Source organism: Peromyscus maniculatus, chromosome 18 (genome assembly GCF_049852395.1).
Source record: "Peromyscus maniculatus bairdii isolate BWxNUB_F1_BW_parent chromosome 18, HU_Pman_BW_mat_3.1, whole genome shotgun sequence".
In the NCBI taxonomy this organism is placed as follows: Eukaryota; Metazoa; Chordata; class Mammalia; order Rodentia; family Cricetidae; genus Peromyscus; species Peromyscus maniculatus.
The window spans coordinates 36415961-36560139 of NC_134869.1; the positions used below are offsets into that span (position 1 = coordinate 36415961).

Genomic DNA, 144179 nt, shown 5'->3' on the forward strand with positions numbered 1-144179 from the left:
GGTGTTATATACTAAGGAAAAGAGCTCCCCAGTCAACATGACGAGTGCCAGGATCAACTGTGCTCACACCAGAACACAGCAGTGGCTTCAAAGAAGGAATCTGAAGTAATTGCATCAGCCAGGTTTTTCATTGCTGTGACAAGATTCCCAGGAAGACACCTCAAAGAACAGATTTTAGTTTAGGGCTTCAGTCCCTCGTTGTTTCTAGGCCAGGGTAAGGTGGTGCATGTGCAGAGGAACAGTGCTTCCTACTGCATGACTCTGGGAAGCAGAAAGCCAGGGGTGGGGTGGGGGTGGTCAGGGGACAAAATGCATCTTTCCTGGGCATGGCTCTAATGACTTCCTTCCTTCAGCTAGGCCCCATTTCCTACTTTTCATACTCCCCAATAATTTCTTATGAACTAATAAGTTTCCCGAAACCAATCAATTGCCTATCACACCCTAATTCATGAGCCCAAGGAGACCTTTTTCAAACTATGATAATGCTGAGAGTGAATATCATACACACCTACACTCTCAAACATGGCTATAGTTATGGCAAATATATTTTTAAACTTTCCATAGCACTGGTATGTTTCAGGTATTTAAAAAGGGGCTCATATTCTCACTTCTACATGTATGCTTCAAAGCTGAAATACGAGTAACTAGGTTTTACATAAATATCGGAGGTTTCCTGCCTCTGTAAGAAGAGAATCTGCCTGTGTACTCTGTCAAGCTTCTCCAGTGACATCTACTGGGGAAGACTTATGCCTCGGCAGTTATATTACCAAATTCTTAGCAGCCGAGAAGACCACTGCCCAGATGGAGAACTACAGAGAAATCAGCTCTCCAGTGGACAGGCTGTGAGCTGTTGTGGTTACCGTGGTAACACAACTTCCTCTTTCTCTTGAACTGTTTAGCTACACACTCATATCTTTTCAGCTCTTTGGGTTTGGCTTTACCTAGGACTAAGGAAGACTAACAGGTTTATGATAGAATATTCCACTGACTTAAAAGATGGGACAGCCATCTCCTGCCAGGTCATGGACTCATGACCAGCGGCCTTGTATTTTTCATGACACTATTGCCTGACATAGTCTATTAATGTTTGCTTCCTTGTTACCCTGGAATCACATAGGTACATTATATTTTCAAAATGTTTACTTATTTTTATTTTACTTTCTTGAGATAAGCTGGTCTTGAACATGCTATGTAGCCCAGGATGACTTTGAACTCTTGATCCCCCTGTCTCCTCCTCTAAGTGCTGGCATTTCAGGCACTCACCAACCACACCCCATGATAGATACATTTTGGATGAGGAATCCACGGGCAGGAGAACTAGGCCAAGTTCACACAGAAAATGGAAGAAAGGAAGTAAACCCAAGCTGTCTCTTTTCATAGTAGCAATGGCTTTCGGACCTTGGTACCAACACAGTTACTGGTGGTTTTACTCTGTTGTTCTCAGTGTTTCTGGGCTGTGGCATAGGAAAGCCATTACTTGACATCTCTGGGCTTATTTTCCCCTAATGGTATCTCCTCCCTGCTAAAGATAGGCTGAATCATATAATCTCATTTCCTGTATCTTGGGCTGTTGACATCCAAATCTTCCTGTTTCCTACTGTGGCTTCCAGACTGCCACTACCAGGCCTTCCCTGGGAGTGTTTTGGATATGTGAAATCCATATTATACCACATTCTACACTAACACCATCATCTGAAGATCTCTTTTATAGTCCCGAGACACTAGAGCCAACAGTGCCTGCAGAAATCCCCACAGCCTGATGAGGGCCTCCACACACATGCTCACAGGTGCATGCACACCATATGCAAACACACACAGCCATAAATACACATGAATGTGCACGCTCACACATAGACATACATACACATAGGGCTGGAGACATGGCTAAGTGGTTAAGAGTACTGGGTGTTCTTTTAGAGGACCTGGGTTCAGTTCCCAGCACCCACATGGCAGCTCACACTACTGTCTGTAACCCAGTTCCAGGGCATCTAATATTCTGTTCTGGCCTCCTTGGCAGTAGGCACACATGTGGTACACATAGATACATGCAAGCAAAATAGCCAAATGCATTAAATGAAAACAAATTTAGAAACAGGAAATGAAGACAGAACAACAGAATCCTGGGGTATTTGATATACTCTGAGTTCCCATTCCTGGACTAGATATTGCCATCCTCAGTAGTGTCCCAGGAAACTAGGGCATTATGCTCTGGAACCAGGAAATCTTGCTGAGGGAAGAAGGGACTTTGGCTCTAGTGATCTCCTTTCAAATGCAACTGTCCTGGGCTTTCCTAGTGAAGATCCCTCCAGTTAAGGCCAGTTTTTCTCTATTCCCAATAACTAAAAGGGAGCAATCCCTTAAACACATTATATCAGGCCAGCATGACCCTCTTACTGAAGGCAGAGAAATTCACAAGAGAAAGCTATAGACCAGTGGTTCTCAGCATTCCTAATGCTGTGATGCTTTAATACAGTTCCTCATGTTGTGCTGACCTCCAACCATAAAATTATTTTCATTGCTACTTCATAACTGTAATTTTGCTACAGTTATATAAAATATCTGTGTTTTTCAATAGTCTTAGGTGACCCCTGTGAAAGGGTTGTTTGTCTCCCCAAAGGGTTGTGATCTGTAGGTGGAGTACTGTTGCAATAGACCAATATCCCTGATAAGAGTCGATGCCAAAATTCTTAGCCTCATTATTATCAGATCAAATTCAGTAAAATATCAAAAAGGAATACAACATGATCGAGTTGGTTTCATTTTAGGGATGCAAGAATGACTTAACACAGTACAGGGCATCAACTGACTGGACACAATCCAGTCTCAATAGACACAGACAAGGGGTTTGCTAAAATCCAACATTCCTTCGTGATAAAATCCATGAGCAAATTAGACGAAGAAAGATCATACCTCAACATAATAAAAGCTATATATAATAAATGCATAGTCAAAATTGTACTGAGTGTATGTTGCGGGGGTGGGGTGGGGTGGGGGAGAATTGAAATATATACTAATTATTTTTAAAAAGCTGTCACTTGCTTCTTCAGAGCTCCTAGGACATGCCATATTAAACTGCTAACATGCATGATTGACTTTAGAAGGGTTGCATAGGAAGTTAAACCCAGGGCATACTTGAAACACTAACAAGACCGTCTTCAAAGCACAGGCTTGTCCATTTTCAGTTTCACTCTTTGGAAGTTGTTTTCAAGGGGAGAAAAAGTGTGTTAGTTGTACAAAAATTTATTCACTGTGGCTAAATGACAAGGTGTTTTTCTCAGTACGGAAGTCCGAAGACTGCCAAGGGCAATCCAGAATCAGTAAAGCGGGAATATGATACCAGCAGCGCTTTAAGCTCTCTGAGTATCCTTGCTTGTTTATCATCGGCATGCGGCCTTTCTGCTCATGCTTTTTTTATCCCAGGGTCACCTGACTCACTGCAGACATACAGAAGGAAAGAATGCTACTTATCAGAGTAGGGATACAACAGAGCCAGTTTCCAGAACAGTTATACAGAGAGACGCCAACATCCCGAGCTAAACCCCATTGTATGGGGTTGAGTTATGATCCTCTGTCTGTTCCTGCGATAAACACCATGACCAAGAAGCAATTTGGGTATGAAAGCGCTGTTTTCGTCATACAGCTTACACTTTATCACCCAGAGATGACAAAGTAGAAACCTGGAGACCCCAATTGAAGCAGAGATCAGAGAGAAATGCTGCTTACTACTGTCTCGCTCAGCTTGCGTTCTTACCTAACCCTGAAACACCTGCCAAGGGGTAAGTGGGACCGACCACGTCAATCATTATCAGGAAAACACCTCCTCAGGCATGCACACAGGCAAATCTGATGGATGGAGGCAATTCCTCAGCTGAGGGTTCCTCTTTTGACGACGTGTCTCTAATTTGTGTCAACTGGATAAAACTAACCGGCACAACTTCCAAAACGTTGAGATTCTCATCTCTTCTAATGAAGGAAGATGAGGTCCTTGCAGGCGCAATGGAGTTAAAAGGAGGCTATTGAGGTTGCTTTACCCAGTATAACTGCTCTCCTTAGGAGTACAGACACGAGAGAGAGAGAGAGAGAGAGAGAGAGAGAGAGAGAGAGAGAGAGAGAGAGAGAGAGAGACAGAGAGAGACAGAGAGAGACAGAGAGAGAGAGAGCGACAGAGAGAGAGACAGAGAGAGAAGGAGAGAGACAGAGAGAGAAGGAGAGAGACAGAGAGAGAGAAAGCAACAGAGACAAAGAAACAAGAGATGAGACAGAGACCGAGGGAGGAGGAGGAGAGCCATAGGGAAACAGACACTGGAGGAAGGGGTCACAGGAAGATGGAGACAGAGAATGGGCTTGTTTGCCGTGAGGCTAGTAGTTCCTGGGGCCAGCAGCAGCTGGCACAGTGCAGGGAGCATCCTCTTTGAGGCTCTGGGAGGAGCAGAGTCTGGCCAAGACCTTGACTAGCCTCCAGACACGAGAGCTAGACTAACACTTGCTAGTCATCTAGTTTGTTGAACTTGGCTACAGTCATTCTAGTAAACACTGTACCTAGTTCTGATTTGGAGAGTGGGGGTAATACTTCCTTATGGCAGAATGGAGAAGATAACATAGCACCGGATCTACTTAGAGAAAAGGTTTTCTTGGGTTCCACTCAGGACTCAGGGAGGTAAACACACACACACACACACACACACACACACAGACCAAACAAACAAAAACCCCAAACCCCAAGACAACACTGTTGTCCTTTTTTAAATGGCTGCTGTCTTTTAAGCACAGCTGTCTGAATCAGCAGCTGCAACTCCACAGCTACCAGCGGAGGATTGGCCGCAAGGGCTCCCTTGGGCTCCAGCTCTTGCAAAGCTACAAAGGGAACTTAACTAAAACTCTGTCCCTCTAGAGACCTCACAATTGATCCAAAGGTTAAAGTGGAATTCTGCGCTTCAGAGAGGCTGAAGAGCAAGTAGCTCACCTCCTCTCCTTGCTGGAGTCCTCCAAAACAAAGCTCCTCGATTCTCCTGGCCCTCCTTATAAACCCTTTCTCACCTGGCTCTCCCCTACCACTTCCTGTCAGCTAGTTGCTGACTCGGACTCAGCCCAGGTTCATTTTATTGAATCAAACACATCTTTGCACCGTTAAGCAAACGTTCCGGAGCATAAACAAAAGCAACACATCTTGAAATAAATATTCTACAACACATTACTCTACCTCTATGACAGAATCAGACGCAGAGGTACAGAAATCATTGATAGTCCAGTGTTGGGGTTTTATGATGAGACAGCGTTTTCTCATTTACCTGCAAAAATATTTTCTTGCCTTTAAGTTACATAAATTGTTTGACAGATGAGATCACATTAAAACTGAAGTTATAGTCTACTTTTAAAAGGTTATTTAATAAGTGTTAGATGCTTAGAATGATTGATTTTCAGTTTTTTTTAGGATATCAAGTTTAGTATTAAAATAGAAGAGGAATTCTTATGCAATGGCCACTTCGATGCTAACATATCAATTGGTGCCCTCAAACACTTAAATCCTAATAATTATATGTAACAAAAAGTCATACAGCTGTTTAAGATAGTGTCCTGGCTCAAATGCAAGACCTCATGATGTCAAAGGGAGCAGGGGAGAACTTCGAAGTGTCTGGGAAAGGGACTTGAAGAAACAGAGCACAAAAAAGAACACCAACAGCCATGAAAGAAAAGAGGTTCCCGGCAGAGAAAGTACTGTTTGCACATCGGGGAGACGTCAGAAGGAAGTGACAGTTGGGGGGGGGGGGTCAGTGGTGGAGCGCTTTGCTTACCAGGCTGGGTTTGACGGTACAGAATAAATAAGGAGCCAATTCCCTGAACCGGGAAGCTGCACTGAGCCTCGCCGATTTTCCCTGCTTACAGTAGGGATTAACTACAATACCAAATATAATGATTTTTGTTGAAGGCCAATAGGGAGACTTCTGGCTTGTGTTTTTTCATCTGCCCTTGGAAGTTACTACTTCTTCCTAAAAAGAAAGGAGCTGAACAGACCGAGAAGTCAGCAGCTCTTTTGGGATCCACGAAAAGAACTGAGGACAGGGCCAGCAGGTTGGTCTCAAAGAGACAAGCAAATGGAGGGACTGAAAACTTACCAGAGAGTAGAGAGAGCAGCCACAGGGTGAGAAATCTGTAACAGGAACTGATGAGTTGGTAGAGGCTCTAGGTGACTAAACCACTAGCCTGCAGGAGATTGGGCCTGTCATTAGTTAGTCATAGACTGGGAGAGGCTGACTGTCTTCCAGGATGAACTATAAACTACTGGCAGATCCTAGAGGAGGAAGAGCCAAATGTTTTCAATTGTTTCTACACTGGAACGTGGGTGGAGGATGGGTAAGGGCATATGTCCAATGGACAGGTCCAGACTCATGATCATAGGGGGACCCTGGATAAACTCAGAGGATTCCAAAACAGAACAAAATGTCGTGAATGTGAGAAAGGGACTTGGAGGGAAATAAAAGACTGAGGTTACCAAGGCAAAAGCAGAAGCTAAAGAAACTGTAGCCAAAAGCTGCTTAGCAACTGCAGAAGCCGGAGGTGACCTGTCAGCTTGCATGAGCATAGTCTCTGAATCGTTTCTATGCCTTCCAGGTATCCCGTCCTTCGGACCCCGAAACTGCTGAGCCTGGTCCCCAGCAGGGAAGAGGAGAGTTGATGTTGGTGCTTGGAGGGAGACAGGAGAGGGTAATGGGGTGAGAGTTACCAGAATGCTGTTATATATATTCATACAATTGTCCAATGAGATAATACAAATTATAGTTCAAACAGACAACCTTCAGGGAACTCAATTAACCACCGCATCAAAATTTCTTCTGCAATTATCCTCAAGTCAACTTCATTTTGCGTGTTTATCTCATTCCCCGTACTAGGGACAACACCGTTGCTCTTCCCAAACTTAGAATTTCTCAGTTCTAGCCTATCCTGTTGTTTATACCAAGCGTTGCTAAAATTCCTTCCCACAGGTAGACTTAAGCAATGCCTACCCCTTCTCTTAAGGTCTCAAAGACAAACCAAGGTAAAATTCTACCAAAGTTCACTCTGGGGGAACTAATGGGTTTATTGAGCTTACTTACAGAGCATAGGTGAGGGGTTACTTACTGGAGTGTAAGAACTCTCCCCACCCCTTGGAAAAAGGCCATCACAGAAGCATATCTTCCTTCCTCTCGGCCTGCACACATGCTGGAGCATTCCTTCACATAATCTACTGCAGACACTTGCTAGAGATAATTCAAGGGCCAGGGGGCATCTCAGGAGTCTCAAGAGTTTCATGTTGCAGAATAGAATGCACACTACTTTAAGACATGAATCAGGCAGATGTTTATTCCCCAGTACAAATTTCAGGGCAGGCAAGAATACTGTGATTAAAGTGCATTCCTGAACTCAATACCATGGAAGAAGAAGAAAGGTTAATTTTCCCAGGCACTTTTTTTTTTTTTTTTTTTTTTTGTTAATCTCATAGGCTCACCAAGGAGATTAACTTGCAATTTGTTTACTAACAAGGAAAAGTAGGAACTAAGGGTGCCAGAGCATGAGGTATGAGGGCTTGAGGAAGGCTAGAGATGACACCTAGCATAACATTTGGGAAAGAAGATTCAAGGACATGTGACGTCTTTACCCATTTGGTGATGTGAAAGGCACTGCTGAGCGATTCATTATTGTGTGTGAATAACCAGTATGCTGAAAGCTATAGGACACTGCAATGCAAATTCTTTGATATGAAAAGAGTCAGCCAATTGTCACAATTAAGCATGGTGTTAAAAAGAATTTATAACTATAAATGCATCAGCATGTTCAGAGATTAAGTTGTTATCAGTCCTGGTTTAGTTAAACCATTTTACATATTGAAGTCAGATGTCTCCTTTTAAATATAGAAAAAATAATAGCTTCACAGAGTGGCTCTGAGTGTAAATTGCATGGAGGTGTTCCAGGAAGCTATTGAGTAGAATACAAACACACAATAATGACATTCAATTCACTCACTATAGAGTGCATCTCCATGTCTCTACCCGACCCTTTTCCCCAGGATGCAGAGTAGAAGCAAGTGACTCTATAATGGAAAACCACATCAATTTGTAAAATTTAGATGGCTCGGAAAAAAAAAACAAGGGAAATTAAACAAGTGGTAAAAATCCTAGAAACTTAGGTCAAAGAGAGTAGTCTAGGCTGCTGGTTCCTTTGTCTGTTTGTGGTTGTTTTTGTGTTATTATCATTTGTCTGACTTAAAAAAAAGCTTTTAATATGATGCTAGTCATAACTAGAAATGTGCTATTGGATGTCGTTCTGTATGCTGTCAATATGTGTTGCTCTCATTGGTTGGTAAATAAAACTCTGGTTGGCCAGTAGCCAAGGAGGAAGCATAGGCAGGCAAGCAGATGAGGAGAATTCTGGGAAGAGGAAGGACAGAGTCAGGAGTTGCCAGTCAGACACAGAGGAAGCAAAATGACAAGGCAGAACTGAGAAAAGTTACCAAACCACGTGGCTAAATATAGATAAGAATTATAGGTTAAGTGTAAGGGCTAGTCAGTAATAAGCCTGAGCTAATGGCCAAGCAGTTATAATTGATATCAGCCTCTGAGTGATTATAAGTGGCTGCGGGACCATGGGTGAGAGAGATTTGCTGGACCATGGAGGGCCGGGTGGGTCACTGGAAATTTTCCAACTACAGAAATGCCTAGACTTTATAAGAACAGACGCCATTTTGTATATTTTGCCAGGCTAAAATTTTATTCAATTAAATTATTAGTATTACCATTCATATTGTAAACTTATTTTTCCTATAAATGTGTAAACTTCTACCAAACATGCTAACTATAAGTGATTACTTGAGATGTACTTTATTGTATATATTTAGAAGCAGCTTTATTGTTTATTTACAATGAATTATTTTTGGATTCATTGGGCCTATAAGACAAAAATTACAGCAAGTCTTTGATGAATTACTGACCACGAAGTAGAAATTACACATTTATCTTCTAACAGAAGGGACTAATATCATGTAAACTATTTCACAAATATACATAAAGTATAAACAATATTTGATGTTTTGATATCACATACAACTGCTACTGATAACTATAATAGGAATAATAAAAACAAGCTAATATTTACCAAATGGCTATTCTAAACTTGCAGTGGTCCTAAGCATCTTACATGGACAATTTCATTTAACTTAATACTTCAGATACTTGTTAACTCATATAAAAAGTCTACACAGAGAGATGGAAATATAAATATTCCTTCTTCTTATCAGATACCAAAGGAAAATCTTAAGTCAACTTTTTGTTGTGTCTGTTTCTATTAACTGTTCTCTGTGTCTTTAAGGGCTTAATATTTTCTGTACAATGCATGCTTTGTATTTACACTGTTTTTGTTTTACAATTTAAATTTGTTAAATAAGTGTAGAAAAGAAATGAAAAAATATCGCAAATGAGGCTTGTATATTTTCTTCTTAAAGTTCAGCATTCTACTTTTCAATGTTTTTGGATTTTTTTTCTGTTGGGCTTTGCCTCCTCTGAGGTCATCTTCTCCTTATCCTTAGTCTTCTTCCTCCGTCTTGATCTCCGTCTCCTCCCCGATCTCCGTCTCTTCTTTTTCTTCCTCCTCAGGTTTCATTTCCTCCTCTGTGGTAAACATCTTACTCTCCGAGAGTATCTTCTTTTCCTTTAGGATATCTGGGAATCGAAACTGTATTATCAAAACAACGATAACACAGAGCACAAAGCATGCTAGTCTCAGCGAAAAGATGAACATGCACAGAAGATCACACACGAGCGGGCGGGGCACTTCCCAACGTGGGTACCAGAACTGGTAATCTGTAGATAGAGAAGCAGTTGAAGAAAGCTAGAGTTCATAGAAAACGCTTAATCTGTTTAAGAAAGAAAGGACAGCAATACATACATGTAGCTTGGTCACGATCTGCATCACCTAGAAAGAAAAATAAAGACTATAAAGAAATAGATACTTTTTTTGTACTATAAGAATTTTCTCAACAATACTACCACCACTTTTCATGCTCTTAGAATCTAGGGCAGTGGTTCTCAACCTGGGGTCACCTATCAGCTATCCTACCTATCAGATATTTACATTATGATTCCCAACAGTAGCAAAATTACGGTTATGAAGTAGCAACGGAACTAATTTCATGGCTGGGGGTCACCACAACACGAGGAAGTGTATTGAAGGGTTGTAGCACTAGGAACATGGAGAACCACTGCTCTATAGCTTTTGATGCAATATTCTTTTCAGTACAGGACAGCCTCGTTGGCTACAGAAACGCATGGCTAAGGAGATACAGATTCTAGTACTGATGATCTCTCCAAAGCACCATGTCACCTTAGCTAAACATTTCCCTTCTACCCTCTAAAGACCCTTCCCACATTGACAAGGCAGAGCACCACAGCTCTGCCATCTTTCTCCTCTTATATCACTCCAAATTAATATGGATTTACTCATTTTTCATGTAATTCTTAGTTTTCATTGTGGTTCATTTTCATTTCTGAAACAGCAAGGTTAAGCCTACCACCTGGGATTCATTAAAGTTAGGTTTTTTTTTGTTTTTCTTTTTTTTTTTTTGCAATGAAATAATTACATTTGAAAGTAGACAACTTCCTTTTCATCTGCTCAACTGAGTGGAGAGGGTCAGGTAATCATTTTCCCCCTCTTATTGACAACAGATTCTTTTCTTACATGATACACCCTGAGTATTTTTCCCTCCCCCATTCCTCCTACTCCCTCCCCACCTGCCCTCCGATATGGATCCGCTCCCTTTCTATGCCAATCATCCTTGACTTCTAGTAAGAGAATAAACTAGTGGCCACGTGGAAAGTGCAGTGCCCACGTGGACTTTGTCTTGCATTGATATTACCTCTATGGTGAAATTTAGAATTTATTTTTCTAGGGTCCTTGGAGATGACCTGCACTCTGTTGCACCTTTGATGTCATTTGGGTATTTTGGTTTTTGGTCCCTCATACTTTACGTGGTGACTCTGTATCAGAGCATCTTTCCAAAAAGAATCCTTCTCTATATGGTTTGTAGGTTCTCCTCCTGCTGTAGGGGTATTGGACTTAAAGACCCTTTAGTAGAAGCAGCGATGCCACAGAACCTTCTTTCTCATCACATTTCTTCACGTGTCACCATTAGTTTTTATTTTTCATATTATTATTCTTATTACTATTCATATTTTCTTCATATATATATATATATATATATATATGTTTTTTTTGAGACAGGGTTTCTCTTTGTAGCTTTGGTGCCTGACCTGGATCTCGCTCTGTAGACAAGGCTGGCCTCGAACTCACAGAGATCCACCTGCCTTTGCCTCCCGAGTGCTGGGATTAAAGGTGTGCGCCGCCACCACCCGGCCTTCTTTTATATTTGTATTTTATTAAATATTTAAACAAATTTAAATCTATGTACAGATGTATTGTTTATCTGCTTTTGAAGGAATATTTTAGTCTATGTGTGTGTTTATATGTGATATCTGTGCACACATGCATGCAGGTACCTGTGGGGGTTAGAAGGTGCTGTGTCTCATGGAACTGGAGTTACTGGTGGCTTTGACTTACCTGCCCACTAAAGCCAGTGTCTGCCAGCTTTTAAGTCTTATTTTTGGCCCTGGGATATAAGGGCTATGAAAATACAAATCTATATCATTCATCTCCCATTTTATTAATTACATCATTTTTATGTTTTGTTATTTTTATTTTTTGACAATTTTATATATGTACACTGTGTTAATTATGTCTCTCTCTCTCTCTCTTTTTCTCTATTTTCTTTCTTTCTGTTTTTTTGAGACAGGATTTTTCTGTGTAATAGCCCTGGCTGTTCTAGAACTCACTCTGTAGACCAGGCTGGCCTCAAACTCACTGGGATCCACCTGCTTCTGCCTCCCAAGTGCTGGGACTAAGGGTGTCCCATCACTACACCTGGCTTAATTATGCCATTTTTAAAAAATCTTGCTACAAATTTTTGTTACGTTTTGCTTGGCAATAATAATGGTCAGATTTTGTTTGGTCTATAAATTATGATGCAATTATTACAAATGTCTTTCACTTTACTCCCATTTTTCTGTTGAAGGTCATCTTCAAGAGTTTGTTGAGGAAGCTCTCACCTGAGCTATGTATGCATCAACAGGTCTTGCATGCTCCCAGAAAAAAAAAATTGTCTTTAATTGTAAACAAAGTTTAGCTATGTAGAGATTGTTGGTTGACTCTCTACATGCAAAGGCAAACTAGGCATCGTTCCACTGTTTCTTAGTTCTGAATATTATAGTACGGGAGGTGCAGGCAAATCCCTCTTTTCCCTTCAGTGAGAATGTCACCTTGCCAATGTGGAATTGCCACAACACTGGTGCAAAGCCAAAGCTTTACTAGAGAGCTGAGACCAGAAACAAGAATTCTATCCTCTGTGTAGTTTTAGAATTCACCAGTCATTAGAATATATGCAATATTTGGAAGCTGTAGGAGAGCTAGATAGCCTAATTTTGAAGGGATTGCTGCAAGCCAGAGGGGGACAGGAAGGGACACAAGAGTCACAGTGGTTACTCAAGAAAAGAGAGAACTGCTGGTTTTGTGACCGCTTCTCTGCTATGACCATCCATACAGAACTGTACTTCCTGTGTTCTACACTTCCCTGCCAGAATGCTTGTGGTTGCTGATTCCTTGGGCAAACAGAGTGCTACACAATCTAATAGAGGATTTTGTATTTTGGGTTGCATGCTTAAAGGGTTCTTTCTCTTCTGCTGATATCCATGAACTGACCAAGTATATCAACTACACACTGGCTTCGTGGCACCCTTTCATGGTACAGTGTTCATTTTCAATGTTTGGAACTAACATGTTTGTTTCTAGAGAGAAGATGATGTACTTTCAGTGCACATTTATGCACCTGTCCCTACTTATATTTCCTGCTGTTATTTTGCTTCGGTTCTTCAGATCCTACCACTGTTTGAGTCTGACTTACCAGTGTATATTCAAAATGTTTTCTTTGGCTTTAATTCTCTTAACTTCATATTTCAGTCATGACCCATGCAGTGTTTACTGTTTTCCAGTATCTTGGTTTCTTGCACTATTTCCAATGTGATTCCCACCATTTTTCCTTGATAGGCAATGCTTGACTATTACAAATCTGTCAAAGCAGTTTTGCTGGCTCAGGACAGACTTCTTTCTTTGAACATACCATTTTCTTATTCTGGCAATGCAGCAGGAATTGTTAGAAGGTCTTATTAATAAAACAAACCTGGGGCCAGGTATTGGGGTGAATGCTAGAAGATCAGAGAACAGCCACAATATTAAACATAGAGGTTAGGCAGTGGTAGCACACGCCTTTAATCCTAGCATTCCAGAGGCAGAAATCCCTCTGGATCTCTGAGTTTAAAGCCACACTGGAAACAGCCATGCACTGTTTACCTTTGGATTACTCTCCTACAATTCTGAAGACAGAAACATGCAATTATAATTCAAGGAAGCCCAAGCAACCTTTTGAACACAAGGCATGGATAACGTCCTTGCCTCTTCCTAGCAATGGTTCCTGGCAATCCTTGGCATTCTTTGGTTTGTTGCTTCACCACTCTATCTTCATGTGGCCTTTCCTCTGGGTTCTTTCTTTTTCTAACAAGGATGCCTATCGGGGACTCAGAGACCACTCTTGTCAAGGACCACCCCCATCTTAACCAATAATTAGTAGTAATTACTTGTTAATTACTGGATTACCTTTCCTCAGAAGGTAATCTTTACATTCTGGGTAAATTTAAAACTAGAAAGGATTATTCTTTCAAGTGCAGATGACCTCTTGTTCTTCTCATTGGTGGAAAAATGTTCAAGAGTGGTTGAGTCCAGGCTATGGATTTGGGCCCTATGTGTCAGATAAGAACTTCAGAGTGTGTCTCTCGGGTCTGCTACCTGAAGCCTTGAAACAAAAAAATTCACGTTGAGAATGTGTTCCTTTGGCTTTGAATCTGCAACTGCAGGCACGGTCTTGAAATCTGACTACCTATAGATCTACATAGTAGAGTGACAGAAATGACTCATAGGTCTAACGAAGACGAAACATACTTCTTCTTTCTTCGGGTTCTCAGTGGTTTTTAAAGAGAAAGGGGAACAGTCAAACTTAAGTACGATTTAGCAACCAAACTTTCGGGTCTGGCTCCAAAGAAGATGGTAGGAACATATTTTAACTTTTCTTGCCCATTGGAGAATAAAACTATACACTTAGCATAGAATTCACGGCACAGCATTAGGATAACTTTGATGAGCAACTATCTAAAGGCAGATTGAGAGAGAACGTCAGGACTTAGGATGCCAACGAATTGGTGTGTTTACTGGCTTTCCCGCTCTTATACTTTCCCACTGAAATTCGATACTTCCTCCAACTCTGTGGACCCTCTGGTATGGGCAGAAGCAGGCGAGTACTCTGGCTTCGGCTGAAGGAGTAGGAAACAGAATCTTACTATTCAATGAATGAAGAGGAATCACTAAGTTAGTTCCACCATCCTTTTCTTCATTCACTCATGGCCCAGCTCCCAAACAGGCTGGGAGCAGCGGTGGGGGGCAATGGAGAGAGCCAGCAGGAAGAAACCCGAGCCAATCCTCTGAGGGGGAGACTTGTCTTCACCATTTCATTGACCCGTGGCTTTAAGACTTCAGGCCAGACTCCTTTGCACATCTGTTTGCTTGTTGCTTTGGCCCTGAACATGATTCAACATTAAAAGTGGGTTCTATCACTGGAAGATCCCAGATAAATTGCAAAGGGTTATATGCTTGGGAGAAGAGAGGAAGAGCGTTTATAAACTGGATGGTGGATGTGGAGGCATATGCTAGTCCTTGGAAGGTGGAAGTCCAGGTTACCCCGAGAGACTATGTAAAACAAACAAAACCAAAACCAAAAGGCAATAATAAAAACCCACCTTAAATGTTGATGAACTTTTTGGATCACCTAGGCTGGATACAGATCTGATACTAAATAGAATGCTAAAGACTTTGAGAGCTGAGCTAATGTATAAAGAGTTTTCCCTGTGTCTCTAAGTGACTGGGCTTGGACTGGTGGTAGCCTTAAAAAAACAGAAACTGAGCCTTGAAATGACAGACCACAGAAGAAAGCAGTTTGGGAATTCGGACCCGAACCTAGCCACAGGCTAAGAAATCCCCAATACCAGGCATAGGAAATTCTCTTATGAGTTCTTGGTCTGGGGAGACCAAGAGACTTCCAAAACATTGTAGACTATTGCTATTGCCCTTGGTTGCATCCCAGAGGTTGAAGACACCTATTGCTAAAGACACTATGTATTTCAGACACAAGACCCAGAGGACCCAAGCTGCATCTGGCATGAAAGCCTCCTCCTTGAGGAACAGCTTTCATGGTACCAGAAGGCATCAGCAACCTTCCAAGGGAGGGAAGCTGTTGGAGCCCACTGAGGATTCCTAGTGGCTTTACCCAGCAGGACTGCATGAGAGGATGATTGGGCCACAGGCCTGGGTACCACGTGTTCGGGAGGGTCTACACTTGGTTATATCTAGCAAGGGGGAGGTCTTTTGTCTCGCCCCTTGGCATTGTTATAAAAGTCCTTTCGAATAAAGTTCTGGGCTGGTGGGTTTTGACCCAGGCCCTCCTGAAGCTATCCTCTATTTCTGTCTTTCCTCTCATCATCTAGGCATCTCTTTCTGTCTAAATATTTCCCACTTCTCCTTGCTCAAGAGTACCCTGGTCGTAAAAGTGGGGGCTGGTCCCCCATAGGGAGCCACCAATAGTTCTACCCAGTTATGATGCCTATGGCCTACAACATTGATCAGCATGGCAGAATAATCCTAAGGACTAATAGCGGTACTTGGTTACTGCCAAGGTATGGGTTTGAATTTAAGACCTGCTCAACAAGAGGGAAATCATGTCTGGTATTGGAAACCTAGGCAACTACCCGGGGTTAATGAGGTATGAAACTACATACATGTAGGAGGAGAAACTACAACTATATTTTACTAAATTAACATAACTCCTAAACATGTTCTAAACATATATATTTACACCAGAGGTCAGTGTAGCTCTCACCCCTAAACTAAGAAACTTCTTTTTGCAAAGGACAGAGACCTTCACGGAAAACTGTAACTGACCAAAATGCAGAGACTAAACGCTTGTGTAGTGCCCGGCCCCAGGCCGATCCATCTATGATATAACCCCTGCACCCAGGCTCAGAGAATATAGCAGAAGGAATAGAAAGATTGTAAGAGCCAGAACAACACACTATCTCCTGTGAGATTTCATCTAGAAATGCCAGGGAAGCTTCACCGCTGAAGTCTCAACAAGGCTGAGGCAGTAAGACATGACCAAAGACGACATAACATGGGAGGACTCCATAGAAACTTGAGATGTCAGAAGGGTTTCTGAGCTTGGAGGGTGACTAACAGACTGACCTAAGATCTCTAAAGAGAAAAACAAAAAACAAAAAAACATGCAATAAAAAGTCACGGGAGCTTCAAGGAACCAACTGGAAACAACAAAAGCTCTCCTATATATGTCATAGAAAATGCCAGAAGGAGAAGTAGTGAAGTGATAGAAAAAATAATGGAAAGGATTAAGGCTTGGGACTTAGAAAAGTTTGAAAAAGATGTAAATGATAGGTTTAGGAAGCCGACTGTACGGTCCGTAGAATAATCCAAAAGCAATCCACATCCAGAACATTGTAATCAAATTGTTGGAACTTAAAGACAAAAATCTACCTTCAAATAGAGTCAGAGGAAAATGACATTCCTGTAAAGAAACTTAAATAACCAACTAGATTTCTCATCAGAAACCATAGAAGCCAGAGGGAAGAGTCATGGTATTTTTGAAGAGGCAAAATGAACAGAATGCTCAAGAATTCTGTGTTGTCCAGCAATTGAGTAAAAAAGAAGAAATGTCTTTAGGAATGAAAAAGAAGAAATCCAGACGTAAACAACTGGAGGAACTCTAAGGGAATTGATTGCTAGCAGGCCTGTTGTGAAAGAATTACTAAAGTGAATTCCTCACATAGGAAGTAAATGATGTCAGGGGAAAGACAAGATTAGGAATGAAAAGCCAAGAAGAGGCCAATATGATAGATGAGCTGTGTAAATATAGTAAACGATACATGTGGGCCATCAGCTCTTCAATTCTTTTAAGTATAATTGAGAGTTGAAAGTAAAAGCATGCCAATGATGCCGTTTTCAAGGTCTGTACAGAATAATGTAAGTTGACTGTGGGATATATGAGGAGGGCAAGGGGATCTCTATATTCTATTTAGATTGATTCTAAATAGAACGAAATGTTAACACCAGGTAGTGGTGGCTCATGCCTTTAATCCCAGCACTTGGGGGGCAGAGGTAGGTGGATCTCTGTGAGTTCGAGGCCAGCATGGTTTACAAAGTGAGTTCCAGGACAGTCAGAGCTACACAGTGAAACTCTATCTCGAAAAACAAAACAAAACAACAAACAAACAAAAAAACCCAAACCAACCAACCAACCAAAAAGAAATATTAACTAAGTATGTAGTTATTACAGAAAGAGCTACTGAAATTCTTATACAGGGAAGTATCAGTCGTTGTAGATGAGTTGAATAGAGTGTAAAAAAGTTTTAAAAAAATCAAGAGAAACATACAAAAGGACGTAGAAAGAATCAGTGAGGAATAAGCAGAAAACAAAACAGGAGGCGTGTGAACACATGAGTCACCTGATTCCTTATTGGTGGTCTGAACGTACCATATGTTAGCGGACATTTGCCTATTGCTCCAGGAGAACCAGGAGACAGCAATGTTAATGCACATTCAACACAAAGTGTTCTTGCATGGAAACTGCCCACGACTGTTGTAGTTAGGTATATGGATATATATGACATTCTTCTAAGTGGTGTATAGCCCAGCTTTAGCTCTATCACTGGACTGTAAGTTCTTATATTTGGAAGAAGTAATAGAAAAATTAATCAGACATGCATTCTAGATTTTTCCCCCTCTGAATACTTTAGGAACTTTCCCCCCAGGGAGGGAGAGCAATAAAAAAGATTTCTTAAATACATTACTGAACTATTTTTATGAATATTTTTGGAATATTCTTTTCTTTACAGCAGTCATTGCCAAAGTGGCCACTATTGAAGGAGTTAGTTGTGAAGTTCTTTCTGAGAGTAAACTGTTAGTTCTTTCCTTAATTCTGAGATTTTTTTTTTTTTAATTTTCCTAGGGGGAGCAATAGGGAGCACGGAGAGCAGAATGGGCTATGCAGTTTGCTAGTTTGACAGGACAGTGACAGCATCTGAGTCGGGGTCAACGTGAGCAGCACGCTGCCTTCTCACTGTCTTACATCTTACGGATTTATTTGACCTTACTGCATAGAAAGTCTGTGCATTTGTCGCGAGGGGGACACCGACTACAATACAGCCCTGCTTTCTCACTGTCTTACATCTTACGGATTTATTTGATCTTACTGCATAGAAAGTCTGTGCATTTGTCGCGAGGGGCACACTGACTACAATGCGGCCCGGCTTCATAAGGCCTCCTTGCCAGAATTATCCTAGAAAAAAGCAGAAAGGAAGAAAAGACTTAGTTGTCTTGCTACATACTGTTAGCTCAATTTCTGTTAATTATATTATTGATTTACATTAACGAAATGGCGTGGTTCCCACGTTTAACTATTTTTAAGAAGATGATCTGGTTAAGAAAACAGACTCACCTCTGAGTGGATAAACCGAAGAGGTATTTGGACATCAAGGTTCATTGCATCTCTTTTCACACTGCTAAGTTATGAGACCAACCGAGATGTTCAGCCACCTAATTGGACTGAAGTCCTGATTGACAGGAAGGAATTCGTGCCTGGAACCGTTTACTGGGCCATCTACCTATGGCTGGTGAGTCCATGGAACCTAGAGACTGCCTATTACTGCCACGTGCCTAAACCAGCGTAACTTCGAACTGCAGTTGAAAGACTTATCCTTATACCCATAGATAAATGTAGTTTTCACTCTCATCAAAGAAACTTCTCTAGGCAGCAGACCAGACTATGTTGGCTGTCCTTGGTGGTCAACTTGACTCCATCTGGAGTGAAGTTCAATTCAGAAATGGAGGGCACACCTGTGAGAGATTTTTTCTTTTTTTGGCTTGGTTTAAAGTGGGTGAATCCACTTCTAGTTCCGACCTTTGAGGTGGGAAGACACGGGCCTTTGATCTGGATCCTGGGGTGGGAGACACACCTTTAATCTGGGACACACCTTCTGCTGGACATGGGGAAAAAAGGCTTTTGCCTTTTGCATGCTTGCCCTCCCCTTGCTAGCACATCCATTCCTTCACTGGAGAGCCTGCTTCTCTGGGATTCTAGCATATACTGAAGACCAGTTGAATGATCCAGCCTTGTGGACTGAGCAACTACTGGATTCTTGTACTTCGATTCACAGGCAGTCATTGTTGGATTAGCTAGAATGCAGCCTATAAGTCATTCCACTAACTCCCCCCTCTCTCTCTATATATATATAGGGGTGTGTGTGTGTGTGTGTGTGTGTGTGTGTGTGTGTGTGTGTGTGTGTGTGTATTCATCATGTAAGTTCTGTTGCTCTAGATAACCCTAATACAAAGACCATTACAGAAAGCCACAACTGGTCTAAATGCAGAAATCAACTGACTGTGGGGTACCTGCCCCCAGTTAATACCTTTATGATACAACTTCTAATTAAAGGCTCAGGTAACTTTGCATAAAAGGAACAAAAAACTGTAAAAACCAGTGGACCAGGACATCTGCTACGAGATAGTCTCTTCCAAAAACAAACAAAATAGGACATGAAGTGGGAGGTAGGAAGGGGGGGGGTTCCTCAATGGGAGTAAGTGTGATCAGGATACACTGTATGAAATTCCCAATAAGTTACTAAAATAATATTTGAAAAATAATGATAGATTGCTTAAAACAAACCACAGGATCCTCTACATCTGTATATGCAAGTCTTGGGACACTGAATACTATGAATTTTATTCATAATTTTCTTATATGGAACAAGGTGAGCTTTATCTAATCACTAGCGTGTTTTTAAAGCAGAGTTTTCTTTGGCTGATTACAGCACAAAATCAAATATTTGAAGTGTGAGATTCTGCTTTTGCTTACCCAATGTGTGTGTGGATATATATGTGGATGTGTGTGTGTGTGTGTGTGTGTGTGTGTGTGTGTGTGTGTGTTGAGGGGTGTATCAAGGAATACAGAACTTTTAGCAAATGAGAGAAAAGCTCGGCTGACATTCAGGAAGCAGTTGGGAACCCAAGTGCCAGAGCCTCATGGGACTGAATTCTTGATAACATCCTGAATGAGTTTGAAAGCAGGTTCTCCCCCATTGATAATGTAGTGGACACACTGAGTTTGGTCTTTGCGGCCCTAAGCAGTAAACCCAGTCAGTCACATGTGAATAAATGTATGACCTCTGAGTCTTGATATAAGTGGATGCTGTTCATAAGCATGGTGTTTGTGGTATTTAATGTGCAGTAGAAGGCCTGTCCATATGCTAAGCCCCTACTCCGGATATCACTGTCTGCATCTGCACTAAGGTGATACCCCGATTGGATATGCTCTCTCTATAGTCCACACTCTACAGAGCACCCAGACTAATCTTCTTTTATCAAAAGAGCCATTCTTTATAAAGCACACATGAGATCATGGTAGTCAATTGCTTATGGCCTTCCGATGACTTTGCCACTCTCTAGAATCAATCTTTAACATGGCATTGTTTTTCTGTTTGGTCTACTTACCACATACTCTTCACCCCAACTTCTAACCATAGTTACCCACTTCTCAGATGTGCTAAATTCACACAACTGCAGAGAATTTTAAAAATTAAATTTTGTTTATTCATTTATTCATTTGTGTGTGTGTGTGTGTGTGTACGTGTGTACGTACACATGTACACACACATGGGGGTGCCATGGTATATCTGTGGAGGTCAGAGGATAGCGTTAGGGAGTTGGTTGTCTCTACCATGTAGGTTCTGGAATTGAATTCATATAGTCAGGCTTGGGTAGCACTTTTACCTGCTGAGTGAGTTTAAACTTTCCCACTTTTACAACTGAATTTAGGTTTCAGTCCTTTGAGAGGGGCAAAACAGGTTTCTCTCCCAAGAAAGGGCCCTTAGTCAACAACACCCTTACATTCAGGGAGGAGGGAGAGAGCAAACACAAGGCCTGAGTCAGCGCCACAGTGTCTCAAGGACAAATCCTGCAACCCCCTTCTGAGTCATGTCCTGACGTGACCAAACTTAATCAAGCATGTCCAAAAATGGTAAAACTGAACCCCAGCCAATTAAAAGTATACTAGCGTAACTGCTGCTTGCTTGACCATTTGAGATGACCTAACTGTCCCTGAAATTCCCCTAGCTGTGCTCCAAAGGAGCCTGCATGTTCCTCTCAGGGTCATCGCCATTTTGTACAGGTGTTCCATCCTACACGCTGGTAAATAAACGCTCTTTGTTCTTGCATACTATTTGAATCTGGAGTCTTCCTTCAGTGTTTTCTCAGACCCTTACAGTGCCATCTCAATGGCCCCTGTAATTTTTGAATGAAACTCTTACACATGGAATATTCTTTATCTATCATCTTATTTGGCTTTCAGCTCAAATGCTATGATCTGGGACTAACTTAGTTTTCTTCCATACCATTCATATTCATATTCTTTCCCCCTAGCCCTCCACCACATGGGTGTTTTGCCTACACGATGTCTGTGCTCCATTTGCATGTCTGGTACTCACAAAGGCCAGAAAAAGGCATTGGATTTCCTAGAACTGGAGCGACAGAGAGTTGTGAGCCACCATCTGAGTGCTGGGCATTGAACTTGGGTCCTAAGGAAGAGCAGCCGGTGCTCTGAGCCACTGAGCCATCTCTCCAATTCCCATCCCAATCATTATTTGTTTCCTCTGCTTGGTTTTTATGGCATACTTCATTGCCTAGCTAAAATATAATTTGTGTGTTTACTTATTAAGAGGTTCATCTCCTTGCTGAGACTACTATAAACACGGATGGCTTTTCACTGGGGAGGAGCTTCCTAGGTCTACTCATCATACAACACAATTCCATTGTTTTCTCTATCTAGGAGAAAACAACCTGTAAACAACGAGATCTGACTTCCTTTCTGTTTTCCTTCCCTTCTTTTTTTCTCTCCTCACTCCCTGGTTTAGTCTCACAGAGTATTCTTTGATCCTGAGAGGTAGTCAAGTCTTTTTTTTCCACTTAAGACATTGATTAGAATATTCCCCCTGCCTAGTTGGAAGTTACAGTCCCGTTACTAATAGCATTATATGACTCGGAGCTTCCAAACAAGAGTTTTTCTGAGATGAAGGTGATTGGGGAGTAGTTACTTGCCCTAAACGGCAGGTGTTCAAGTATAAAGAAAATAGCCCTGTGAGGAGTAAGTAGAAAGAATTCAAGCTTCCAGTGGATAGTTTGACTCAAAGACTTTTGAAGAAGCTCTTCTGTCTCTGATATTAATGAATCCTTGCATGATACACTTTAGCCCAAACAACCATCTTGGGTTAGCGAAGTGTACCTCATGTTACAAAACTGCAATCTTTCTAACCCAGTTCTTATTACACAAATTTCAACCGAGCTGAGCTTTACAGCTTTCATTGGTGCTATGAGAATACACCATTCTGGAAAATAACTGAAACCCTGCTGCAGCTCCTCTGGTTATTATAACTAGTTACTGCTAAGCTTCTTTCCTATAGGTGGTAACCATTAAAGAGTGTGTAAGTAAAGCCAACTTGCCCAAGGTATGACTTATTTCTTATGAAATTTAGAACATTTTATCATGAAGTCTTCTATTAATATATCTAAAACTTTAATGGCCAATAAAGACTTCAAACACATATTACAAGTTAGGAAAACTTAAAGTTGAAGTAGTCTCATTTTATTCTTTTTTTTAATTGCTTTAAAATCACTCACCCTGGTGCATAATTGCATATGAAAAGTGCTGCATGTAGGATACCGCCAAGTCTTTTACATGGAGTAACAGCACAACCAACTTTGAAGGAATTGTCCCAAACAAGCTGAAATAAGCATGTCAAAGAAAATGTAAATTTTATTTAGAAGTACTTATGCTATATACACTATATTCCATTCACACAGAATCTTTAAGAAATTCAAGGACTATCAAAAATTGGTTTTAGACCCAGGCAAGAGACTGTCATGGATTTAGGGAGCGTTTCCCAAATGTATTTACATCAACACTGTCATAGTTTCATATGATGGGAACAGCCGAAAAACACTGATGCTGGGCAGTGCTCTAAGCCAGTGAAACTCACATCTGACAAAGTGATTTCCCAGTACTAGGTTAAATTGGACAGTTTTAGGTCTTTGGCAATGAGGAAGAAAGATCAGAGAGAGAGAAGAGGAGAAGCGTTGTGGAAGTGGAAGTTTCTAGCAGAAGGGAGAAAAGAGGACTATTAGTGCTACAGATAGGAAGGAAACAAGATGCAAGTCAGGCAGTGGCAAGGCATCTATCTACCTTTCCTCCTGTAGAGGAAGTTGGGTCACAAAATGAAACATGGGCTTTTCATTAGGAAAGACCTAGAGGAGATCTGCTCCCTATAACAAAAAACAGACCCTGAATTACAGGGGGTGGGGTGGGGTGGGGTAGGATGGAGTAATGAGAGACATCCCAGAAATACTCTGTGTGATCTCAGTATTAGTAAAATTTCAAGTGAGAAAAAAAATTCTTCTTTTAGCTCATAATGTGTGGGGAAGCGGAGCTATTTCTGTCTCCTCAATTTTTAACAAATTTTTATTGTTTTCAAATTTTAATTCTTAAAGACATATAGTGATATATTAAAGAACAGAGACAAAAATCTAAGGGTAGACCACTTTTCAAGTAACATGTGTGAGGCCATGGGATTTATTCCCACTACTGCAAAAATAACAAAATAATACAATAAAATATAAGAGTTGAAGCAAAGGCTGCCTGGACAGTCACCCAAGGTTCCTCTGCAACACTGGGGCATCCATCTTTGGCCTACAGACCTATTATAGCTGACACACTTTTCTGTGAAGCAGGATATTCTGAAGGGCCTTCCTACCTTGTCTTGGCAAGGTTTGGCAGTCTTTTCTTTTGTGTCCTGCTTGTCCATTTGGAAAGCATACTCTCAGCAGTGAAGGCAAGGGCACTTTCTTGTCCAGTGGCTAACTTTTGCCACCAAGAAAGTAAACTCCATAATGGAGTTTCTTCAATGCCCATCATCTTCTCTGAAGTAGATTGGTGCTGCCAGGAGCAGACATGTCTCATTGTCATTAAAAAAAAACCACCCCTATGTTATTAAAACATCTTAAATGCTATATTCTGTAGATCTCTGAAGTGTTTGAAAATGACTTGTCTATCTAAAATATATATCTCTGACCTTGAAAAAAAAAAGAGTTGAAGCAAAATCTAGCAGGTCCAATATAAAGAACAAGAATGCCTTGGTGGCTTGAATTGCAGAAAACAGTAAAGTAACAGGAGGGTGATTAAAGTTACATAAAGGAGTCTAGCTTTGCTATCCATAAGAAGGAGGAACTGATAAAAAAAGAACAGATCAAAATTCTTCGAAGAATTCACTTACTAGAAAAGACAGAGTAGAGTTCAAAACTATGAAGAAATCTCAAAATTGTTTTACATGAAATATGATATAAACTGATTGAGAAGATCATGTCATGTTTCAAATAAATTTGTGTTCATTCAAAATCTCTTTGATTTCTGACATAAACACTTATTGAAGAAACGAAGCGGGGTCATGTTGTTTTGAGAATCTGTGAGTAAAAAGACAAGGTCTCTGTTCTCAGCGCAGTATGAGCTATTTCAGTTACTGAGTAAAATAATAAAGGTGAGGACAGGGGGCTGGAGAGGTAGCTCAGAGGTTAAGAGCACTGACTGCTCTCCCAGAGGTCCTGAGTTCAATTCCCAGCAACCACATGGTGGCTCACAACCACCTGTAATGAGATCTGGTGCCCTCTTCTGGCCTGCAAGGACACATGCAGACAGAATATTGTATACATAATAAATAAATAAACCTTTAGAAAAAAAAATAAAGGTGAGGACAGAAAATTAAAGGTGGATGAGAATTGCTGGAGGGTAATGGGGCACCTGGAGTGCTGGGCTTGGGTGGTGGAAATATACTAGAAGTTGGCCAATTAGCTACACAGTCTACATACTCTGTGGGAACGCCTTTTATGTTTGTGCATGGTCAGTAATTTGTAAGTCATTTTCTTTAAGAGTTTTCCTTCCATGTCTACCAGGTGCTAGCTTTGGAACAACCCCCTTGATCTTGAGGTATGCAGACAACGCCTACTTCTTGTATGATTCACGTAATAGATGGAATGGTGGACGTTTAAAGATTAACATTTTTATTTTATTAAGGGAGTAATTTTGTCATGTGAGCTTATAAATTTAAAACAGAAAACTAGGTAAAGCAATTTTAAAAATTTACTAATTTAATAACAATACACAAATCGGATACCTGAATATAATGGGAGCAGTCATCGTCAACGCAGGTGTTGTTGTGAAAATTATAGCTTTTCCTTTCCTCATGCCAACTTTTGATAGCGATACTTGCAGTAAATTCCTCTTCAGGACCAACCCACATGTTTTCGCCAACAACGGTAAATACAGGATGGGCCTCATGGTCTTTGTCTAAATGCGTATTACGCTGATACACACATTTTTTCCCCCATGCTCTAGCAGTACGTGATAAAGCTACATCCCAAGTCTGAAAATAAACACACACACACACACACACACATACACACACACACACACACACGAGAAAACAAAATAATTAAAAATAATGTTGTCTTAATGCTCTAATTTATTTTCTTGGTGTTTACTCTCTTAGACCAACTCTTTCTTATTTACGTGTTTTTTACTTTTTGTTTTCTGAGCAATATTTGCAGGAAAAACTTCTTTTTCAGGTCATCAAAAATAAAATGACTACTTCCCAAGGCAAAGCCCAATAATATGTCTGTAACTGAAATAGTCAAGGGAAAGATTAAACTAATCATTCTAATACTATTGCATATAGCCTTTTCAGGATTACATAATAAGCTTACATAGTTTGATCAGAATACACATTTTTAATGTTCTGTATTTTGTGTCCAGTAAATTAAAATATCCATCTAATAACTATTTAGTGAGCACTCATTATATATAGAATATTATTTTCAGATATAAAATGAGAAGTCAATTATATTTGGTCCTCAAGTTGCTGTATTCCCAGCCCTGAGGAGGCAGAGACAAGAGGATCGCTAGGACTTCCTGGCTATCATTTCAGCTGAAAACAAAAAATGACACTAGATTTAGGGAGAAACCCGGTCCTAAAGAAGTGAGGTGGAGGGAGGGACACCTTACATCCTCCTCTGGCCTCTGGGCATACACTTCTGGGCTCACACTCAAACATCATACATGTGCACACACACACACACACACACACACACACACTCACACAAACATACATTCACACACATACACAAGCATCACATACTCACAAAAGCACACACACACACTCACACACACACATATACTCACACACACTCTAGTTTGTGTCAAGCTCCTTTGATGTTTAAATTTACTCATAAAATATCTCATCAATAAATACATCCAACTGCCGACTACTTATAGCACCACATGAAATTCCTTTCCCACAAGCTTTCTGACAACTTTCTATATTCATTGAGTTGTTATCTTAAAATTTCCTTTCTCACCTGTAGCAACTGGTTATTTTACTTTGGAACAAAATTATGATTTCTCTTCTGAGCATAACACAGTGAGTCTATGGGCTGAGATTTATTTTCTCAGCACCAGATTACTGTCCACACACAGGCCATTGTTTCTCTAGCATTTCTTTACAGAGAGCTCAAGGCGACAATCATAAATGGATATCTAAAACTTAACCTGACCTAGTTGTAAGGTAAAATGTTACTAAAAAGGTTTTGGAAAAATACTTTTTAGAAAGATATATTAAACATTTAAACAATTAAGCACACTGTCCATTTATTTTCCTATTAGTCACTCACTGGCTGCCAGCATAGCAGAATAAATTTGGAACTTGGTGAGAGATGCTGTCTCAAAAGAATAAGACTGAAAACCCCGGAGGAAGACACTGGATGACCTCCTCTGGCCTCTATATACTCTCAAATAAATATGCATACATGTACACCTGCACACATATGTACAAACAAGCATATACCACACACATAAAGGCTTTACAGAGTGAGAAATGAAACTTATCCTGGATATAGAAATCTGGAACTTATTATTCATAGCCTGACGGAGAGGACTATTGAAGGATGTATTCTGCAGAGAAATTTAGAAATGACCTGAGTCAAATAGGAACTCATAGAATCAGCATGCACAATTACATGCATTTACATACATTAATGAACAATCTGAACAGAAAAATTGGGCACATAATTCCACCATGATAACACTAAATAATAATAATAATAATAATAATAATAATAATAATAATAATAATATTAATAACCTTATCCAAACTGGACTTTTTTTTAAAACCATAGAATGTTGCTAAAGAAAATAAAAGAAGACACTAAAGAAAAGACTGGTATCTGTGGCCAGGGGCTTGGAGACTTATTACTGAGATGCCCTCACTACACAAAAACGTTCTGTAAAGTAGTGTGGCCTCCACCAAGAGCCATTCTGAGAGACTCTGAAGGGGTACAAAATAGGATTTAAAAAAAAAAAAAATGTCCTGAAAGAAAACAAACTCAGAAGAGGCCTTGGCAGACTGTGGGGTGAGATAAAGAGCTCCGAAATAAATTCCTGCACACATGCAGGAAGGAAAGTGGTTTCTGCAGAGGCTGCCAAGACCATTGAATGGACAAAAACCAGCACTTTGCACCAAGCCTTGGGAAAAATGGATATCCACACAAAAAAGAATATGATTAGGCCCTTATCTTATATCGTATCAAAGAATTAATCGAAAATAGATCAAAGACCTAAATGTAAGACCTGAAATTGTTTTGTTTTGTTTTTAAGAAAATGTAGATGAGCCGGGCGGTGGTGGCGCACGCCTTTAATCCCAGCACTCGGGAGGCAGAGCCAGGCGGATCTCTGTGAGTTCGAGCCCAGCCTGGGCTACCAAGTGAGTTCCAGGAAAGGCGCAAAGCTACACAGAGAAACCCTGTCTCGAAAAAACCAAAAAAAAAAAAAAAAAAAAAAAAAAAAAAGAAAAGAAAATGTAGATGAAAACTTAATAAATTGGATTTGGTGATGCTTTTTCTAAGACAGTACCAAAAGGACATGCATAAAGGAAAAAGAGTAGCCCTCATGGAAGTTTTAAGACTTCTTACAAATGTTTATTCTTATTTTTACATGTATGTTTCGCCTGCATGCACATAAATGCACCACCTGAATGCCTGATGCCCAAAGAAGCCACAAGACGATCTTTGAGCCCCCTTGGAACTTGAGTTACAGTAGTCTATAAGGGCTGGGAATCAAACCCAGGTCTTCTCCAAGAGCAGCACGTGCTGTTAACTACTGAGCTATCTCTCCAGCCTCAGGTTTAAGAGATTTACTATAAATAGATAGGCAACCTGTTGGGAGCATAGGAATGTTAAGCACACATGATTGTCTTTCCAGTGGGAAAGATGAAAAACCTGTTCTTCCATCCAGAAAACTGAGAATTGGAAAGGATTAACTGCATGGTGATCTGTGTTATCTGTTGGGCCAGGACACATCAAGCTTACAGTTAAGACCAAAGATGGCTAGTAATCTAAATGACCTTTATAGCCAAAGGCTCTCCCAAGCTCCCACAACCAGGACTGAGGTGGCTAATAATCCAAATGACCTCTATGCTATCTATATGACTGAGACCAGGCTAGACCCTGAACCTATCTTCTTGGAAGAAATGATATGTATCCTGAGTTGAGTTTCATGTAAGTATGCTTCCTTCTGCACTGGGGATTGTTTTACACCAGGAAACTTTTTCCAAACTGCACTGGGCTTAAATTTAATACATTGGGAATCAACTGCCTGTTACTAGACTCCCTAAAGTCTGATCCAAGTCAGTCTGCATTGGATTTTCATTCTTATCTCTGTGTGATTCGCTTCCCTGCATGACACCTGCAGGGACCCCCCTGAGCAACCCACATAATGAGAGAGCATCTGTAGATTCTCCTGTTCCACACCTGCCTCCCTGCTCCTCTCCCTGCATCTCCACACAGCTCTGGCCTACGCTCTCATCTCCCTCTTCCTGCACACTTCTCTTCTTTCTGGGTGAGGCACACAAAGGAAAGCACGGGAAAAGGGGAAAAGGAAGGGAAAAAGGAAGGAAGAAAATACTGCGACAAAACTCAGACAACTTTGATTTAGAAAAGAGATAAGCAAATTTTAGGGTCCAGTCTTTAGCTAAACCTAAAATGTACCATGTCAAAATTTAAATTATATGATATAGGCTCGCAGGTCTGGTGTTTTCTATTCTTCTTAGTTAAATATTTTATGGGTTTCAGAGGTCACAAACTCAGCTTGCAAAGGTTATGCTAGAAACCAGTGTTTCCTGTTGGAGCCCACAAAGGTTTCCTAGTGAGACCTGAGCTTGATTTGCCAGCAGGGCTGCATAAGAGGATGATTGGACCATGGGCCTGGGTACCAGGTATTTGGAAGGGTCTATACTTGGTTGTATGTGGCAGGGGGAGGTCTTTTTGCCCCTCCCCTTGCCAATGTTATAAAAAGCCCTTTGGAATAGAGTTCTGGGCTGATGGATAAGGATCCAGGCCTTCCCGAGGTTATCCTGTATTTTGTCTTCCTTTTCATTGTCTAGGTATCTCTTTCTAGCTAATATTTCTCACTTCTCCCTACTCAAGAGTTCCCTGGGCCGTAAAAGTGGGGGCTGGTCCCCCACAGTTTCCTCCTGTTAAAGAGGGAGGATACTTCAAAGTTGGTGAACCAGTGATAAGGAGTGGGAAGTACAAATGCTGGCTGGGGAAAAAAAACCAAAAAAAAAAAAAAAAAAAAAACCCAAAACCATCATCAGCAGGTACGATGATGTGAGGAAAATACTGACTTCACAAGACAGAGAAGGTGAACAAGACAGACAATAGAACTAGCATTTCAAAGAGTAGCATTAGATCCTGAAAGACAGCTCTGCCCTTGAGTTCCATCCCTAGAGCTCACAAAGCAGGACAGAACAGATTCTGCAAGTTGTCCTCTGACCTCCACATGCTTGTCATGGATTGCACACACACACACACACACACACACACACACACACACACACACACGTAAAATAAAAAATTTTAAATCTAATAAAGATTTTTTCACAATTAACGTTAAAAACCCTATTTCATAATTAATTTATTATGATTGAAAATATCCAAGCCAATGAAGATGCAGAAACATAACACTTGCATGTTGCTGGTCTGTGTTGTATCTGCCAGGCTTTAACAATAGTAACTGCTACATTTCAATTTTTTTTTTTTTTTTAGTATCATACTCCTTCAGAAATTTTTGTTGAGGAACTAATCCTCTAGACAGAAAGAGACATCTGTGGGGATGGCACACCCATGTAATTTATAATGTAAATTAGAAATGCTTAATTGGCTAATAAGGAAGAGTTATTTAGTTGCTGGATTTTTGTCGTCATTTTCAATGACTACCATGAAATCTCCACAGCAGTAAAGGAGGGAAACAAACCAAACCAAAACAAAACAAAAATGGTGGTTTTCTCTTTGCAAGAGTAAACAAACTAAGGGTCTGTACTAGGGTGAAGGGGCCCCAGGACACTCCTGGACTCCCCTCGGCTTCCTAGTGCTTATGATTTCTATGTAAGAATTCGGGTGACAGGCAGCTTGTAGGGCAGAAGACAGGGAGAGCCGACAGCCTGTGTTCAAGGGATGAGGATGGCCAATGCCCAAAGGAACTGTTGTGCCAATCTACCCTTTAGACAGGCTTTATTTACTTCTAGTCTTTAGAACGAACAGCTTTCCTACAGGGCATTTTCCTACCCAGATGTCTGAGAGGCCCACTTAGACTGACAGCGAGGAGTCGGAAATGTCCTTTCCTTTGTCATAATGTGTCCTCTTGGATTTAAGTTTAGATAAGAACCAATTAACGACTTTGGGGGCACTTCAGGAGTCACATCTCTTCCAAAGGCTAGATATGTCTCGGGTCCCATTCCTCCGACTAGTAACTAAGAGTCCTGCAGCCTGCAGCCCTGGGCTTTAGAAGCTGCTAATTATGATGGAGTCTCTCAGCCCTAATGCCTTCTGATCCTGGTAATATACCACTAGCTACTCAACAAGGGGGCTAAGACAAGCTCTTGGGAACAAAGTTCAATGCAATGATGAAAACAAACAAACAAAACCTCTGAAAACTAGAAGCAAAGAAATGGGAAAAAACCGCATAATAAACACGGTTTTTGTTGTTGTTGTTTGTTTTGTTTTAAGTAGAAATCATGTGAAAATACTCACAATGGGGGAAAAAATCCAAAATTTTAAATAAAATAGGATCTGACCTTATATTCGTACCCAGAGTGTCTCACTTCCTACTAATTCAGATGCAAGGATTCTCTCTTTGTTCAATATTGTTACTTGATTGATCATTGATAAAGTTGCATTGATTCTTAATGTTTCGGCGGGGGGGGGGGACCAGTTGCATTAAAATACAATTTTTAAATTGGTGTCCCTTAAAATTTGCACCTCCGGGGAGTACCCCCACTTCTTCCACACTCGGTCCTATGTAAAACCATGGAACTGATCATGTCTCAGAGCGACAGTGGTTTAGATAGGTATTGTTAAGCTCAAATACGTTGTGCTTCTCTGGGTTTCCCCACACTTTCGAGCAGTGGCCTGGGTGGTGGGAGGTTTGGGATCCAGCCTTCCGGCCTCACCATGAAGCGCAGGTTAGACCCTCCGGGGAAGACGCTGCCTCGGATCTCATTATGGAGAGTGATGTACTCGTTGATGAAGTCCACATTCTCTTCGTGAGGCAGAACGCCGGCGTTCAAACCCGAGCACATCAGCAAGATCCACAGCTCACACAGCCACAGCTGCAGTACAGCCCCCAGCGTCAGGGGATGCGACGAGGACGGAGCACCCCCCACCGCGCACAAAGGCAGGGCAGCCTTCATGGTTACCCACCGAGGAGGGCGAGCCAGTGCACATGCGCCAGCCCCCCACCCCTACCCCGAGACCTGCCAATCTACGGGTCGGCAGAGGGCTCAGAAGTGGGAAGAGGAGGAGGAGGATTCATGATAACTGCTGCTGCTGCTGGACCGAAGTCAGACTTGAGTTAAACAAGCACGTTTTTCACAAGGCTAGTTGAGCAGTATCTAGAATTGTTTTCTGACACTGAAGAGTGCGTCTTCACTTACTAAACAAACATTAATTTGGACCCCAAGTGTTGAATGATTCCCAACTGAGATACCTTGTAATTGTGCAAAGGGAAATAGTCATTCTTCCCGTGTTACTGACGGGCATCCGGCTCACTTTAAAAAAAAAAAATTTTTTTTCTTATCTATTGAGTTGTGAGTGTTTTTATTGTTGTCTTTGTTAGGGACAGAAGATTCTCTTTAAGTCTTATCCAAAAACACCTAAAAGGAATTGTCAAAAATTATCTTTGATTCACAAGATGAAAAGCAGTAAACCGACACAAGATGATTTCAGCCGTGCCTTTATTCATTCAGTGTATATGGCGAGACAGCATATTAAATGGTTGAGAAGGACCAGCAGACAAGACACAGGCCTTCTTCTCAAATGTGAATAAGACAATTTTATATTTGGACAATATTTTGACACTTGCATGGACCCCATTTATCAGGCATGGTCTCTAATGTAATAAGGGCTGGTGATGGTCATACCCTTCTGACCAATTTTATAGGCAAGCCTCCATCTCCTGGGGAGCTCATGCCATTCCTGGGCATCTCCCTTATCCTGACAAATGTTTCTTTAATACTTCCCATCAGTTACAGCCCATGAGGCTATAAAAGCTGAGCAAAGTAGAAATAAGTCTATCCAGTGCTACAAATAATTTATTAAACAGTGAATTATAATGCAGTTGTAAACATTGTTTTAAATTCATCTCACCAAATTTGTCTATCACTATTTTAAATAGTTGTAAAATATGAACTTAGTCAGATAATATCTTTATTAAACACTTATCATTTGTATCTCCTCAAACAGTTGGAGAATCGTTATGTGTTTGTGGGGGCAGTCAAGTAATTTGTCTAAAGCAATCTTGCCATTAATTCTTGAAGGCAATTTTTTTTTTTGGTTTTTCGAGACAGGGTTTCTCTGTGTAGCTTTGCGCCTTTCCTGGAACTCACTTGGTAGCCCAGGCTGGCCTCGAACTCACAGAGATCCACCTGGCTCTGCCTCCCGAGTGCTGGGATTAAAGGCGTGCGCCACCACCGCCCGGCTGGCAATTTTTTAAGGTATTTCTTAACAAAAGATAGGCTCTCTAAGAGGAAATTTGTAGGTGGAGAAGTACAGATATATCCCATGTGATCTCTGTCCTTTCAAAACATGAAGGCTTCTCCATTATCATCATCCTTCATTGGAGCTAAGCATGATGGTATATTCCTATAATGTCAGGACTAAGGAGTCTAAGGCAGGGAAATTATGAATTTTAGACTAGCCTGGGCCACACAGCAAGTTCAGACCAGGTTGGGCTGCATGGTGAGCCTCTATCTCAAAGCAACAAAATGAAAAAGCTTCCCCAACCCCACTTTCATTAAGAATTCTCCGTTTCCTACCCAAAATAAAACAATACAAACCAAATTCACTAGTTTGTATATTTGTTACAATTGATGAGCCCATGGTGGCATGTTACTATCCAGATTTCACAGTTCGTATTAAGGTTCATTTTGGATGCAATACATTCTATGGATTTGGGTAAATGTGTAATGATTCATCATTGCATATTATACACCATTAAAATTAATGATTTTGCTACCACACAGAGGAATTTCTGTGCTCAGGAATTTCTCCATGCCATCTACCTCTCTTTCCCTTCAACATCTTGCCAAACACTCTTTTTACAATTGACCTTTTCAAGAATGTTGTACAGTTGAAGTCATGCAATGTGTAAGCTGGTCACACAACACCTTTCTTGCAGTGTTACACTGAAATTTCCTCCACGTCCTTTGATGGTTTGATAGCTCATTTCTTTTTGACACAGTAATATTCCATTTTTTTCAGTGTACATATTTATTCCTTTATCAATTGAAGGAAAGACATACGGGTTTCTTCCAAGTTTGAGCCATTATAAACAAAGCTGCTGCAAACATGTGCTTGAAGACTTTTGTATGGAAATGATGTTCAACTCTTGCAGGCAAAACAAAGGGACATGCTTATTGCTCATATGGCAGGAGTGTGCTCAAGATTGTTCATTATATTATATTATTATTAATTATTACTGTTTATGTGTCTCTGCATTTGAGCATTTGTGCCATGTATAGGTCAGAGGACAACTTTGAGATGTCATTTCTCCCTTTCCACCCTTACGTGAACTGGAATTCAGGTCACCAGGCTTGCGTTCAGGTCACCATGCTTCTGCAGCAGGTACCACGACCTGATCAGTTTGATTGATTGGAAATTGGTGTACTACTTTGCAGTGTGTTTGGACCCTGTGCTTTCCAGCCAGGGTTGAATGAGAATTTCTGCTGTTTCACATCGTTTGTTCCCATGTGGTGTTGTCAGTTTCTGGAGGTTTTTAATAGGTGTGTGGAATTGTTACATTTAGTCTCCTTTCCCTGTTGATTTACAAAGTACTGTGCCTTTTTATATGCTTTTTTTCCTTTTATTGAGGCAAAGGTCTTTGGTTTCTTTTTTTTCCAAATGAGTTTAGCATTAATTCTTGAGTTTGAAGGGGCTTTTGCATATTATGCAAGTATGATTTTGAAAGTATTTTATCTTTTTCCTGCTTTTTGTCAGCAACTTAGGAGTCTTTTTAATTTATGAGGTATAGCTTATCTCAGTTCTTCCTGTCACGGATCATGCCTTTGGTGTTGTGTGCAAAATTCACTACCTAATAGGTTGAGTTGGGAAGTGTGTCCTTCTGTGTCTTGTACAGATGGCTGTAGACCACTGTTGTAATAGCACTCTTTTTTGTTTGTTTTGTTTTGTTTTGTTTTCAAGACAGGGTCGCCCTGTGTAGCCCTGGCTGCCCTGGAACTCACTCTGTAGACCAGGCTGGCTTCAAACTCAGAGATTCAGCAGCCTCTGCCTATGTATAATAGCATTCTTCAGTATTTGTAAATTTTACAAATGAGTTTATCTGGGCCTGATGCTTTCTGTTTGGGAAATTAATTGATAATTTCTTCAATTTATTTAACAAGCATATGCCTATTCAGATTTTCTATTTCTTCTTGTAGAAGTTTAATTTGGCTACTAAAATTTTATGAAAACTAGAAAATTTAAAAATATATCTTTTGTGTTCATTTAATGAGATAAAACAAGGAATAACATTAAAAATACACAAATGTATGATTTTGTTCTCTTCATAGTAGGAATATGCTTGAACTTTGTTGACTCTTTTTATCAGTCTTTCCTATTTCCTTTACTTCTTTTTTGGTGTATGTGTATTCACATGTGTCTGGATGTACATGTGTGGTGCATGTGCATGTTTGTTGGCCCAAGGATGACATAGGATGTCTTCCTGTATTGCTCTCCACCTTCAATGTTGAGGCAGGGTCTCTCAGTTAAACTCCTAGCTTGCTGATTGAAGTGTAGCTAGCCAGCCTGATCTCAGAGTCCTTTGTCTCTACCTCCCACGTGGTGGGTTTAGGAGGACTGACACACCTACCCCAGCACCCATGGGTGATGAGGCTCTGAACTTTGGTCTTCACATGTGTACATACCCACACAGACATACATCCATGTGCATTATCAGCAAACAACCTTGAAAATAAAAACACAAGCTTAACTTTATTCCACTGCTTTCCAATTTCTATACTAATATTTATCTATCTATCTATCTATCTATCTATCTATCTATCTATCTATCTATCTATCTATCTACACTTTTGAATTGAAATGTAGGCATTGAAGTTAAATCTCAGACAAGAATATAGAAGATGTAATGGAGAACTAAACAGAACTTGAGTCCTAATTAGTCAGAAAATAGTCTTTATTGTAGCATTTAAAAATTTCTTCTGAATAGAAATAACAATTAAAGTATTCTATGAAGAATAAAACCTAGCATGAGTAGATGGCATGCTCTCTGCTGAGCTGCTCTCCCAATACGGTGACCTGTCAATAAAATACAACAATTAAAAGCTCCATTTAATTTCCAAAAGAAAAAATAACTGAAATATTTTTTGTGTACTCTCATGTATAATTTATGGAGGTTTAATGAAAGAAAAACTACATAAAATGAAAACTATTGATTGTTTTTTCTACCTTTTAAAGTAAGGAAATCAAGTCAGAAATGATTCTTGATCTTAAAAACCCAAAACTTTCAAGACTTACTGGACTTAAAATCTTTACAGTGTTGCCCAACAATAGTATCTTGCCAACACATATTTCTAGAATGCCTCTTGTGTTAGATGCATAAGTATCTAAAATAGCCAAAACCACAGAAAAACAGCTTTCTTTTGGTACTCTACCATGTCCAGTTTAAGTTTCTGAGGAAAGTTCAATTCTTTTATGTGAAGTTTTAAATATAATTTTCATTGCTACCCCAAATTCATTGTTCCAACATCTAAATTTTCTCCCCAGTTTTGAATTTTAATAGCATCCTATGTGTATTCGAAATTCATTCTTTTCGTTTGTTCCCTACCCCTGATGTTCCCTACCTCTGCTCACTGATGTATTTTCATTCACTTCCTACCATGTACTGTGATTTTAAGCTTTGGACATAATGGTTTGTGTGAGCCCAGCTGAGAGACCAGTTCCCACATTTTATAACAGGGTACTCTTGAGGAGTGAGGGATAAGAGATATTAGATAGAAGGACAGAGGGGAGAGAAACAGAATCACAGGATAGCCTCGGGAGGGCCTGGATCATTATCCACTGGCCCCTTCTGTCCCTTCTAAAGGGCCTTTTACAGAAATGCACACATGGTGGTGAAGCCATCCTCTACTACAGCTCTTCAGGGGAAAGCAAGCTCAGATCTCACTAGGAAACCTTTGAGGGCCTCCATAACTCCCCCTTCTTGATATAGTAAAGGGCCCCTCGGGCCCCTCAGATAGACTGTGCTTGTATTAGGTTATTCTTCTTGATTAATTTTACATATATACATTCAGGAAGCTATCAAGAAGTTGCCCATCTTTGGCTACCAGCCTCTGGAAAGAGGGGCTACAGAGCCTAACTCAGCTCTAGGCCTAGGTCCCCACTAAAAGCTTGCAAACATCCACAGCGATCTCCATAGCTGCCACATCTCTCGGTAAAGGAGTGGAGGATAATAAAGATGGGATATCCTTTTTGGAATGGGTCTAAGATGACTACATCAGTCTTAGCTTCACTAAGCCCTTTTCTTCTGAACAGAAACAGAGAAGGAGTGGAAGCTTCTAGGAAGAAGACAGAAAAGCTTCCCTACTTATAACACCTTCACTTAAGTTTTCTAGGGGCCACTGACACCATAAAATTATATTTTGAGCTATCATAAAAAGTGTTCAAATATAACTGAAGGTAAGAGTAATAGAAACAGTTCTCGTATGAATATCACCATACACTTTTTACAAACTTACATTCAACATTTACATTTTTTACATTCAATATTTACACTTTTTACAAACTTACATTCAACATATTTACAAGTAGCCTGAATATTACTATACATATTTACACTTTTTACAAACATATTCAAAAGGAAACTCTATAGAACTATTTTACAAACTATCTAAAAAATCTCTTAACAGAACTGAAGTATATTCAAAAGTAAACTCTATAGGACTACTTTACAAACTTTAACAAACATCTAGAAGAGATCTCTTAATTGAACTATTTATGTTATCTTCCAATAAGACAGAGAGTTCACAAATCATGAGTAATTACCTACTGAGCTACTGATAAGCTCTTAGAAAAAAACTTCCTCTGCAGCTATTAGGCCTCTGGAGGAGTGTCATTGGAGTTGACATTCCTCTATTCCACTCTCCTCACCAAACTCAGGCAGCCAGCAAGCTTCTGAGGATACAGTTTCCCACTTCTTAATTTTTTAAAGCTGCATCATAAGATTGCCATGAGCTCTTTTAATGATGCCAATGTTTACTTTGGCTTCATGGCCAATAGGAAACTAATTCTGATGGTACAGTGGTGATGCCAGCAGAGTGAAGAGTTTTATTTCATCCACATCCACCTTAGGGAAAATTTTTTCCCTGCTGCTCAGGGCATAGATGTAAGCTGTCCACAGGCCAAAAGCTTCCACAGGAATCTTTTTCTGCCTGTTTTCTTCTATAGTATTTTTTCATGACTCTGATTCTTCCCAGTTTGTGTTTATAGTCCCATAGCTGGAAAATCAAGGACATAGCTCCTCTGTCTTGTTGCTTATTTTATTCTACCTTACCCTAAGTTTCTTTTTACCCAATATTCCTAATTCTACTCTTATACTAAATTTCTTCTTACACTATATTTCTGTATTCTATCTTACATTTTTCCTTAATTCTCATAGATAGAAATTAAGAGAGAGAAAATAAGAAAGAAACCTAGATAGAGAGAGATACTCGATGCAGCCTCGCTTTTAACTTTGGCATTCAGCCACTTTACTTTCACTCCCAAGAATTAAATGCCATCACCTTTATTTTTAATTCATTATCAGGCATTTCCCCCTTACACCTGCAACACCCCCTAACACTCCTTTGAACAAGTCCCTGTCCCTGTTCCTGGCACCATCTGTGTGAGCCCAGCTGGGAGACCAGCTCCCACATTCTACAACAGGACACTTGAGGAGTGAGGGATAAGAGACATTAGATGGAAGGATATAGGGGAGAGAAATAGAAACACAGGATAGCCTCAGGAGGGCCTGGATCATTATCCAGTCCCTTCTTTCTCTTCTAAAGGGCCTTTTATAGGAATGCCAAAGGGTGGAGCAAAAAGACCTCCCCCTAGCACAGCCAAATGCAGACCCTTCCAATCACCTGGTAACCACAGACATGGTGGTCAAGCAATCCTCTAATGCAGCTCTGCTGGGTGAAGCAAGCTCAGATCTCACTAAGAAACCTTTGTGGGCCTCTACAATTTTTATTAGAAAAGAGAAAACAGTGAAGGAAAAGTTCTTATTAATTTTTAAATGGAATAAATAAAAGGACCAACAGTGGTCATTTCAGAATGCTAAGCACTATGAAGAGTATGTATTGGGTCAATAAAATATGATTAGGGAATTCTAATAACAGCTAATATTTGTTGATGCCCTCAACAAATATTTTTTTGCTTTGTGTTCTTATCGCTTTGTATGATTTATGATATTTAATCCACTTAATCACTCCTCAAGTTAAGTTGTCTGGCTCCAACACCTACACATTTAAACAATACCAATATTCCTGTCTTAAAAAAAGCCAACTGAGAGAAATGTTTATTAATAAAGACTAACCAATAGGAAAAGGAAAAGAAAACACATCAGAAGTCACAGGGCTTAGATTGAATGTAACTACAGACAAAGCAGTTCAAAACCAGAGTATCTAATGGTATTTGTGGTAGTTGGAATGTAATTGCTCCCCATAAGCTCAAAGGGAAAGGTTCTATTAGGAGGTGTGACTTTTTGGAGGATGTGTGTCACTGTGGAGGTGGGCTTTAAGGGCTCCTGTATGCTCAAGCCACACCCAGTGAGGCAGTCCACTTCTTGTTGCCTTCTGATCAAGATGTAGCCAGTGAGGCATCTGCTTTGAAATGCAAAACCACTACTGTGAACATTTCAAAACTTAACTAAAATCTCCATAAACACCCTAATCACTATTTTCAATGCAAGTTGTCCATGTGATAATATTTCTCTCCAAATATATCATTTTTTAAAGATTTTATTTTTTATTGTGTGTCTATGTTTATGACTGAGAGTAGGTTTGTGCAGGTAACCTCAGAGGCCAGAGAATAGGTTTGTGCAGGTAACCTCGAGGCCAGAAGAGTGTATTGGATACTTGGGAACTGGAGGTCCAAACAATAGTGAGGCTGCCTGGGTACTGCAAACTGAACCTAGATCCTCTGAAAGAGCAGTACACATGTTTAACCAATGAGCTACCTCTACAGTCCTCAATTTATAACTTCATACTAATTTTTAAGTGAGCATGAAAGTCCAGTTTCTCTCTAAATCCAATGTGCTTACCAGAGTTGATTGTATGTGATGCATAGTTTTCTTCAAAATGAATTTGCAAAACCAGAGTCAAGAACAGTCAAATAATTTCTGAATGATATGGAAAAAGACAAAGATGGAGAAATATCTCCCAGTCGGATATCAAACCTTAATGTGCTCTCTGCCCACACACTATATGGTTCAATAATACATCCTCTTTGTTACTGGCTATTTAGGTCTCTGGTTGGAGTAGTTTGTGACAGACAAAGGCTCTGCTCAGGCACAACTGTGACATCTAAATCACATGCAAAAAAACAAAACAAAAAAAAAACCAACAACAAAAAAAACAATATTGAGGAGCACAAGAAAATGACTGGAGAAGCAGACTGGAGGAATGTGGATCTCATGGGAGGAGACCCACAGAGAGATGAGCTGAAACAATACTGTATTCACCTGGGGTCTACGTGTTGATTCTGGGCTCAAGATTCAGGCTACAAAATCTAGATTTTTGTTTTTGTTATCCAGAGGCTGTTGCCTGGCCAGAGAAAAACCAGTAGTGCTTTTATTAGCATTGCAGTGTTAGACAGACCGAATTAGAGAACAGAGAGCTCAAGATCTGGGTGAAAGGACAAGGGGAGGGACACAATCTTTTTTCTTTTCTTATTTATTGTGTATACAGTGTTCTGTCTGCACACATCCCTACAGGCCAGAAGAGGGCGCCATTTCTCATTACAGATGGTTGTGAGCCACCATGTGGTTGCTGGGAATTGAACTCAGGACCTTTGGAAGAGCAAGCAGTGCTCTGAACCTCTGAGCCATCTCTCCAGTCCCAAGGGATATAAAAATCTTAAGAGATGCCCATATTATTCTCAGGTGACTTGTTCAGTTGTGAGGGGGTGAAAAAAAGAAAAGGTTAGATGGCTAGGCTAAAGTGCTCTTGAGAGCAAACTTTTCAGCATGCTAGGACAGTGGGCATTCAGAGAGTGACAGGAAAGAACATGTGACCAGAGACCCCTGGAAGCTGGCGAAGCAAAGGTGAACGAAGCCTTGTATCAATTGTAGCCCAGATTTAACTAGATTTTTCTTTGGATTAAGTGACACAACCATAAATCTCTCTTCTCAGCATCGTGAACCATTTCTGTCTTGCTCCTGTTCAGCTAATTTTTAATTAAAAATTGACTAGGCACAGCAAGTGTTCCTAAGACGTCCTGTGAAATAAACCTCTCTAACATTGTGTGTTCAAACACTGTGTGTGGTGGCGTACCCCTGTAATTTTACCATGTGAAAGAGAGAGGCAGATAGGTCAAAGAGTTGAAGTTATCTTTTGCTACACAGCACGTTCCAGGCTAGCCTGAGCTACATGAGACTCTGCTTCAAAATAACCAACAGTAACTAACTAAACAAATAAATAAAACCTTAATGGCTTAAACCTCAAATAATTATTTCCCACAATTATCTAAGTTGGGAATCATTAGGGTTCAATATCATGACTGTGTTTACATAAAGCTCTTTTGGCATTGGAACAGGAAATGGTGTCTCTACTTCCAATACCTTTCTCAGCGTCATTCCCAGTAAGAGTGTGAATTCCTTTCTATACTAAGGGGCTTCCAATAGAGCAAAAGGCTAAAGCTTTTGGTTTCTTGTGGGTTAGCCAAAGAACTAGAAAATCTTTACTCAAGGGGAATACAGTTACTCTCCGATTCTGGATGCTGGAAACTCATCATATCTGCAAAGATAATTCACCTCATACCAACAGACAGAGCATATTACGAACAGCAGAAACAGTCTTAGACTTACACACAGCTCTATGGTGATATGGATACTGGCTTTGGGGAAGGAAGTTTAATATTGGGAGTGGTGATAAAGGAGCTTAGCGTTGATTTCAAAGAAAGAATAGTGAAAAGGATGGTGAGAGAGGGCAGCAGCTAGGTGGTGCTACCTTTTTAGTTGTATGGTTTGGGAGAAGGTTTTTTCCTTCTCTAATACAAAGCAACTGAGCAGTTGAAGGAAAGGAATAATCTGATCTTATTTTCTTTGTATAAAGCAAGATATATATATATATATGCATATATATGTTGTATGTATATATAATGTGCATATATACACATGTACAGATATATAATACACATACACATATATACACACCTATGAAGAGAAATAGGAATCAGCATTGATGCTGGCAAAAAGCGTTAGCAATTTGGGTACTGGGCAGGAAGGAGAAGTGGAAGAAAGGTGGATGGATTGTTGTTATCTTTAAATTCTTTTGACTAGAAAATATGAGGCAAAGATCTCATTACTTTAAAAAAACTGCCTTTTAATTAAATCTGAACTATGAGATAATTTCAAATGTATTTTAAAATAAAATATCATTTCAATGGAGACTAATTCAGAACTCATCAGCTGGGGAGTTTGGTGAATTACCATCAAGCCTATACTTCTTGCTTTCTGTGCATTGGGCTAGGAAGTCTTTAGTCATCTTTATCCAGTTGATTATTCATTTTCCTTCAAAGGTAACCATCACAACAACTATAAACGCAAAGTGATTTTTATAGATATAATCCCAAATATAAATAGAATAATTTCAAAAGCACTGGGATGGGGATGTGGCTCACTTGGTCCAGTGCTTGCCTACAATGCATTTTGATCCTTGCGCCAGTATAAAACAGGTGTGGTTGTTCATATCTGTAATCCCAGCATTCAGGAGGCAAAGGCAGGAAGGTCAGGAACTGAAGATTGTTGTTGGCTGCATAGTGAGAGGAACTCGTAGGAATGAGAGTAGTTTGACAGGGGTGAGAGGGAGAATGCAGGGATGTAGAATAATCAGAATGGATTATATAGAGTATGAAGCTGTGAAACAGCAAAATTAATAAAAAAGGTGATGATGGAAAAGAAACATGTTTTTAATCACAATTCTGGTGGAGACTGGTGTTTACCTCTAAATGACTCACTATTAGAGTAATAACAAGCAAATGACCATGGTTATAAGCATGTGCAAATAATCATTTCAACCAGCAGCTACTTTGAGCACAGCCACAAACTAGATCTCAGTTGTATTTAATTTGTTTTTGTCTTTTTACTTGAAAGGGGAAATATCAGTGGAGGGGGTTGTTGTGGAATATTATTTTAAGATGTGTTACATTCATTTGTGTTGTGGAACATTTGTTTTAATGATGCAAAGATGTGTTGCATTCTTTTATGTTGCATTTGTTTAACTCTGTGAAGCTGTGTTACTTTGCCTGTTGAAAACACCTGATTGGTCTAATAAAGAGCTCAGTGGCCCGTATTGAGACAGGAGAAAAGATAGGTGGGGCTCGCAGGCAGAGAGAATAAATAGGAGGAGAAATTTGGGAAGAGAAGATCGAGGAACAAGAATGAGGAGGACATCAGGGTCCAGGCACCCAGCTACACAGCAAGCCACAGAGTAAGAAGTAAAGAAAGGTATATAGAAATAGAGAAAGAGAGATGGAATAATTTAAGAAAAGCTGGCTAGAAACAAGCCAAGCTAAGGCCAGGCATTCATAAGAAAGATTAAGCCTCCCTGTGTGATTTATTTAGGATCTGGATGGCTGGCCACCAAAGTAGTGGGATAAAAAAAACCCAAGTACAAGGGACAATCATCCAAACTAAATATATTTATATATAATTTATGGTGAATGCTTTATATTCTTATAGAAACAACCAAGTCACCTAGAAATCAAAAACAGATGGGGCAAGAAATAAAAAAAAATGAAATTATGAGAACACTAAGATCTAAATATGATGTTACTATTTTTCCCTTTTTGCTTACGGCAGAGCTTATCTTTGCAGTTATTTGTGGGACACTTGGAGCAGGATTCTCCTTTTATGTAAGGACTGGTATTGTTCTCATTTCCTCTGCAAAAACAGAGAACATTCATGAGCCAATGATGCTCTTTACCTTTTCTAGATCTACATTTATGCAAGCTGTTTCTGTCTTTCAATAAGTCACACGCTAGAAAGAACAGGAGCAACAGCTGTTGTTCAACAGAAGACTCATTTCCTATGTACTAAGAAACCATCAACACTTCCCCTTCATTTCCTTTCCTTCGTTCCCTCCCTTTTCTTTTTCTTCCCTTCCTTTGTCTTTCTCTCCTTCTTTCCTCTCTTCTCCAATCCCTTCTCTCCCCTTCTTCCTTTCCAAAAGCTTGAATTGTAAGAAAGTGATATTGTCCTCTAGTGATTTTCATCTTTCTAGCATGTGACTTACTGAAAGGTGTAAAGATGACTGTTGGGTGTCTGACTCAGTCCCTCTTGAGCATGTTTTCTGAGACAGTCTCTCATGGACCCTGTGGCTCAGTGACTGGTTTAATTGTCTGAGCCGGCAAGCACCAGGGATCTTCCTGACTCTGCCTATTTGGTACTGGCAGTTCTGGTATTATAGGTAAGCCTGCCTTGCTTGGCCTTTTATGTGTGTGCTGGGGACCAAACTCAGGTCCTTATGACTCAAGACAACCATCTTACTGACTGAGTCATCTTCCCAGTCTTTACTTTTTAAACTTTAGAAACAATTTCTATCATTTCTATTCTTATGTTGAAGTAGTTCATGAGAGGAAAGGCTTTTCATTTAGGCAATACTTGTCACCATCCTATTTTGACTTTTAAAATTAGTTTTGCAGAGGGAGGCTTCATCAAAAATACTCAAGGGTCTAGTATAAGATTCTGTCTTGTAGACATTTGAGTTTGGTTGTTGTTTTGTTTCATTTTGAGACAGGGTCTCTTTATGTAGTACTGGCTGGCTTGAAACTCATTATGTAGATTAGGCTGGCCTGGACCTCACAGAGATACAACTACCCCGCCTCCTGGGTGAGGAATGAAAGGTGTGCTCCATCACACCCAACTTTGTAAATATTTGTTATCAACTTAGAACATTATTATTTTTTTTTTTGCAAATTAACTTACCGTGGTGAATAATTACAAAAAAATAGCGCAGTTGAAGATCCCATCAGATTAGGACAGTTTGAAAGTGCACATCCAACTTTAACTGAATTGGCCCAAACTAACTATAAGAAGAGGAATTAAGACACAACATGTTAAAGCAATCCATGTACATAATTCATTATCAGGGTATGTAAAATATTAAATATATGTATATATATGTCTATTACATTTTTCCTAATATCTAACACATTAAGTTACATTTTTATTAATGGGCCTTTCATAAGGTCAATCTAAATAATTTTCTTTCAGATATAATTATCATAAACCAAAAGGATAACTTAATAATGAAACCATAATATAATACATTGGTAAAAGCATAATTTCTTCTAGATAACTTAGAAAACATATTTTAATTCTCTCCATGGGCATATTACAAGAAACATCAAAATCAGGCTGGGAATGAAAACAATTTTCTTTTTAGTTAGGAAAAAGTGTTGCTAATTTGACTGTGAATTTTAAAGTTCACAGCTTTAAATATAATTTTACCTTTGTTAAGTCACAAGATAGGTATGGATTAAGAATGTACAAAGTTTATTTAAATGGTCAATGATAAGAGTGGCAAATTTTAATATGATTTAAGATGTAAGGAAAACTAATTTTAAAAGAAGCATTGTGTGCAAAACAGACCATAAGAAAGAGCTAAAGAGACAATGAACATTTCCAATTCCTTGTGTCAATGACAGAATTTAATATCTCCTATTCTCCAAACTAAAAGAGAAGGAGATATTTCATGGATATCCCTTGGGAAAGAAATAATCTAAGAACAATTTGAGCAGACTTTCTAACTTTTTACACTTTATAGTTTCATTACCAAAATGAATGAAACTATTTCACAGTTTGAGATATTATTCACTTTTTTTTTCATGGCTGAAATACATGTAATTCATTATTTTACTAAAGACATTTGAATGGATCTTTGGTTGCCTGAGAGACAGCACAGCTCAGGAAAAGGCATGGTTAGCTGAGGACTAAGAGATGAACTTTGCTTCTCACCACATACCTGGCTCAGAGTGGCAGATCACTTCTGAGCTATAAAAATAAGATTAGGCTAATTAGTAATTATTTTGAATATTTAAAAAGCTTTTGAGACAGAACAACTGCAAGTGTATATATTTTTAAGAGCTAGTTAGAGTCTGGTTTATTAATATCTATACTACAAATTCTATTTGTATACAAATACAATTTGCTCATTGTATTTGTGTGTGTTATGTGTGTGGTGTTCGCTCATGTGTATTTTTCTGTGAATGGGTTTCTGCATGCATGGAAGCAAGAATATGTTAGGTTCCTGCTTTATTGTTCTCTATCATATTCTCTGGAAAGAATGTCTCTCATTAAGCCTTCTGAAGGCTATCTGGTCAGAGAGCCTAAGGGATTGATCCTCCTCTCTCTGCTGTGCTTCCCCCCAAATTCCTGCCAGTGCTGGAGTTATAGTCACATGCATGACATTGCCCAGGTTTTTACATTGGTTCTGGGGATTCGGGGGAAAAAAAAATCCTTATGCTTGCACATCAAAGTACTCTTAAATATTGATCCATCTCCCCAGCACTGCTTAGTATTTAAATTGTGATATTTTTAGTTTTGAGCCTAGTGAACATATATTGATAGTGTATAGCTTTACAGTGCGGTTCTCTTATGATCCCAATTAGTCTTATCATTAAAAACAAGGAATCAGATATCAGGGTGAAAGCTGAAAAATCTGAGAAGCAGAGCAGCAGCCACTAGAGACCTATTACCTCTATCAATCCTCTGACCAAAAAGGGCCAACCCCTATTTCCACCCCAATTTATCTCTCCTGTCTTGATCGAGCCGTGTCCCTTCCGGGCTCCTGTCTGCACAGACATCCAGACCTCTGTGGTTAACTAGTGGCTAGCTCCACCCTCTGATCTCCAGGCAAGCTTTATTTGTGAGAACACAATAGAAATATCACATATTCCCCCATTTTTGTCTAAATAAAAAGTGAAGGTTTTAACTAACATAGAAAAAGTATATACAATAAGCATGATAACTATATACAAATATATACAGGTAATAATTACATTATCAATGGCTAGTCCATTAGCATTTGACAAATTCAGAGAAAATACTCCATTATCTGTCCTATCTTGGTGAGTCCAAAGTGTTGTACCTAATTCACTTTCTATCCTAATTTTCATTACCAATCCAAAACTATCCTTTTATACTTTTATACCTTATACAATTAGCTTTATATACTTTACACCTCTATTTGTGAGTTTCTTTCCTGAGTCTGGTAACAAGGAAAACTATAACTATAACAACTATCTAGTCCTCAACTTCATCAGAGACCTGAGAAGGATATAATATTACATGAGTAAACAGGAAATGTAGAGAAAACAACTTCCAAAAATAAGAAATGAAAGAAGCAGCTGGCTGCCTGGACAGTCACCCAAGGTTCCTCTGCAACATTGGGGCATCCATTTTCAGCCTGCATGCCTAGAATATCCGACAGACTTTTTTGTGAAGCAGGATTTTTGAAGGATTGTCCCCCTTGTCTGGGCAAAGTTCTTCAGTAACTTTCTTTTGTATCCTGCTTGTCCAATTTGGACAGCATACAGTCAGCAGTTGAGGCAAGGGCAGATTTTTCTTGCCCAGTGGCTAACTTTTGTCACAAAGAAATATGGTTTTTCTTTGATGCCCATCATCTGAAGTAATCTGGTGTTGCCTGGACATATATCTCTCATTGTCATAAAAAAAGAACTTTATGCTATTAAAACATCTTAAATGACACATTCTGTAGCTCTCTGAAGTGTTTGAAGATCGCCTGTCTATCTAAAATATATTTCTGTTTGACCTGGAAACATATCTAACACAACTACAAGTTGATTTTTTTTTTCTTGGTGGCTGGAGAGACAGCCGTGGGTGCTGGGAACCGAACTCTTATATTTTTGATTGTGAGCCTAGCCTTTAATGGCTGAGCCATCTCTCCAGCCCATCAAGTTGATTTTAATAAGTGACTAACTACTAACCTGCATTTCTTTATTATCTTAAATAGTTTGTAATAATAACTTTCAAGGACTAGAAATTTACATTACATTGTTAGGTGAGCTGTATAGGTACAATGCCTTGAACAAGAGTAGAAATGTGTGAACAGTATATTCTAACCAAAATAAGCTTAAATTTGTATCAATGTACAAGAATCCATATCAATGTAATATATTTAAAACTAGTAGTTGCTGTTTTGTTTTATAAGTAGATTTAATAATCTACCTTCTTATCCTATAATTTCTTTAACATATATACAGTATAACAAAAATAACCACAATTCCGTATCAATATATAAGACTCCAAGCCAACATAAAATATTTAAAACTAGTAGATTTTTTTATTTTATAAGTAAATTCAATAATCTACCTTTTTATCCTATTTCTATATCCTCCCTTTTTCTTTTTAGAACAAGATCCCTGAATCTAATCTCCTTTGTTCAGCTTTTTCTCTGGCTCTACCAATAACAACATATAACTAAGCACCCTAAATGATGACAAATATTCATAACCCAAACTGAACAACCAAAAACCACCCACCCCACCTCTTGGGAATGTGGGCACTACATTCTCAAAATTACTTCCAGCTGTCTGGGGGTGATGGCATCTTTAGGGGACCCTGAAAAAAGTTGGGATAATTGTCAAGTTTTGGGAGAGCTAGCTATATCATTTGTTGTTCAGTCTCTGTATAATGGGAAAGTGCAGGGCTTGTGACAAGTCATGGTTAAATAGTCTGTGAGGCTGGAACATCTCAGCTAGCCACCTTGAAATTGTTCTGAGTGGTTTGTGTCCAGAGCCAATATTTAAATGGCATTAGTCAGCTTAGTGGCATTGTCATATTCCAGGTAGAATCGTCATTGTGGGACCCCATCCTCCTTTTGGAGAGACTTGCTGTTAGGCATGGTCATGGTTCACTGCAGAAAACTTAAATATTTTAAATGTTATATGCAGCAGATCTCAAAGAGATTAAAGGACCATAATCTGTTATATACAGCCCGAGTACAAAAACTTAATTCCTAGTTACCTGATAGAGACAAACCCAAAATCAGGTACAGGAAGCTAGATGAAGCCCTTTTCTAGAATTAGTACTCTATATGACCATTAATATCAGGACAAAAAGTTTATCATATCTATACACATATTACAAATTTTGATATAATATTCATACTTTAATAAAAGTTTTAAAAAATCAAAATAAAAGCAAAGGATCACGAGATTAGTGGCAATAGAAGAGTTCCTTAATTTTTTTTTTCTGTCCCATATCAGGTGGCTTTTGTGACATAAAAAAGAGATTTGGATTTTCCTTTTAACAAGTGTGCTTGGGTTTAGAGAAGGAGAGAGCCATGTTCCAACTCCAAAGCAGCTTTAATTATTTTTCAGAGCTGAGGACCGAACCCTGGGCCTTGTGCTTGCTAGGCAAGCACTCTTCCACTGAGCTAAATCCCCAACCCCCAGCTTTAATTTTTAATTGAACTGAGACTACAAAAAGACCACTTGCATTATGTGTCTGTAGAGAACAGCAGAAACACACAATTGGAGAGATATATGAAATTTTATCCTGTTCGAAATGTGATATCCTAATGAGCCAATTTATTCCTTTTCTTGGGACATTTTTCTTTGGATGATTCATCCTTTTTCTTCAGCTGTCTCATTTGTCAAGTGGTCTTCAGATTCCTTAGCTAGTTGCCTTCATTCTCCTGGAAAGACAAAGAAATAACCTTGCCCCAACCCTAACTTTGGGGAGTTTCCATTTTGGCAAGTTATATCTGATCAAATGAAAAACATTTGTTAGTCTTATAAGTTAGCTTAGTTTGAAAGGTCATGCTGGTTGATGAACTATCACCTCTTCTAATTAAGAAGTCTCTCTTTTTCAAATCTATTCTTTATCAATTTTGATGGTATTCATAGTTTTTCTTCTCCTGTGGAAACAGAAACAAAACCTCTTCCCCAATGTAACACATATCCTGGTTTCATTCTGAGGTCAGCACATCTTTAAAGTATACAACTGATTTAATTCAGTAGTTTTTTTTTTTTTAAATTATCCAATGTCTCTCCATAGCTGTCACTCCTTTCTTATTTGCATTTAGAAAATTTAAAGTTAACCAAACATTATGTAATCTATCTCTCGGGGTCTTTATTATCACTTTCTGTTTATTAAGCTTATATTTTGGAGTTTGATTAGATCTTTCTATAACTGCTTGTCCTGTAGGATTGTGTGGTATACCTGTATTATGTTTTATGGTGTAATATCCAAAAAGTCTTTTTTTTACTAGAGACATATGCTGGAGCATTGTCAGTCTTAATTTGCACAGGTATTCCCATGATGGCCATGACTTTGAATAAATGTGTAATTACAGAATCAGGCTTTTCAGAACTCAAAGCAGTTGCCCATTGAAATCCTCAATATGTATCTGTGGTATGGGGTACATGTTTTAATTTTCCAAAAATTGCACAATGAAACACATCTATTTTGCCAAATTTTTCTTTGAGTACCCTTTGGGTTACTTCCTGCAGTAGCGGAGCTTGATTATACAAGAAACAAGTAGGACATGTCTTTATAATTTCCCTGGCTTGTTGCCAAGTGATGGAAAAATCCCTTTTCAAATCCTTGCTATTGACATGGTGTTTTTATGAAATTCTGAGGCCTCCAGCACATTTCCTATTCATAACTGATCAATTTCATTATTACCTTATGCTAGGGGGCCTGGCAGACCTATATGGGATCAGATATGTATGTATGTATATATATATATATATATATATATATATATATATATATATATATAGGATTATTCCTATTCCTGATTATTTCTTGTATTGGAATAAATAATGAAATCAATTCTGTATCATTTGGAATAAATTCAGCAGTTTGAATATGTAAAACAACTCTTTCTGCATATTGAGACTCAGTATTATATTAAGAGGTTCTGGAAAATCTAATAATACCATGAAAATAGCATAGAATTCTGACTTTGAACAGAATCATTAAGGCTTTGAGCCACTTTATTCAAATTTTCTGATTTATAACCTGCATTTCCTGGTTTGTCTGCATCAGGATAGAATGTAGGGGCTCCAGAAATTGGTGTTCCCCATCCAATGTGAGGAAGGATCTAGTTAGTTCTCCTTATGAATTGAAGACTCTTGCTTTTGGGATATCTGTTGTTAATCTCTCCCCCGAAATTACTGCCAACTCTCTTTTCCAATGTTCACTTTCTGCTCATAAAGAGGAAATTTCAGCATTAGTAAAAGGCGCAATGATTTGTTGTGTCCATTCCTGTCAATTGACGAAGTCTTAATTTTCCTTTTAGAATCAACTCAGAAAATTTTTCCACATATGTCTTTAATTTTTTTTACTCTGTTTGTGTGGCAAAATAGCCATTCTAAGATATTATCTTCCCTCTGCATTAAAATCCCTGTAGGGGAATGTGTAGAGGGTAAAATAACCAGGATGCAATCAAAACGCTGGATCCAAACTATCCACATGTGCATCCTATAATTTCTTTTCCATCAAAGCCAATTCTCTCTCAGCTTCAGCTGATAATTCTCTTGGACTATTTAAGTCCTTGTCACTTTTAAAGGTTTGAAGCAAATTACTCAGTTCCTTAGTTGTTATCCAATAGTGGACCATAAATAGGTAATGTCTCCCAGCAATTTTTGAAAGTCATTAAGAGTCTACAATTGATCTCTCCTGATTTGTACCTTTTGGGCCTGAATTTTTTGTAAACCTATTTTATATCCTAAGAAATGAATAGAATCTCCTTTTTGTATTTTTTTCAGGAGCAATTTGTAATTCCTAACAAGGCAAAATTTTCTTTACTTCTTAATACATTTTCTTTAAAGTATCTATATTTAAATCAGCTGGTAAGATATCATCCATATAAAGGTAAATTATAGATGGAGGAAACTGTACATGATTCATTTCCAATGGCTGTTATAAAAATATTGGTACTAGGTGGGCCTGTTTAACATCCCTTGTGGGAGGATCTTTCATTGATATCTCTTAACAGGCTGAGAATTATTATAAGAAGCACCGTGAAGGTAAATTTTTCTCTATCCTTTTCTTTTATAGTGAAGGAATAGTCTTTTAAATCAATAACTATAATAGACTATACTTTAGGTAATAGAGAAGTCAGGGGAAATCGAGACTGTAAGGAGCCCATTGGTTGAATCACCTTATTAACAGCTCTTACATCTGCTACCATTCTCCATTTTTGAAATTTCTTTTTAATAACAAATATAGGAGAATTCCAAGGATTGGTTAATTCCTTAATATTAAGAGATTACCTTGAATCTCAGGAGAGACCTTTAGCTTTGGACTTTTAATTAGTGTTGAGATAGGGGATTTTGAAGTTGTAATAAGTCCATTTTGTATTGTGAGATGACCACAAATCTATGGGGTCCAGGGAGTTGAATGTGGTGATCTGAATAAGAATGGCCCTTATAGGTTTATATATTTGAATACTTAGTCCCCAGTTGGTGGGACTATTTGGGAAGGATTAGGAGGTATGGTGTTTTTTGAGGAGGCATGTTACTGGGGATAAATTTTGAGATTTCCAAAGCCCAAGCCATTCCCAGTTAGCTAGCTTTCTGCCTTATGTTTTTGTGAATGAGTTGTGAGCTCTCAGCTACTGTTCCAGTGCCATGCTTACCTGCCATATTCCCTGCCATGATGGTCATGGACTCTAACCTTCAGAAAACACAGTCCCCTTTTTAAACTCTTTCTTCAAAAAGAAAGAAAGAAGAAAGAGAGAGAACATAAATAAATGGCTTAATGATGCAATTTCAACATTTAGAAAAACTAAGAGCCAACCAAACCCAAACAACCAGATAGCCAGCTATAATAAAAATCAAAGCTGAAGTTAATGAGATAGAAATAAAGAAAATAATACAAAGAGTCAACAAATGTTAGAGCTATAGTTCTTTGAGGACATAAACAACATTGACAGTCACTTGGCCCAACTAACCAAAAGAAAGAAAGAGGGACCCAAATGAACAGAATCACAAATGAACAGGGAAACATTACAATTTAGAATATTATAAGGGAATACTTTAAAAACTTGTGCTTCATTAAATTGGAAAAATATAAAAGAAATGGATGAATTTCTAGATTTAGCCAAATCACAAATGTTAAACTAAGAAGAGATCAACAATCTATACAGGCCCATCACATATAAAGAAATTGAAACCAGACAGAAAAGCCTTCCATCTAAAAAAGTCCAGGTGGGTTCCAAGCAGAATTCTACTAGACTTTCAAAGAAGATCTAGGCTAATCATTCTCAAACTAAAAAATAAACAAACAAACAATAACAAAACAGAAGGAATATTTTCAAACTACTTCTATGAAGCCATTACCAATGTGATATCAAAACCAGGCAAAACAAAACCCACCAACAACATAAAAGAAAATATGCCTGATGAACATAGATACAAAAATATTCAACAAAATACCTGAGAACCAAATGCAGACACACAATAACAAAAAAATTTCTACTGTGCGATGGTGGCACATGCCTTTAATCCCAGCACTCGGGAGGCAGAGGCAGGCAGATCTCTGTGAGTTCAAGGTCAGCCTGGTCTACAAAGTGAGTTCTAGGAAAGGCACAAAGCTACACAGAGAAACCCTGTCTCAAAAAACAAACAAACAAACAAACAAAAAACAAAAACAAAAAACCAACCAAACAAACAAAATAATTCCTTATGGTCCTTAAGGGTGGTGGTGGTGGGTGGCACACATTTCTGGGGTTGGAGATTTAGCTCAGAGTTAGAGTGCTTGCCTAGCAAGCACAAGGCCCTGGGATCGGTCCTCAGCTCTGGAAACAAAACAAAACAAAACAAAAAAATTCTAACATGACCAGAATTGCTCCATCCTGGAAATGCTGGGATAGTTCAACACACACACAAGCCTGTAAGTGTAATATAGCACATAAATGGACTTAAAGATAAAGATGATAGGATCATCTTAAAGATGAAGTAAAAGCTTTTGACAAAAATCCAGCATGCCTTCATAATATACAAATACTAGAATAAGATTAAAGGGTACCTACCTCAACATAGTAAGAGGTATAAATGAGAAACCTACAGCCAACATCATCTTAAACGGAGAAAAATTTAGCAAAAAAACTGAAATCAGGAATGAGACATGGATGTCCACCTTCCCCTCTGCTTTACAACAGTGTGTTCAAAGCACTAGCAGGAGCAGTAAGAGAAGAGAAGGAAATTAAAGGGAAGCCAACAGGGAAAGAAGATGTCAAACAATCCTATTTGCAGATGGCATGATATTAAACAAGAGAGATCTCAAAATTTCTGCTAGAAAATTTCAGCAAAGTGTCAGGACACAAAATGAGCATGGACAAATCAACAGCTTTCCTATATACCAACAACAAACTTGTGGAGAAGGAGACCGTGAACCTCCTCTAGTCACAATAGTCTCAAAGAAAATAAAATATTTAGGAATAAACTTAACCAAGGAAGAGAAAGACCTCTGCAGTGAAACTTTCCACATCTGAAGAAAGAGAGAGACACACACAAGAATGCAAGAATATGGAAAGAGACTCCATGCTCATGATTGGTGGAGTTAGTGTTGTAACAATGGCTACTCTACCAAAGGCAATTTACAGATTTGGTGTATGCTCATTCAAAATCCCCATCTTACTCTTCAAATAAAATATAACAATAACTTTTCTAAAATTCGTAAGGACCCATAAAAGACCCTGGATAGCCAAATTAATTCTGAGCAAAAAGACTGCTGGAGGGAGTACCATTCAATATCTCAAGATAATAAAACAAGCCTCAGCCATAATAATAAAAAACTATAAGGGACATATATACCTTGGCAGCAACCAAGAGTTCTCTAATTGTACTTAAGATGCTATCAACAAGAAATGTTGAGAGCTGCTGGTAGCAAAAGGCCATGGGAGTATATAGTAGGTGACAACTAGTGTTCAAAGGTCAACCTATCAGAACCAAGGGTTCTGGTAGAGGACCAAGCTATCACACAAGTCTTGTTGGAGATATTGCCTTTTTAATGAATTGGTTGTTTCTTGTAAACTTCTTGAGCAATAACAGCTATGATATCTCCCCATTACCATGCATTTTCATAAAATGTGTATATGTAATATCATGATTACATCTCAATCATACAGGTACATATATCTATGGGTGGTCAGGAGATGACCTGTCATTTAGCTGTGTAATTTTGATATATAGAAAATATGGCAGGATACATTTCATAGACAAATCCATTGTCCCATGAGACTGTAGACACTTAAAGCCTGCTTTGTTCCATTTGCTCAGACTAACACAGAAAATAATAATCTGTCCTTAGTCTAACACAAACTGCATGCATTTAATTCAGTTTTACCTCAGGGGAAATGCAACCTAGACTAAAGGCTTTTGTAATTAGACTGTAAGTTTAAAACTTTACGGTTATGCACAAGGCTAGAGTTGCAGGTGTCCACCAAGGCTACGAACACAAACCACCCTAAGAAAATCCTGCCAATTCTTCACTTGCCAAGTCTGCTGACAAAAAGTTATGTCTCAGAGTTTGTCACACTGGGTGGACACTGTACCCCCTCCTTCTGGTTCTGAGACCTTGGAACCTTGTGTTACCATGGTAATGGCTCTGCTCCTTATTGCCTATTTAGGGAATGTGCTATGACTCGAGGGTTTTGAAACTTTTCTCAGGATTGCAAGGAGTCTCCTGTTAAGAGTTGTATGGATAGTCAGGCAAGAGAGGAGCTAAGAATGGGAGCTGAAAAGAAGCTGTAGATTTAGAGAAACAGGAAAACAAGGAGAGAATAGCAGAGAGATCAGGAGGCTTACTTAGAACAATGAAATGATGGACTGAAAGGGCACGGTGTGCATAGATTTATTCTTACCCTCAGATAAGTAGATTTCCTAGCTGGTTGTATATTCATCCTTGGACTCTGGGAGAAAGCTCTTTGGGGGCAGTCATCCAAAATGCTTTCGTCAAATAAGGAAATCATGTATGTTACTGGAAACCTAGTCAGCTACCTAGAGAGTGAAGTCATGGATCTTGGAAGAGAACCTATATCGGTAAGTAATTAATATTATACATATTCTCATAATGAATTGTTTACAAGGATTGTTTTAATATGATACTTCTTAATTCCTTTTCTTATAGGTAGTTTGGGCCAATTCACTTAGAATTGGATGTGCAATTTCAAATTGTCCTAATCTGGGAAGCTCAACTGGGCTATTTGTATGTAATTATTCACCACCATAAGTTAACTTGCTAAAATGAAAAAAAATTCTGGGGTTGGGGATTTAGCTCAGTGGTAGAGTGCTTGCTTAGCAATTGCAAGGCCCTGGGTTTGATCCTCAGCTCAAAAAAAATTTTTTTTTCTAAGGGGATCACAAATATTTATAAAGCTGGGTGTGGTAGAGTACACCTTTCATTCCAGCACTCAGGAGGCAGAAGCATCCTGTGAGGTCCAGGCCAGCCTGGTCTACATAATGAGTTCCAGGCAAGTCAGTGCTACAGAGAGACACTGTCTCAAAAGAAAGCAAAACAACAACAACAACAAAATCCAGATGTTAAAAACAAAATCTTATGCTAGACCCTAAAGTATTTTTGATGCAGCCTCCCTCTGCAAAACTAATTTTAAAAGTGAAAACAGAATGGTGACAAGTGTTGCCTAAATGAAAAGTCTCTCCGGTCATGAACTATTTCAACATAAGAAGAGAAATGATAGAAATTTGTGGTGATATATTTGCATACCTGAAGATCAGAGAACAGAACAAGCCACTAGACTAAACATAAAGGGCAGGAAGTGGTGGCACACGCCTTTAGTCCCAATACTTGTCAAGTAACAACCTGTCAAGTACGTACCTGTGTATAATGGCCACAAGATTTAGAACAGGTCATAGTCTCAAAATTATAATATTGACTTTCATTATACCAAAAAGAAATAGCTTCCTTTGGTGTAATTTCTATTTTACCTAAATACATATTTTCTCCAAGAAAGTCATAACCCTCAACACATCCATATCGGTTTGTTAAACAGGGATTATGGGAATATTTGCAGTTTTTACTCCATGATTTGGCCAGTTTTGCAAATTCCTTTTCCCAAATCTGAAAAAATAGAATAATATTTAAATTGATTAGTACATATTTATTTATAATAAAATGAATCTAATAAGTGTGGTAAATTAAATTTTAGTTAATTATAGCTTTTTTAAAGACATCATTTAAAAAAAAGTATTTGTTGTTTTAGTGATTTCTTGTACTATAATCAAATACCTGAAACAAACAGCTTAAAGAAGTTACTTTGAAATCACCACTTTCAGAGAGTTCAGGACATGGTGGTCACTTGGTGCCATGTTTCTGGACCCATCATGAGGCAAACACCAGGAACTTCTTCATGGTGAACAGGAAGCAGTCAACACAGGAAGTGGCCAGGTCAAGGCCAGGGGCCCTCCCCAACCCAGTCTCTGCAGAGACTAACAATGGCACTCCAAACTAACCTGTCCTGGGTAAATCAAACAAACGGTATCACTCTAACACTAAAGGTCTCCACTCAACTTCTTGCAATAGTTTTGTTTTGTTTTGATATTATTTTCCTGCTTCAACTTCTTCTTTTATATCATGACTAACCACTTACTTTTCTACCTAGATGTCCTGGTTAGATTTCTTTGTCAACTTGATACAAGCTAGAGAAATCTAAGGTAAGGAACCTCAAAAGTTCAAATGCATTCACCAGACTGCCTGGAGCAAGTGTGTAGGCCTGGATGTTCTGCATGAAGGACTGATGTAAGAGTGCCCAGGCTACAGGGCAAGAGTTCCTGGGTGGATTAAGAAAGCAAGCTGTGCACAGCGCGGGAAGAAAATCTGTAAGCAGCGTTTCTTTATGGCTTCTGCTTCAATTCCTGCCTAAAGATTCTTGCCTTGGGTCCCTGCCCTGAGGTCCCCTCATGAAGGGTTCTAAAGTGTGTGGTAAAAAAACAAAAACCAAAACCCTTTCTTTTCCCAAGTTGATTTTGGTGATAATGTTTTTTTTAAGCAATAAAACCCAAATGAAGGCACCAGACATCACCATGTGTGTTAACTACTCAGGGCTTTCTTCCTATGTGGAACTAGTGCCAGTCACTGTCTTCTGGCTGGTTGGACTCACACCTGTTTTCTCGGCCTTCATTGTTCCCTAGATCTGCATTACCACTACCAACAAGCCCTCTCAATAACCCTTTTCATGGCCTCTTGATCTAAGAGAGCTCTTTAACTGGTGCCCCTCTTAGTCCACATGGGCAATGGAAGTAGATAACATTTCAGCGGTCCTTGATGCCCTTCAAATGTTACTTATTCTTGTTTCTCTAAAACAGAGAATTCCTGCCTGGCTCTGGGGTAGAAATTCTTTGCCTAATTTAATTCATTGGGGAATCCTATGAAATGCAGCTAAAAGACAAAAAGAACAGACAGACGATTGATGAGCCAGCCCTCTCCTGCTTACACTAGATCTTCTAGATAGCACGCCGGTCCCTTTCTCACCAGGTAATTCATATTGGCTGCCGGGGGGTTGACCTTTCTTCGAAGTTCATTATGGACGTCGACAACCTCGTGTATAAATTTTGGGTCATAGATAGATGGCACCCTGGGGGGATTGATCGATGCCTTGGAAAGTTTGCTGGCTACCAAACATAGACCTAATGTCCAGAAACAATTAAGTTTCTTCATCGGGACCATGGAAAGATGTAGAGGACACCCTACTGAATACACCAGAACAGGGATCACCCTCTACACAGGCTCTGCCTTCTGATTAGACTGGTCTTCTGTGTAGTGATCAGAAGACTGCTTCCCTGGCTTCAGTGTTGCCATGGAGACTGATGCACACAGAGTTCTGAGCCACTCCTTAAATTCTCAGGGAAAGCCTGAGGCGCCCTCTGGTGCACAGTTCTAACCAACCCACTTGCTTTCTGAAGAGCTAATCTCAGCATGGAAAGTCTGGATTGTGAAAGGGGATGGTACAGGGTGCTGAGGAGGGGTCAGGTTGACCCATGCAAACAAAATACCTCGACTTTGCTGCACATACTGGAGCAGTCGGTTTTATCACTGTACTCAGGAGATGGAGTCAGGAAGTGTGAGTATGAGGCCAGCCTGATCTACTCATCGACTTCCGGGCTAGTCAAGGGTTGAGACCCTGTTAGGATGGAGGCAAAAGAGCAAATAATTTATGAGTTTCATAGACTCTGTTTCCATGCTTAGGTTTTTTATTCTTTTAAATTTATAAGCTGCATATTATTTTATTCCTTTTTTCAGAAACCGGGAACATAGACTAGGCAACCAGTAATCCCGTGGCAACCTATAACATTCACTTATTACTTTGTCAAACATTTAGGATTTTTCTTCTGAGTGATTATCTGGGAAAATGAAATTATTATAGGCATGTGGGAAATTATAGCCAAATAGTTTCTTCTGCTAAAAACGTCTTCCCTTCTGATAATTTGGAACCTCCCTATTGTACAAATACTAGCAGATTCTAGATCATCTGTCTTCTGAAGACTAGGTCTTTGAGTGGAGTATGTTGCTTGTTCACCTTCCCAAAAAGCAAATATAAGTCACCATCGTTTGGCTTACTGTTTAAAGTATATTTGTCAGTCACTGTTAATCACTCATCAACCTGAACATTTCTGTAACATCTAACCACACTTTGCAGTGTTTCTGGTGAATATCTGCAATTCTCAGGTTGTTTCATTTCATACTTAGGTTATTTATCGTGCCAAATATACAGTTTACACTCACCGAATGTTCTGTTTCAGTCAATCAGCCTAGCCAGAAAAACAAATAGCTAAAAATCTTATTTGATGAAACAAGTTACCTGTTTTTTTTTTCTACAGCAGAAGGCAGAAATTAAGTTTATGAGATAAAAATAGAAACCAAACAAACACAAACAAGAACAATAAATCAGAGGACCGAAATAATTTCTATGGAGGGAGAGAGGACACGTTTCTGATTTATTATCTGATGATGAGGGCTGGCTGCCTGGAATGAGGTGTTGTCCCTCACATAGGCAAGCAGAGCTTCTCATATCCTACACTCTAATACAAAGATAGGTATGTGTCTTCTCACACACGTTCAGACAGACTCTAAGTCCAAGCACATACTTGTGTATATACCTATATGCCTCTGCCATGATATAATCCGACTATGACTGATACACTGGCCCCATTTGTGTATACCTTCTTGCCTCAGCGACATCTTTCAGCTTGACAAGGATGCTTGCTCCATGCTTTCTCAAGTCTCCCCTGAACTTTCTGCAGTTCCTACCCCAAGATGCCATTTCTTCATTGAATCAATTGCGAATTGAAATTAACATACAATCAAAATCACATTTCAGTACAATTAGAATACCACATTTCCCCTTTTCTATTTTAATAAAAAGAAAAAAAAGCAAAAGGTTATAACTATCAAAAAAACTATATACAAAAGTACAATAACTATATACAATATATACAAGTAATAAATACCTAAGCAGGTATTTGACAAATCAGAGAAAATAATTCCATTATCTATCCTATTTCCCTTTCTGTAGCACCTGCCTAGCAGACTGGGCCCTTCCCATGAACAATGGCTTTACTTTCTTCATTCATTTTTCTCTAGTACCAAAAACAGGTGCTTTAAGCCTTTAGTAAATGTTTATTGACTGAATAAAGAAGCGAGCATGCTACTGTTATGTTTTAATCTTCTTGACCACAGAAATTTTATGTTAATTGTCTTTTGTATGCACAGAGGGCCTAATAAACATTCCTGATTCTGTCAGTGATTTAAGAGGCAATGACCCATAGGCTTATATATCTTACTTTTTCTAATCTTTGGCACATTAGCAGATTGTGTATTTTTTTTTGTGTATATTGATGACGTGAACGACTGAGTGAATATGCAAATAAATATTGAAAGTAAAAACATGAACCTCAAATGAAAATTTTGTATTGGCTGGAGATGGCCCAGGAGGTAAGACTACATACATGTTCTGTAAGCATGAGGACCTGAGTTTGAATTCCCAGCATCCATGCAAAAATACAGGCTTAGATATGTGTGCCTATAACCCCAGCATTGGGGGAGGGGAGTGAGACAGATGGATCCTGATAAGTTTTCAGTTTGTTTTTGCTTTAGTAACAAGATCTAATGTAGCTCAGGCTGTAGTTCTTCAACTCACTATGTAGCTGGGAATGATCTTTTTGGGACTGGGGTCACATAATAATGGGAGACAGACTACCAAAGTCTATTAATCTAAAGCAGATTTTATTCCAGAAAAAAAAAACCAAAGAAAGAAAAAAAAATTACCGTGGGACACAAAAGCTTATCAGTCAGCTGAGACCACGGCCAGTGTTTGGGATTCTGAGGCTGTGGCAATGGAGGCAGGTTCTGGCCCCCTTTTTATAGTTAGGGGGAAAGTGTCAGGCATGGGATGCATGATGGAAGTCACGTAGAAGCATCTATTAAAAGTAAACTTTGGTCCAGGCAGTTGTTGACTATAAGGAGTAAGGGGGTTAAAAGCAGAGACTCATTGTTAGAAGTTAACTTTTCGAGTTGATGACTGTCAGCTTTTAGTTTTTAGGTTTACAATTTTATGATTCTAAATTCCTGGTTCCTTTAATTTTAAACTTTGGATCCTCCTGCCTCCACTTCCTGAGTGCTAGGATAAACCATTGCATTAGGTTTTTGAAATGTTGGGGATCAAATGGCCTCCTCAAGCATGCCATGCCCCTGAACTTCATCTCCACCCTGTTCACTGTTCTTACACCTTCAAAAGAGATTTGAAATTTTAACCTGAAACTGTTTTAATGTGCATATGTAGACATACATGTTCTGAAGAAAGTTATTTTTCAAAAGATTGACCCCCCAAAAAATTAACCCTCATAAGATTTGTGGGTCTGACATTGCATTGGTCAAGATACTACCTGTTATTATTGGAGTAGAATTTTACAAATATCTCAAGCTAGCCTTGCCCATTTATGGCCAGGTGGTTGTGTCATTGTGGCCCAAAGGCATTGCAGAAAGAGCTAAGATTTAGGGGGTAAAACTGGTGGTAGACTGGGATTCAGGATGCTATTATGTTGTTTTCTTCTCAACTATCAACCTGGACTCTGGACATATAGTAGTTTCTCTGTGAAGTAATGTTCAAAGGAATTCCATTAAATGAATGATCCACCAATGGCCTCCATCTGTCCCGGGTTTTGGCGCTCTCCTGGTGCAGGAGAAGCTTGCTGTGAATAAGTCCCCTCCTGTGCTGTGGCTCCAGTCCAGGATTTAGGGCAGAGCAGGGTTCTCAGGCCTGGGAAGCTCTGTCTTAAGGCAGAAACCTCAGACTTCTGGGTGAGTTTGCCTGTGAGTAGAGTGTGAAAACTGGTCTGCTGGGTGGTGGGATGGGATACACAGCACTGGACCCAGAGGTTTCCAAGAGGTAACTGAGGATGTGGAGTTGAATAAAAACTTCCCCTTTAATATTACTGAGGAAGTTGGAGAGCTCAAAGAGGAAGCCTAGTGAACCAGAGCCCTGTTGCCTAGCAACCAGAGAGTCTGCTCTAAACTGTTGTGTTTGCTGGGAACTGCCCCTTGGGCCTGCCTGTGGGAAGCTCCCAGAAGGTAGTTCTTGGTGGAATCACCCTGGTTTATACCCATCCAACCCTTCTAATCTGGGTTTGTGCTTTACAGAGCTGATATTGTTAGGTCAAAGCAACTTGTGTCTCTAGCCTGTCCTTGAATACTGGGTGAAGGAGACAGTGGATTCCTTTTGGAACACATCAGGTACTGTGAAGTAAGATTTTAATTGAATTAGGAACAATTTTTTGTTCAATTTCAGATCTTGTGTCAGTGGTCACCAAGGATTCAAAGTGGACATGGTCTGTGTCCCTCATGGAATTTAAGTACTGAACTGTATTTATTAATCTTCTCCCTCTTCCTTGTTTATGAAGTAGATTAGATTTCCTGTATCTCTTCCATTCACTTGTGTTCACACTCTTTAAAATTTGTATCAACTAATTCAAAGTCACTGATACTTTTACCGGGAGAGAAATAATAATAACGGGAGGTGGAAATGGTCACTGATAAGAAACAAGGAAGGGATGAAGCGGTGACTCAGTGGTTAAGACCACCCAAGACATTAGTTAGTGATAGTAACTACACACTAGCAATAGCATCTCATACCTGAAGTGGTTTGAGTGGACCAGGAGCCTTACCATTCCTCACTTGCTTTTATAAGTCTGTATTTCAGCACAAGTGCAGGCATTGGCTTGCCATCCAAAGCTGAGGCTTCAGCCATTTGCATAAAATATCTCTTCTTTAGTCCTCACAACAGGTTGCTTCCTAAGGCCTCTGGTCTGTACCTGCAAGGGTGGAATACTGGGAAGAGATTCAGAGGCTGGGTATGAATTAAGGCCCTGTAGTAAGTGGCATGCAGTTAAGACAAGTGACCTTGACTTTTCTGGGTCTCAGCTTGCTCAGTGTAAACATCAGAAGGTTGGGTGTTTTAACTTTGGAAGCCCTGTCCAAATCGTTAGATTCTCTAATTGGGGTGCTGGTAGGTGGATGCTAATCCTCTAGACTCCAGAAGTGACCCTTAAAGCAACATTTCCCTTGGAACACACTTATTTGTGTGGAAGGGGTTAAACCCTCCCTGCTTTCACAACTGAATTTAGGTTCCAGTTCTCTGAGAAGGACAAACAGGTGTCTTCCCATCAAAGGGCCATTCATCTACAAGGCTCTTACATTCAGGGTCTGGGGAGAGAGCAAACCCAGAGGGTCTAAGTCAGCCTCACAGTATCTCAAGGACAAACCCAGCAGCCCCCTTCTGAGTCACGTCCAAGCTTGTGCAGATGTGTCCAAAAATGAGAAGACTAAACCTCAGCCAATTAGAAATATACTAAAGTAACTGCTGCTTGCTTAACCAAGCAGTTATTATGTAGCTGACTCCGAAACTCCCCTTAGCTGTACTTAAAAGGAGCCTGCATGTCCCTCTCGGGGTGGTCGCCATTTTGTACAGGTGACCGACCCCACATGCATGCTGGTATAGTAAATGCTCTTTGGTCTTGCGTACTATTTGAGTCTAGGGTCTTCCTTCAATGTTTCCTCGGACCCTACAGTATTTGAATGAATCACTTTTTTTTTTTAATGAATCACTTTTATGCTGTGTCATTCTGAGTTAACTCCTAGCTAATGGACTCAACCCTCTCATTGTCTAGACTTTCTGCTAAGTCTTGAGATGTAAAGTGAGCAGCCTCAGTAGTCATATCTTTTAGAAGCTTACGGTTTTAGTGAAGATCACGTCGTGCTGTTCAGTGCTGCAAACACCTTACCACATTGTTTGGTCTTCACATGTGCACATACACACACAGAGACATACATACATGTGCACTATCAGCAAACAATCTTAAGAAATACAAACGCAACCTTTACTTTACTCCACTGCTTCCCAATTTCTATATAATATCTATCTATATGTACATACATCATCTATGATATATATATGTATATATGTGCGCGCGCGCGCGCACACACACACACACACACACACACACACACATATATATATATATATATATCCTTTTTGAGTGGAAAAGTAGATATTGAATTTAAATCTCAGACAAGAATATAGAAGATGTAATGGAGAACTAAACAGAACATGAGTCCTCATTAGTCAGAAAATAGTCTTTATTGTAGCATTTACATTTTTTTCTCAATAAAAATGACAATTAAAGTATTCTATGAAGAATAAAACCTAGCATGAGTAGATGGCACGCTCTCCGCTGAGCTGTTCCCCCAATGTTGTGACCTGTCAATAAAGCACAACAATTAAAGGCTCCATTTAATTTCCAAAAGAAACAAGAACTGAAAAATTTATGTATGTATCCTCATGTATAATTCATGGAGGTGTAATGAAAGAAAGAAAAGCTATATAAAATGAAAAAAAAATATTGATTGGTTTTTCTAGATTTTAAGGTAAGGTAATCAAGTCAGAGAAGATTTTTGAGCTCAAAAATTGGAAACTTTCAAGACTTACTGGACTTAAAAATCTTTGCAATGTTGCCCAACAATAGTATCTTGCCAATATATATTTCTAGAATGCCTCTTGTGTTAGATGCACAAGTATCTAAAATAGCCCAAACCACAAAAAATTAACTTCATTTTGGCACTCTACCATGTCCAGTTTAAGTTTCTGAGGACAATTCAATTCTTTTATGTGAAGGTTTAAATATGGTCTTCATTGCTGTAGTGATACATGCTCCAAATTCATCCTTCCAACACCCAAATTTTCTCCTCAGTTTTGAATTTTAATAGGATCATGTGTATGTTCAAAATTCATTCTTTTTGTTTGCTTTCTACCCCCATTCACTGATGTATTTTCATTCACTTCCAATCGTGTAATATGATTTTAAGCTTTGGACATCATGGCTACCAGAAAAAAAACAGTGAAGGGAAAGCTCTTGTTAATTTTTCAGTAGGATGAATAAAAGGACCAAAAGTAGTCATTTCAGAATGCTTAACACCATGAAAAATATGTATTGGGTTAACAAAATATGATGGGAGACTTCTCACAACATCCAATACTTGTTGCCTTCCTTTGCTTTGTGTTCATATTGCTTTGTATGATGTTTCATATCTAATCCCCTCAATCACTCCTCACGTTAGGGTGTCTGGCTCCAACACCTCCATATTTAAACAATACCAATATTTCTGTCTTTTAAAAAAGATGCCAACTAATCTAAACATTTACTAATAAAGACTGACTAATACAAATAGAAAAGAAAACACATCAGAAGTCACAGGGCTTCGATGGAACATAACTACAGACAAAGCAGTTAAAAACCAGAGTATTTAATGGTCTTTGTGGTAGTTGGAATGTAACTGGGTCCCATAAGCTCAAAGGGAAAGGCTTTAGTAGGAGGTGTGGCTTTGTTGGAGGAAGTGTGTCATTGTGGAGGTGGGCTTTGAGGGCTCATATATGCTCAAGTCATGCCTAATGAGTCAGTCTACTTCCTGTTGCATGCTGATCAAGATGTAGCCAGTGAGGCATCTACTTTGAATCGCAAAACCACTACTGTGAACATTTCAAAACTTAACGAAAAGACTTAAAGAAACACCCAAATCACTATTTTCAGTGAAAGTTGTCCATGTGATAAATTTCTTTCCAAATTTATCATTTCTTAGAGATTTTATTTTTAATTTTGTGTCTCTGTCTATGTCTGAATGTTGGTTTGTGCAGGTAAGCTCAGTGGCCAGAAGAGTGTATTGGATACTCTGGAACTGGAGGTCCAGACAATGATGAGCTGCCTGGGTCCTGGCAACTGAACCTGGATCCTCTGAAAGAGCAGTATATACTTTCAACCAATGAGCTACCTCTACAGTCCTCAATATAACTTCCTACTAATTTTTAAGTGAGCATGAAAGTCTAGTTTCTCCCTAAATCCAATGTACTTACCAGAGTCGATTATTTGGGATGGACAGTTTTCTCTAAAATGAATTTGCAAAACCAGAGGGGCAAGAACAGTCAAATAATTTCTGAATAATTTGGAGAAAGACAAAGATGGAGAAACATCTCCCAATCAGACAGGTATCAAATTAGATCTCAGTTGTATTTAATTTGTTTTTGTCTTTTTACTCGAAAGGGGAAATGTCAGTGGAAGAGGTTGTTGTGGAATATTATTTTAAGATAATATTGCATGTTACATTTGTTTGTGTCATGGAACATTTGTTTTAATGATGCAAAGATGTGTTGCATTCTTTTATGTTGCATTTGTTTAACTCTGTGAAGCTGTGTTACTTTGCCTGTTGAAAACACCTGATTTGTCTAATAAAGAGCTCAGTGGTCCGTATCAATACAGGACAAAGGATGGTGGGGCTGGCAGGCAGAGAGAATAAATAGGAGGAGAAATTTGGTAAGAGAAGATCGAGGAACAAGAAGGAGGAGGACATCAGGGTCCAGGCACCCAGCTACACAGCAAGCCACAAAGTAAGAAGTAAAGAAAGGTATACAGAAATAGAGAAAGGTAAAAGTTCAGGAGCAAAAGAGAGATGGCATAATTTAAGAAAAGCTAGCTAGAAACAAGCCAAGCTAAGGCCAGGCATTCATAAGAAAGATTAAGCCTCCCTGTGTGATTTTTTTAGGATCTGGATGGCTGGCCACCAAAATGGTGGGATTAAAAAAATCAACCAACTACAGGGGACAATCATCCAAACTAAATATATTTGTATATAATTTATGGTGAATGCTTTATATTCTTATAGAAACAACCAAGTCATCTAGGAATTAAAAACAGTAGGAGCTAGAAATAAAAAAAGATTTAATGAAATGATGGAAACACTACTAGTGTCTAAGTTTGATGTTATTATTTTCCCTTTTTGCTTACGGCAGAGATTATCCTTGCAGTCACTTGTGGGACACTTGGAGCAGGATTCTCCTTTTATGTAAGGTTTGGTGTCTCTATAATTTCCTCTGCGAAAACAGAGAACATTCATGAGCCAATGATCCTCTTTACCTTTTCTAGATCTACATTTATGCAAGCTGTTTCTGTCTTTCAGTAAGTCACACGCTAGAAAGAACAGGAGCAACAGCTGTTGTTCAACAGAAGACTCATTTCCTACGTACTAAGAAACCATCAAGACTTCCCCTTCATTTCCTTTCCTTCCTTCCCTCCCTTTTCTTTTTCTTCCCTTCCTTTGTCTTTCTCTCCCTCTTTCCTCTCTTCCCCAACCCCCCTTTTCCCCTTCTTCCTTTCCAAAAGCCTAAATTGTAAGAAAGTGATATTGTCTTCTAGTGATTTTCATCAATGGTTAGCCTTTCTTAATTTCTTCCCGAGAAACGTGATACTGCACGGCAGCAGTTACACAATCCTGTTGCTGGGTGGAGAAATGGCATCGCCCTTTCTTTGGGGGCAGTGTTTGTCATCCTGCTTTAGCTGCTCAGTGAAAGGCAGAAGAAAGAGCAGCAATAGATACACACATTTCCATCTCTTACCTTCTTTTCATCAGTCCTATGTATTTATTCTTTGGGTTTTCCTTTACAAATCTTTAACTTTAAAATTTTTGTTTGTTGAAGAATCACATTATCACCTGTTTAAATATTTCTTTTATATTAGTAGATATTTGGTTTAGAGTCCTAAATTTCATTTTTAGACTTCATTATGTTTATATTTTCACTTGAGTAAGAACTCAAGGGCATTTTACAATTACATTCTTTCCTCAAAAAATTGCTCTGAAGAATGTAATTTTATTCTTTTCTTATTCCGTTGTTAATGTTCATTGGAGCTGCAGTTGCTAACCTTTTTGTGTTTTATGTTTAGGTCATCTTATGGCAGTTTATTTTAAATTACCTTTGCCTCTGTGTTCATGTGCCTGTGTCCATGTGTGTAAAGACGACTCTTGGGTGTCTGACTCAGTCCCTCTCGAGCATGTTTTCTGAGACAGTCTCTCACGGACCCTGTGGCTCAGTGACTGGTTTAACTGTCTGAGCCGGCAAGCACCAGGGATCTTCCTGACTCTGCCTGTTCGGTCCTGGCAGTTCTGGCATTATAGGTAAGCCTGCCTTGCTTGGCCTTTTACGTGGGTGCTGGGGACCAAACTCAGGTCCTTATGACTCAAGACAACCATCTTACTGACTGAGTCATCTTCCCAGCCTCTAGTTTTTAAACTTAAGAAACAATTTCTGTAACACAAATTGCTAAATGGTTTTATAATAAAAATCCTGGAGCCAGATATTGGCATCATTGCTGAAATACCAGAGAGACAAAGGAACAAGCCACTGCCATGTCTTACCTCTAGGACTCCACAGCCTGAAAAAGCCTTTAGTTCCTGTCTCCTCATGCCTTATATATCTTTCTCTGCCCAGCCATCACTTCCTTCTTCGTGCTGGGATTAAAGGCATGTGACTTCCCAAGTATTGGGACTAAAGGCGTGTGCCACCACTTCCTGCCCTTTATGTTTAGTCTAGTGGCTTGTTCTGTTCTCTGATCTTCAGGTACGCAATATATCACCACAAACTTCTATCATTTCTCTTCTTATGTTGAAATAGTTCATGACCAGAGAGACTTTTCATTTAGGCAATACTTGTCACCATTCTGTTTTCACTTTTAAAATTAGTTTTGCAGAGGGAGGCTGCATCAAAAATACTTTAGGGTCTATGCTGTGGATATCACTCTATATAAATAAAACACTGATGGCCAGTGACCAGGCAGGAAGTATAGGCGGGACAAAGAGAGAGGAGAATTGGGGAAACAGGAAGAGGGGAGGGGGAGACATTGCAGCCACCGCCAGGAGAAGCAGCATGTAAAGACACCAGTAAGCCACCAGCCATGTGGCAAGGTATAGAGTTATAAAAATGGGTTAATTTAAGATATAAGAACAGTTAGCAAGAAGCCTGCCACGGCCATACAGTTTATAAATATTATAAGCGTCTGAGTTTTTATTTTATATATGGATTGTGGGACTGCGGGGTTTGGTGGAACCTGGAGAAAAGCCCTCCAGCAACAGGTCTAGCATAAGATTTTGTTTTTAACATCTGGATTTTGTTGTTGTGTTGCTTTGCCTGGAACTCATTATGTAGACCAGGCTGGCCTGGACCTCACAGGATGCTTCTGCCTCCTGAGTGCTGGAATGAAAGGTGTACTCTACCACACCCAGCTTTATAAACATTTGTGATCCCCTTAGAAATTTTTTTCATTTTAGCAAATTAACTTACGGTGGTGAATAATTACATACAAATAGTCCAGTTGAGCTTCCCAGATTAGGACAATTTGAAATTGCACATCCAATTCTAAGTGAATTGGCCCAAACTACCTATAAGAAAAGGAATTAAGAAGTATCATATTAAAACAATCCTTGTAAACAATTCATTATGAGAATATGTACAATATTAATTACATACATATGTTTATTACATTTTTCCTAATATCTAACACATTAAGTTATATTTTGTTAAAGTAGCTTTCGTAGGGGCAATTTATATGGTTTTCCTTCAGAAATAATTATCATACACCAAAAGGATAACTTAATAAGTAAGCCATAATATAATACATGGTTAAAATCATAATTCCTTCTAGAAACTAAGGAAGTGTATTTTAATTCTCTGTGTGGGCATATTACAAGAAACATCAAAATCAGACTAGGAATGATAATAACAATTTCCATACATACATACCTTGGCAGCAACCAACAGTTCCCTAATTATACCTAAGGTCATCTCAACAAAAAGGAAATCATGTATGTTACTGGAAACCTAGCCAACTGCCTAGAGAGTGAAGTCATGGATCTTGGACTAGCATCTACAACTGCCAATTTACTCAAGCAGCATAAATCTTAACTGCATTCTAAATATTAATCCCAATGTCCACAGTAAAGTTTACATCTTACCTTTCGTTAAAGACACATCTCCTTGCAACACATGGATATCATTACAGAAAACCACAATGTAGAGAGCATGTGACTCTGTGGTGCCCTAACCCAACTGATACATCTATAATACAACTCCTATACATAGGCTCAGGGATCACAGTGGGAGAAAGGGTGTAAGCTACACCCACTGAGTTTCATCAACATGGATCCCTAGATGAGACCTGAAGAAAGAGCACAGTAGACATGCTAAGGAGGAAGTGAGGCATCTCACTGGGCTTCAGTGCTAGACAAGATCTACAGGCAACTAAGGAACATTAAGTGTGGGAGAAGTAGTCTTCCCCAGAGAAGAACCCCCAAATTTGTTGTGCAATACCAAGTGGTCAGATCTGAAATCATACACATATACGTACCATTATACAGACTGAACAGTTGTATTTATGTATTTGGGCACACACATACATATGTAACCACAATTAAAGAAACAGAGGACTTAATTTTGAGAGAGAGCTAGCAGGGGTACAGGAGAAGTGCTGTGTGGGGCATTTACCCACCACCCCCACAGTTCCCCAGAGTTTTCTTGAGTGCGAGCAGCAGGAAATATTAGATAGAAGGATTTATAGCGGAGAATCTTGCGGAGATAAACAGATAGAAAATAAAGGATAGCCTCGAGAGGGCCTGGAACCTATTCCAACGGGCCCTGACTGTCTCTGCCCCAGGGTTTTTTTAGAGATGTCAAGGGGTGGAGCAAAAGACCTCCTCCCCCAGCACAGCCAAGTGCAGACCATCTCAGACACCTGCACTCAGGCCCGTGGTCCTGATCATCCTCTATTCAGACCTGCTGGGTAAAGCCATGAGGAACCCAAGAATGGGCTCCCACAGTGCTGGAGGGAAGAAAGGGATGGGGGAATCTGATGTAATTATAATGTAATTGCAAAGAGAAAAAGAAAGGAAGCTAAATCTAATTAATGGGACATTGGCATGTGGAAGAAATGACTGTGAGTAAAAGATACAGTAATAAAATTATCAAATTGATCACTGAGAGAAAAATTCCATAAACATAATAGAGGCATCAAACTGGCATGGCTCATGCACACTTCCCACACTGGGAGCAGGCCACTAGGAAGAGGGGAAGGAGAGGGAAGTGTTGTAAGGATCAGCAACCCATAGTTTGCAAATGTGTTTTCATCTATAGACTTGGAATGCTAAGCTCAAGATTCTATAGCACAAGGAATGTGAAGCTGTCCCGGACACCTCATGTAAAATTGACGAAGACAGGAAGTAAGTCAACACAACCCTAGGTGTGGAAAAGCCACAGGGCTGAGCAAGGGGATCGGAGTAGCTTGCTTGTTGTAAATAATTTGAAGAAAATTGCAGCAGAGTAGCATTTTTTAAAGATTAGAAAAACTACACTCAGTACAAGGAATACCCAATAAAGTGGAGTTTTTTAATGAATGTAAAAGAAAATACTGAAAAATGTTTCTTGTAATTAAAATGAACACAAGAACTACTTAACAACCTGTCAAGTAATAACCTGTCAAGTACGTACCTGTGTATAATGGCCACAAACTTTAGAGCATGCCATAGTCTCAAAATCATAATATTGAGTTTCATTATACCAATATGAAATCATACGTTTTGGTGGAGTTTGTACTCCACCTAAAAATATGTTTTCTCCAAGAACGTCATAATCTTTAATGCATCCTTGTCGTTTATTAATACAGGGGTTATGGGCAAATTTGCAGTTTTTACTCCATGATTCGGCCACTTTTGCTAATTTCTTATCCCAATACTGAAAAAATAGAATAATATTTAAATTGATTAGTACATATTTGCTTACAATAAAATTACTCTTATAAATGTAATAAATCCAGTTAATTGTAGCTCCTTGAAACACATCCTTTTCTAAAAAGTATTTGTTGTTTTAGTTATTTTCTTAATACTATAATCAAATACCTGAAACAAACAGCTTAAAGAAGTTACTTTGAAATCACCAATTTCAGAGAGTTCAGGACATGGTGATCACTTGGTGCCATGTTTCTGGGCCCATCATGAGGCAAACACCAGGAACTTCTTCATGGTGAACAGGAAGCAGTCAACACAGGAAGTGGCCAGGTCAAGGCCAGGGGCCCTCCCCAACCCAGTCTCTGCAGAGACTAACAATGGCACTCCAAACTAACCAGTCCTGGGTAAATCAAACAAGCTGTATCACTCTAACACTAAAGGTCTCCACTCAACTTCTTGCAATAGTTTTGTTTTGTTTTGATATTTTTTTCCTGCTTCAACTTCTTCTTTTATATCATGACTAACCACTTACTTTTCTACCTAGATGTCCTGGTTAGATTTCTTTGTCAACTTGATACAAGCTAGAGAAATCTAAGGTGAGGAACCTCAAAAGTTCAAATGCATTCACCAGACTGCCTGGAGCAAGTGTGTAGGCCTGGATGTTCTGGATTAAGGACTGATGTAAGAGTGCCCAGGCGACTGGGGACAGTACCACCACTGGGCAAGAGGTCCTGGGTGGACTAAGAAAGCAAGCTGTGCACAGCGCGGGAAGAAAATCCGTAAGCAGCGTTTCTTTATGGCTTCTGCTTCAGTTCCTGCCTAAAGATTCTTGCCTTGGGTCCCTGCCCTGAGGTCCCCTCATGAAGGGCTCTAAAGTGTGTGGTAAAAAAACCCTTTCCTCCCCAAGTTGCTTTTGGTGATAGTGTTTTTGTGAGCAGTAAAAACCAAATGAAGGCACCAGACATCACCATGTGTGTTAACTACTCAGGGCTTTCTTCCTATGTGGAACTAGTGCCCGTCACTGTCTTCTGGCTGATTGGACTCACACCTATTTTCTCTGCCTTCATTCTTCCCTAGATCTGCATTACCACTACCAACAAGCCCTCTCAATAACCCCTTTTCATGGCCTCTTGATCTAAGAGAGCTCTTTAACTGGTGTTCCTCTTAGTCAACATCAGCAACGGAAGTAGATAACATTTCAACGGTCCTTGATGCCCTTCAAACCTTAATTACCACTGTTTCTATAGTACTCCCAGACTGCCATGTCTTAAACACAGAATGCCTGCCTGGCTCTGGGACAGAAATTCTCTGCCTATTTCATTAATTATCGAATCATATGAGGTGTAGCTAAAAGACAAAACAAAACAAAAACAAAAAACCCAGACAATTGATTTAAGAGCCTTCTCCTGCTTAAACTATTTCTTCTGGATAGCATGCCAGTCCCTTTCTCACCAAGTGGTTCATATTGGCTGCCGGGGGGTTGACCTTGCTTCGAAGTTCATTATGGCTGTCGACGATCTCTTGTATAAATTTCTGGTCAGAGATAGATGGTACCTTGAGACTTTTGCCCAATGTCTTGGAAAGTTTGCTGGCTAACAACCATAGACATAATGTCCAGAAACAATTAAGTTTCTTCATCGGGACCATGGAAAGATGTAGAGGATACCCCTACTGAATACACCAGAACAGGGATCACCCTCTACACAGGCTCTGCCTTCTGATTAGACTGGTCTTCTGTGTAGTGATCAGAAGACTGCTTCCCTGGCTTCAGTGTTGCCATGGAGACTGATGCACACAGAGTTCTGAGCCACTCCTTAAATTCTCAGGGAAAGCCTGAGGCGCCCTCTGGTGCACAGTTCTAACCAACCCACTTGCTTTCTGAAGAGCTAATCTCAGCATGGAAAGTCTGGATTGTGAAAGGGGATGTTACAGGGTGCTGAGGAGGGGTCAGGTTGACCCATGCAAACAAAATACCTCGACTTTGCTGCACATATTGGAGCAGTCGGTTTTATCACTGTACTCAGGAGATGGAGTCAGGAAGTGTGAGTATGAGGCCAGCCTGATCTACACATTGATTTCCAGGCTAGTCAAGGATTGTGACCCTGTCATGATGGGGGCAAAATGCAAATAATTTATGAGTTTCATAGACTCTGTTTCCATGCTTAGCTTTTTTTACTCTTTTAAAAATAAGCTGCATATTATTTCATTCCTTTCTTCAGAAACCGGGAACATAGACTAGGCAACTGGCAATCCCATGGCAACCTATAGCATTCAGTTATTACCTTGTCAAATATTTAGGATTTTGCTTCCTTTTCCTTCTGAGTGATTATCTGGAAAATTAAAAGTACTATAGGCTGTGGAAAATTAGAGCCAAATGAATTCTTCTTGTAAAAAAATCTCCCCTTCTGATAATTTAGAACCTCCCTATTGTATGAATACTAGCAGATTCTAGGTCATCTGTGTTCTGCAGACTAAGACTCTGAGCGGAGTATGTTGCTTATTCACTTTCCTGAAAACCAAGTATAACTCACCTTTGTAACATGAATCTCAAAAGGTCTTATAATAAAAAATCCAAATCTAGATATTGAGGTGAAAGCTGAATGATCAGAGAAGCAGAACAGCCAGCCACTAGCTTACCTCTATGAAATCCTCAGCCTCAAGGAGAGAGTTCCTGTTTCTTCATGCCTTATATACCTTTTTGTGTCCTGCCACATTACTTCCTATGATAAAAGGCATGCGTCACCACTGCCTGGCTCTGTTTCATGTAGCCCGGTAGGGCCTTGAACTCACGGAGATAGCAGAGATCACAGACTCTGCCTCCCTAGTGATAGGATTAAAGACATGTGTGTTACTGCTACCTGACCTCTATGTCTAATTTAGTGGCTGGCTTTGTCCTCCAGTCCCCAGACAAATTTTATTGGGGTACACAATATATCACCACACACCTTCATTTGGCTTACTGTTTTAAATCTAGTTGCCAGTCTCTGTTATTCACTCATAAACCAGAACTTCTCTGTAACATCTATAAATACTTTTCAGTATTTCTAGGTGAATATCTGTAATTCTCAGGTTGTTTCATTTCATACTTAGGTTATTTATAGTGTCATTTAGTTCCAGCAAATACATGTTTACACTCAATGAATGGTCTGTCCCAATCAGTTAGCCTCGCCAACAAAACAAATAACCGTGTAGCTAGAGTTTTCCTGCCTGGCCCACAGTCAGGGCAAATCTCTTGTCACCTGCCAGTCCCACAGCTGCTCAGACCCTGAGCAGAGTATGTTGCTTATTCACTTTCCCGAAAACCAAGTATAACTCACCTTTGGAACATGAATCTCAAAAGATCTTATAATAAAAAATCCAAATGCAGAGACTTATATTGCTTACAAACTGTATGGTTGTGGCAGGCTTCTTGATAATTGTTCTTATATCTTAAATTAATCCATTTCCATAAATCTATAACTTGCCACATGGCTTGTGGCTTACTGGCATCTTCACATGCTGCTTGTCATGGCGGTGGCTGGCAGTGTCTCCTTCTGCCTTCCTGTTCTTTCTTTTCTCCTCTCTGTTAGTCCCGCCTATACTTCCTGCCTAGCCACTGGCCAATCAGTGTTTTATTTATTGACCAATCAGAATAATTTGACATACAGACCATCCCACAGCATAACCGAAAACTTATTTTGATGAAACAAGTTACCATTTTTTTCTATATCAGAAATTAAGTTATGAGATGACAATAGAAACACACCAAACACACACAAACAACACCAACAAATCCAAGGACCCTCAAGAATTTCTGTGGAGGGGGAAAAGACATATTTTCATACCTTCAAAAGATATTGAAATTTTAATGTGAAACTGTTTTTAATGTGCATATTTAGACATCTATGTTTTGAAAAAAGTTATTTTTTGAAAGATACTGCAATTGACCAAAAAAAAAAAAAAAAATTAACCCTCATAAGATTTGAAGATCTGACACCATTTAGGTGGGAAAACTGGTGGTAGACTGGGATTCAGGATGCTATTATGTTGTTTTCTCCTCAGATAACCCGGACTCTGGACATATAGTAGTTGCTCTGTGAAATAATGTTCAAAAGAATTCCATTAAATGAATGATCCACCAATGGTCTCGATCCTTCCCGGGTTTTGGCGCTCTCCTGGTGCAGGAGAAGCTTGCTGTGAATAAGTCCCCTCCTGTGCTGTGACTCCAGTCCAGGATTTAGGGCAGAGCAGGGTTCTCAGGCCTGGGAAGCTCTGTCTTAAAGCAGTAACCTCAGACTGCTAGGTGAGTTTGCCTGTGAGTAGAGAGTGTGAAAACTGGTCTGCTGGGTGGTGGGATGGGATACACAGCACTGGACCCAGAGGTTTCCAAGAGGTAACTGAGGATGTGGAGTTGAATAAAAACTTCCCCTTTAATATTACTGAGGAAGTTGGAGAGCTGAAAGAGGAAGCCTAGTGAACCAGAGCCCTGTTGCCTAGCAACCAGAGAGTCTGCTCTAAACTGTTGTGTTTGCTGGGAACTGCCCCTGGGGCCTGCCTGTGGGAAGCTCCCAGAAGGTAGTTCTTGGTGGAATCACCCTGGTTTATACCTGTCCAGCCCTTCTATTCCTGTTTTGGGCTTTACAGAGCTGATATTGTTAGGTCAAGGCAATGTGGCTTGCTCTGTCCCCCTAGCCTGTCCTTGAGTCCTGGGTGAAGACGACAGTGGATTCCTTTTGGAGCACTTCAGGTACTGTGAAGTAAGATTTTAATTGAATTAAGAAGAACAATTTTTTGTTCATTTTCAGATCTTGGGTCGGTTGTCACCACAGATTCAGGGTGGACTTAGTCCTCGTCCCTCATGGAATTTAATACTGAACTGTATTTATTAATCTTTTCCCTCTTCCTTGTTTATGAAGTAGATTAGATTCCTTTTATCTCTTCCATTCACTTGTGTTCACACTCTTTAAAATTTGTATAAACAAAATCAAAGTCACTGATACTTTTACCGGGAGAGAAACAGGAGGTGGAAATGGTCACTGATAAGAAACAAGGAAGGGATGAAGCGGTGACTCAGTGGTTAAGATCACCCAAGACATTAGTCAGCGATAGTAACTACACACTAGCAACAGTATCTCATACCTGAAGTGGTTTGAGTGGGCCAGGAGCCTTGCTGTCCCTCAATGCAATCCAAAGTCCAGCTTTCAGCCATTTGCATAAAATATCTCTTCTTTAGTCCTCACAGCAAATTGCTTCCTGAGGCCTGTTTTCTGTGCTAAGCAAGGGTGGAATATTGGAAGGAGATTCAGAGGCTGGGTATGAATTAAGACTCTGTATATAGTGGCACTTGTTTAAACCCAGCAACATTGACTTTTCTGGGCCTCAGTTTGCTCAGTGTAAAAATCAGGAGCTTAGCCGGGTGGTGGTGGTGGTGGTGGCGGCGGCGGCGGCGGCGGCGGCGGCGGCGGCGGCGGCGCATGCCTTTAATCCCAGCCCTTAGGAGGCACAGGCAGTCGGATCTCTGTGAGTTCGAGGCCAGCTTGGGCTATAGAGTGAGTTCCAGGAAAGGTGCAAAGCTACACAGAGAAACTCTGCCTCGAAAAACAAAACAAAACAAAAAAAACCCAAAAACAACAAACGAACATACAAAACATCAGGAGCTTGGGTGATTTTAGCTTTAGGAGCTCTGTCCAAATCTTTAGATTCTCTAATTGGGGTGCTGGTAGACAGATGCTAATCCTCTAGACTCCAGTGTGCCCTTATAGCTACATTTCCCTTTGAACACTCTTATTTGCGTCTGAATGAATCACTTTTATGCTGTCATTCTGAGTTAACTCATACCTAATTGACGGAATTCTCTCATTTTCTAGGCTTTCTGCCAAGTTCTGAAATATAAAGTGAGCAGCCCCAGTAGTCATGGCTTTTATAAGTTTACAGTTTTCCTGAAGAATACTTGGTGCTGTTCCATGCTGCAAATGTAGTACCTTGTATGACATGATCAAATAATGGGCTTTGGGCTTAGAACACAAAAGTCGAGTCTTTTGAAAGGTCACTGAAAAGAGAGCCACTTGAAGCATGGTTAGGATTATTTTCAAATCTGATGATTTGTCCCGTTTTCAGAATATGTTTTCTCTGGGTTGCAAAATAATCTTGAATTTGCTATTAGCATAGGACTCCTGGCCTAAGGTGAGTGATTTTTAGAGGAGAAGATTCCAGGGTGGGATGGGGAGGACAAAAAAGATAAGGTACAAAAGAATTGGGGTTAGGGAATACTGGGCATGAAATAATAGATATTGTTGCCATCTACTAAATGCTATGTCATTCCATGAGGGTGAGAAAGGCGCTAATAGTCAACTTGTCTTATACGTTACGAACCACTTCGGAAGAAATATTTTCGTTAGTCCACTCTGACAATATCAAAATCCATAATGGCTTGAGAAATGAGTATAAAGAAGAATGAGACCCTGTTGTAGGGAAGATAGGCAGATTATTAGTTTCCCAATTTTGCTCTAAAATCTTAGGACAGACTGGGTGGCTGTAAATAATACAAATGTATTGTATTATAATCTTAGAGGTCAGTGCACACATTTTGTCTGGAACTGCAAAAAAGCAAAAATCAAGCTACCAGCACAGCTGGTTCCTTTTGGAGGTCGGGGGGGGGGGGGAGGCGTCATTCCTTGTCTCTTGTCCTTTCTAGAAGGCGTCCAGCATCGTTTCCATCTTTGGTGGCAGCTGCATGGCATCTGTGTTCCTCTCGGACTTGTGATTCCATCTCCTGACCTTCTCCATCTCACCCAGTTCCTCCTGCACCTCTGTTCTAAAAACCTGTGTGGAGCCAGTGAACCCAAGGGAGTCAGCTTTCCCATATCAAAATTTAAATTTAACTCCCCCTGAAATATCTCTTTAGCCGTGAAAAAGACACACGTTCACCAAGTGTAGAGATTAAGATGTGGACCTCTTCGGGCATACATCGTGCAGACTTTCATGAAGTGTGGTCTATTTGCATTACCCAAACTTGATTTCAGTTTATAAAATTATTAAAGATTTAGTATTGGCCATAACCTTTCAACGCAATTTCTTTCTATGGAAAAGTACTGTGTATGGGTGATTTAAAATTAGAATAAGAATGACCACTTTGCATTTATTTTATTTTATTTTTTTAAAGTACAGCATATTGCATGAGAAATACGTACATTTGAATGGACTTAGAGGTCAAAGGTGTGGCCGCATCTAGGAGCCAACCTCGCCTGTTTTCTCGACGAAAGAATTCACTGCAAGTATGTAAGCCCCGGAATTTTCCTCTTACAGAACGATTCCTTCAATTGCTTCCACCGTCCTTTCCTCCTGTTATTATGACTGTTCACACCCACAAATATTTAGGATCAGCATTTCCTAGATTTGAAAGTCCAGGGCCACCAAAATTGAAGATAATCATTATTTTAAAATTTGCCATTGGTTGATCTAGTTTTAATTTTTTTAATTTAAGATCATTGCTTTATCATTGTTATTTCAAAATCCCCATGTGTTTACAGAAAATATAAGAGAAAGAAGAAAATACAAAGAAAGAAGAAAATGCTATTTTCTTTACAATGTTGCCCCTATTACATGCTAGTGGATTCATGTTTAATTAGTGCATCATTTTAAACTGCATATTTAATCACACACCTTATAATCATTTTATATATTAAATACTCTAAAAGTATTAGTGTTTATATAAGATATAGTGTAATTTATGTACAAAGGAAGATTTAGGAGCTCATAAACTGAACTTTCTCTAACTTGTATACTGTTTATTTAAAATGGAATTTCAGTGACTTGAATAGCTTGAGTTTTATTTATTTTGTACTCATAACCTGCTTAGCATAAAGTTAGGTACTAAAGACCCAACAAGGAATGAAATGAAGAATTAGCTCCTCTAGCCTTACAGAAGAGAGTCATGTTCTCACAGTATTAAATTCAACTAAGGAAGATATTTAAAGGAAAGCCATAGACGTTTAAAGCAGAAAGGTGATAAAATGTAGGCTGCAACAAAAGGTTTCATTGAGAATGACACCTTCACTCTCTCGGAGTGTTCAGGATTCTGAAAAGCAAAAAGGTGAAGAAGTTAACGACACTAGTCATGGCTACAGCATCAAGCCACAGAGCTATGGATCATATAGCAGTCGCCATCTTGCTATTTTTGTATTTAAACCCACATTAAAATGTTTACACAGCACATCTTATGCTTTTATATTAGTGTAGGAAGGGCATCTGGATTTGTATAGTGAGGAACCTTCTTCTCAACTCTCAAGACACCACTCTTTATATTTCATGGAGCAACTAAATGCAATTTCTCTCTCTCTCTCATATATTGTAGTGATTTTATTTGTTTATTGATAATTTCATATATTAGTACTATATTTATATGATTTTCTATTCCCTCACTTCCTTCCATCTCCTCTCATGCTCCCTAAACTCCTTCCTCTATGGCCGCTTACTCTTTATTATAATACATATGTATATAATTTATAAATATAACCTGCTGAGTCCCTTTAGTGTTGTTCATAGGTATATGCATTTAGGGCTAACTACTTGGGATTGGTTAACTCATCAGGGGCTTTTCCCTGGAGAAGAGGGATCTCTCTCTGTCTCAGCAGCCATTTATTGCCTGTAGCTCTTTATGTAGGGGTGGGGCCTTGAAAGATTTCCTCCATCCACAATGGCATGTCAACTGGTGTTATTATTTTTCAGGTCTTGGTTAAACAACCATGCCATTGAGGGTCCATGGGTACAGCTTCCCTATCATGTATATCCCTAACAGGGGACATCCCAGTCCTCTGGCTGTTACAGTCTTCCTAAATGCTCCAGTCTTGCTTGAGGGCATATCTTCCAAAGCTGACAGAGTCCTGGGAAGGTGGCCATTATCTGCGTTAGTTATCATTTTCTCCATATCTTAAATACAATGAGGAGAGTCTTGGGAGGCACATTTTCTATGGTGTTTATTGAAAAAAAAATAATTGTCTTTAATCGCATCCAGTCATGACTTAATGTATATATACTTTTAATGTATAATGCACACTGATTCCTCTCTCTCTCTCTCTCTCTCTCTCTCTCTCTCTCTCTCTCTCTCTCTCTCTCTCTCAATTAAAGCAAGGATGGACTTCCAGATCATGGGCAATCCAGCATCCATGCCTACCTGTGTGAGCTACATTTCTTCACATTTTCATTGCTGAACTGGCACGTTTATGATAGCTTGAAGTTAAAAACTATCTATAGACGTATAAATTTTATTGTGAACTGCAGAAACACCTACATAGAGAAAGCCTGAATATTATCACTCCAGAATTGAAAAACTTCTTTTAATAGGATAATAGGGATACGGATAATATTCTGTTTTTCTTATTTAATACTGTTCTCACATTTTCCTAAAAAAAAAAATTCTTTCTTAGAAAATTCATTTTGTCTTTAAGATTCAAGTTTAATTTAAAATAATACATAACACCACAAAACTGTATGAGTTTAGGAATTCTGTAGGGTATTTTGATAACATGTATAAATCAGGGTAAGTATACCTACTCTAAATGCATATATTAAAGAAATTTATGACATTCTTCATTTTGTGATTAGCATAGTAAACGTCATCTAATAGTAACTATACCTGTGTTTAAAACTGTTATGCTGAAGTATATGAGAATGTTATTGATATTATTAAAGCCTTATTTTTTATTTAGAATATGTCATACATTATTTGAAAAGTATTAAATACTTTGAAGTGTACTTTTCATATCATTTAGATTACAAGACATGTGATTTGTTAGGTTGAATCACACCACATTAATACTTTTTGTAGACTAAAAATAAGCCAAGTCAATAATTTCATCTGTTTCTACATGATAGATACCTTTATCTTAAGCTAGATGTGAAACTTAAGTTATGATTAAGTAAAAAGTTATGCTTATACACTGAAAACACAATCTAGATAATATGGGAGGGGTGTGTCAAGGAGAGTGTAGCAAGTGATGTTCCAGTTGTGTGCTAATATATGTTTTACAGTTGTGAAAATTTATTAAGTATTTACTATACATTTTTATTTGCTCATTTATAAAAAGTAAGTGTATGTTAAGTTAATCAAAGCTTTTGTTAAGTAAATTTATATATAGCAAGAAATTTATACATCTAATAAAATAGTTAAACTATTATAAAGTCCATTTAGCCAGTTTGTACCCATAGAATGCTTTGTTTTTCTCTGAATATCTGTAATCAGCCTATAGTTGTAGTGATGAACCAGTTGCAAGTTGAATGTTTGTTGATATTTTTACTTGCTACAAAATATTATGAGTGGTTTCTTGGGGAAACCAATTTTGAATGCTTAAAATAATATTGTTGAATTTTCTCTTGTGCCACTGTCCTGGCTGGTTTTGTGTGTCAACTTGACAATAGCTATAATCATCAGAGGAAGGAGCCTCAGCTGAGGAAATGCCTCCATGAAATCCAGCTGTAAGGCATTTTCTCAATTAGTGATTAATGGGGGAGAGCCCAGCCCATGGTGGATGGAGCCATCCCTGGGCTGTTGGTCCTGGGTTCTATAAGAAGGTGGGCTGAGCAAATCATGGGAAACAAGCCAGTAAGCAACATCCCTCCATGGACTCTGCATCAGCTCTTGCCTCCAGGATCCTGACCTGTTTGAGTTCCTGTCCTGACTTCTTTGAGTGATGAACAGCAATGCTGAAGTGTAAGCCAAATAAACCCTTTCCTCCCCAACTTGCTCTTTGGTCATGGTGTTTCACTGCAGCAATCGGAACCCTAACTAAAACAGCTATCCACTACTTGACAGCTACAGAAATATGGTGTATTTCATTTGATTTGCATTATTAATATTTCTTCTTCTTTTTAAGTCTCGGAAGTCAACAAAATAGTAAATCAATTCTTGCTTCATATTATTTGCTGATTTCCTTGCAAACAATCCAATGCTGGTGAACAGAATTGGGACGGGACATGTGCAGTTATAATATGCCACAGATACAGATCTTACTAACCTGCTATGTCCTCACCTCAGCAGCACACAAGTTCCCCTCGGGCATGTACAATAGAGCAAGAAAACCATCAGGACAGGGGATATGGAGTACTTACTGCCTTTGTTCTTTTCCCGTGTGTCTGTAGATGTGTGTGCTGTGCATCTGTGCTTCGGGGAGCCCTTCTCATTCTCCTGAGTGCTCCTGAGTGCCACAACTGCCTAGCTTTTATGTGGGCTCAGGGGATCTGAACTACTGTCCTGCCTGGAAAATGCCTTGGTCATTGAGGCACCTCCTTAGCCCCACCCTTGTTCTGAATATAATTTATTTAGTTATAAGTTTGTGCACTTTATTATTATTATTATATTTTATTAATGATGATTGTATTTAGTAATCAGTTTGAAAAGCTGCTGAATAAACATTTATCAAAAAACTACAACACTTCCTGCCATGCAGTGGCAGCCAACACACCATTAGCTTAATTGTGACTTTGTGTAGATAATGTACTTGATAATGCTTCTTCTGTTATTACAGACTCACTTTAAATTTTATGAGCTGTATAGATTATTTCTTTTAGGGTCCCGCCACTTGATTTGGGAAGCCTTGTTGACTCTGATGAGGAGGTAAGTTTAACTTTATATTTAATATAATAAACATTTGACTACAGTAGCACCCATGAGCATGTACTATCACTCCATTTTATTTTTTTAGGATAATTTTTCACAAGCACCATGTAGTACAATGCGTGTTCATCTCAAGCCACCGCAGTTACCTTCTGCTCTGGGTTGGGTTCTGCCATGTCAAAGGCCATATATTCAACATGATCTAAACGAAGTGGTCAGTATGTGTTTCACTGTTACTACATATCACTGGGGCTGTGCTCGGCTTAAACTCTTTGCCGATTGGTCTATGCTCTGCTTGGTTTACATCGTTTGCATATAAAAATTTCCAAGAATGCGCCGGGCGGTGGTGGCGCACGCCTTTAATCCCAGCACTCGGGAGGCAGAGCCAGGCGGATCTCTGTGAGTTCGAGGCCAGCCTGGTCTCCAACGAGAGTTCCAGGAAAGGCACAAAGCTACACAGAGAAACCCTGTCTCGAAAAACAAAAAAAACAAAAAAAAAAAACCAAACAAACAAACAAAAAAATTTCCAAGAATGCTACTGATAGTTTTTTAATACTGATAGTTTTCAAATATGGGAATGGCATTTTAAGTAGTTCCTGTAAAGTTGGGAAATTACAGGTGTTTCTAAATATGGATGACAGGGATTTTAAAAAAATGTAAAAAATGAGATCATATCTTATTATTTGAATGGCAGAACATTGATTTCTTAGAAATTAGTTCAGATTTTAAGGTACTAGAGTACGATGGAGTTGGAAAATAAAATTTTACTTCATCAATAATAGTAGTAATAAATAATACCACCTTAGTCTGTATGTTTCAATGGTTGTTGCTCTAACTGTAACCTCAGTGCTTGTCTAAGACTGAATGAATGTCCATTGACTATTATCTCTTGCTACTATGGAAATTTGACAAGCAACCACAAAGTACTAGGGAGTAAAATATGGTACTATTCTAGAAATGGCGACCAGTGCTTCTTAGTGTTGTTAATCTTTAATTCCTAGGACAACTTTGATCAGAAAAAAAAAAAACCTACATAAAATACCTAAGAAAAAACTTTGATGTTAATTCTTTAAAGTGACTTTTGTAAGCAGACCTTCAGCTGAGCAAAGAGTAAAGGATTCCTGAGGGCAAGTGCCCATTCTGGTCAGTTCACCTCTGGTCAGTGCTCTCAGCCGAATGTTTTAAATGTCCCTTCTGTTTGGAACGCGGACTATGGTAGTCTTCTTTAGAGCTAAGAGCTAAAGTAAATGGTAAGCCTGGCAATGTCAACAAGAAAATTACTATTAAAAGAAAATCCTTTTCTGCTCTGGCAGTGCTGGCCCACGCCTTCAATCCCAACCTTCGGGAGGAAGAAGCAGTCAGATCTTTGTGAATTCAAGGCCAGCCAGGTCTACAGCTTGAATTCCAAACAGCCAGGTCTATACAGAGAAACCCTGTCTGGAAAAAAACCAAACCAAACCAAAACAAAAAACCAACCAATCAACCAACCAACCAAACAAACAAACATACAAACAAACACCCCCCCCCACCCCCAAAACCAAAAAGTTAAAAAAAGAAAAAAACCTTTTCTGGTCATCAAAGAGAACTCTGAAAAATTGTGATAAGGGTGCTGAATTGTAGCTCTCCATAATCAATAGCTTCTGGCAGGGTACAGATGGGGAAGGACTCAGTTTTCTTTAAGAGGCTGGTCACTGGGAGTTCGACCCTGTTCCAGTGAATATATGGGCAACACAAATTTGACTTATTATTTTTTTCTTTTGGTTTTCCCCATGGGGGATACGCGTCACAAGGGTTGTGGGGTAGGCCTGGGAGGACTGGGAAGTGAGTGTGCTGGGGGGGGAGTTGTTTATGAAGTGAAATTTCCCAATAATCAATAAAAATATTAGGAACAGAATACTTTTCTCCGGGACAGCAGACTTTCTGTTTTGCCGCTAGGAACAGGACATAATACCTGAGGATTTGCCAGCACCAACAGGCAAGTACAAGCTAAAATATCAGCAATATGCAACTGACATGAAAGAAGGTTATAAACAGTACCTTCAGAGGATGGCAGAAAAGGCAAAAGCCGCTCGAATGCCGGACACTTCCAAACCCAAGGTGGATGAAAAGGTAACGTGAACCTTTGTAAAGTATGAATGAAATTTAAAGTGAACAATGCCTGCGTCTTAAAAATGCCATTTCTGCTGTTAATTTAGAAAGCTTAATACTGAACCTTTATTTCCATAAGCCAGGGCTACTTGAAGTATTTTGCATATATCATCTAGGCTAATCTTCACCACAAACCCAAGGCTCTATTGTCAGTATCTTTCACACAGAAAATTTTATTCCTATACTCTTATAAGTGTGACCTTCCAAGGAAGATGGACAGTGAGGAGAAATCTTCGAGGAGAGACTCCTAAAGTCCATCAGGTTCTTGACTAATTGTTTATATATAAATATCATATATATATATATATATATATATGCAGTTACATATCTCCCATTTATAGAAAGTTTTGGTGTTTATTTTTTTGAAATCCCAAAGACTCACTTAGTACTTTTGAATATACCTTCATGGAGAATAGTCCTTGCTCCTCATGGCTACAAGGACTGACCTGACTTTGGCAGTGAGGGAATGAAGGAAGGAAAGCCTATGGGCACAGAATAAACGGGATTGGGTAGACTGGGCTCTCAGTAGAAAACCCACATCACTCCAGAAGCTCAGCCTGTTTATCATATAGAGCTGAATAGGAAGGCAGAGTTATTCATCTGATAAACAAGGAGCCAGGGTTGTTCTATGTTGCTGAATGAGGAGGCAGGTTTGGCTAATCAACAGAGCCATCCCTGCAGGGGACAGTTCTCAGGCTGTAAACATCTGGAGGGAGAAAGCTACGATGAACATTTTCTGCACACCTAATGGACATTGGCACTTGGACCAGGAGGGAAGGCTTTGCCATTTCCCTGAGCCTAGCCTGGGGAAGGCTTTGAGATCTCCCCAATTTATGACTAAAATGAGGCTCAGAAAGGTCATCTAGCTGAACAAATGGAAGAACTGCATCCCAAGACAGGCTTCTACTCTTAATTTTCAAACAGCCTTTGATCTATTTCCTGGTTATCTCTTTCCTGGTTTTGTTAAAAGCAGGTATTGTGAATATGTGCCTGATGGTTTGTTTATGGCTTTCATTGTATAGTGTGATCAGGTTGAAGAAGCTAGTGTGGATGACCTTATGACTTTGGACAGGAAAGCCCTCCTACAGCAAGGCTATGTGGATAGCCCTTACCGTATAAGGAACAGTGCAAGGAAATCGGATGCGGTAAGCCATCAGCAGTTTGGTTTATTTGATAAGTCACTAAGGTATTTACACTCCAAGATTGTACAGTTATAATTGAGTCAAGAATTATAACAGTGAATTTGGACTAGGTTAACTACTCATTAATATTGAAATTGAGTCCTTAGTGTTTATAAACAATTTACTTGTGTTAGGTATATTCCCTGAGGAAAATTTGTTTTGAATCATTGAGTTTGTGAAAATTTAGTTTACTCTGCTCAAAATATTTATTCGCCACTATGTTAGTATGCTTTGAATTTGATACCAGTTTCCTGCCACAAAAATAAGCCCAATATTTTGGTTTATTTTTAAGATTATGTTTTGATTACAACATTTCTCCCTTCACCTTTCTCCCTCAAAACACTTTGTGTGTGTATAATATATATGTATATATACATATAGACACATATATGCATATGTATATATTTTTGCACACATATATACAATTTATGAGCTACTGATATTATAGACATTTTAGGCCAGCTATGGAATAAATAGTCTGTAGCACAAATTGTTAGAAGGTCTTATCAATAAAAACAAATCTGGAACCAGGTATTGGGGTGAACGCTGGAAATTAGAGAAGCAGAACAAGCCACAGCTACCTCACCTTGCCAATTCCTCAGCTGATTCTGTTTCCTCAGACTGGAAGCCTCTAGTCCTCATTCAGAATGAATCTCAGCTGAACTGCTGCTAAAAGCCTAAATGCTTAACCAGGCTAAAAGCTTCTAGTTCCTGGTTTTCACAACTTATATACCTTTCTGCTTCCTGCCATCACTTCCTGGGACTAAAGACATGTGTCACCATGCCTGGCTGTTTCCAGTGTGGCTTTGAACTCACAGAGATCCTGATGGATCTCTGCCTTCAGAATGCTAAGATTAAAGGTGTGTGTGCCACCATTTTCTGGCCTTTATATCTAGTGGCTGTTCTGTTCTCCAACCCCAGATAAGTTTATTAGGGTGCACAATATTTTGGGGAACACAACATCATTACAATAGTCCAGGAATCAAGTAAGTTTTCTTTAGATAAAATGAAGACTGTAGCTGGTGGTGGTGCATGCCTTTAATCCCAGCACTTGGGAGGCAGAGACAGGCGGATCTCTGTGAGTTCCAGGCCAGCCTGCTCTACAGAGCCAGTTCCCGGACAGGCTCCAAAGCTACAGAGAGAAACCCTCTCTCCAAACAACCAAAAAAGAAAGAAAAAGAAAAATGAAGACTGTAGATTTTGGGGCCAGAGGGATGGTTCAGTTAGTAAGTATTTACCTTGAGATCACAAGGCCTTGAGTTTGATGCTTAGAACCCACATGACCAAAGCTGAGTGCGGTTACATGCACTCATAATCCCAGTGCTAGGAGTAGGGCTATGCTGATCCAGGGCACAGTGTCCCCGCTGTCTAGCCCAGTGGTTCTCAACCTGTGGTCATGACCCCCTTGGCAAACCTTGATCTTCAAAATTTGCATTATGATTCATAACAGTAGCAAAGTTACAGTTATTAAGTAGCAATAAAAATAATTTTAGAATGTGTGGGGGCTGTCACCACAACATGAGGAACTGTATTAAAGGGTCTCAGCATTAGGAAGGTTGAGAACCACTGATTTAGCCTGATTGGTGAGCTCCAGGCCAATGAGAGACTTTGTCTCAAAAAATAAAAACAAAACCAAAAAAAGGTAGATGCAATCTGGAGAATAACACTCCAGTTTGTCATCTGACCTGCATATAGATGTTGATATAAACACACACACGCATACATGCACACATGCACACACACACACGCACGCACACGCACATGCACGCACACACATGCACATGCACACACACATACACACACGCGCACACACACACACACACACAGGCACACACACACTTCAGACTTTTAATATTAAACTTAAATATATATATATTTTTTTTTTCCCTCAAAATCAGTGTGTGTGTGTGTGTGTGTGTGTGTGTGTGTGTGTCTGTGTGTGTCTGTGTTCATGTTGAGGATCTTCCTACAGCAAGTTGAGATGGGTTTTGCAGGGTGTCTCACCAGGGAGCTCATAGGGAAAAAGGGCCACCACATTCTCCTCCTTTGTTCTGACATCGAAATGCAAGGCAACTTGTTGGAAATGGAGCAGGATGTCCACTGAAATTTCAGTGCATTCTTTTTTAGTAAATGGTAATTTGAGATTTAATGGGGCTGGAGAGATGGCTCAGAGGTTAAGAGCACTGGCTGTTCCTCCAGAGGTCCTGAGTTCAGTTACCAGAAACCACATGGTGGCTTATAACCATCTATAATGGGATCCAGTGCCCTCTTCTGGTATGCAAATGTACATGCAGATAGAGCACTCATAGAGAACATAAATAAATGAGTCTTTAAAAAAAAATAAAGCTGGGTGGTGGTGGCGCACGCCTTTAATCCTAGCACTTGGGAGGCAGAGGCAGGCAGATCTCCTGCCAGTTAGAGGCCAGCCTGGTCAACAAAGTAAGTCCTTGGACAGCCAGGTCTGTTACATAGTGAAATCCTCTCTTGAAAAACCAAATTAAAAAAAATTGACTAATTGGAATTTAACATTAACAATAGTAATCTATACGTATGGACAAAACATTCATATTTTATAATGTGCATTAACAGTTCTGCGTTGTGGACAACAAAATTGTTTTTCTTTCATCTTCTCAGGAAACTGTGGCTGTAGAGAAGAAGAAGCAAACTGTTGCCGAGCAAATGATGATCGACCACTTATCCAGGTGAGGCTGGTCTCTCGTAAGTGCCCCCTGTTCTGAAACTGACCACTAAATATCTTTGTCTTGCAAAGCACTCCTATGCTTGTCAACCAAACTTTCTGTTCACTGCACTCTTTTCATGTTAGCAACTTTTTGAAAAAACAGATGAGGGGAAATACTTAACATTCAGGCTGGGGAGACAGTTCGGTCTCTGAAGTATTGAGGACCTACTTTAAATCCTCAGAGCCACTGTGGAAAAGACAGGCGTGGTAGCAAGTGTCGGTAATTTCCATGCAAGGGAGGAGACAGGTGGATTCTTGGGTCTTGCTTGTCAGCCAGCCTAGCTTACCTGGTGAGAGACCCTGTCTCAAAAAACAGGACGGGTGGCTCCTGAGGAGTAACACCAGAGTTTGACCACTGGCGCCAGGTCACATGGGCACACATATGCACCCACATGATCATGTATTCCCAGGCATTCAGGCCCAGATGCATGCATGTGCACGTGCATGTGTGCAACACATGAATGCACACATGCACACACTTAAGAATTCTACTGATTGCCTTTATTAAATATTTTTATTTAAACTACTTCATTATTTCATGACAACTTAATGGACATTTGAACTGAATATGAATTAGAAGACAACATTTTTTTATTTAATCATTAGATTTCTAGAATTACTTTCTAATGGGATGTATGCTTTTGGGCACCATAGAATTATTTAGAGTTACCTTCTGATCTATATTGATTTTCACATGATATTGGCTTTTTGTCATAGCACCTGTAGAAAATTACCTTTCAAATTTAAGGAGACTAGTAAGATATCTTGTTGAAACCAGGACTTACCCCCGAGCCTGTTGCTACGGTTTCCAAATGGTGACGAGCATTCTATCTTTCCATTAGAAATGAAAATCCCACAGAGTCACTGTGGCAACCTGGGTGAATTGTGTAGAGTTGAGAACTGTGAAAGTAATTGTCAATAATTTTTAAATCCCTCAGAAAACTGTATGAAATATATACAAAGTGATAAATTATAGTGTGACAAAAAACATGTTTAGTTTGGTGGCTATCCACATCCGATTAGCATATTCTTTTTTTCTTTTCTTTTTTGCATTTGGTGCAGGAGATTGAACTTAGGGCCTTCCATATACTGTGTAAGTGCTGGCAAGTTCTGTGAGGTCATTGTAGCTAGAGTTTTCCTGCCTGGCCAACAGTCAGGACAAATCTCTGTCACCTACCAGTCCCACAGCCGCTCAGACCCAACCAAGTAAACACAGAGACTTATATTGCTTACAAACTGTATGGCCGTGGCAGGCTTCTTGCTAACTGTTCTTATATCTTAAATTAATCCATTTCTATAAATCTATACCTTGCCATGTGGCTCGTGGCTTACTGGCATCTTCACATGCTGCTTGTTATGGCAGCGGCTGGCAGTGACTCCTTCCTCTGCTTTCCACTTCTCAGAATTCTCCTCTCTACTTGTCCCACCTATACTTCCTGCCTGGCCACTGGCCAATCAGTGTTTTATTTATACAGAATGATATCCACAGCAGGTCACTGTCTGCAAGATGTCTTTTTCTTTTCATAAGAAAAGTGGTGATGTCACGGCACTAGATAAAGGGGCCTCTCAGTTCTCATCTTCTTGGCCCATCAGCAGTATCTGTCTCCACGGAGACCCTGCACCTTTTGGAAGCAATGCTCTCTGATCTGCTTGGCTTTCTGCTGGCCACACTTGGCTCTTCTCTTTGTAGCCTTTATTCTCAGCTCTTGTTCATCTAGAGTCTTTAGCTGTGATCCATGAATTCTGCATCTCCTAGGTTCAGTCACAGCTCAGGACACCTGCCGAAGGATGGTACCAATCACAGAGAGCTAGGTCCTCTTGTATCAGTTAACCATCAAGAAAATGCTCCCCACAGACATACCCACAGACAAGTCTGATAGAAACAATTCTTTGTTGGAGGTTCCTTCTTCCTAGGTATGTCAAGTTGACAACCAGATGCCTGGGAGAAGACTAGTAAGCATCCTTCCTCTTGGATTCTGCTTCCAGCTCTTGCTTTGGCTCCCCTCAGTAATGAAATGTAAAGTGTAAGATGAAATTAATCCTTTCCTCCCCAAGTTGTTTTTGATCAGTGCTTTTACAGAAACAGGAAGAAAACTGGAGCAAATTGTCTTAACCAACATTCCTCCCAGTGTTATCAGAAACCAGCGAAGTGTCTGTCTGAAGAGTACTAAGAGAAAGACGCACGAAGCTCTTGTTTCCCTTCGGAGTTTCTAGGTGTTCTTATATTCTTTTTGGATGAAACTGCAAATAACTGTATTCACCTTTCATGGACAGTATTTTGATAATCAAGTACACCCGTATATGACGAATATTGTTATGACAACGGGACAAATTGCCATCTGGTGTCTGACATTTTCCAACTGCTTGGCAATAAGTGAGCACACATTTTGTCATGCCAGACATCAGGTTTTGTGTCTTCCTACTCAGGGCTGTCATCAGCGATCCAGAACAAAGTTTAAACACTGAGGAACAAGAGAGTTCTCATGCCCCTCCAGACTCAGAGAGGGTGCCACTTCGAGTTAGGAGACGAACTCTGCATGAAACGAAGTAAGAAAAGCTTCATGATGCATTGTTAGAATATATTTCTGTGCTTTGCTGAATGCATTTGCATGTTTTTAAAACCGTATAAAGAGAAGTAAAAGTTTAGGAATTTCAGACCTCAATGCTGTCTCCTCAAATTTTTTATTCTATCTTCCTTGCATTCCAAGTCTTTCCATTTATAATTTAGAAGGGAAGATACATGCCCTTAACAGCTGATCCACCTCTCTAGCCCAGCTAGTGTCTAGCTATTTTTTCCTCCAATACTATCTATCTGTTTATCTGACTTTCCTCTTCTTCCTCGTAACCATCATTATCAATCTAATGTGATATTTTATAAAGGCTCTCAATGAAGTTTGCCTAATGCCTTTTCCTCAACATCATCTTTAGGAGTGGCATCCATGTTGTCCTTTGTAGTTGTTTTTTATCATTGCTGCCCATCATCCCATCATATGAATATATCACAGCTTACCATTCGTAGATGCTTAACGTGCTCGGTGACTTATGGATCATACTGCTGTGAACTTGCTTGTGCATGCCTCCTGGTAAACACACATACTCCATTAGCCTTTCTGGACTATTTAGCATGCCCACGTTCAGCTCTACAAGATACTGTCAAATAGTAACCCCGGAGGCAGGAATGTGGTCTGATTGCAATTGCTGTACTTCTTTGCCAGCACTTGGTGTTGCCTGGCTTTTTCATTGTCTTTCTCCCACTGAATGTGTATTGGTGCTTTTATTTTGCATCTCACTGGAGACTAATGATGCTGATTAATTTTCACGTGCGCATTGTTCATCCAGATGTCCTCATGTGGAGTTTGACAAATTGTCCAATCTGTCCTTAGATTGTTGGTATCCTTTGTGTCTTCTCTTAAGAAATCTGAACCCACTTGAGAGTGTAAATATCACCCTGAATTTTAATTTTACTATATTGTGTGTCAAGTTGTCATAAGTGCACAGATGGTTTGTAGCCTGTTTTTCAGTTCTCATCTGTTTTCTTGCACCTGTCTTAAGTATTGCTTCATAACAAATACATACAGCTTGCTTAAAGTCAATCCAGTTCAGAAAATCCCATGGTGCCTATCCATTAGGATTTTCAGATCTATGACTTCCCACTATTTTGTTTTCCCCAGAGGGGGAGAAGGAGGAGGAGGAGGAGGAGGAGGAGGAGGAGGAGGAGGAGGAGGAGGGGAGGAGGAGGAGGAGGAGGAGGAGGAGGGGAGGAGGAGGAGGAGGAGGAGGAGGAGAGGAGAAGAAGGAGGAGGTGGCAGAGGAAGAGGAGGAGGAGAGGAGGAGGAGAAGAAGGAGGAGGAGGAGAGGAGGAGAAGAAGGAGGAGGAGGAAGAGGAGAAGGAAGAGGAGGGGAAGAGAAAAGGAACCTTGCTTTATAAGTAGGCAGTAGGATTGGCATGTATAGCGGGCCCTGTCTTCTCTTTTCTTTGGAGTCAGCTTCCTGCAGATGCGTACATTTCATCCTTGTATCAGGCATCACAGGCTTTTCATCAGTGAAAAGAAGCCGTTGGTCTGTGTCATTCTGGTGCCACACGCTTAGCCTGTTGTCACTGCACGCCCAAACCGTGCTTTCCACCAACTTTGTCGGTGACAGCATCATCTTCAGTTAGTATTCAGTGTGCTTAATTCTTCTTTTTTGAACTGATTCAGAACTTATCCAGAGAAGCATTTGTGCCACTTCCTGGGTACCTGGGACCTCACGTGGCACTCTGCGTTTCATAGTATAAATATGTATTTGCTTGTGTCCTTCTGTGATGACTCCAGGCTCCTTGATGCTATCACCTCACCTTTGCTCACCACTAGGAATTAATTTGTTTTCCAGATCTGTTGCGTGCTCCCGTGGCTGTAAGCAACTGCTTAGCCTGTCTTCCATGATAAATACATTTATTAAACGGGCATAATAGTGCTTACCTCAGTATTTTACTCTTAAATTTTATTGCAAGCATTAAATAAACCACTGCATATTAAAGTGACTCAATAGTGACTAGTGTCTACAAAGTCCTCAATAAATGGTAGCCGGTACTGCTGCTGCTACTTTCCCAGCATTTAAAGTCATTCCAGGAACATAGTGAACGATGGATGACTTCATTAGTTCCAGTGGCTTACACCGCATTGAGATGATGCAGCCTGCAGGGCTCCTCCCTGTGTTCCCAAACTCTCGCTGGGTTAGCAGGCTGTGGGTTCCTATCTCCAGCTTCCGTTCTGTGGGACCTAGACACTACAGAGGCAAAGCTTTGCCTGTTTCCAATGACTGCTGCCCACATTATTACTATCGTATATTGCTATTTCACTATTCCTGCAGTTTCTCAGAAAACTAGATGAACAGTAAGGGCGCATCATTGACTCTCATCTCTTAAGATAAAGGACACCATTAAGTATAGAGTATGAAAGGGTGCACGTTTGTGTTTTGCTTCCTGTTTTAAAGACTCTTAGGGCTAGGAGCCTTGCAATGCCCTCTATAGAGTATGACGACATATCGTTGATATATCCAGAGCCTGACGTGGTTCGTTCATCCAGCACTCTTTCCCTCCATTGTTTCAGCGAGGAATCGTATCAGCTGCCTGTTACAGAAAATCTGACGGATAGGGCTCAGTGTGCCAGGATTTGTCTCCCTGTGTAGTCACTGAGCTGCTTGGAAGGAGGCACATGTTGTTTTTGGTCGTATGGCTCAGTGGTGCTGCCTCTCTGAACCGTAGTGGTCTCTATCACTGCGCATACTCTCCTTAACATTCATTTGCAGGAACCTCTGCCCATCCTCCCGTTTCCTAAGGACAAGAAGCTTTCCTGTGAGTTTATTGGCAAAACCGCTTTTGTTGGTCATAATGGCAGGCCGTAAGAAACCAAGCGCTTATGCTGGAAGGGAGGCACAAGAACAGGGTTAGAAACGGCTTGAGCTGGTGTGCAGGCTCGGGTCTGCAGTTGCAGCTCATGCCAAGCCAGCCTAGACTGCCCAGTAAGGATGTAACAGCAAAGGAAGAGAAAGGGAGTAGAGGGAGACGACAGTGGCCCGGGGCACTATGTCTTCGGCGTCTTTCGATAATCACATTTTTGAATTTTCGTTTTCATTTTGAATCTGTGCCATTTCAAAATATTGCCACAGCCCCTTGGTACCCTTGTCATTTATGCCAAATTGCAATTGCTCTAAAACAATGACTTACAAAATGTATTTCGACAGGGTGAGAACCACCTCCACATTAACAGAGAATGACCTTTCTCAGAAAGTAGAATTTGATGGGAGGGTCTTATCAAGGTAACTGCCACTTTATTAATTTTTTTACTTCTGTGATTATAATAATATATTCTCTTCTTTCATAGAAATGTCAAGATTAGATACATTTATACTAACACTGAAAAAAATGTGAATTTTTGGGTTATATAATTTTAAGCATTACCTATTATTGTTATATACAATAAGACACTATATGATATTTTAAGTAAGAGTATTTAAAAATTGATCTTAAGTTTTTTGAAAAGATTGGATAAATAAGTATATTACTAATAGACATTTCTAAACCATTTTGAAGTTAATTTTTATGTCTGATAGTTACTTTAGTTTTTATAGTTGGAGTTAGCAGATTACTGATAGAGTCAATTACAGGGAAGGTTGCTTTTAATTTTTTTACTTCAATCTTGTAAATTTTGCAAACTCAACATTCCTAAAGCCTTCTGCCTTATCTTAAGTGTCTGCCATTAGCATCCTGTGTTGTGACAGAGCTGGACGCTCACCACTGTTAAGCTTATGTCTTTTTCTTTATCCAAATCTAACTCAAATAGGGCTTTCTGCAAACTGTAGCATATTTCCCGTAAACCTATGTGACCCTTACTCACTGCTACACATTCAAGGGACTTACATTATTGCCACTTGTGATGTATGATCTTAGTTTATTATGTAATTTAAAAAAAATCACTGTATTTTAAAATCATCGACATTGTTTTTTGTAGAAATGGACGTGATGCCTGCAGAGAATTGATTGGGTTTTTCTTTACCCATGACCAGTCCCTAACCGTGTATGAATATCGAAAGTTCGGGAAAAACAGGTATGCTCCGAAACCCTGTAAGAACGCTAGAGAATTGCTCCCAAGAGGAATCGGATGACTTCATTTTGTTGTTGCTTTAACTTCTAGAACAAATGTGCTTCCTTTTATTAAAAAAGGCATTTATAGTCATCAGTGTGGACGAAGAAAGGGACAGCAGTACCGGCTTGGTGACTTCTATACTGTAAGTCCGTGCGTGTGCTGGCACGTAGTGCTCTGTGTTGTACCACGTGCATCTCTCTGGTGTGGAGCGAGGGTGCGTGCGGGTCCAGTTTATTTTCCTGAGCAGAGACATTTGTGTAAATGGTGAATGGCTGATGCTTCCCAGGAAGGTTCTGCCTCCCAGATAAATCCCGATCACAATCTAAGCATAGTATTTATTTTCCATAAACGTCCACACATTGTTCCTTAATGGAGACTATTGCCAAGAGAGCTTGTCTCTGGGTACTTTTGAAGCTCTCTGTAGAAGGCCTGTTCTGGGCAAGTGACTACCTCAGGAGTACCTGGAGCAATGCTCCACCTCTGGAGGTGCTTGATTTTCTCTGTAGAATGGCACGGTCCTCTGGAGCCGGGACTATGACAGCCTTTATTTTTGTGACTCTCCCATATTCCCCAGTGTGCTGAACTGTTAGATCATTAAATTCACACATGATTACAATGAAACATTCTCTGTACCACTCATTCATATAACACCTATATATGCTCACATTTTGAACATTGGAGATAGAACACTGGGTAAGTTAGAGCCATGCTTTGCTTTGTGGCACTTGGAGTATAATGGGAACCAGTTAGATAGGCGCCACAGTGGAAAAACAGTGGACCCGACTGTATAAGCTGTAAGAGTTCCTAGAGAAAGTGCCGCCTGGGCGGAATTAAAGACTAGGTGAGGGTACAGAAAAGGCTTCGAGGCAGAGAGGAACGTGTGCAAAGAACAAAATCAAGAAAGTACATGGATTATCTGGAGAGGTGAAAGTGGGTCATTCTGGTTGGATACAGGCATAGAGTGTGGATGGTAGAAAGTAGATTTGTGCTGGGAGATAGCTCAGTTGGCAGAGTGTTCAGACCTGCAAGCAGGAGGACCTGGGATCAAATTCCAGAACCCATGTGAAAAATTCAGGACTTGATAGCCCACCCTTGTAATTTCAGTGCTGGGGTGACAGAGACAGGTCAATCTTAATTTAAAAAGGTGGGTAGTACATATGGTATGCTATCTAAGGATGTCCCCTGACTTCCACACACAAGTACCTATACTCCACCCCTCCCCCAACTAAATAAAAAAAGTAGCTTACTATTAAAGAGCAACATGTAATATATCAGGGAGTCACTAAAAAAAGGATGTAGGTAGAATGGAGAGGCCATATGATCAGATCTGTAGTTTAGACATACCCTCCCCCTTCATCTGAACCGACTGTGGGAATTGAGTTCCTTCTTTATCCCATGAAAAGAAGGGAGTCATGACTGGAGAGAGCGGGGTAAACAGAGGCAAGGAAGGGAGGGAGGGAGGAAGGAAGCGTCACCCTCAGGTGCGAGCTTTGTGTTTATAGGACACATTTTGAAAGGTTATCTCAGCAGCTTTATATACAAGAGCAGTTTTTGACTATTACCTTTCCTTTGGTATTTCCCTTTCCTGGAATGGCTTATGGTCCTGGGAAAAGACTTTCCTTGGCCATAAAGCTAATCGGTATCTAATTTTCAAAAGATGTTATATGTACCCTAAAGGGAGAAGAAAGTGCCCACATCACAGTTATTAATTTTTTTTAAAGTAACTATCCAAGAAGGAGGAGGGGGAAACACTTCCCTTATTTCCTTTTTTTTTTTTTTTTTCCAAGACAGGGTTTCTTTTGTGTAGTTTTGGAGTCTGTCCTGGAACTCACTCTGTAGACCAGGCTGGCCTCAAACTCATAGAGATCCACCTGGCTCTGCCTCCCGAGTGCTGGGATTAAAGGCGTGTGCCACCACGGCCCGGCCCCTTATTTTTCCGTATAGAAAGAATGAAGACTCTTTTATTGAGCTTGCACTTATCCATACATTGCTTATATGTGTATGAGACCAACTCTGAAATTAGAATAGTAATTCTGTAATTTGGGTTGAGAATTTTTGAAATCATTTAAATTGATGCTCTAATTAGGTTAAAATTGGTTTTATAGTTTTGTGATGTGTATCATCAAAAGAGCAGGCGTGAGAGTGTGATCAGTCTACCAGAGTTCCCCATTGCACACGGCATCTTTCTGTGAACCAAGAGCTCTAGTTCTGAGGTTGGGGGTTGTGTTAGATTTCCACCCCCCCTCTGTTACTGTGATAAAATATCATGACGAAAGCAACAGAAGGGAGAAAAGGTTTATTTCACTCACAATTCCAGGTTACAATTATCATCACAGGAAAGTCAGAGGCGGCAGGAAGTTGAAACAGTATGTCATGTCACATCCACAGCCAAGAGCAGCGAGCAATGAACTAATGCACACATGCTCAAGTTGCTATCTCCAGACCTAGACATTCCAGGATCCCCTGTCCAGGGAATGATGCCACCCACAGTGGATGGGCCTTTCCAACTCAATGTTATAAAGATAGCCACCCCCCCAACCCCATGCTCAACGGTAAGCCTAAAATAGACAGTGCTGCATTGACACTCCCTTCCCAGGTGATTCTGCTCTATGTCATGTTGACAAAACTAACTACCACAGGTACTGCCACACATTCAGTGGAACTCATGTCATCTTTCCCATGGCTCTTTTTTTAATAGATGGCGTCTCCTTTAGTCACGTGGATTCTTGTATAGAAGTGTATTGTGTTTTTTGTTTTGAAATTAGTTCATTTTTCTATAGTATTAGCTGGATCCATGTAGTCCTAAATATTCTTTAAATCTATTTTATTTTGGTCACTATTAGAATTTCCTAAAGTAACTATAATAAAAATTGAATCGTTTCAATCAGAATGAGTTGTATTTTAACTTTGGATACCTTCTAGCTTTAAAAAAAAATCTGTCTGTTCATTTCCTCAGGGTGCAACATTGACATTTTTGAGCTGTGATCACCCTAACCTTCCAAGGAGTATAAAGGAAAATACATTATTTAGACTTCGAATTACAAATATTGATCAAATAGCTTTGAGTTCTCTGAAGTAAGTAAAATGCATTTGTCATTTTGAAAATAAGTGAAATCGGAATCTGTGGCTGTTATGTAGAACTGAATAATATTATAAAATAAAATAAAATAATAATAATAAAAAAACAAAATAAGTGAAATTGCTATAGTTTGTATCTTAAAAGAAGTTTCCATTGCAAAGCACTCATGCTGAAGTTAAGGTTTGTATTTATAAATAATAGCTGTGCATATCTACTTTATGTCCTGTATTTTAATCAAATTCCGTGTTTGGGGACAGTTATGACAATTAAGAATTTGAAATTGTTTTATTTTATAATAAAATAATTTATTCATTTGTCTTTGCTATTTTACTAAATGCTGTCAAAGTGGTACTTTAAAAGACAGGGTATCAGTCCATCTTTATAACTGTTTCCTACATTGCTGATGTGATGCCTTTTATCACATGAAAAGCCATGGTCCCTACGGTGGTACCTATTCATTGATTGACTACAGAGTGAAAAGTGCTATGAATAAATAATGACATCAAGGATTGTTTTAAATAATAGAAATACACACTCTTTTGTTGAATGTTTTTTGACTCTAAATATGATTAAAATGCTCATAATTAATATATATATGAAGGAATACAGTCTACAATCTAGTGGTAAGAATATTTGTTATTTATTAGTGTATTTTTGGCGCTTTGAAAGCATTTTTACAGTTCATACTTTGCAAGCTACAACTGCTTTTAAAATGAATAGTTCCAGTTAAATATTTGAAAACATTAAAGCAGTTATAAAAGTTAATATCTTCAAAGATTGTGATCCTTTTATAGCTCTAGACTTAATTCTCCATAAAATCAGAGGCAGTGGGCAGAGGTTGGGATTGCTCTAGCAGTATGCCTCTGTGTCTGTTGAGAGCGTCTTTGGGTCTGGAGTGGGGAGACACAGCTTAGATCATCTCTTCTCACTTGCAGAGCTGCCTCTGAGGAAGATGGGGAGGACACAGTCAGTCAGGAGGCTCAGGATCGGCTGGTGCTGCGGGCCATTCAGGGTATGCTGTGCCTTGTCTCCACTCTCAAGTACTATTTACAGTTTTCAACTAATTTCCTTGTTATCAGTTAAAACAGTATTTTTGATACTTCCATATTTTATGGACTTTGATTTATAATTCTTATTTTTTTAGGAAGTACACATATATTTTCTAAAAAGAGCATATACTCTTATTATATGTAATATATATAGTATCTAATATCTTTTATGGGGCTGGACAGATGACTAACCAAGTAGATGAGCTTCTGCTAGTGCAGAGGACCTGCGTTTGGTTCACAACACCCACATGAGTAGTGCACAACCCTCTATAACTCCACCTCTGGGGCATCTCATGCCCTCTTTTAACCTCTGTGATCACCCATAAGCATGTGTGCCTGTACCCACACACAGACAAAAATTATAGTTAATAAAATATATCTTGACACACACAAATATATACATAACTAATTAGCAAAACAATTATTAAAATATCATGATTTTTCTGTATTAATGGTACTAAGTAAAAAACATGTGAATTAATAATTTTAGAAATTTTGCATACTATGGGTTGTTGCTAGAGTTTTCCTGCCTTCCCCGCAGTCAGGACAAATCTTTGTCACCCGCCAGTCCCACAGCCGCTCAGACCCAACCAAGTAAGCACAGAGACTTATATTGCTTACAAACTGTATGGCCGTGGCAGGCTTCTTGCTAACTTTTCTTATATCTTAAAGTAACCCATTTCTAGAAATCTATACCTTGCCAAGTGGCTCGTGGCTTACTGGCATCTTCACATGCTGCTGGTCATGGCGGCGGCTCTGGCAGTCCGTCCTTCTGCCTTCCTGTCCTTTTATTTCTCCTCTCTGTTAGTCCCGCCTATCCTTCCTGCCTAGCCACAGCCGATCAGGTTTTATTTATTGATCAATCAGAACAACTTGACATACAGACCATCCCCCAGCACAGCCAAGTGCAGACCATCTCAAACACCTGCACTCAGGCCCATGGTCCTAATCATCCTCTATGTGGACCTGCTGGGTAACGCCAGAAAGAACCCAAGAAGGGCTCCCACAGGACATACAGAACATCCCACAGCACTGGGTTTTGATTGTAAGCTAAATAAAGTATGAAACTGAATTTTAAAAAAGTTTTAAACATATGTCTTTGTATATGTGTGTGTTTCTGTGTGTGGACATGTGTGGTACAGCACAGGAGTGAAGTAAGATGACAACTTGCAGGAGTCAGTTCTTTCCTGCAACTCAAACTTAGGTCATCAGGATTGGTGGCTACCTTTATTCACCAACCTATGTCCTTGGGCCATGGTGTATATACATATATATGATATATGTGATATACATTTGTACATACATCCACACAAATGCACACAGACACACAGAAGGGCTCCTCACACTTAGCTCAGGTGGGTTGATGCTCACTGTACAGACCACGCTGGCCTGGAACTCATGGCAATCCTTTACTTTCACTCCAGAGTTTCTTGGATTACAGGCATGACCCCTCACATACTTGTTTTATGCCTCAGATGATGTCCTGAAGAGACTCCTGGTTTAGTGTTTGACTGTATGTCTCATGTTCTATTGAATGTGTTCTGATGTCTGTGAATAGAACCTGCTGTTGAGTAGACATGCAACTCTTTGTCAATCCTTGGCAACTCTTTCTTCACCTCTCAGTGAGGGTGATGTCTCCTTAATGTCTCTGGGGAGCCATAGGGAGCAAACCAGATGTGGGTAGGCATAGGGCATTAAAACATTTTTTATAAACTTCTGAGGCCTTGTCATATAACTAGTGCAGCATACTAGCTGTAATAAACAAATCCTTTGTTGGATTTCATAGTTGAGAAGGGAGAAAGGTATAAAATAATTCATCACAGAAGTCAACACATACTTGTAGAATTTTGTGAATCCTGAGATATTATTCAAGATAAGGCATCCACATTAAGAAAGAGAGTAGCAGCAGATCCAGGATGGCCAAAGCTACACAAAGAAACCCTGTTTCAAAAAACAAAAACAAAAACAAAAACCAAAAGGAGAGAGAGAGAGAGCGCCCTTGTTAGTCGATTTCTTATTCTCCCTGCTCTGCAATACAGAGCAATACTTTTTCTCCCTGCCAATACAGTTTTTTGTCACCACCAAGGCGAGTGACACTTGTTTTCTTTTTTTCTAATGTGTTCATTGTAATATGATGCAAATGGCATCGCCACACAGAGAATTTAGGAGCCAGAGTTTGTAACCTCTAGGAATTTCAGGATGAGAATGGTTACTGTGAATATGTACGTATAGGCTAGTACACCAAAGCCTAGATGCCATTTGGCACATTATGATCCAGTTTGAAACTTTCAGACTACTTAAAAATTTCTGAACTGATTGTGTGTGTGTGTGTGTGTGTGTGTGTGTGTGTGTGTGTGTGTGTGTGTGTGATTTACCTGGCATCAATTTCGTAGTTCAGTTAGTGTAAATAAAGAAATAAGAAAGGCAGTGAAGATACAGATCAGTTAGATACAGGGGTCTAAACAAGAGAAACTAAGATTTTCTTTGTAACATTTCGATTGTTCTGAATCAAGAGAAACTTTATTTTCCTGTACGTAAAATGTAACACTTTGACCACACAGTGGCGCTGTAGTTCTGGCATATTATAAACATGTGGTTGTGTCTGACATTGTTGTCTTTACTAAAAACATTCCACTTTCCAAAGTCTCTTGTCAGCCCAATGCATGTTTCCCTTGAATATTCACATGCCTTATCTTCATTGTTGCCAAATAATTTTCTCAAAAGAGAAACAACTGCATTTTGATAGCTTCGTGCACAGAAGCACTTAGTTTCCGTGTCTCTTGTTATTAAACAGATAAACTGAAAGAACAGCTACACAAGAGAGGTGTTCGTATTTTGACTGGACTGGGAAAATACTTTCAACTCGTGGACAAGGAAGGAAGTGGGCTCTTAGAAAAGGCAGATTTTCAGCGAGCTCTGGAAGCCTTTCACTTAGAAGTGTCTGAACAGGTATGTACCACACGCCATTTTCTGCTGTGGGTGTACTCTTGCATGGCCTTGCTCACTTTTCTAATGAGATTTTAATAGCTCATTTGTTTCCTTTTTAATGCCTTCCTGTCAGTGTTAAGCCACCAGGCAGCAAGTCCCATTGACTTTTAGAATTTTGACATTGATTCCTTTACCATTTATTTGTGAAGTGTTTAGTAGCCAGGCATGTGCTAGCCTCTGAGATGACATGCTCTCCGTTCTCGTAATCTTTAAATGAAGAAAATGGTTAACTTCATACCTGCATCAAATAGAGGATGCTTTGGGAACATGTGTGGTGGTCCTCAGTTCTAAGCCAAGCCAGCAGGAAGGAGAGGGAAGACCATGACAAGATTCTCACAAGTGGATGCTTACGAGTTTCGTTTTGGATAATGAGGAAGAATGAACTGGATGAGCATAGGGAAGAGCAGAGGTGGACAGTGGATATTCCATGAAGAGGGGAGCATGGCTCAGACAATGGTCATTTTGTGGAAAGGAGAAGCATGCTCCAGGCATGAATTGTGGCTCAAGCCCAAGCTTCAGGGGCTCATTTCCTCCACACCCTTCACTCTGATGTGAACAATCTTGCACAAGATCTGTGCGTGCTAGATTTTTTTCCTCATCATTTAGGACACAGCTTTTTTTTTTTTTCCACAGAGGAGCTCTCTGCCATCTGATCTCCAATCATTCTATATCAGCTTCCACTTTTTTTTTCTTCATGGCACTTTATGTCTGCCTGTCAATAAAATGGCATGTCCCATCTGGATGGGGACCAGGATGACTCTGGCTCCTGCTCTTTCTTTAGCACCTTGAACTGAATCTGGTGTAACAAGTATGGAACTAATAGTTCATAGCTTGAGTAAGTAGATAAAAGAGTGGGAGAAATTAAATCTGGTACGTGAAAGCCTTGTGTTCTGTACTTGGAAATTTTGCTTGTATGTTAAAAGTACACAAATGATTCAGATCAAGTATTTCATAAACAAGATTCTTTTGCATTTTTCTCTTTTGCTGAAAAAATTGTCTTGTCCCATGATGTATGTATGATGTATGTTTCTGTAATTAGGCAAGCAATCTGCCAACCAAGCCAAGGCCCCAACACATACAATATTTATTAATGATAAGAAACAAAGGCAACTATAATGTGTCTTTGTTAATATAAAGCACAAAAAATTAAATTCCAAAAAATAGTCTTCCATATTCACCCTATGTAACTATCTAGAAAAGAGAGTCACTTAGCTGGGTAATACTACTCAAGTGTTTTGACTTTCGTTGATAGGCTCTGCCTGAGCAATTCTGAGACAATTGCTATTTTCTAGGGAGGCATGGGAGTTCAAATAAAAAAATTACATGGGGATTTGCTTTATCAAGTATAAAATTCTGTGTCAGTGTGACATTGCATGTCACTGTTGTGACATGATTGTCTTTTTGGTTGGTTGTGATGATGACATTTAATCTTGTTGCCTGTCTAGTGATAATAACCCAGGGGCCGTCCACCTTCACATCTTCCTTTCATAGATGAAACAAATAAAACAATAATAGGAAATGAGAATTCTGTGGTATGTTTTCGCTAAACAAACAAGTAACCTATAACTGATAGAGGACCTGTGTCCAGATAATCTGGCCGTGTGTATATAGGAAAGTACTATATTACCTCAATGCTTCTGTATTTGTTTATGAAATATTTATAACTGGTGAATAATAGTATAGTTACCTAAGACTTCTGTCTTAGTTTCTTTTCTAGTGCTGTGACAAAACTCCATGATCAAGGTAATTTATGAAAAAAGCATCTAAATTGAAGGCTCTTAGTTCTCCAGAATGTTAGAGTCCATGGTCCTTATGGTATGGAGCATGGCAGCAGGCAGGCAGACATGTCACTGGAACAGTAGAGATCCTACATGTTGACACAGTAACCATGAGGCAAAGCAAGAGAGCTAACTGGGAATGGCATGGTCTTTTGAAACCTCAAAGCCTACCACCTGTGACACATCTCCTCCAACAAGCCATACCTCCTAATCCTTCCCAAACAGTTCCACAAACTGGAAATCAAGCATTCAAATATATGAGTCTATGGGGGCCATTCTCATTCAAACAACCACAATCGCTAAGCAAGATAACAATAAGAATGTGTTTCATCCTTTCTCATATGTCTTGTTTTATTATAAACTTAATCTATTAATTAATTTTTTTCTGGTGCTTGAAATTGGTCCCAGGGTCTCATACATGCAAAGTAAGTTTGCTACCGTTGATCTACATGTCCAGCCATCTTACCTATTTTAACTTATATTCTTGTTTTGCTTCTTGTTGTATCACCCATGCAATATATATGCTCATGCTATCATAAGTGCATGCAGGGCGATGGGAGAATCAGATATAAGAATCACCAGCCTGGGTCTCACTGTAGAAGTAGAACCTATTTATGAAAAGACATAGTCATTCTCTCTGATTTTAAATAAAAAGTGATATGCTTTACAAAGAGCCAAGTTTATATATAGAAGTACTATCAATGAAGTTGAAATTCCATCTGAATTAGTTTCCATTCTGAATCACACGCTGACATAGTTATACACTTTTTTTTTTTTTTTGCCACTGATGTTGTGCTGTGGGATGGTCTGTATGTCAAATTGTTCTGATTGGTCAATAAATAAAACACTGATTGGCCAGTGGCCAGGCAGGAAGTAGGTGGGACAGGGAGAGAGGAGAATTCTGGGAAGTGGAAGGCCGAGGGAGAGAGACACTGCCAACTTCCACCATGACAAGCCGCATGCGAAGACACCGGTAAGCCACAAGCCACGTGGCAAGGTATAGATTTATGGAAATGTATTAATTTAAGCTGTAAGAACAGTTAGCAAGAAGCCTGCCACGGCTATACAGTTTGTAAGCAATACAAGTCTCTGTGTTTACTTGGTTGGGTCTGAGCGGCTGTGGGACTGGCGGGTGATAGAGATTTGTCCTAACTGTGGGCAAGGCAGGAAAACTCTAGCTACAATGTTGCCCTGCTTAATTCTTGAAAACATTTCTTCCCAGCCTTCAGAAGTCCTTTTAAGTCTGGTATTCTTTGAGTTAAGTGAATGCATTTGTCTCTTCTCCATTTTACTCATGATTTATAAATGTTAAACTTCAACTCAGTTTTAACTCAACTATATATATACATATTTTCTTTGTAATGTATGAAGCATTTTGAAATGCAAAATCTGTATAGATCATTGGCTGCTGAGGGGAGGCAGGATAATATGAATCTTAGTTTTTTAACGTTTTATTTGGAAATGCGGGGAAGTGGATGAGAATACTTTTTGAGTACTTATTTGCCAAACTGGGTGTGTTATTTACACTTTCATTTAAAGCTAACAACTTGATAGAAGCATTGAAAATTTATCTATCTGAGCTTTAATAAAGGAATGCTATGATTTCTTTTGTTATCAAGATCACTGAATAGGACACTGTATTAAATAGCACCTGTCCCCAAGAAGCACATGGGAACAGCAGTGAGCAAGCAAACATAAGGTGTTTAGTTAGAATTATACTACTTAGTGTAAATCCGGGAATAGTTTGGAAGTCATTCAAACTTTCTCTGCTCCCAAGACCAGAAGAAACTCCATTAATAGTCTCAATGTCTAAGTAGTATTTCAGAACCTGAGCAGGCTTTCAAATGGTCTCAGATATAATTTAAAAAATGGAGAATAAAATACATTCAAGACCAACTGCACAACAACCACTACACTTTATATATAAAGCCACTGAAAGGTAAATGGTGGGGAGTGTAAAGTATAGAGAGAAAGGGAGAGCTGACCAAATGATGTAAATTTGCATTTGGATAAGAGGATGAGTTTTATCTATTGAACAGCCAGGTGAATATTGTCAAGAATAATGAACTGTGCGTTTAAAAATAGCTAAAACAGTTCTTAAATATTCTTACTACAAAAATGTTAACTATTTGAAATGACAGAGACAGCATTTAGTCTGGCTTGTTCTTTCTGCACCATATATGTACACTGAGATATTATGTTATGCTTCCAACATATACTATTATTTATCAGCAAAAGAAAATCATGATAAGACACCTAGGATGTAGATCAGTGATTGATGGTGTGCAAGAGATTTTAGGTTCAGCCTTCAGCAATTCCTTGCCCTTAAATCACATACTTTTAAAAAGGATATATTGTGAGTTCTCACTCATTCAGAACAGGCCCTGAACCTTGCTTAAGTGTTCGCCCCAGAATTCCTTCCACAGTTGTTCTACTAGGTTTATCTGTAACTTTCTGATTTTTTTTCCTAAGTAGGCCACCTTGTCTAGGGTCACAGATAATCTAACAAAATATGACTCTGATCTTGTTGTGACTTACATAATTGAAAGATATAACGGCGATTTCTGTGGGAATTTCTAGGACTTTGATTCTTCCTGGCTAATTCTGCAAGACAATGGCTCTGGCAAGAACAAGGTTGATTATGGAGACTTCAAACGTGCCATTTTTGGTGAAATGAATGAATATAGGAAATCATTTGTTCGCAAGGTAACTGTTAACTGATCTCAAACTATTACTAGACTGTTAGATCCATTGGTTAGCATCATTGATGGGTCATCAATGAAAACACGTTATATCATTTTAGCTGTCATGCACACTGGGCTTAGTAAGACTTAAAGTAAGCAAGTATATATATATATATATATATATATATATATATATATATATATATATATATATATATCTTTGTACAAGTCTACCCAGAATAAAACAAAATCATATGTATATATGTCTTAGAAAAGGTTTGATGAAAGATAAAGAAAATCTCAGACTGAGTTCTCTTCATAAATTATTGGTGTCTGTAAATTACTAGTTACCCAACTACATTGCTGTGTAAAATCCTAAGCCTCACTTGCTCTCCTCCCACAGAGAGCTAGTGGAAAGATTGAAAGTGATGGTTCCATTCATAGAAATCACAACCATTCCAGTATCAGTACTCAACATGAATTATTTTGAGGTGATGACTGTGGTTTTTAATGATACGCATGCTAAGTGTTAAAATGAAAATAACAAGGGTCATATTAAGTTGGAATTAGAGTTCTAGGGCTGGAGACATAGACCATTGGGTAAAGTGTCTATAGTGCAAGTGTAAGGACCTGAGTTCAAATTCTCAGGTCCCGTGTAAATCTAGACTTAGTAACACATGTCTGAAATCCTAGTGCTCTAATGGCAGGGTGAGAGGCACAGGTAGGAAACTCCATGAGGATCATAGTTGACCAGCATCGATATGCATTAGCTAACAACAAAGAGACCCTGTCTCAAACAAGGTGTGATGTAAGGACTGACACCCTGCATGTTTGTATTGCACACACACATACATGCACACACAGTGTACATCACATACACATAGATCCCTAATTTTTTTAAAATAGAAAATATATATTAACTCAGTTCTAGTAGACATGTCTAGAGTATAATTTTGAGTTGTGTAGTTTTTCTTTTATGTATGTATTTAATACAATATGTACATATATCATATTTATAAAAAGCTATTCTATGTAGAGTAGGATAAGTAATTATAACAAGTATCAGTCTGACGTGGAAAAACTAAAGCTCTCTACCTTTACTGACCAAGAGATGTGCTAAGAACATTAAGTAAAGCGAGATTATTACCCGTCCATAACTTTGTACTTAATTGTTCTTTGCATACCATGATAATAAGTTTGAGTATCAGACTGGCCTATCAAATTATTTTCTCATAGTTTGTAGAATAGAAATCCAAACAGGGCGGGCATGCTTGGCATCCTCTGAGGCTGCTCTGTGGTCTGCAGGTGGCTGTTTCACTGCCATCCCTTGGCTGTCCCCTATGCATTGTGTTGTCCTTTGTTACAGGAATACTAATCCCTGGGCTGGGGCCTACCCTAACGCTTCCATTTCATCTTAATTACTTCCTTAAGGACTCTTTCTCTGCACACAGTCCTGTTCTGGGGCAGCTAAGCATTAGGATTCAGGAAAGGAATTTGGGGCACAATTGAATCTAAAGCCGGTACAAGGCTGCCATGAATTAACTATTCTGAGTGAATGAAGTTGCTCCTGGTTTGGATGTCTGGCAAACACAGGCTGCCGCTGTGGATAGATTGGTGTTCTGTGTATCTGGTTTCTTTCTTAGTATTTTTGATATGCAGCGTTGCATTGAGTTGGAAGAACAGTAAGTGAACCAGTAATTGGAAAGGCAGTGCTGAGAAATAAACATTTCATCTGTTCATTCATTCTTTGGATATGGAATTGGTAACTTCACTTTTGAACTAAAACACAAACAAATAGACAAAAAACACCCTTCAAATAACTTCCTAGCTCTTTGTTTGGGTCATTTATCAATTTCACGAGTCCTGGAGCTGAAAGTTATCAAGGGCTTTGACCAGACAGTTTGGTTCCCAGCAGAACCAGGGTAGGACAGTGGGATCGACCGCTTTCTGCAGGTCAGGATGCTAGACAGTGAACACATGAAATGCTTGAATGAGGGTTTCCTGGTTTTTGCTTTAGTCTCCTCCCTCCTGTGTATATGATGCTTTTTTTTCCCCAAGCATATGTTTAGTTCCTTCAAAATGCCTTGTTCACAGTTCAGAAACCATTGATGGCACAATAGCTTCTCAAGCCTAATGATTTCACAGAGAGAAACCCTGTCTTTCTTTAGGTCTTCATGAAACTGGATTTCAACAAAACTGGCATTGTGTCCGTTATAGACATAAGAAAGTGTTACTGTGCCAAGAAGCATCCACGTGTGATTTCAGGTAATTACTGCATGCCAAATACATTTGATTCCTACGGTGCTTATTAATAAAAGTGTCTTCTTTAAATTACGCTAAATCTGAAGCATCAGCTGGGGCTGTTAAGGAAGGAAATAAAACAAATTTTGTTTGAGACAGTGGCTTTAGAGTCGTTTTTCCTTCTTCATTTAAAAATTCTTAGGTCTATTGTCTGTACTTATTGATTTCTTTGACACTTACAATCAAGATAGAACACTCATCTTTCGCTTGCAATGGGTAAGGAATTGGAGTTTAAAAGAGATTTGGTAAAACCTCTGTTAGGCTCCCCGATAGGATTATTGTATCTTCTGATACAGTTACCTACCCTTGAGGATTGAAGAGGATTTATCTCTTTATCCAGGGGTGGGATTATACATACAGTGGCACCTATGTGTCTGTTAAAATCCAGCCAAGAGTGGCTGGACACACCTATAATCAGCACTTAGGGAGGGAGAGGCATGAGGTGTGCAAATTTGAGGCCAGCTTGGGCTATATAGTGAGATTTTGCCTCAAAAATAGGAGGGGGTGTATAATGAATTTCCTAAAGTAATTTTAAAGATACATTTCCTATTATATTTCTTACCCTTTTGTGTAGTTGATTTATGACTACAACTTATCACAATGCTTGGCCACAGAAACTTCCTTCATTTCATTTTTTTCTTCAAAAGAATAAACCTTGTAACCATGTGACATATCTTTCAGACCTTACTCTATGGTTTTTCATAGCTCATACTTTGCTAACAGTTTGCAGATTTTTTTTCAGACTTGAAAGCTGTATTAGAGGTAGTATTCTGTAATTTGCTCTTCACTCAACAGTGTATTTTGGAGCTATTTCCATGTAAATCCACACTGAAATGTTTATTTTTGTTTGCCACATATTATTCGTCTAATAATCAATACATTGTAATGTGTACAGTTATTCTCTTATTGGTGGACTTTTAATTTCTAATTATTTATGTGCATCCAACGAACCATACATTGTGACTCCCTAGGTTCCTTTTCTTCTGATTCCCTCATATGATACCAATACCTAGACTTACTTAGGCTATCCACATTTCCAGTATCAACTGGCACTTCCAAATGCTGTTGTAATGGTTGCTAGTTCCACACTAGATTATATTGCCTTTTGTTGCAGAATTATTTTTGTTCAACTCCCTGGTCTTAACTTCATTTGAATTTCTCTAACACAGGGGTAAAATATTTTCATTACTTACTGAATATTCTCTAGTTTTGTTTGGAGACAGGGTCTTGCCATGTGACCCAGGCTGCCCTTGAGAGCCCCCAGACTCACATTTCCCCCAACATAATATTTTTATTAATTACTTGGGAATTTCATACAATATATCCTTATCATACTCGATTCCCATTCCTTCTAGACCCCCCCCCCAAAAAAAAAATATACCAAGTTCAGAATCCTCCCCTGGAACTGGGGTTAGAGACAGTTGTGAGCTGCTGTGTGGGTGCTGGGAATTGAATCCGGGTCCTCTGGCAGAGCAGCCAGTGCTCTTAACTGCTGAGCCATCTCTCCATCCCCACCTTCATTTCTTTCAGTAATAAAGTTGGTAGAGTGCTCGCCTAATATGTGTGATACCTTGAGCTTGAGTCCAGGAGCGGGAGGCAGGAGGATCAGAAGGACAAGGCCATCCTGGGCATACCACCCCCACATCTTTATATTTAGTTAGTCATACCAAACACAAGTGCAAAAGAGTTTCCTTATTTCAAAATTAGGTGAATTCAATATCTTTTCTCTTGTCTTTTTCTGCCTAATACTCTCAATTGACTTTGCTTGATCAGCTTTACTTCTATTATGGGTCAGAGATTGAGCTGGGGTTCACTCTTGTGGTGTAAGCCTTGGCTCCTTCCAGGGATGACTTACTTTGTCTTTGCATTCACAATAAGGAGAGGAAGCTAAGCAGGCTGCATGTGCCTAAAAGAGGAAACCCAGTGATGCTTTAATAAAACAAAGAAAATTCTATCTTTATGTTTCATTATGAATTGTAATATTTTTACACAACAATTTCTGGGATAAAAGTTGTCTATTATTCCATTTCTCTTCCTCCTCCTCTTCTTCTCCTTCTTTTTGAAACAGGATCATGCTGTGTAGACCAGGACAGTCTCTTGCTCCTGGCTTCCCTCTGCCTCTGCCTCCTGCATGATTCACAGTTTAATTTAAGTTGTAGAAAATATTTCTCTCTCTCTCTCTCTCTCTCTCTCTCTCTCTCTCTCTCTCTCTCTGTAATCTGTTAGAGAAAAAAATGTTTTAATAGAAGTGGAAAATCCCAAATATAGGTTTTCATAATGATAGAAATCTGATATTTAATTTTGTAACAATTTCTGGTCTATCAGGTCAATCAAGGAAAATTCAGCCATGGATAACGGGAGATGGGTATTTCCTAGGTGGGCAGTTTTAAGAATTTTAATACAATTCTTGCTATTTGAGGCATAAGTTTAAGTAAACTTTGTTTTAATTAGAGAATTTATGTTAAAATTTGTTTCCCTATACATTAGATGTTGATTAGATTTAGCTTTGACTAACAATCAAATCCACTCCGTTTCCATCCAAACCACTTTCATTTTAATAAATGATCATTTTTCTTCCTATTTATCATGTATATTTTTAAATGATGGCGACATGTCTTTCTTGAATTTATTTTTACATATGTGTATGTGCGTTTGTGTCTCTGCATGGGGTGTGGGTACCCAATGAGGCCAGAAGATGGTGTCAGATCGCATGGAGCTGGAGTTACAGGCCACTGTGAGCCACACAGTGTGGGTGCTGGGCCCAAGCTTGGGTTCACTAGAAGAGCAGCAAGTATCCTTGGTCACTGAGCCCTCTGACTTAAAAACAGTTTTAAAGGCCATTTTAAAGATCATAGATCACCCCCTGCCATTGTTTTTGCTTTGTTAACACATACTTTTGTTCATTTTATTTTGGATATTATCTGACTCTTTTCTGTAACGTTTCATCCTTAAATCCGTTTACTATTATGAATATTTTCCTTTTTTCTATGCTCTGTGCTAAAAGCTTTAGAATAGATCAATGTATGAAAGAAAGAAGGGGAGATGATAGGCCGATTATGAGAGAAATGAATTCTGCTTCATGTTTAAATAAATTAGAGGGAAGTTTGGCATACGATTTTAAATTGCTGAAGTTATTTCATAAGATGACTAAGTATCCCTTTATCATCATCCGTCATCTTGCTGAACTTTTATGGAAAATATTTCACAGTTCGTCCTCTTCCTGCAGGGCATTCAACAGAGGAGGAAATCAAATCATCTTTTCTAGAGACATTAAGAGATGCCTGCAGCAAGCCTGATGAAGTTTCATATGGTGAATTTGAAGATTACTATGAAGGCCTAAGTATAGGGATAGCAGATGACGAAGATTTTGTTAGCATCTTACGTACTCCATGGGGAATTTAGTTTTTAATCGTGCACAGTCTCAGCGGCACTAAGTATTTTATAGAAAAGGTGAATTTTATATCAAAGGTGATTAACTTGCAATATACTTTTTCTAAGGTTTTTAATTTTTTTTCAAAAATAGTTGAGTCAGGTAAGACTTACTTAGAAATAGATGTGGTTATGTGTTTGTGAGCAGATGTGCTTACCTGTCCAAATGTTTTTAAAGACAGACCTTTTGTGTCACTCTTAACCTTATATTTTAGAAAAGTAGTTAAAAATTAGCCTTAATAGAAAAGTAACACCCTTATTAAACTGTGTGAGGACTTGTATATAGTAATCAAATTATTAATGTATATACAAAAGCAATGTCTAAGTCTGTATGATTATAGGCGTTTTCTGTGCATTATATTTTGAGTGGTTGTTTACCTTAGTGTTTGTTTAAAAAGGCTTGTCATATATATTTTTGTCTTCAAAATTACATACGGCTCTTTGTTCAATGGGAAAAATTACACTGTATTCTTTACTTTAATAGTCATATTATCTGTCAACAAGTGGTACTTATATATAAATAAAATGTAGAAAATATTGGAATGTAGAAATATTTCCTTAGACTATTAAATGAAGAATTCAAGGATAATTCAAAAATTTTTAGACGAAATGTAAAAGCATATTTTGTGCCACAGAATGGAGATGTGATGTTATTCTAAGCACCTCTTTTTGGTATAATAAACAGTCAGATTGTTTTCTTCTAAATATGGTGCATTTAACGTCTTCCATTTCTACACTCATTCTTTCTAAATTACATTCTTCACTTTTCCATGCATGGGATGTCCTGAGTGTTGGGATTATGGATGTGAAACTTTTAAATTGTTGTTAGTTTCATGTCTATATTATCAATGCTAATTAACACTTTAGGAGAAAGAACATGGAATAAAGAAGTCAGACGAGAAACTTACCAATGAGAAGTATAAGTTTTTCATGGTTAGTTTTTATCTGTCTTCCTTTTTATCTATCATCTATCTATCTATCTATCTATCTATCTATCTATCTATCTATCTATCTATCTGTCTGTCTGTCTGTCTGTCTGTCTATCTATCTATCTATCTACCTACCTACCTATCTGTCATCTGTCTACGTATCATCTATCACATCTATCTATCAAGCTATTTATCTGTCATCTATTTACTATCTCTCTCTCTATCTATCTATCATCTGTCTACCTATCTATCATCTATCACTCTGATTTAATTAGCTTCACTGCCCACATTCTTCTTAGACATTGGCATTGTAAAATTTAGTATACAGTTTAGTAGAATAGTATGAAGGAAGTGACATTTTCAAACATTCAAACATTAACAACCAGTGTTCCCTATTCCCAACAGTCTTTAAGATTCTGAAATACCTCTTATTAACTTTAAAATGTTTTACCTTGTGATTTTGTCCCATGAATTGGGTAACAAGTGGATTTTATAATTAGCTAGATATTTGCCCATTACTTGCCTGATGTGGAATAGAATCATTCTAACTGTTCACCATGATGACTTCATTGAGCGGGAATGTATTGATTGTGCTGTCTCTGTTCTTGTACATTTCTTTTTACAGAATGTTCAGAAAAACAGGGATATAATCTAGGGATTCTAAATTGTATTTTAATGGAAAGACTAGACGTTCACAAGATGGAGCAATCATAGGCTGTTCATAACCCCAGCATTACAGGGTAAAGATAGGCAAATCCCTCAAGCTCTCTGGTCAGCCAGTCTAGCCCAAAGTAAAAGACCCCATACTAAGAAAGTAGGGAGAGAAATAGAGGGAAGAAGACATTGATTTCTCACTCTGGTCTCTGCATGAGTGTGCTCTGCACACTTACATGTCTGTATCACACACATATAATACACACACACACACACACACACACACACACACACACACACACACCCCTCCTCCACACCAATTAATGCTGAATGTTAGATGAACTGTTAATTTGGTCACCATTCAGTGAGTTAGTCACTTAAACCTGGTGAGTAATGACATCCATGCAATTGCTGAGGGCATGGAGATATTCTAGAGCTCCCTCGTGTTTCTAATATCCACTCAGTCTTAGATACTATGAGGTGTTACTTCTGAATCTGTCTCCTTCTTTATCCTCCGTGGTCATGTTTAGACTCTTAGCACTCCTCACATATACCTTCACATATATTCATGTTTGTTTCTCCATATTGACTCTGCCTCTTCCCATTTTAACCCAGGACACATATTGGTGTTGGTGTGACCATTGTCTTTTTTGCTATATTGGGGATTAAACCTCATGCGCATTAAGTAAGCATTCTACTACTGAGCCATATACCCGAAACCTTGGAGTTACCTCTTTGAAATATGTATTACTGTCTGAATTAAATTCTTTCCCAACATCCCACATCTTTCAGAAAAGTTTGAACTCCTGAATAACTCATAAAATCTAAATGATATGTTTTTCCAGTGCTCAGCTCCCTATACTCAGAGCGTCCTTCATATTCTTTTAGCTTTTACTTAATTTTTTTAAACTTGATTGTGAGATTTCAAATCTCAATGTCTTCATACATGCTCTATTACTGCCATCCAAAATGATTATCTCTATTCAGTAGATCCAAATTCATCCATTCTGGGCCTCTAGTACCACCTCAAAAATGACCCCATCTAAACTACTAAAGCTGATGTGCTTGTACTTTGAGATCTTCATGGCACACAAAATATGCCATTAATGTAATATCTACTACTCTACACTATAATGCCACTTTGCTTATGTGCTGTCCAGTAGATGGGGAAACCCCTTCAGAGCAGCAACCATATATACATTTCTTACTACGTGATCCTGGTATCTAGCCCAGTATCTTACATTGGCTAGGTGTTATGCCAATGTTATTAGGCAGCATGTGTGATTTATTGACCAGCGATGGCTAGGGTTCTTGTATTTGAACAATTTCACATTAAAAACTTCAGCAAAAACCATGCAAGAAGTCTAAATGTGTTAGTCTGAGCTCCACATTGCAAACTCAGTACATTTCCAATACAGAATGAGCTGTTATCATTAGACAAGAATGATTTCTAGTGACTTACTCAGAGTCTGGTGACTATAATAAAAGTGATATCTTGTGTACCTGAAATTGCGGAAATTAGACATTAAATATGCTTGTGACAGCAAATAATAAATAGTTTGTCATAGTTGTACATGCCTATATTCCCTATTTTCCCAGCACAGAGAAGGTAGAGGTAGAAGGATTGGGACTTCATTAACCTTGGCTACATAGTGAGATCAGCTCGAGTATATGAGAGTCTGTCTCAAAAACACTAACTAACTAACTAACTAACTAACTAACTAACTAACTAACTAACTAGTATGCATGTGAAAGAGTGGAATGTTGACTAGTCTACATTGCAAACATATGTTAAAATGTCACAATATAACCTGTGAATATATACAATTTTTTGTCCATTAAAAATATAATACAAATGCTCAGACTTTTGGTTAGGAATGATGCAACAAAGCTTTGCTTCTCAGAGACCACAATGTTCAGTTACAAGGAACTCAGATCAGCTTCAAAAGATTGAATGAAAAGTTTTTCCCATGTGATGGCGAATTCTACACATAAAGGAGAAACGGTCACGGCCCTTGCTGGATTTGTCGTTTCCTTTTATCTTGTTAGAATGAGGCTTCTGAGGCACGGCTAAATTAGTTTAAATGTGAAATGACATGCCCTTCACCTTTGCAACAGAACACTGAGTTTCCTGGAATTTGTAGATGGCATTAAAGCCAGTATGAAGCAAATGAGTGCATCCAGGGAACTTACTGTGTTACTTGTGAAGCCCCACACTTACCCAGAGCTGAAAGGCCTCTTAAAGATGAACTTTTTAGAAGATAGGTGTTTTCAAGAAAAAATAATTTTGAGAAAGCATTCAGACGACCATTCCACCAAGGAAAAGTAGGCACTTACATTAATATTTTAATATAGCTGATATTGCAGAAAGAGGACAGGCTTAGCAATTCTGAATATGGATTTCAAACTTAAGCTCTTCTCCCAATTACCTGTATGTGTTTGAGAAGATACTCACTGGCCAGTGATGTATGGATTGAGTAAATCCAGCTATTCACAGATAGACAAATGTATATGTGTATAGAGCGTTCACCACAGTTCAACATGCAAAGTTTATTCCTGCATATTTATTTTTCCTGAAATAATTGAATAATTAAAAGCTATTATCATTTATTTTCTGATTATTCTGAATGACAGTGATATGAGCTACTGCCTTAAAGAGACATTAAGGTAGAGATAATTTGAGGCTAATTTCTTCTGAATCTAATACAATCCTTGTTATCAGTTTTCATCCTTTGGCAGAGCCCATGAAGGAAAATTAAAATTTTGTATTAAGGCTGCCAGCTTTCTTCCTTCAAAAGCAGTAGATTAAAATTGGGGATTATCTACCAGGGAACTGCCACAGCTGATAAACTCCTTCAGTGAAGTGGCTGGATACAAGATTAACTCAAAAAAGACAGTAGCCTTCCTGTATACAAATGATAAATGGGTGGATGAAGAAATCAGGGGAACAACACCCCTCACAACAGCCACAAATAATATAAAATATCTTGGTATAACTCTAAACAAGCAAGTGAAAGACTTGTATGAGAAGAACTTCAAGTCTTTGAAGAAAGAAATGGGAGAAGATACCAGAAAATGGAAAGATCTCCCATGCTCATGGATCAGTAGGATTAATATAGTAAAAATGGCCATCTTACCAAAAGCAATCTACAGATCCAGTGCAATCCCCATCAAAATCCCAACACAGTTCTTTATAGACCTTGAAAGAACAGTACTCAGCTTCATATGGAAAAACACAACAACAACAAAACCCAGGATAGCTAAAATAATCCTATACAATAAAGGAACTTCCACAGATACCACCATCCATGATTTCAAGCTCTTCTAGCAAGATATAGTAATAAAGATCACATGGTATTGGCATAAAAACAGAGAGATGGGTCAATAAAATTGAATTGAAGACCTGGATATAAATCCACACACCTATGGACACTTGATTTTTGACAACAAAGCCAAAATTATACAATGGAAAAAAGAAAGCATCTTCAACAAATAGTTCTGGTACAACTGGATGTCAGCATGTAGAAGAATGAAAATAGATCCATATGTATAACCCTGCACAAAATTCAAGTCAAAGTGGGTCAAAGACCTCAACATAAAACCAGATACAATGAATCTGATAGAAGAAAAAGTGGGAAATATAGTCTTAAAACATTGCCACAGGAGACTACTTCCTGAACAGAATACCAATAGTGAAGGCACTAATATGAACAATTAATAAATGGGACCTCATGCAACAGAAAAGCTTCTGTAAGGCAAAGGATACTGTCAATAGGAGAAAATGGCAGCCTACAGAATGGGAAAAGATCTTCACCATCTCCACATCTGACAGAGGGCTGATATTCAAAATATATAAAGAACTCAAGAAACTAGACATCAAACAACCAAATAATCCAATTAAAAATAGAGTACAGGTCTAAACAGACAATTCTCAACAGAAGAATCTCAAATGGCTGAAAAACACTTAAAGAAATGTTGACCATCCTTAGCCATCATGGAAATGCAAATCAAAGTGACTCTGAGATTCCATTTTACACCTGTCAGAATGGCTGAGATCAAAAACACAAGGGACAGACAACTTATACCAGGAGATGGAGCCCACCCCTGACACTGCCTGGAGGGCCATGACCCAGAGGCTGGATATCCCAGAGACCTAAGATGGAACCAAACATGGCTGGCAAAAAAAGTGAATGTAGTGATGCCTAACAATATTTGATATTCTGCCATATTCAAAGATTGGTGTGTAGCTTAGTTGTTATCAGAGTGGCTTCATCCAGCAACCAATGGAAACAGATGCAGACCCACAGCCAAACATTAGTCCTAGTTCAGGGATTCCTGGGGAAGAGAGGGAGGAAGGATTGTAGGAGTCAGAGGGGTCAAGGACACCACAAGAAAACTCACAGAATCAATTAACCTAGGCTCATAGGAGCTCACAGAGACTGAACAACAACTAGAGAGCCTGTGTGGGACTGACCTAGGCCCTCTGCACATATGTTACAGTGTGTAGCTTGGTCTTCTTGTGGGACTCCTAACAGTGGGAGCAGGGGCTGTCTCTGACTCTTTCACCAGCTTTTGAGACCCTATTCCTCATACTGGGTTGCCTTGTCCAGCCTTAATATAAGGAAGTTGCCTAGTCTTCCTGCAACTTGATATACCATGTTTGGTTGACATCTATGGGAGGCCTGCCCTTTTCTGAATAGAAATAGAGGAGGAGTGGATTGCAAAGGTAGGAGGCAGAGACTGGGAGGAGAGGAGGGAGGGGAAACTGCAATTGGGATCGGGATGTTAAAAAAAAATTAATCATTAAAAATAAAAAAGTAAAAAAAAGGATTAAATAGTATGAAAATACATTTTTATTATGATTAATTATAAGATAATGATTTTAATGGTGGTGGTGGTGGTGGTGTGTGTGTAATCACTGGGAAATGGACCTATAAGTATTTGGGGGGGTTATGTTGAGTATGTCAGTTGAGGTTACTGTAGATGGTACATTCTCATAGAGAAGATCTTGGACTGTATCATAGTAGGGGGGAAAGACATATGTTTATTGGTCTTTTATGACCATGGATATGATATGTGCCAAATTCCGGCTGCTGTGAATTCCTTGCCATGATGGACGATACCCTGCGCCTTTGAGCTAAAATAGGCCCTTTCTCCCTTATGTTGCTCTTGTCAAGATTATTTTATCATAGCAATGTACAAGAAACTAAGACAGAACTTGGAACCAGGAGGAGAATTATTGCTATGGAAATTCTGACTATACTTTGTAGACCATTTCAACTGTTTAATGGCTGGAATGTGGATGAGTGGAAAATCATTGAATGCTGTAAACATCTTAGTGGGCCATTCTGAGGGAAACTTAGAAGACAAGAATGCGGCGAGAAATGTATACTGGGAAGCCAGGCTCCCAAGATTTCAAAGACTCTTATCAGTAACCGGACTAGGAGTCACTCATGTGGTATCTGGCCCAACAATTTGCCTCCCTTCTGTCTATGTCCTCGGTGAAGATGAATCTAAAGACAGTTTGTTTGGCAAAGGAAATTTCAGGACAGGCCAAAATTCAGGCTGATATTAAGAAAAGAGCTATGACAAAGAGATCAGTATGGCTGAAGAGAAACCTCCTTGTACTACACTAGGACAGTAGGGACAGTATCCTGAGATCAAAACCCCACTCACTGGAAGTTCCACCTTGTGCATAACCTCTAAGTGGAAAGGATTCCTTCTGAAAACATCTGTCTATGAAAGTATTTCACCAGGTTCAGAAGACAGAAACTGATAGAAGTCCAACGGGGCTAGACTACATCTTAAGCTAGTGATAGAATTCAGCAGTGTTGTCCGTATGGTAGTGGTTTTAAGGCATGAAAAATAGCAAGAAAGACAAGGCCATGGAGAGCAGCTGAGGCCAGGCCCTGAGAAGCCATTGCATAAAGCTGCAAATATGAATATTCAAATGAATATTGGTGATTCCAGGTCTGTGGGAGGTATATGAAGGAGAGCTTTGACCACTGAGTAGAGCTAACCTAGGGCTGAATCTCTGTGTGCTGCAGGAGGCAAATCTGGAGGGTTGGGTTACCAAAGCCCCTTGGAGCCCAGCTGATGCTGGGCATTGAGATTTGATGTTTGTCTTGCTGGATTTTGGTCTTTGCTTTTATGTGATTTTTTCCCCCTTGTATTCCAAGATTCTTCCATTTTGGATTACAAAAATTTATGCTGTGCCATGATATGCTGGAAATATGCATTTTTTTTATTCTATGAGAGTTCACAGTTAAGAAAATTTGGACATTTAAAGTGTTGGAGCTATAAAGACTATGGGTACCTTTAAAGTTGGGCTGTATTTTATTTCATGAGATAAACATGAGACTTTGGGGCAAGGGGTGGAAGTTGATGGGTTAAAAGTGATATGTCTGTGTGTAAAGATGGGGGCAAAGTGATGGTCAGTATTAATTGTCAGTTCAACAAAATCTAGAATCATGTGGGAGATGGCCTCTGAGTATGTCTGAGGTGTGATTATGTCAGTTGTGGTCAGAAGACCTGCCCACTCTGGGTGGTGTCATTCCCTTGACAGGGAATTCTAGACTTTATAAGAGTGGAGACAAAGAGCTGAACACAAGCATTCATGCATCCACTGCTCTCTTTCCTACTGTGGATGGATATAATGTGATCAGCTGCTTTAGGCTCCTGTGGCCTTGACTTGCCCACCATGGCTGACTGCAACCTGGAACTTGAGCTAAAATAAGCTTTTTTTCCCACTTACATTGCTTTCCTCAGAGTATTTTATCACAGCAAGAGGAAAAGAAACAAGACAATAAGTAGAACTAACTTGCATCGATGGAAACTGTCTGAAATGTTCCTGGTATCATTGACATGCAAATTAAGACTGGTGATGACCCTGGATCCTGCAATGGGTTAGGTTTTCCAAAAATGGTTTCCACTGAATCTATCACCCCCATGTACTTTCTTAATGTTGAAAATTTGATTTCACATTGGAGGTACGGTCTCTGTCCCCTCTCCTCAAGTCTGGATGATTTGTTACCTTCACTGGAAAAGTGCTGCTGTGTTATTTCCCATGCAAAAAGCAGTTTATCTTCTGCTATATTTGATGGGATACTTATGCTACCATAAGAAACCTGGAAGTTCTCACTGTGAAGTAAGAGTCACCCAGCCAGTCCCTTCCATGTTCTTGATTTATTTCTTTGTGAACAAAACAACCTTATATGCTAACATTGCCAAGCTATCAGTTTGTTTCTTACAGCAATAATAAGTAGAAAAAAAAGCCCATCATAAGAACTTGAATGAAAGTGAATATATTCAAACCATTTTTTCAAATATTCAGGGACTTTAACAAATACGACCCCAAATTTACAAAATCTGTTTGATTCCTTACAGGTAGAAAATAGGCAGGAAAAATATTTTAGATTGCAGTCTTGAGGGAGAAAGTGATCTGACAGAATGATTGGTACACAGATTCCAAGTATAATGCTTAAAAATGTATATTGAAGCCATATACAAAAGCCTTGCTGACCATGTGACACACAGCAGTTAATCACTGTATTGCTCTAGTTCTGAGAATTAAGTGAGTTTATTTATAACTAATCTACATTAAGCATCCAAATTTTCTTGTTAATTTTTGCCAACTTTTAACAGCTATTCTGATGACTTTTGCTCACTTGGCAGGATAAACTATGGAGCCATTAATTTATATTTCTTTTCCTAAGATATAGTCAAGAGTAAGATAAATTACAGCCATGACTGAAGAAGTCAGGCAAACTTGTTTTTGTTATCTCTGATCAGAAGCAGAAGCTATCAAGGAAAGCTGTTTCAACTGTTAATGAATTACAACTGAGTGCAAATCTAAACCCTATTCCTGTGCATTCACGTGTGTGTGTGTGTGTGTGTGTGTGTGTGTGTGTGTGTGTGTGTGTGTGTGTGTGCGGTTTGAATAGGAACTAATGAATATAGATCTACCTGTCACAGAATGGGAAATTTTTCATGGTTTCTCCGGAGACAAGAAAAAAGTCTTTCTGACCCTGAAAGACATGGTCTCACATCCTTTTCCCTGGAAGCAGATTCCCAGGGAGATCACGTTCTCTCAGAGGAAAGCATCTGTGTAGACACTGTGCTTCCCGCTTCCGAGTCCCAGATATGACTCCTATGTAGCTAGAGTTTTCCTGCTTTGCCCACAGTCAGGACAAATCTTTGTCACCCGCCAGTCCCACAGCCGCTCAGACTCAACCAAGTAAACACAGAGACTTATATTGCTTACAAACTGTATGGCCGTGGCAGGCTTCTTGCTAACTGTTCTTTTATCTTAAATTAACCATTTCCATAAATCTATACCTTGCAACGTGGCTGGTGGCTTATCGGCAACTTCACATGCTGCTGGTCATGGCGGCGGCTGCAGTCAGTCCTTCTGCCTTCCTGTCCTTTTATTTCTCCTCTCTGTTAGTCCCGCCTATCCTTCCTGCCTAGCCACAGCCGATCAGGTTTTATTTATTGATCAATCAGAACAACTTGACATACAGACCATCCCCCAGCACAGCCAAGTGCAGACCATCTCAGACACCTGCACTCAGGCCCATGGTCCTAATCATCCTCTATGTGGACCTGCTGGGTAACGCCACAAAGAACCCAAGAAGGGCTCCCACAGGACATACAGAACATCCCACAGCACTCCTAGATGTCAGGTTTTACCAACTAAGTCATCCAGTTGTTCATCCAGTGCGTACATTTTGAGTAGGATTTTGGGCAGACTGTATTTGAGATTCAAGAAATACCACGATGAGCAATGAACACAAATCCCCTGCTTCAGATAGTGGAAGGATCCTGTGAACAAATAAATGAATAAGATGATTTTAGTGGAGCCCTTTGAAGAGGAGACAAAATAAACAGTGTGGGCAGAGTCTGACAGAGGAAGCCTTCTCAGAGGAGATAATTCTACTTAACCTAAATCAGGACAGTGAGAAGAGAAAAAACATTCTAGGCAGAAGAAACAGTGGCTAAACAAAAACCCTGGAGTGGAAATGAGCTTGGTGTGTTCAAGGAAAAATAAGAGTGATGCTCCTGAAACATAAATGTGCCCTCTTTGTGTGTGTGTGTGTGTGTGTGTGTGTGTGTGTGTGTAACTGTGTGTGTGTGTGTGAGACTCTGTGTATGTGTGTGTGTGATGTGACTGTGTGTGTATATGACTGTGTGTATGTGATTGTGTGTACGTATGTATGCGTTTGAATAGGAACTAATGGATAGAGATAGAGGAGGTAGGTCAGGAGGAGGCAAGGATTGATCAAACAAAGCCTTCCATGCCTGGAGAAGAGCTTGGGTTCATTTTCTAAGCTAAAAGAATGATAGAGCAGTGCTGTGATTTGATTTTCACCTGCAGACAGACACTGGAAACTGGTGCATGCATGGGTTGCACTTGGACGGAAGGAGACATGCTAAGAAGTAACTTTAATAGTTGAGATTATGGTGAGTTGGAAGGGTAGGGCTGCAGTTTTGGAAATGGAGAGATGTGGAGAGATTTTGATGTGCTTTGGAGGTATTATCAACAACAGCTGTAGGTGGTCCATGCAGAAAGAGAGAAGGAGCTACCATTCACAAGACTGAGCAATGGAGTGGGTAGCAGGGGAGACCAGGGAGGAAACAGACTCAGAGGAAAATGAGAATGTTTGTTGTGTCTTAATCATAATTTTTATGAAACATCTACATGAGAATATCAAATAGGCAATTGGAATTGTTTGTAAAGAGGGAATAAGGAAATAGAAACCCAGGAGTGGGCAATACAGAATCACCAGTAAGTAGGTAGCCTTTAAAATTTTGAAAGTTTTGTAAAATATCCAAGGATGTGGTGTAGACATGAAATGGCATCAATAAAGATGGTGGCCAGGGTATGTGCCCTAGGTACACGTACAGGTTTGGCAGAGTGGAGCATGCTGTCCTAATTCGCTGTTTGCTGCTGGGTTAAAACACTGACCAAAAGCAACTTCTGGGGGAAAAAGTGTTTATTTCATCTTATATCACAAGGTAACAGTCCACTGAAGAAAATCAGACCAGTAACACAAGGTAGGAACTTGGAGGCAGGAACTGAAATAGACCGTGGAAGAATTTTCCTTACTGAATTGCTCCCCATCGCTTGCTTGGCTTGTTTTCTTTCTTTTTTAATCAATTATTTTTTTCATTTATTTTACAAACCAACCAGTTTCCCCTTCCTCCTCTCCTCCCATTTCCACCCACATCTACCCTTCTCCCCATCCACTCCTTCCCTGACTAGTTCAGAAAGGGGCAAGCCTCCCATGGGCATCAACAAAGCATGGCACACCAACTTAAGGCAGGACCAAGCTCCTCTCCCTGCATCAAGGCTGGGCAAGGCAACCCAGCATGAGGAATATGTTCCCCAAAGGCAGTTAAGTGCCAGAGACAGGTCCTGATCCCACTACTGCTAGGAGCCCTACAAATAGACCAAGCTACACAACTGTCACACACAGGCAGAGGGTCTAGGTTGGTCCCATGCAGGCTACCTAGCTGTTGGTCCAGAGTCCATGAGCTCCCATGAGCTCAGGTCAGGTTTTTCTGTGGGTTTCCCCATCATGACCCAGACACCCCTGGCTTATACATTCCTTCCTCCCTCTCTTCAACAGGACTCCAGAGTTCAGCCCAGTGCTTGTCTCTGCATCTGTTTCCACCAGTTACTGGATGAGAGCTTTATGATGACAGCTAGGGTAGTCACCAATCTGATTACAGTAGATGGCCAGTTCAGGCACCCTCTCCACTATTGCTAGGAGTCTTTCTTATATAACCCAGGGCCACCTGCCTAGGGATGGTACCACCCACAGTGAGCTGGGTCCTCCCACATCAATCATCGATGAAGAAAATGCTTCATAGAAATGCCTATGGGCCAATCTGAAGGAGACAGTTTCTCAACTGAGGTACCCTTTCCCAAGGTGATTGACTCTACTGGGTCAAATTGACAAAATCAACGCAAGCAGCCAGTCAAGGCATGATGGTCCCTTCTTAAAACCCAGATTTTAGAAGTCAGAGGCAAGAGAAATGCCATGAGTTTTGAGGTCTAGACTATAGAGTGAGTTCCAGGTCAGCCAGGACTACTAAGCAATACCTTGTTTCAGTAAGACTTGGGAGGTCAGGTGGTCAGGGAGGAAGGACATTGGGATGGAATGACGACCAAAAGGAGAAGCATGGTGGCCAAGGAAGTAGGTGGGAAGTCATAGCTACTAATCAATCAAGAATGAGAACTTATAAACTAGGTTGGAGAAAAGGAGCACAAAAACGCAAGTATTGGATCTAACAGTAATACAACCCGGTAAAGAAAAAGCCAGATGGTCAAGAATCAAACACAGAATGAAGAGCTAAGATACGGGCTTAGTGCTAGAGGCTGCTTTTGAGTAGATGAATTTTGAAGGGAAACAGAGGATAGCGTTAAATGTTAGTGTAGGGGTGGGGAACTTGCATTTTTAACACGGTTGAAGAATTGCATAATGATGACCTTGCTCTAGCACTGGAAGCAGTGTAAGTCGAAGACCAGAATTCCTTTCCTACGTGTTCATATCTAGGTGGAATCCGCAGACCACTGTGGAATAGCTTTCTGGCAAAGAAAAGCATTGTTTAAGTAGTTAAGGCTGAATGTCCTGCATACAGGAGGAACTGCCTGAGACATAACACCAGGCATAAAATTTAAAGCACCATCACTCAGCCAACAGCCCAGCTCAGTGGTGTAGGATTAAGAACCCAACATCTGGGAAGTAGAGGTCTGAGAACCAGGAGTTCGTGGTCATCCTCACCTAAATAGTGAGTTCAGGACTAGCCTGGACTACATGAGACCTTGCCTAAAAAAAGTGACAAAACAAATACTTTAATATAATAATTTACACATTATAATTAATTTCAAAACATAAAAAACGTACTAACTATAATCAGAAATATTTTGAGGAAAAGAATGCAGCTTTTGTCTCTATATTTTTACTATTTTCTTTTTCTTAGATCTTATCACATTAATCATTCGTGTTCATAAAGGCAAGAAAGGATACTGGAGGTCCTGTTCTCACTCTCAGTGCCGTTCATTTGAGACAGCATCTCTCACTGAATCTGGAGCTAGGCTGGAGACTGGCAACCCTCCTGTCGCTGCTACCCTCCAGAGTGCTGGGATTGCAGGCACATGTGTGACCACGCTTAGCTTTCTATATGGTTCTGGAGATTTGAATTCACATCCTTGTGCTTGTTTAAAAATGCTCATACCTCATTAGACCACTTTCTTCATCCTTATTGCATTCATTGCTACAGCAAAGATACTGTATTAACACAACGTCGATCTGCATTACTGAGTTTTTGGTGTCTAATTTTGTGTCTGAGACAGGCCTGTCTACCACGTTAGCCCAGCATGACCCCTGCTTGCAATCTCAGTGGATAGGGGCACAGCCCAGATCTCACGAATTTCAGGGAATAAAGGAACAGCATTCTGTAAAGAAGAGTGACTGTTGACTTCAAACCTTTCATTTTCTAAGTCCTCGGATTTAGTGCCTCAAATCACAGTGTCAACGTTTGCCACCGAGAGGTTTGTGGTTGGAAAGCTTTAAAAGTCTGGTTCTAATACTTCATTAGAAATGCTTTCTGTGTCTGCTTCAGTGGCTTGTCTACCGCAGACGCTCGAAGGAGGTCAAGTGTGCTATTGTGCAGAATATCATGCTTGGTTGGTCACAATAATAAGCCTTAGATCTCTGTTATCGAGAAGGACTTTTGCTTAAAAATTAAAGCAATGAAATGCTAAGTTTTTGAAATGTGTCGGGTATTTGGAAAGGCATAATTATTGCATGGGTTGGATTGTGATGTCCCTACTCTCCGAATTGCTGTATCGACAATATTAAATCCCAGGACCTCAGAATGTGACTGTATTTGCAGGAAGGCCTTTATGTAAATCAACGCTGAAATAAAGTCATCAGGCACATCCCAACCCACTGTTTTTTTTTTTTTTTTTTTTTTTTTTTTGTTTTGTTTTGTTTTTTGAGGAATGAGTAAGAGGGCCTAATTGTACACACATATGCACAGAAAGAAGACCTGGAAAAGGTAGAGGAAGAACACTACAGACATGAAGACAATCAAGGAGAGAAGCCTGAACCAGATTCTCTCCTCAGTTCTCTCAGAAGCTGCAGTCTCTCTGGGACCTGCCACGCTGACTTCCAGCCTCCAGACCTAAGTTTCTAGCGTTTAACACATCTAGTTCGTGGGCGCTCACTAAACTCCCCTAACAAATGAATTCAATTATGTCTCCCCATTATGCTGCTTCCTTCCTGTCCCCTAATCTTGCACATTGCAACAGTCCTTATTACTGAGGTGAGACGTTTCTCTTATTAACTACAGAGAATTCCTCACTCGAGACGATTGCAGCCCTTCATTTCAGTGTAAACATGACCACCCAAGGCTCAGAATTCTCATCTCCAAGACTGTGTATTTATTCCTCAACTCCATCTCCCAACTGCCTGCCATTCTGTGTCTGCATACACTTTAGCTAATCAGAGTTTATTATTTCCTTATATATTACATCCCAACTGCAGTTTTGGGATAATTTACTAGGAAACACATCTCTTTTGTAGTTCTTTCCCTGAGAAATTTTAGCAATATATTTCCATAGAATATGTTTTTCATCTCATAATCATGGTTTGTCTTTGAAAAAGGAAAACAAGATTTCTAGGGCATTGTGAAATTACTGTGGGTGGGGACAGAAACTTAAAACTCACAGATATTCAGAACAATTTGGTTTAAGTTCTTCCAATAAATTTATAGCTATACAATTTTAAAGATTTAATTCTGTGTGGAGTGCATGCTTTTAATAGGCAATATTGAATCTCATTCAGCAATACAATTGAAGATTAAATATAATATTAAATGTACTTACTATGTGAAACATAATGTTTTGAAACTTGCATAATTACATCTAGGTAATTAACATGCAGTATTCCACATTGCTACTTATTTTTTCTTTTTCTTTGTGGCAAAAGCCATCTCAGAATCTTTCAAGAATATAATATATTATCAATTCCACTCGCCATGTTGCAAATAGATGTCTTGGACTTATTCTTTCTTAATGGACATTTTATATCTTTTGAGCTACATCTCAACACCTACCACACCAGTGCTTGCTCAACATCATTCTGTGGACAGACATAAGCTGTTTGGAGGCTGCATACTCCTGAGGGGTGTGTGAATACGTGTATGACAATAAATAAAATACAAATATAAACACATAGCACTAAAATGAGTTTGTGGGACTTGCAATGATGTATCTTGCCTTTCCTGTCATTCTTGAATCACTGGTCATTTCCTGTAGGTCTTGAATCATTGATATCTGAAGAAAGATACCTGAATTGAAAAGCTGTCGGAAATTGTGTGTCTTAGGACATATTGATGGCTACCTCACAAGTACAAGTGGCCCAGAATCACAGTTTTGTTGTTGTTTTGGGTAAGAATTGAATACAGCTCTCCACTGGTATCGACAGTTGAAACTCTGAAGTTTGGTTTGCTACATATTTATTCCCCTACAACATGACATTTTGTTTTGTTAGAGTCAGGGCCTTGCTATATATCGGTCAGGCTGGCCTTGGATTCTTGGTCCTCCAGTCTCTCAAATTCTGGAGTTACATGCATGTGACACCAGGTCCACCTCCCACATACGTTTCAAGTTTAGAAAGTCTGTAATTTTGAGCTTGAAATTTAAAGTTATTATTAGGATGCATTGCAGTATTGAATTCACTGGACACAAGATGCATTTTTTTCCATTTCTCATCTCAGAACCTTTCATGTTACAGCGTTGATTGTCAGTGCTGCTCCATTAATCAAATATTTTCTTCAGATACCTTAAGATTAGTTTTAGTGACCTATTACCCAAATCTGTATTCTTTTACAACACATTTTTGTGTTTCTGCATATTTGCCTTCAATCCATCTTCTGTTTTATAAAATGAGTCTGTTTATGTATCATTTGATATATATTTATGATCACATTTGATATATACTTGTGTGTATGTATGCATGTGTGTGAGCATGCAAGCGTGTGTGCGTGTGTGTGTGTGTGTGTGTGACATTGCATATATGAGGATCATTCATTCTAGTAACATCAGATTGATGTTTCCCTGTTCATCTTCTCTGTTACCTTGTAAACATCTCTGATTCTTAAACCACAGACTAGCAATTGCATCTCTTGAGACAGGTTCTCCTTAGAATTCTGTGAGAAGTTGTCTTAAAAAAAACAGCAACAAACCCTGAAGAATATATGTGGGAGCATTCTATTTTGTACAGTTTTGGTTTCTGTATTATTTTCCTATTAAAATATTGAGTTCTACCTTATTAGGCATCTTGCTGACATTTCTTATGGTTGGCTAATTCTGAAGCTACAGATAAGTAGTAATCTTAATTGAAAGGATTTAGCCCTAATTGCTTTTTATCCATAAGCAAGCTAATAGTTATTTTCATTTATTCCTTCATTATACGAACATACACTGAATATTTATAGGTCAGACATTGTCCTAGACATTGAGCTGCACAAATACAAATCCCACTGTCAATATCTTCATGTAACTATCTGTCTGGGGTCATTAACAAGGCCTGTGGCCAGCTGTCTGGGGATTAAGTCCTTAATTGGTATTGGAACTGTTGCCTGTTTTCCAGGTGCTAATGTGCTTCATAGTCTTTTCTTTGTGTATGTGCTGAAAACCCAAACAAAAACTGTAACTGCACAGTGTGCAAAAGGAGGTGTCTATAACAAGTGACTCCTGCCAGGGGACTCGGGACCCTTCTCCTGTGTTCTGTGCATACTTCTGGCCACACAGTATATTGTTACCAACCATCTACACTCCCACAACATGAAGCAGACTTGGAAGGATGTAAATAGACCGGTGCACACAGTGACATGACAGATTAATTATGAACTGACATTTATATTAAGGAGGAAATAGAAAGCCCATTACTCAAAATGAGTGCCAGGCATTAATTCATTGAACTTTACAGGGTGATACCAGTTCTCTCTTCCAAATGTTAGCAGGCATGGTATAGAGGCAAAGTCATACTCGTTGGACTCCAGGTTTTAAGGTAAATGAGACCAGCTCCTGATATTTGCCACCTTGTTTTGGTTTACATGATAGACTGTGTACGACGACCTCACTCAATTAATATGTCAGGCGACCAGAATTAAAATTCTAATTATATTATGAAGGTAGCCCAAAGCACATTTTAATGAAGCTTTAGTTGTTACCTGGCATAGCATATTGTCCAAAATAATAACATATCCATGATGCTGGCTGGCGCTTTGGAAAGAAGTTAGCTATGGAACACCTTTATGTAAACTTGGAAGATTGTTTACCAGCTCTCCCTTCAGAATCTCTCCCTGTAGTAAGGTACCATCAAAGAGTAAACAATTATTAACCCAGAGGACGAAAGAGAACACAAAACAACATTGGATGAGAGATCAAAACACTCGAGAAATCAAAAGTGTTTCCGTAATTAGAACAAATAAGAACCTAATGCCTGTAGGAGGTGGGGCTCCTATAAGAACCTGGCTTCCAGAATGCCTGGACCATGGTGGTGAAGTGTATATGCTTGGCAACCCAAGTGAATGGAAATCTATATACAAAGCAACTGAACTTTCCAGATTCCTTCCATCTACCCAGGCAGTGGAAACTACCCCTCCCCACCTGTCATAGTAAAAAACTGGCTTATTCTGGATAAACTGAGTTAAAGAGTTCCTGCACTCAAGCCAACAGTCATTGCAGAAGACAGAGGTGTACACAGGAGCCAGGAACAGTGAGATCATGCAAAGTACTTAATATCAACACTCATGATGTTATACTATGTTATGTGAAGGCTCTGCCCTTCCATTGAACATAGAATCTTAGACAGCCAGATTCCTCCCTTCTGCTCACTCATGAATCCTGAGGTCTATCTGCCAGTCAGCAGCTTCTCATTTGTATATGTGAAAGGACAATTGATAGGAAGTAGACATCCGAGAAAAGAAAATTGTGGGTGGGAGATACAGACAGACAGACAGACAGACAGACACACACACACACACACACACACAGAGAGAGAGAGAGAGAGAGAGAGAGAGAGAGAGAGAGAGAGAGAGAGAGAGACTGAGAAAGACAGAGAACAAAACAAGAAAAAAAAATCCTGAATCAAAAAAGACAGTGGAACAGAAAAAGAAAAAAACAAAACCCCCCATGGTTAATATTCTGAAAAAGAGAAGAGACAATCTGTTTAGAAATACATATGAAGCAGTAATATAAAAAGAACAGAAAAGAAGAAATTAAAATGAAATGAACAGGAGGCTTTCTTGAGCCTCTCTGGGTTCCAGGGCTGCTGAGAAATAGTGATCTGAAGGAGTAGGAAATGTCAGAAGGTGTGTGGGTACAGACAAAGGCACAGGTCTGGGATGCAGGAGGGGATGGACATTACACCAGTGTGTGTGTGTGTGTGTGTGTGTGTGTGTGTGTGTGTGTGTGTGTGTGCCTATTGGAGGCATTGCTGGTCCAGGACAGACTTCCCATGTTTCTTTGTGCCTACTTCTCTTCAGGTCAGATGCAGTATCTGGTAACCAGGACTGTAGATCTTCAGCAGCATACGTCCATTGAAGCCACTGAAGCTGTTGAAACTCTGAACAAATAGAAATACAAATTCTTACCACACAAAAAAGTAGCCCTTGGTGGAGAATACTCTTGAGGAGCAGAACAGTTTGTGCTAACATGGAGAAATATTAAACTTAGAGGAATTAATCAACTTCTTTTTTTTCTCACATAGACATTTATGAAAGTGAAATCTCAATTTTTTTCCTTTGAATTCAAGTCTGTTAGTGCTGGATACCAGAAGAATTGAAGAACACCACATTTCATCACTCATAAAGTAATCTTGATTAGTTGATGCAAATGCACAGATCCCAACAGAAATTAGTGAAAACATGATTTCAGAAAATAAAAACCAAACAAACAAAGCCAACCAAACAAATGAACAAACAAAACTTCAGAGCTATGAATTAGAACCTCTGGTGTCTTCAACAGTTTTGCTTACATGATTCTGTTACCGCCCCTACTCCAAGAAGACATTCTTTGCACCACACCTCAGCTGGGAGCTTGAAATTTTCTGCTGGCCATTTCAAAGGTCAGGCTACACAATGAGTTTTGTGGCTTCTTAACCCGGAAGTAAAAATGTTTTGCTTCATTGAATTGCTGCAAAAAAATCTGCTCGTTAGCAAGTGTTTGAAGATTAATGAGTCTGAGTTCTCTCACTGGACGGAGGTGGTTTTTAAATGCTGGGCTGAATGTTTTTCCTCCTGAACTGCTGCACAAGGTTGGTTTGGATTGTTTTTAGGTGTGGAGTCCAGAACTTTCAAAGCAGCTCCTGCAGTGTTTGAAGGGAGCTGTCATGATGAAAGAGGAATTGAGGACTCTGAAGAAGTGAGCGGCGGGGAACGGAGTCCCAGCAGCTGTCCACCACGGGGATCAAAGATGCATTTCTCTGCAGCTTGCAAGTGGCACAGTTTTTGTGCCTTCCATTTTAGAAATCTAATTGGACTGCGTCCGGATTTAAAGACTGTGATAAGTGGGGGAGTAGCCCGACTTCCTCTCTAGTCCTCAGGTAGACAGGACACACCACAGAGCAGAGCGCCTGCTGTCTGTTATTCTGAGCAGACCTGGCCCATTTTCATATTTTAAGCCATCAAATAGACAGGTTATGGCCTTTCAAACAATTGAAAATAATTTAAATATTAGCAGTTTTTCTGGGTGAATAGAATTAGCTACTTGGGGAGCAGGCTTTCTTTTTTTTTAATTTTTTGATTTTTTTTCTCTCTCATATATTATATCCCAACAGTAGTTTTTCCTCCTTCCTTTCCTTCTGGTCCACACCCCACACCCCAACCCTATTACCTCTGATCCACTTCTCCATTTCCCTTCAGAAAAGGGTAAGCCACCAAGGGATTCCAAACAGACATGCCTTATCTAGTTGCAATAAGACTAGGCATCTCCCCTCATATTAAGACTGGACCTGGATGAGGTAACCTAGTAGGAGGAAAAGGGTCCCAAAAGTCGACAAAAGAGTCAAGAGGCAGCCCTTGCTCTCCCACTGTTAGAGGAATCCCACAAGAACACCAAGCTACACAACTGTAACACATGTTCCGAGGACCTAGGTCAGACCCATACAGGGTCCCTGATTGTTGGATGAGTCTATGAGCTAGGTTAGTTGATTCTGTGGGTTTCTTGTGATGTCCTTGACCCCTCTGGCTCCTATAGTCCTTCCTCCCCCTCTTCTGCAGGGTTCCCTGAGCTGCTGCTGATACTTGGCTGTGGGTCTCTGCGTCTGTTTCTTGTAGTTGCTGGATGAAGGTCGTCTGCTGACAATTATGCTAAGCGCCTGTCAATGAGTAGAGCAGAATGGGAATAATTCTTTTAGTTTATTACTTATCAAAAAGATTGATAAAATGAGAGGTGCAGCTCAGTTTAAATGCACGAGTCCTCAGGCATTTTTGTTTGAACAGATTGGGAGAGTGCCAATGCTTCTGTATCAGGAAGCACAGATAACACTCATGATGGTTTGTCTCAGTCCCCTCTCAATGTTAGGAACAGAGAAGATACCATTAAACACCAAGCATTCTCCTTCTTTTAACAGAATTATTAATGTTCTTTGTGGTTCAAGTCCTATAAAATTAAGAGTCGTAACATTTCTATGAATTTTATTATATAATATCTTAATGGGAGTTAGGCTATGGCATAAGGAGATTGTAGGCAAGGCTGTTGTGCTGTTTCTTTATTTGTGCCTGTGCATTGACTGACTAATTTTATGTGCCCATGAATAGATTTATGCACAAAATAGAATTAAGTCACTTGGTATTTATAGATACAGTTTAATTATCAATTTTACTTTTATGTAAAATACTGTCATTTGCACCCATACTTTTTGTCCTTTGGAACTAAATTTTAAAACAATTTTACTATTGATTGGTGCTAAGATGAACTAGAAAGTACAAGTGTTTGTCATATTACTTATAGTTCATGCATATTTCTTACATAACGGTGTAGAATTCTAAGAACGATGACATGTGAACTTGACACATATAAAGTTCTCTATGTAGAAAAATACATTTTAAAATGCTGAATTTTATCTAAACTATAATCTCTAAAATGAATTCAAAACATATACTTTCATATTATATATATACATATATCACAATCTAGTCCTTAAATTCAGTCATAAGTCACTATATTTTTGGAACCATGATTGATGATTATTGGGGAAGCTAAGTGATAAACTATTGGATGTGCTCCATTAAAAATCAATTTAGTTACATAAGAATATATATGATTAAAGATTGAGATTTGACTCACAAAATGGAAAATTTATCATTATGAAGTAGGCAATTAAGTGATTTTAGTATTCACTGTGTTGTATAATCCTCACCATTATTTAATTCCAAAACATTTCTAAGTATGCTTTCACAGCTATTAAAGAAATCTATGTATTATCAGTCTCCATTCTTCACCCTATCCGATGTCAACCACCAATCTATTTATATTTCAATCCTTAGCCTATTTAAGACTTGTCCTACCAATGGAATTAACCAATATTTGTTTAGCTTTAAAAATGTGGGCCTTTGTCTTCATTTTCTCACACAACACTGTATTCAACATCCACATTTTATGTTTCTCTAAGGAGAGTCTTTTTGAAGTGATAATCGATGACAAGTCAGTCAAAACATTCATGACAAATTTACAGAGATGATTAATGGGGCAAGACACAGTCTCCTATGTCCTCACAAGTCTGGAAGAAACCACCAGATCCATGATTGCAGAAGCAGATGAGAAGCACAGCAAGGCCACGGAGGATTGCAGGAAGCAGCAGATGCAAGATAAAACACAGGAACATCGAAGGATTGCTTTATAGGGAAACAACCACTATACCTCACACCACCGAGAAAAGTAACAGAGGCTCCCTTCTCTCCCTGCTCTGGTGCCAGGAACAAAGGGAAAGTAAAGTCTCCAGAGGCAAAGGCAGCAGAATCAGAAACTTGGAAAACAGAGCCACAAACTACACACATCAAACACTGGCAAGCCCCTCAATGTCTGCCATCCCCGTCACTAACCGTTCTTTTGGGATAAGAAGGTTGCAGATCCCAAGAGGAAAACTCCATAACCAAACTGCTCTGTTGAGAAGAGAAGAAAACTCATGCAGAACAATGTCTCTAGGCCTTCGTACCTGACCCCCCTAGAAGCACTAGACCTGGAGAGGCAGAGAACCCATGAACACTGCATGTGAGATAACCAGATCTCAAACTCCCTGAAGCAAGCAAGCTTTCTCAAGCTAACTCCAGGGAGGCTGACAAGCAGAGCATACCCGACTGGAAAATAAATATGGCAGTTCTTATCAACAGAATGGATTAAGTGAAAGAATGGCAGGGCCAGAAGAAAGAGTATATGAACTGTAGCACTCAGACAATACCAAAGATAAAATAATAAATATGAGATCTATAGGGCACTATTAAATAACCAAAGTCACAAATTATGGACATAGAAGGAGAAGCCAAAGTCATAGAAAATATATTCAATACAAATACAGCTCAGATATTTCAAAATCCAAGAAAAGACAATTATCCAGATTCCAGAAGCATTTGAAATACTTAGTAGACAGAACAAGGAAAAAAAAAAACCTCTCCATGTTATATTATACTTAGAAAACTAAGTATAAAAAAAAAATCAAAGAAAGAATATTGAAAACTCTAAGAGGGAAACACCAAGGCATATATAAGGACAAAATCATCAGAATAATAGCAGACTTCTTAGCTGAGACTCCAAAAGCTGGGAAGACAAAGAATAATATGTTTCAATCTCTGAATAATATTTGGCAACTCAGGTTACTGTGCCCAACACAGATACTCAGAAAATGAGGAATAAAGAACATCTTCCCATGATAAATATACACAAGAGAATTCATGACCTCCAAGCCCATACTATGGAAGATACTTGAAAGGATTCTACTCCTCAAAGAGAAAGGTGAACACATCTATGAAGCCATGGGGGCAGGGGTAGAGAATGGGCCTAAACAAAAAATAAGTGGATCAGGGATGAAAAAGTACCAAATACCATATACAGAACAAAACAATAGGAATTAATGCAGACTAATCACAGAATAATTAATGTAGCTGTTAATGGTCTCAGTTATTCAGTCAAGAGACAAAGACACACCAATTGGGTCAAAAACAGGACGCAATCACTTTTTGCTTGCAACAAACCCAGCTCAACGGTGGACAAATAAAAACTTAGAGTGAAAAAGATGGAATGGAGAATTTCAAGAAAATAGAACTAGAAAGCAAGCAGATGGTGTGTTCTAATAATCTATCTGGCAAAGTAGACTTCAAACCAAAATTAGTTAGAAGAGATAAAGATGATTTCATACTGACTAAGTGAACAATGCAGCAAGAGGGTAGAACAATTGAAAACACACACACACACACACACACACACACACACACACACACACACACACACATATCCCAAACAGTGTGCTCAATTTCATAAAACAATCCTACAGATGTAAAGGTACAGATTGACTTCAAAACAATAATAGTGAGTAATTTTAACAACTGGTTCTTAGCCATGCTCATTGAGACAAAAAATAAAATCAGAGTAACTAGTAGAATAGATCAAATGTACCTAATAGATATCTATAAGATATTCCCAAAAAAAAATAAAAAATAAAAAAAATAAAAAAAGGCTGGGCGGTGGTGGCGCACGCCTTTAATCCCAGCACTCGGGAGGCAGAGGCAGGAGGATCTCTGTGAGTTCGAGGCCAGCCTGGGCTACCAAGTGAGTTCCAGGAAAGGCGCAAAGCTACACAAGAGAAACCCTGTCTCGAAAAACCAAAAAAAAAAAAAAAAAAAAAAAAAAAGATATTCCACAAATACTGCAGAATACATGTTCTTCCTGGCAGCCCATGGACTGCCATGTTTAAACACACCAGGGGAACAGCAGATAAATAGCATAACCACACATCTCAGGGTCTTAGCAAAACAAGACCGAGTCAAACTCAAAATCAGCAGACAGAAAGAAATAAAAGATTAGTGCAGAAATTAATGACTAAGACAACTAACCTGATAAAATGAATCATTGGAACAAAGGGCTGTTTCTTGGAAAAGATAAAACACAACAAACCATTAACCAGGCTAACTAAATTATTAAAATCGAAGATGAAAGGGGGGACTTTACAACAGATTTTCAATAATATCAAGGAGATCATTGGGACATACTTTGAAAACCTACATTCAATGAATTTGATAATGTAAAAGAAATGAGTGGATTTCTAGATGTATCACATCTACCCAAAGCAAAGCTAGAGGATATACACAAGCTAAATAGATTCTTAACAAGTAATGAAATTGATGCAAGACTACAAAGTTTACCCATTAAAATGAAATGAAATGCCTGACTCAGATGAATTCATATTGAATTCTACCAGGCCTTTAAAGAAAAACACATGCCGTTTAGGGGACTATTCCTGGTAGAAGACCCTTCGGATCTAATCATTTCTTAGTGGCCTGTATTTTTGTTGTTGTTGTTGTTGTTGCAGGTTGGCACCCTGTGAAATCTCCACATCTAATGTTTTCATCTCGTCTGTTGGTGATGCCCTTGCTCAGGTCTTGCTTAGGCAGCCATGCTGTTGAGACTTCATGGGTGCAGCTTCCTGAGAGAAAGCAAAGGGGGGTACATGAGAGGAGATTGGAGGGGGGAAAGGGAAAAGGAACAATGATGTAATTATATTTTAATGCAAAAAAACCCCAACAACCCAAAAATGTAGTATCAATGCTCTTCAAACTTTTCCATAAAACAGAAATGGAAGGAATGCTACTTAACTTATTTATTTATTTATTTTCTTTTATAGTGCCAGCATACTTTGATACCTAAACCAGGTAAAGACAACAACAAAAAAGAGATTTCAAGGCCAATCTCTCAATAAACACACATGCAAATATCCTAAATACAATACATGTATGTTGGAGGCTAGCCTAGGCTACATAGCATGGTGCTGTTCCACAAAAACTAAAATAAACAAAAAGAAAATTTAACCATCACAAGGTGTGGATTTGCATCACTTTGTCTTTCCTGCTCCACTCTGTTCTCTGCTGAGATAATGAATCTTTTTTTTGTTATGAAAAACAGTCTCTCTCTCTCTCTGCACCCCCCCCCCCGCCCCGCTTCCCTCCCCACCCCACCTTTCCCTCCTAATAAAGCTCTAAAAGTAAAAAAAAAAAAAAAAAAAAAAGAAAGAAAGAAAGAAAAGAGAAAAACATGACTGGACTGTTATGTGTTCCGTTATTCTTTTTCATTTATTTTTTAATTTGCTGTTTTCTATTATGGATTTCTATCAGATGAAAGTGGTGTTACTGTTTTTAATCTCTACATCTTGTGACATCTTTCTTGGTAACATTAGGATGAGGGTGTACACTAGCTCATAAAGTTTATCTCAGTTTTTAAATAAGACTAAAATAAGAATTTGGTAACTTAAGATATTAGAAAATAATATGCCAGATAGTTACATTTCCAAATCTCACCCCAACAAAGCATCATTTGATTAAAGGTATTTCCTGATGCTCATCTATGATTATCTCTTTGGAACTGTTTCTTAGAAGAGCTGCTGAGTCAGCAGGGATGTTACATTCTGATAGATTGTCAGTGTGTTTTCCAAAGTGGCTTCTACAATTTTATACCTTCTACTAAACATGTAGGGAAATAGCTATTTTGTATAACTGCCAAGGCTTGATAATAGTTTCACTTCTTTTAATCCTTGTCAGCCTTATGAAATATAATTCACTTCAATTTGCCTTTTCCTTATTATATGACAGGTTGAGCATTACATATATTTATGTAGCCACTGTGATTGTCCTTTGTAAATTGCCTGCATGGCAAGCTTATATCCCATTTTTTTTCTACTGAGTTTTAAAAACACTGTCCTTAAGAACTTAGTATATATGTACACACACACACACACACACACACACACACACACACACACACACATACACACACACACACACACACACACACAGACATTTTTTCCCATGAGATAGCATCTCACTCTGTAGCTTACTCTCACCTGGAACACACTATGTAGCCCATACTAGCCTAGAAAGTGTAGCAATATTCTTACATCAGCTACCTGAGCACTGGTATTATAGGCATGAACCACCATGCCTGGAAGACTCTTTGTTTTTTGAAGTAAAATCCATGAATTGTTTCCCTTGGCTTTGTGTTGTAATTTGAAAGTTCCTCCATGAATTAATTTACATTTTATTTACTATTTTGTACTATAAACAGACCTGAATTTGTACACAGAGACAGGGAATAACAACATTCAACAATAACTGAATAATAATTTAATAATTCAAATATTATCAGCTGTATTGTCCACATGTTCATTTTGCTTTACAATACAATCTTCATGAAACTAAATTAAAATATACACATGGAAATGTTCATCAATCTTGTATGGATGCTAGTTGTAGTATATTCTAACGTATTATCTTTCATGGATTGAGAGAACATTTAAAGACATGTTTATTTGGGCTAGGTATTCAGCTGAATACTGGAGATGCTGGGGTTCAATCTCCAGCCCCCAGTCCTCCAAGCCTCCCTAATATCTAAAATAGAAAGCCTACAAGAAGTGTTTTTACTAATGTAAAACTGGTAACTCAGTACCCCTGAGAAAGAAAAATCTGTGGGACAAAAAATGAATGTCAAATGAAAGTCAAATCCTGCAAAAAACCACAAGGTTTTGGGAGAGTTTCCCTATGGAAGCATAAACCCCAATAGTGGAGAGTGAGGCCTTGGAGTTCACCATTTCTTAGTGAGTATAAAGGTGACTTTATTTACAACAAAGACAATAAATCATTGTTTCATCATGTGGTTTGACGCTGCACAATCCCCATCATCGGCAGACCCTCTTTAATCTCTATTTTTTGGATATGGTCATTTCATCTGCGACTGTTATTCAACTCAACTGAACCATGACCAGCTCATATTTCTCCATCTTTTCTTAGCCGATTCTATAAAAGACCTTGTCTACACCCACAAACCGACTAGCAAAGAATTTATGACTGAAATTTCTCTATCCTGGAGGCTTGAAGTAGATAGATGAACAAGACTAGTGAGAAAAAGAGACGTTAAACAAACAATCACCCAGGTAACTAATCAGTAACAATTGTGATGGCTTTTATAAAATAGCTACTCAGGATATATAGTTTAAACATTCTCAATTGAAAAGAATCTGCAATTCAGAATCTAGGGAGTTAGCTCAGCTTGTAAAGTACTGACTGTGAAATCATGAAGATCTAAGTTCAGTTCCAGTCATCCCAATGAAAGCTGAGCATGGTGGTGTGTGTCTGGAATCTCAGCTTTTAGGAGGTAGTGACAGGCAGATCCCTGGGGATTTGCTGGCTTGCCAGTCTTGCTGACACTGTGAGCTCTAGGTTCAGTGAGAGTTCTTGTCTCAAAAGGCCAGGTAGAGAGCAAATGAGGGAAAAACAGATCTTGACCTCTGCCCTCCATAAAATTGTTGCACATATATGCTTGTGTACCTACACGCCCACTACACACACACACACACACACACACACACACACACACACACACACACACATACAATGTGTCCACACATACAATTTGAAATCATCAAATCCTTCAAATACAAAACTATTTAAGTACCAACATAATGCCAGAATGGAGAATTCTTCACTTCAAGAGATGGGCCAGAGTCAAAATGGGAGCACATCAAAAGTAGTGTGTAAGACAAAACTCTCTGCCTGTGTAAGTGCAAATAAAACATAAAGGAATACTGTGCAAAATTTCCAAATTATAAAATGAAACCATAAACATCTCTGCAGGCAAGCATTTTACATAAAGGATACTAACCCTAACAAGGGAATCTGTCCTACAGTAGGACACAGGATCTGAGACAAGAAGTGGATCAATTTTCCAGGTTAAGATGGGAGAATTGGAGATAATATCGAGACAATGACAGCATGGCAGGTTAAGGGGACTGCATGGCATGTGCAGATGTCTCACGCGGGGGAAATCCACCTGAGTGTCACGTAGAGAAACTGCTGTCCACCAACGAAAACTAACTGTGCTATGCACCCGATTTTCAGGGAAAGAGAATATCTCCATAACCGGAGCATAGCAAGCAGAGAAGAAAGACAATCGGAATCATGTTTCCTGTCATAGTCTTTAGCAACAGCTCCATCTCATAGAGCTCGGGAACTATGTCCTTTAGCCCCTTCCGACAGGGTAAGAGAGTCTTTGGAGCTCTTTACTCCATTCTTTGACATTTTGAGAATTAGAGGGACATTAGATTCTTCTTTGTCTTCCAGGGGTTCATGTATTCACCAGGAATTATTGAAGAATGATGTCTGTTTTGTATCCTTCAGCAGGTGAGTGATTTCAGCATTCTGGGAATGATATCCTGGCCAAATGGACGTGGTGTCAGTTTGAGCCATCTGTTAATAAGTTATGCCAACTTTTGACTCTCAGTTGCTGGCCTGTTTTGTTCTTCATCTGGCAGGATAAATCAAATATCCAAAATAATTGTTTCATTTTCTTTTTAAGACCCATTAATATTTTTTCCAACTATTTCTTCTTCCTTTGGTTGTGCTTTTTGCCAAACTCATTTTAATTTTTTTGCATGATTTTTAAATACCTTATGATTAAGAATTCTCAATGCCCCCCAAACAACAACAACAACAAAAAAAACCCCAAACACTTACAGGTGCCACTATTTTATAATCACTAATGACCTCTTGAGTTGAGTAAATCATAAAGATTTCTCTGTGGAATATCAGCATTTTGGTTTGCGCCTTCATATTTTTCCTCAACAGAATGGTGTAACATAATTGCTTATTCATGGGATATTCTAAGAAATGCTTTATATCCTTTCTTAGGATCCAACTACCTAAGTCCATTTCTTCTTGTTCTTAAACTAGAAAAGGGCAGTCTCTTTCAGGGACAGAATGCTGTCTGTATGTGCCAAGGATTTCCTTGTCTTATGATTTTACACACTATAGTGACCTTGTTTCTTGTTTAAAAGGTTCTCCTTCTTGTCCTTGTTACTTTAAATAATTGTTCCTTCTTAGTCATTATTAGTTCAGGTATCAATTTTACAAGTTGCTTCTACCATTATCTGAGAGATGAATTTGCCAGTGAAAGGAATCTGTTTGCTCTTGACAGCCTATTGAATTCCTATCAGTTTGGTGCCTGAGGGGACCTTTCTGTCCTTATTTCAGTGGAAATGCTATGACAATTTGTTGTGGAATATTACTTTGACTATGTAAAGGTGTGTTACATTTGTTTATACTGCATTTGTTTAATGATGTAAAGATGTGTTGCCTTGCCTGCCTAAGGCACCTGATTGGTCTAATAAAAAGATGAATGGCTAATAGCTATGCAGTAGCTATTATATAATAGTTATATAGTAGTATTATATAGTATCTATATAGGCGGGGCTGGTGGAGAGAAAGAATAACTAGGAGGAGGAATCTAGGCCAGGGAGAGAATTGAGAATGAGGGAGAAAAATAGGAAGATGTAGATGTAACCAACCGTCTTATTAAAATAAGAAACACAGAACCAATGTAAAAGAGAAAGCCGAGAGGTCAGAGCTCAGAGCTAAAATCGTACCTCCTGCGGTGCTCCTAGCTTCCCCGAAAGAGAACTACTTCCTGTGTGTCTGT

General features: G+C 39.2%; 4 protein-coding genes across 33 annotated transcripts; 1 reads left to right on the forward strand and 3 right to left on the reverse strand.

Moving 5' to 3' along the window:
* Positions 1-8714: 8714 nt before the first annotated feature.
* Positions 8715-32149, reverse strand: Glipr1l2 (GLIPR1 like 2). The gene is made up of 6 exons (XM_006974437.4): positions 31845-32149; positions 25461-25709; positions 22918-23021; positions 18441-18526; positions 9916-9942; positions 8715-9830 (listed from the first exon to the last, which is right to left on the reverse strand). The coding sequence occupies exons 1-6, from the start codon at positions 32082-32084 to the stop codon at positions 9553-9555; spliced, it is 984 nt and encodes a 327-aa protein (XP_006974499.2). The 5' UTR covers positions 32085-32149; the 3' UTR covers positions 8715-9552.
* A 3915-nt stretch (positions 32150-36064) lies between these two features.
* Positions 36065-58951, reverse strand: Glipr1l1 (GLIPR1 like 1). The gene is made up of 5 exons (XM_006974436.4): positions 58634-58951; positions 56981-57223; positions 45092-45192; positions 43962-44047; positions 36065-36204 (listed from the first exon to the last, which is right to left on the reverse strand). The coding sequence occupies exons 1-5, from the start codon at positions 58826-58828 to the stop codon at positions 36125-36127; spliced, it is 705 nt and encodes a 234-aa protein (XP_006974498.2). The 5' UTR covers positions 58829-58951; the 3' UTR covers positions 36065-36124.
* A 3485-nt stretch (positions 58952-62436) lies between these two features.
* Positions 62437-114548, forward strand: Caps2 (calcyphosine 2). Of its 30 annotated transcripts, XM_076553912.1 has the most exons (23): positions 62649-62728; positions 62798-62890; positions 68422-68653; positions 71661-71746; positions 72795-72846; positions 76292-76532; positions 76922-76976; positions 79397-79503; positions 81356-81405; positions 83795-83840; positions 83929-84054; positions 85776-85949; positions 87011-87133; positions 89804-89871; positions 95634-95708; positions 96401-96496; positions 96584-96677; positions 99492-99610; positions 100550-100626; positions 103458-103612; positions 108010-108135; positions 110282-110378; positions 113641-114548. In XM_076553912.1, the coding sequence occupies exons 8-23, from the start codon at positions 79426-79428 to the stop codon at positions 113814-113816; spliced, it is 1680 nt and encodes a 559-aa protein (XP_076410027.1). In that variant the 5' UTR covers positions 62649-62728; positions 62798-62890; positions 68422-68653; positions 71661-71746; positions 72795-72846; positions 76292-76532; positions 76922-76976; positions 79397-79425; the 3' UTR covers positions 113817-114548. The 30 variants fall into 30 exon arrangements, with proteins under 30 accessions (XP_076410016.1, XP_076410025.1, XP_076410017.1 ...); XM_076553910.1 differs by having other exon boundaries at positions 62645-62890; XM_076553902.1 differs by lacking the exons at positions 68422-68653; positions 76922-76976 and adding an exon at positions 92337-92456 and having other exon boundaries at positions 62645-62728.
* On the reverse strand, positions 64775-74020 carry LOC102905965 (GLIPR1-like protein 1). Its single transcript, XM_006974435.4, has 5 exons — positions 73703-74020; positions 72015-72257; positions 69816-69913; positions 67489-67574; positions 64775-64913 (listed from the first exon to the last, which is right to left on the reverse strand). The coding sequence occupies exons 1-5, from the start codon at positions 73895-73897 to the stop codon at positions 64834-64836; spliced, it is 702 nt and encodes a 233-aa protein (XP_006974497.1). The 5' UTR covers positions 73898-74020; the 3' UTR covers positions 64775-64833.
* Positions 114549-144179: the final 29631 nt, after the last annotated feature.

What these genes read in the sequence shown, in the direction of transcription:
- Glipr1l2 (XM_006974437.4), bottom strand. Translation starts at nt 32,084, where the DNA reads ATGAAGGCTGCCCTGCCTTTGTGCGCGGTGGGGGGTGCTCCGTCCTCG. An exon ending in ATGCACAGACTTTCTATGCA is followed by an intron (nt 9,943 to 18,440) that starts GTAAGATCAAAT and finishes TTTTCTTTCTAG; the next exon opens with GTGATGCAGATCGTGACCAA. An exon ending in AGATCGTGACCAAGCTACAT is followed by an intron (nt 9,831 to 9,915) that starts GTATGTATTGCT and finishes CTCTATCTACAG; the next exon opens with ATTACCAGTTCTGGTACCCA.
- LOC102905965 (XM_006974435.4), bottom strand. Translation starts at nt 73,897, where the DNA reads ATGGTCCCGATGAAGAAACTTAATTGTTTCTGGACATTATGTCTATGG. An exon ending in CAGCCAATATGAACCACTTG is followed by an intron (nt 72,258 to 73,702) that starts GTGAGAAAGGGA and finishes CTATTTTTTCAG; the next exon opens with TATTGGGATAAGAAATTAGC. An exon ending in CTGCAAGGATAATCTCTGCC is followed by an intron (nt 64,914 to 67,488) that starts GTAAGCAAAAAG and finishes CTTTATTGACAG; the next exon opens with GTCACAACATTGGGGGAACA.
- Caps2 (XM_076553901.1), top strand. Translation starts at nt 79,426, where the DNA reads ATGGACTTAGAGGTCAAAGGTGTGGCCGCATCTAGGAGCCAACCTCGC. An exon ending in CAGCATCCATGCCTACCTGT is followed by an intron (nt 81,406 to 83,794) that starts GTGAGCTACATT and finishes TATTTCTTTTAG; the next exon opens with GGTCCCGCCACTTGATTTGG. An exon ending in ATGATCGACCACTTATCCAG is followed by an intron (nt 89,872 to 92,336) that starts GTGAGGCTGGTC and finishes CTTCCTACTCAG; the next exon opens with GGCTGTCATCAGCGATCCAG.
- Glipr1l1 (XM_006974436.4), bottom strand. Translation starts at nt 58,828, where the DNA reads ATGGTCCCGATGAAGAAACTTAATTGTTTCTGGACATTAGGTCTATGT. An exon ending in CAGCCAATATGAATTACCTG is followed by an intron (nt 57,224 to 58,633) that starts GTGAGAAAGGGA and finishes CTATTTTTTCAG; the next exon opens with ATTTGGGAAAAGGAATTTGC. An exon ending in CTTGTGGCCATTATACACAG is followed by an intron (nt 45,193 to 56,980) that starts GTACGTACTTGA and finishes CTCTTCTTATAG; the next exon opens with TTAGTTTGGGCCAATTCAGT.